At 40.4% G+C, this 121896-nt stretch overlaps 1 protein-coding gene across 1 annotated transcript; it reads right to left on the bottom strand.

Annotated features, from left to right (window-relative positions):
* Window positions 1-1634: 1634 nt before the first annotated feature.
* Window positions 1635-103402, bottom strand: SHQ1 (SHQ1, H/ACA ribonucleoprotein assembly factor). The gene is made up of 11 exons (XM_058726214.1): window positions 103142-103402; window positions 98350-98414; window positions 96012-96134; window positions 94621-94781; window positions 85528-85640; window positions 78608-78735; window positions 68871-69025; window positions 67018-67071; window positions 64169-64292; window positions 44151-44271; window positions 1635-2797 (listed from the first exon to the last, which is right to left on the bottom strand). The coding sequence occupies exons 1-11, from the start codon at window positions 103282-103284 to the stop codon at window positions 2254-2256; spliced, it is 1731 nt and encodes a 576-aa protein (XP_058582197.1). The 5' UTR covers window positions 103285-103402; the 3' UTR covers window positions 1635-2253.
* Between the last annotated feature and the right edge of the window lie 18494 nt (window positions 103403-121896).

The following is a 121896-nucleotide window of genomic DNA, read 5'->3' as shown; positions in this document are numbered from 1 at the left end:
GTGCCACTGAGAAGAAATGCGTTTTCAATGGTCATAGGCATTTTGAAGCTCTCCAGGGAGCCTGAAAAAAGTCTTGAACACATTCTGACAAAGCTGTTATAGTGTTCAGGAGTTAACATGCGTGTCGAATGGCAAAGTCACCCCAACTATCCTGTTAATACAAACTGAAATTTATATTGGAAATACAAATACTCACAACCTATATAAACCCAGAGTAAAAGGGAGCATACCCTTTCTTGAAATAAAAATGCTGAGATTAATACATATCAGATTTCATTTTATTTCCTCCCTAGAGCAAATTGGTTTATTTCATTTATTCATTCATCCAGCCAATATTTATGGAGCGCTGAGAATACGGGCACTGATGATTCAGTGGTAACCAGACACGGCAGAGAACCTGCTCCCTGGGAGCTTACCCTCAAGTGGGAAAATTCACATTTAAAATATGAATGGAGACTTACGCTTCCAATCAAGATGGAGTAATAAAGACCAGATTTACTTTCCCACCCAACATAACCAAAAAAGAAAAACAGGATAATACACATAACCATGGTTTTCAAGACACTGGACGGCAGGCAATGAAAGCCTGTGATCCTGAGGGATGGGAAACGAATACAGTGAGCCGCATCATCACCTGACCTGAGACACTGTCCAGGCTGCACAGGGAGGGACAATGTAGGCAGTCCCCAGGGGACCCTGGAGTTCAGGAGACAGAGCTGAGGGTGAGGGGACACTGAGGCAGCCAGCGTTTGCAGGACAGAGTACCAGAGAGGAGAGAGCCGCAGAGAAGCCCTGATACCTGGAGAGGGGCCCCTCTGATATTCATGCGAGTACCTACTGCTAAGAGTGTGGAATCGTGGGAAGGCAGCATCTGAAAGTATTAGAGGGAACCGTGCTCAGCACGCATACAGGGGCCTATTTCCACCCGCTAGACTGGAAAATTTGTAATTCACAGGGCAATGGGAAAATCTTTCCTTAGTACCAGGAAATAGTTTGTCCTAGGCTGAACACTGTTCCAGACCTGCCTAACAAATTACATGAGCAAGACCCACAAAGATCACACTATTTCCAAGTAACTTAACTGCATCCCCAAACAAAGCCACAGAACGTAAGAATACATACATATTCAGCCAGGTAAAATTTATAACGTTTGGCACTCAGTCGAAGATTACAAGGCATGCAAAGATGACTCATAATGAGGACTTGTATCCAGAATTTATAAAGAACTCTCAAAGCTCAAAAATAAGAAAACAAGCAACCCAGCTTTAAAAAGAAAAAAAAAAGGCAAGAGATTTGAAAAGACATTTCACCAAGGATTTGTGGATGACAAATAAGCATATGAAAAGACGCACAGCAATAGAAGCCTTAAAAAATGCGAGTTAAAAGCACAGTGAGATACCACCTCACACCTAATAAAACGGTAAAAATGTTAAAGCCAGATCATACTCGGTGATGACAAGAATGTGAAAGACCTGGAACTGGTGGAAACGTGAACTGGGACAGCCATGTTGGGACACAGTTTGGCAGTTTCTCGAACTGTTACACATCCACCTACCATACGGCTCAGCCATCCCACTACTGGATATTTACCTAAGAGAAATGCAAGCATATGTCCACACAAAGACTAGCACACAAATGTTCGTAACAGCTTTATTTGGAACAGACGAAAGCTGGAAACAACCCAAACGTCCATCAGTAGGTGAATGGAAAAATCTATCCAATGAACTACTACTCTGATACGGGGAGAAAACAAAAACCAAAAAAGCCCTCTTAATACAGGCTACATTGATGAATCTGAAAATAATTACAGTGAGTGAAATGAGCCTAATTTAAAAAAGAGTACATATTACACGATTCCATTTATATTAAATCCTAGGAGATGCATACTTACTGTACAGTGTCTGAGCAAGTAGAGCGTGCAACACTTGATCTCAGGGTTGCGAGTTCAAGCCCCACGTTGGTTATAGAGCTTACTTAAAAATAAAATCTTTAAGAAAAATGTATTCATGGGCTCTACATTCTAGAGATTCTGCCAGAACTGTTATTTCATCTTCAATATTAATTATACTTTGGTGAAAATACTTTAAAACGTTATTTTTCAGGTTGTGACAAGGAAACCAACAGGTATCAACAGAAGCTCCGTGGAAAAGTGTTGTATACACTAAGAAAAAGGACCAAGTGGAAGTGGATTCTCGTTCCGTAAAGAAAACCAAACCCACCATAATTCTCAGCAGTGAGGAAAACCACGCAGAGTCAATCACTTGGTGTCTGCCAGTCGCCTCTGCCCTGCACGCTGCTGTGGCTTGCAGCCGCGGAGTCCTCAGGTCCGGACACTTGAACTCTCGAGTTCAGTTGCTCTCCAAGCTCCTCTATCAGCGGCCCAGAGCCTCCAGGAGCCCAGAGGGAGGCGGGTGGCTTTCTCGGACTACCACCACATCTCTCAATGGCTGAGTTTCTGCACACCCCGTCATCAATTAGCAGGTCGCCGCGTTCCTTGAGAAAGGGACCCTGCAAGGAATGCACTGTCTCAGACTCACTACCTGAGAGCTCCCCTTGTTCGGAGTCCGAGCCTTCGGTCTCACATGAGGTGGTGCTGTCTGACTCCTCCGTGTCACCTGCCTCAGGAGGGCAGGCAGGTGTCTGCTGCCTGGAAACAGGACGGCCTGCTCTTGATGCAGTGTCTTCCTCCTGGACAAGAAGTGCTGCGGCCTCCAGTTCTTCCAGTTCTAATCCCAGCTGGGCCTTTGTCAGGGACACTTCCTTTAAGGTTTCTGCAAGAGCTGTCAACTTATTGGACCTTGAAAGCCATTTGAAGAAGAAATATTAGGACAATTCATTAATTGGCCTGAGAACGAAACAGGATATATAGCTTAAAGAAGTAAGAAAATAAAGATGGGTCCATACTTCATGTGACACACCAAGATAAATCCCAAAACAGATCAAAGAAACGTAAAAGAAAATGAAGTGATGAGGTATTACAAGGAGGTTATAAAGGTATAACCCTAGGATGAGGAAGCCCTTTCTATGACTCAAAATCCAGAAGCCACTAAAGACTGACAAATTCAATTTAAAAAAACCTATAGGACAAAAACCAAAAAACAAAACATCATAAACAAAGTCAATAGGCTAATACAAAATTGAGAAAAATACTAGCAACTCATGTCACAAAGCAAGGCCTAATTCCCCTAACACGGTTCTTAAAAGTGGACATAACAATTCATCAGAAAAATGGACAAAAGACATAAGCAACAATTCTCACAAAAGGAGATATAAATGCCTCTTAAACGTATGAAAAGATGTTCAACTCCAGTCAAATAAGAGACCCAAACTAAAGTCACAGTGAGATACATTTCTCATTTATCACAATGACAGACATCCAAACGTGGATGTTATAACACGACGAGAGAGGCTTGGGGGAAAGACCCCTCCCCACACCGCTGGCGACAAATTAAACAGGTACGGCCCCTGGGGAAAAGGTGGCGATAACTTTCCAACTTGAAAATGTACACACCCTTGGCCGAGCAATACCACATCTGGAAATTAAACGCACATGCTACAGGACAGAGGCCCAGGGTATTCACTGACATTGTTTTCAATACCCCAAAATGGTAAATAACCAAGTGCCTGCGACTGCAGGACTGGTTAACTACCTTATGGAATAACCATGCAAAGGAAGAGTCTATGGCTGCGTACGGAACGAAGCGCTCTATGGGCTAACCCAGGTTACACTGTGTAACAGCAACAACAAACGGCATACCGTTATGTGGAGGCTACCTTTTATGTTAAACAAGGGGAAAGAAATAAAAACACCCTTCTGTTTGCTTGTATACTTATCAATAAACTCTGGAAAGCTGCAGAAAACACTAGCTTATGTGGGGGGGTCTGGTGGGGAATGGAAAGGTAGAGGATGATGATAAGAGGGAGGCTTTTCACTGCAACTGTTTACTTTTAAACTCTGCAAGCGTAACACCTATTCAAAAATTTTAAGTATACAAAAGATAAAAAAGCAATACTATAGAGAGCAGCGTGACGTGCTTTTTACTTTTTTTTAATGTTTATTAATTATTTTTTAGAAAGCACACATAGGTGGGGAAGGGGCAGAAAGAAGGGGGACAGAGGATCTGAAGCAGGCTCTGTGCTGACAGTGGAGAGTTATGGTGCTCAAACTCATGAACTGTGAGATCATGACCTGAGCCCAAGTCGATGTGCAACTGACTGAGCCACCCAGGCACCCCCTTTATATTTTTATCAGAAAATCATGCCATGTTACTTCAGAGGATAATTTTCAATTTGTAACATTACATTATACTAAACTTTTTTTTATTAAACTTAGAGGTATTCGTACTTTTCCTTTGTTTCGAAAGAAGCAAAAAAAGCATACTGCAGGTGTCCAAAACTCATGGCTTTACTCCTCCCTAGAGGAAAATCTGAAGTGACAACTGAAAAGGGCGGCAGTGAGCAAGTGAAAACGATCAGCACGCTGACCTTGGCTTCTACGTTTCTCTAACTCCGAAGCTGAAATGAGTGTACAAAACATTTAGTGGCTTTGAGACAAACTGGATGACGGTGAGTTCACAAGATAAATTCACTTGTAAAAGTGTAGTCCATCCCATAATATCAAGAAAATGGGGCTTTGTTTCACTGGAGCAGAAGTGACTGGTGGGGCAATGGGAACTAGTGAACAAAGGTGGTGTTTTTCATGCCCTCCATGAGCGCAGTCAGGTCCCAGAAGCCCCACTGCAGTGTCCCAGGGTGGGTGCTGAGATACTGCTAGGTGAATGGCCAAGGGCAACAGCCATCACTGAGGGCAACTTCCTCTTATGTGAGGAAACCCCTGAGTTTCAGTGCTGGGATTCCCAGAGCTTAGAAAAAGAATGGCGGGTAGGGTAAAGAAGAAAATTAGGATGGGATCAGCTGAAGTCAGCTTATGATTCACCAATGGTCTACAAACTCTGGATGAATTCTCATCACTTTAAGACATCTCTAAAAGCACAGTTATGGAATCACATGGTCGCGATGTAATTTACATCCAGGTCCAAGACAGTTGTAGATGACATCCACAAACCATATATGCTGAAACCCTGACTGCCAGTAGTAAAGAATTTGGTCTGAATTCGTGGACTGGTTTGCAATATCTTTGCCCCAAGGCCCTGTCAGCCTAGAAGCTAGTTCACGGCCATCTTTCTCACTGAAGTGGGCCCTCTCTGGGTAGTGATGTGCACTTGTGAGAGGTAAAGAGCAAGGAATGTACGAAAGAAGACAATGCCTCTTACTAAATTATAATATTAGAAATAAAATTTGGGGGTGCCCGGGTGGCTCAGTCGGTGAGCATCCAACTTCGGCTCAGGTCATGACCTCACGGTTCATGAGTTCAACCCCGCACTGGGCTCCATGCTGACAGCCTGGAATGTGCTTGGGATTCTCTCTCCCTACCTCTCTCTGCTTCTATCTCACTCGCTCAATGAATCAATCAACTTTTAAAAAAATAACAGGGGCACTTGGGTGGCTCAGTCGGTTGAGTGTCTGGTTCTTGATTTCAGTTTAGGTCATGATCTCACAGTTCATGGGCTTGATCCCCAGAGTGCAGGGCTGGCTTTGGATCCTCCTTCCTCCTCTCTGCGCTTTTCCCGCTCACACATTCTCTCTCAAGGATAGACATTAAAAAAAAAAAGATTTTAAAATCAAAGCTCTTCCTTCAGTGACCATACATTTCACACTCTGATTAGCCATGACAAATACTATCGACAGTATATGAAAGACAATGTTCCACACACATCCCGACACTTGTTCTAAGTGACAACTTCATGGGTCAGTTGCATTTTTGTCCACATTACCGATGACAAAACAGAAGCCTAGAGGGTTAAGAGACCTGCTGCAGTTTCCCCAGCTGAAAGGGGCAGTCAAGACTGGAAAACCATGCTACAGAGCTCTAGTGGGCTTCCTCCTCTACTACCGGGCCTCCCACAAATTACCCAGGCTCTGAAAAGTCTCCCGTCCTGTGACCACATTCTTCCCTTCTCCCCAGGTGGAGCTCAATTCAACATCTTCCAAATGAGCAAGTTCTGACAGGCATAGGCAAAGAAGGCTGCAAACAGTGATCTCTTTAGCTTAGCAGTCTTAAACGAAGTATACATCTAACTAAGCCTTAACTACAGAGGTTTAAAATTGAAGCAAAACATCTGAATTATTTGTGAGGATATGGTGAACTCTCAGGTTGAAACCATCTGGATCTTTGTTAGTGTCCACTATCTGTGTCATGTGTAACAGAACAAATTTGGAATTTCACAGCCCCTCACCCCTAATCCTAGCTCTTTTCAGACACAGTGTAACCCCACACACTGTGAGACTATAAAGGATCTACTCTTAAGAGGCAGGAAAGTGGCCCAGATGAGCCATATGACCCCCAACAGGACTTGTGCCTGTTACCAGGTGATGTGAATTTTTACCCTTCAGTTTGTTTCTCACTTTAAGTACTGCATTCATTTCAAGTGACCCATTTATATAAAATATGTAAAAAATGAATCCTATGTTCATTTTTGCTTCTTCAGAGTGCTGACCCATCTCTGTTTCTTATTAATCCCAGTTTTACTACCTCAAGCTGGTTACTTTCCTAAATTAATACTAAAGTTCTGAGAGAAACCTTAAGTTTATAGAGGAAGCATTCTGAATTCTCCACTTAAAGAATGCGAGAATAAAAAGGAATTAAAAATTTCAAAACATCATTGACGGAGAATGTGACCCAACAGTCCAAAGAATTAAAGTTGGGTTTGTTTCTATTAAATTATTTTATGCAGATAACTTAGCAATCACTGTTTACAATAAAAGAAACTATCTGTTTAGAGAAAAAAAAATTAAGCCGAGAAAAGAGTAGCCTTTTTGTTCTTTCAACCACGGGTAAAATTAGAGTTGGTTCTAAATCTGCCACTCTTATACTCTAGGACCTAACTCTGCAACGGCGCTTTCCATTTCAGAGAGCACCTCATTTAATGTAGTTAGTGGTTTTTCACCGTCACAGTCAAAACAGACCAGCTAGTTCATGTCAGAAAGCTTTGCCGAGTGGCATTATTAGTTAACCAGAATGCTTACAAAAACCAGGTACATTCTGATCCAAGCAATGAATATACTGAGTTACTAGTTGTACTTACGGTACACATTTTATATTGAAATGAAGAGAGCCTACTTGTTAAGAATGTATTTGTTAAGGAATGAAGAGATTCATTATTTAAGAGCCATGACAACTGGATAATGGTAATGTCATATTTTAACACAACTATACTCAAAATAGGTTTTCCTTAGACAGTTTTTGGAAATGTAATCCTACCACGTAGCTTTTTAAAAAGCTTTCATTCTGTTTGTATATGTGAAATAATCTCCTATTTGGAGGAATTTTTTTTTAATTAAAAATGCTCTCTGACAAGTTGTAGCAAATACAACTACGATCAGTGACTAATAGTAACAGCTGGAAGTACACGCCTTGACCATCGCTAGGCTAATAGACAACTTCCTCAATTATTTTATATTTTGGTGAATGAGTTAAAAGAAGGGGGGGAGGGATCCAAGGCCTTATGAAATAGCCAAAACAAAGTCCAAAAAGGGCTCTAAAGTGAAGGGAAAATGATGTATAAATAGAAAGCATACATCCTGTTTCTTGTTGTAGAGTTTTGTTTCCAACTATCAATCAGCTTTTCACCACTTCCTGCAATAGCTGATCTACTATAAATCTCGTAGTAACTGACTAGGTTTCATTTCCTCTGCCAAAAGCCACTAACCTGTCAGGCGTGACATACTGACACTAGAGCCAGCAACTGATAACATAAGACAGGACGCCAGTGAGGCAATGCAACAAACATTTCATACGGGGTAACAGGACACAATGACTTGGCCTTTTAATTTCAAAGGACACATACACACCAGGCTCTGTGTGGGAACAAATAGTACATCAACTATCTTTTTAAAGGGTACACTGATAATAATGGCATAGGATCATAGCTCCTCCCTATTGAAAAGTACCAGTTCCAAACTTCAAAATCCCCTGCCCGAAACACAGTGATGTAGCCTGATAAAAAAGATAGTACATTAGCTTTAAGTAGAAGTTGCTAATGACAGTCTTTTGTCTTGACTTGAAAAACACACACACATTGATGCATAGATGATCACACAATTATGTGCCATCATACCATACTACTGAAAACCGCCTCCAGCTCCATCATTAACAGAAATGATCTCTTTAAATAAGAAGCTACTAATTTAATACAGAAAATACTACAAGTTACTTAACCCATATTGAGTTTGGGCCAGTGAAATCAGTTTTCACCCTATTTCTGACTTCATGTACCACCACTGTGGGCTTGGGCTATGCATATTAACATATGCACCCGAATAATTTCCTGAATTATAATAATGCCATAATAATGCCACCGAATAATTTCCTGAAAACGCCCTGCACTGGCTTCCTAGCGCTGCCATACAAAACTACCACAAACTGGTGGCTAAAACAACAGAGATTCCTTCTTTTACAGTTCTAGAGGCTACAAGTCCTCAATCTAGGTGTTGACAGAGCTGGTCCCTTCTGAGGCTGAGGGAGAACCGGTCCCATGCCTCGCTCTTCACTTCTCATGTTGCTGGTAATCCTGGGCGTTCGTTGGCCTATAGACCCATCATTCCAAATTCGGTCTCTGTCATCACACAGCACTCTCTGCGTGTGTCTGTTTCTTCACAAGCTGTCTTCCCTATGACAGTGTCTCTGGCTCTTCTCCTCTCCTTACAAGGATATCAGCCATATTGGCTTAAGGGACCACCCTACTCCAGCATGACCTCATCTTAACAAATCAATTACATATGCAGCAACCCAATTTCCAGATAAAGTCACATTCTCAGGTTCTGGGAATTCTGAGGGGACACTCTCCAACATACTGTACTCCTTAGAGCTGAAACAGACAGTGGAGATGCTTATTAATGGAAGATAAATTAAAACCAAAAAAGGTCACTCAAGGTAAAGCAACATAAAAAGCCAAAATTTAATAGTAAATAGTAATTTTTAAAAAGTTAAGATTTCACCTTCAAACAAACTACACAAACAAGTTCATAAAATGTTTAATCATTTAATATGTAGGTTAAAACTATGACTTATGAAATGTACCATTTCATAGAGAAATGTACCATTTCTCTAAATGAACAAAGAATGAACCAGATATTAACTGTATTTACATCTGTTCTAACAAAATTATATTATGGCACTGTATGATATTCATCACTTTAGGTCAGTCTTCTAGGGCGAATCAGAGAACAGATAACCATCAAAGCATCATCCATTTTCTCAAGGGTCTTTCAATCATGTGACACTCAAATGATTCCTTTGGTATTTAAATATTTGTCACTAATGCCATTATTATTGTAGAGTTTTCTTCTGCAAGTAACTATTATTATTTTTTAATGTTTATTTATTTTTGAGAGAGAGACAGAGCAAAGTGGTGGAGGGGCAGAGAGAGAGGGAGACACAGAATCTGAAGCAGGCTCCAGCCGTCAGCACAGAGGCCAATGCGCAGCTCGAAATCATGAACCGCGAGATCATGACCTGAAGTGAAGTTGGGACACTTACCTGACTGAGCCACCCAGGGGCCCCCTCCTGCACTTAACTAATCCCACACTTCAAAGCATCAGTGTCCGTGGTTGTGTGGCTCAAGCACAGCTCCTTTAATCACTTTCACTGCCTTTGTGAAGTCCTTGATCTTTCACACAATGTGCAATTTATTTGTACCAAACACTACCAACAATCAGCAAGAGGTCAAATGACAAAAAGCCTGGCTGGATGGGTGGGGAGGAAGCTAGAAAGGAAATGATATGCTACAGTGGGACTAAATTTATTAAGTGATTTGGTCATTAGGGAATATTTCTGTGTTTTGACTATCAGCACTTCTCTTTAACTCTGGAAGTCAGAAACTCAAATACTGAATATTCAGAAATAAGGACCCCCTGCATGACATATATACGCAGCTGCACACACACACACACAGACACAGACACACACACACACACAATTTTTAGACTTGAGGTAAAAAAATAAATAAATAAATTGCTATAGTAATCCCACATACTGAAGACTAAGCCTCAGGTAGGTAAATGAAGGATGAAGGTTTATCCAAATCCAGAGATCTAGAAAGGCTATCATTCGCCTCATCACTGATATCCATCTAAGAAGTGGAAGGGTGAAGGTGATAAACAGATTAAGAAAGATACAAAGTTCATAAAGAACTGTTCAAAAGAAGTGGACTCAACTCCTCCTTGAAACTATTTTGCATTTATTTATGTCAGACCGAATCAGATTAGAAGAGATAGAAATGTGAGTCCCATAAATTTGCCACATTTCCCTCTACTCCCCCACATCTCAGCAGAAAAGCTTTTGCTGAAATGTGCTCCACTGTAATCCTCCAAAACTGGGTGTTCAGGGTCAATTTCAAAACCGGCCCCATGAAACTCTTGGAACTGTCAAACTCAGAGGGCTCCCTTTCCCTGCTGGCTGTTAGGGAAGTCAAATCTGTGACCCGCCTGGTGTAATGGAATGTACCCAGAGCTCCTCCTGCCTTCCTTTTCATTCTGTTGCTTTTGTTTTCTTACCTTTAATTAATGCCATGTTGTTTTACACACACACACACACACACACACACACACACACACACACACACAAATGGTTTAAATAATTTCTGGTAGAAGGCAAAGAAAAAAAATTAGTCATTTGAGTGAAATAAAATAGCTGGTTAAGTAAAAAATACACAAAAACAAAACAAACAACAACAAAAAACCCACTTTTGTTGGACAGAAAAGGATATGGGGAAATGAGGATTATGGGTTCCAGCCTGAGACAGATACATTTTCTTCTCAAAATGACTCCACGAAGCACGACATTTTGGGTATTTCAGACTTGAACCATTTTGACAATATTTCTACATTTCATCTATGCGAAAAGGGCAGATGGTGCTGTTTAATAACAGAGGCACAGTATTTTGACCTCTTCTTAAACGTTCAGATGAAATGGCTGCTTGGATTCCATTAAACCAAGTGGAGGTCAATCAAAAAGATGGAGAAGGCATTACTATGAAGGTGGTGTCAGAAGAAAGGTGTTATAGGTGGAAATGTGTCCCCCACAAAGGTATGTTGAAGTCCTAAACGCCCAGAACCTGTCAATATGACCTCAGTTGGAAACAGGATCTTTCCAGATATAATCAAGTCAAGAGGGTGTCACACTGGGTTCGGGCAGGCCCTCAACCCAATGACTCCAAAGGGATTGCTGCCCTGATAATAATACCATGTGAAGATAAAGAGATGCAGAGAAGGCCATGTGACAACAGTGACAGAGACTGGAGCGACGTATGTACAAGTCAGGGTATGTCAAGGCTTGTTCACTACCACCAGAAGGAAGAAAGGGGCATGGAACAGATTTTCCCCTCAACCCTCCAGAAGGAACCAGCCCTGTGGAGGACACCTTGGTGTTGGGACTTCTGACCTTCAGAACTTTCAGAGACTAACTTTCTGTTGTTGTAAGTCATGCAGTCCGTGGTCATCTGTTACACTGGTCCTCGGGAACTAACAAAGAGGGGTATATAAAGATCAAGATTTTTAGAGCTGAACACAAATTAGAAAGAAGCTCATACAAGTTCCTGGTTTGACAGATGACAGAGTGGCACCACCAAAAATATCAACAGCAGCAGGGCACAGAAAAGTTGTCTTCACTGATAAAATGCAGAGAATGGAATGGTCTGCTTCAATTCCCGTCTGAATCTCAACACCTTGGTTCTACAGTTCTGTGCTATCATCATGATGTTTCCCTGTGTAAAAACCTGCAACAGCTTCCCCAAAATAGGATAATATCCAAACTCCCCACTGAGGACAAAGTCCCAGGGATCTGGCCCCTGGGTGCTGCCTGCCTGCCTCTCAACGAGGTCACCTGCCATACGTGTGTCCAAGTCACTGTGCTCCATTCACCACCCTCTCTCTATCCTGAGGACACACTAATGCTGCATTGTGCCTCAAGGCCCCTGCCCTTGTCACAGCCCCCTGGAACATTCTTCCCCTAAGTCTTCCCATGCTGGGTCTTACTCATTCAGTATCAGCTAAAATACCACCTCAGTCTTACAAAAGCAGTGCCTCCAGACCTATTTTATGTCCTGGAATACAAAGAAAGTGGTTTTTGCCTGGCATGGTACTGGGCCTGCACCCTACTTGCCATCCTGAAGGTGAGGGGCCAATGTTCTCATTCCCCTGACACCCATTTGTGGTGCCATGGACCACTAGCCGGTATACCCTGCCCTTCGCCCTCCAACTTCTCATACGCAGACCTCCTATTAGGAACTTGGTGGAACAGGGCAGTTTTGAGGTCTACACAAGTGGAAGTTCTGGCTGAATTTTTCAAATATGTCCTTTTTGTCTCCACCTTCCGTCTTGAAAGCAGAATGAAAATGGCTGCTTCCAAATTTCCTGGCATCCTCTGAAAAAGAGGGTTAAGTGATTTAATGTGTTTATTTCTTTGAGCGCTTGCTCTAAATGCTAAAATTTTCCTTGGTTACAAAATATAAAGTTAGTGCGCTATGTTGCTTTCACAATACTAAGACGGGAAAATACTTACGTGCTGGTATGTTTACCACATGCACAGGCTGAAGCATGCAGCTCTCCAGATTGGGACAAGCGTCAAAAACTTTGAAAATTTGAAATATTTATCCACTCACTGGTATGATACACAGTGGAACGTCTTCTGAAACACACATTGCAATGGCACGAAGCACGTAATCCTGAGACATTCTATGGTTTCTTAATGACAATCCTCTCCTACGAAACGAATGACAGTGGTACACTGCTCGCTGGTTTGGTTTTTCCAGAATTACTAATTGTCTGACGTATCACATAAGCTTTGCCTCTCGCCACTCACTGTGAACCACGGTTAATACGCTCTCTAAGGGAAGTTTGGAACCTTTGCTTTCCTAGTGAGAAAACAGGAACGACATGACAGGACACAGTTCTGGGACAGACAGCTCCTCACAAGGGGCAGTGACAGTGCTAAGTGGCCACCTCCGGGGCCAGCCCGCCATACCTTCCTCTGCTCTTACACAAATCACTCTGTGCTGTGCCCATCCGTACAGTTCACTGGTATAACAAGGGCAGCTAGTTGACCTGTCTCCCTCTGTGGGGAAGCCGGACCTAGAGCTGCAGCATTCAGCCCCCTCCTAAATGGAGATCCACCACGTCTGTTCCTTGTTGCACCCGGAAGACCACCCTGGAAGGGAAGGGGTCCTGCTGGCACGTCTTAGAACTGGTCAGCAAAGGCGAAGAGGAGAGTGCTCAGAAAATATGCCACCTATAATCTAGTCAGCACTTGGGACTCCCTGGTCTCCCTATTTCGCACTCCCCACACAGCTACGTTACTACGTTACTGGCTGTGCACCTTCTTCAGATTTAACGCTCTCGTTGTGCCAGATTTTCTTTTTTTAAGTGCCCCAACGAGACCTTTAAGATTGGTGTTGGATTGGACCATTCACAAAAATAACGCTGAAGGAACGAAGCCACACACACACAAGAGTACGGATTGTATTATTTTACTTGTACAATGTTCGAAAATGGGCAAAACCAAGAGATGGTGAGAGAAGTCAGGACAGTGGTTACAGGGTGGGGGCTGGGGAATGACAGTGCACTAAGGGGCTTCTGGGAAACCTCTCAGGCACAATTCCTGATTTGGGTGGCACTACACCACACCAGAATTCATTCTTAGTCTACTTATCATCTGTGCGCACTTCGACAAAAATTAGCTTAAAACAACCATCACAATAAGAAGCACGAGTCTTGGAAAAGAAGTCACAGGCTTTGGACAATCTGCTCTGGAAAAGGGGATGGAGTGTTGGAGAGGAAGAATGTGTCCATTTGAGGGGACAGGATCATGGAGCTGGCTCTGGTTTCCTCTGGCAAACTGGGAAGGACCTCTAATACAACACTCCTCACTGCAAACCTCTTTTTAAAAGGCATGGCATGTTCTACCAAATACAAAGAGAATCTCAAAATGTGCCTAGAGAAAGACCCATTAGTCATCTCTTTCAATGTGTGTACTAGACACAGAAAGTTGTTCTTTGCAAAGTACACAGCTCACCGCGATGGAGGTTATTCCCCTGGTGTCGGTGAAAACCTGTCTGTGGGGGCATTTCAAATGATATTTTTAAAGGTATTCGCCCCCTAGTCCCCTGGACAGTTGATCTACAGACCAACCCTAGTACTTTCTGAAATATAAAATAATAATTTCTATTAATTTTCCTTCTAGTACTGCTTCTAAGCCTCTAAAACTGCATCCTATCTATCGAAAACCTAAAGATGAGCCACCAAAAGTCTTTATACCAGTTGTATGAGTATTTTACTTGAAGTGAGAGATTTTATCTAATTTGTGTATTACAGAATAAAGCTTACTTCCATACAATAGATAGTTTTGTTTTTTTTAAATGGGCATTAAAGATTTAGAAGACTACGTTCTGTATAGGCAATCCCAATTAAAATTTATACAGCAACAAGAAAAAAACTTCCCACCTGGGGTGGGGGAGCGGAAAACAACAAGACCAAGTTTTGAGATGCTTCATTTATTATGATGATGATTAGGGAACTGAACAAGGACACATTTTTTTGGCTGAGGGATTTTTGCCTCAATGCTGACATTTATTTTTTTGCCACATGAGGATGTTCACCAACACATTTCTTTGTGAAATAATAGAATTGGATATTATAATCAGACTTATCTTTTTTTTTTAATATTCAGTTTTGTCAGAGAAAGAGAGAGAGCACAGGTGTGCAAGTGGGGGAGGGGCAGAGAGAAGAGGACAGATGATCCAAAGTGGGCTCTGTGCTGACAGCAGCAAGGCTTATGCAGGGCTTGAACCCACAAACTGAGAGATCATAACTTGAGCTGAAGTTGGATGCTCGACTGAGCCAACAAGGTGCACCTATGGTCAAACTTTTCAAATCAATTCCTTAATTCAAGAGATTTCTTTTTTTTTTTTTTTTTAATTTTTTAATGTTTATTTTTGAGAGAGAGACAAAGACAGTGTGAGCAGGGGAGGGGAAGAGAGAGGAGAAGACACAGAATCCGAAGCAGACTCCAGGCTATAAGCTGTCAGCACAGAGCCCGACGTGGGGCTTGAATTCATGAGCTGTGAGATCATGACCTGAGCTGAAGTCGGACACTTAACTGACTGAGCCACCCAGCTGTCCCTTTTTAATTTTTTTTCATGTTCATTTATTTTGGAGAGAGAGAGAGAGCACAAGATGGGGAGGGGAAGAGAACCAGGGAGACACAGAATCTGAAGCAGGCTCCAGGCTTCAAGTTGTCAGCACAGAGCCTGACGTGGGGCTCGAACTCTCGAACCATGAGATCATGACCTGAGACGGAGTCAGTTGCTTAACCCACTAAGCCACCCAGGTGCCCCAAGGGAGTTCTTTTTCTAATAAACTCCACTCATGTGTAGATTAACACTCAAAGTAAATATTTCTTATACTGATGATAAAGTCTCTAGAGGAATCCACTCCTTCCCTTCCCTTTCCTTATTTAAGCTACGTCTTCACAAAAAAGAACTATTTAGCACTCTTCAGACTAACCCTAGGGCTTTACTTTATATTACCTGCTGTCCCCTCAGGAGTTATGCCACAGATTACATCACTCAATTCTACTCTCATCAGCCAGAGACTAACCATTTATGCCTCTGGATAATCTGCTTCTAAATAAATTGTCAATTTCCTCCAATAAAATTTCTATAGAAAATCTCTAAATTCTACTACAGGTCAAGAGTGCCTTATCTGAAACCCTTGGACCTGTAGGAATTTCCATGTGTTTGTTTTGCGTTTCCAAAAGGTACTCCTGGATATGTACTACTATACCATCTATGACCGAACACCCCCAGCAACAACCTGTAATCAAATATACTAATATTTTTCTGCAGCAAAATGTACAGCTAGTCTCTCTAAGTGGAATAAGTAAAGATTATAAATAGCCTCACGTCAGGTGAGTTCAGGTCAGTCAGGTTTTGCTGCCAATTGCCCTGAAGATACTTGTGCTTTCAAAATTTTCTGCGTTTCAGAATTGCACACAAGGGGTTGAGCACTAGAACCAGAAGCTAGCAGACTGAGCTGCAGGTTTTCAGCTCAAGTGCCCAGGTCCAAGATCAGCCTTTTGACAAATATTCATCGAGCACCTGCTATCTGCCAGGTTTGGTGTATATAATGGTGAAGACAAAACACAGTCTCCGATTTGCAGATCAGATCATCTCAGTCTGTGGAAGGCAAGAAACAAGCCATCAGAGCATGGTGAAGTAAGTTTATGAGAATGATTAACACAAGGTACCCAGCGAATGTCCAGCTCAGGGGCTTTGAGAGTCCTGGGCACAGAGGAGACAGACTCCTCCTACAGAGAGTTCTATGCAAAAGCCATTCTGTATTTTTAAATGGAGGCAAGAAATCCTAATTCTGCCCAGGTTGACTACTTCAATGCTTTTCTTGAAATTTCAACTATAAGGGGAGCCTGGGTGGCTCAATTGAGCATCTGATTGTTGATCTCAGCTCAGGTCATGATCTCATGGTTACTGAGTTTGAACCCGACATTGGGCTTTATGCCGAAAGTATGGAGTAGGCTTGGGATTCTGTCTCCCTTTCTCTCTGCCCTTCCCCCACTTGCTTTCTCTCTCCCAAAATAAACTTAAAAAAATTTTTTAAGAAATTTTAAATATTAAATTCTTTGAGGAAACACACATATATTCTTTTCTGTCTCTTGTGTGCTAACCCCTATATCAATGCTTAGTCAGTCTATAACGTATAGTAGATTCTCATTATTTGCAGATTCCATATTTGTGAATTCGCCTACTTGCTAAATTTTATCTGTAACTTCAAAGTCAACACTCCTTAGCACTTCTATGGTCATTCACGGACATGCACAGAGGGATGAAAATTTCAGTTACGAATCAACACATTTCCAGACTTCTTGTTTTAGCTCTCATATTGTGAAAAACATGTCATTTTCATGGTCTAGATAGTGCCATATTGGGCTTTTTGTTGATAATTTCGCTCTTTAAAATGGCACTCATACTTAGTGTCAAATTACTTTCTAGTATTCTTAAGTGCTTGAAGGTTATAATGTGTCTTATGAAAGAAAATAGTTGTGTTAGATAAGCTTTGTCCAGGCTTGAGTTCCCAAGCTTTTGCCATGAGGTTCACTGCTAATGAATCAACAATACATATTAATACAGTGCCTTTAAACATAAACACACATAAAACAAGGATACCTATTGAATGACTGATGAAAACGTAACCAGAGGCTCACAGGAAACTAACCCTGTATTTCCCCTAGGAGCAATGATTGAGTTTGCTAAGTCAGGGTTTGTAGAAACTTAATGGAACATAACTGCTATGAATAATAAGAACTGACCGTAATTCTGTCCTGGCCATGACACCAAAGAGGAAGGACAGCCACTTTAGGGTGGAATGGTAAAGGGAAGGGACAATAGCAGAAAAGGTCTCCTACAAAAGGGGTGGTAATCTACACTGAAACATTTTTAAGGCCTATGAGAGCAGTCCAAGTGAGAAAAGTGGGAAGGGTTTGGTGACACGGGAACCAGAGGATCACAGCACAAGAATAACAGCACCGTTAGGTCCATGGCTACATCCCTGGACCACAGGACAGACTGACAACATTCCACAAGAACTAAATACGTATGACCCTGGAACAACACGACTTTCAACTGCACAGACCCACTGGCATGCAGATTCTTATCAATACAGTACAGTGCTGTCAGGGTATTTTCGTTTACAGTTTTCTAAGTAACATGGCCTTTTATTTTTCTAGCTTACTTTATTGTAAGAATACAGTATGTAATACATGTAACACAAAATATGTGTCAGTTGCTTATGTTATCAGTAAGGCTTCTGGCCAATAGTAGGCTGTTAGTAGTTAAGTTCGGGCAGAGTCAAAAGTTATATGCAGATTTTTGACTACATAGAGACAGAGACAGGGACTGGGGAGGGGGAGAGGTTTGGCAGCCCTACCCCCCAATGTTGTTCAAAGGTCAACTGTATCTTGGAACGGGCAGGAAAGAGAGGTGCACATAAGAACATCTACTTACAAGGGACCTTGACTATCAGACCCAAAAGCTGAAATGTCCATAGTTTTGAACGCTCCTTTTGCCTCTCATTAAATCTTCCAGGACACTAATTTTTTTAAAGGTACAGTGAGCCTTCAGAGTGAGTCAGGTGCTGTCAGCTTGTCTGTACCATAAAAACCGACTTGTAACTTTGATCCAGGTCCCTAGAGGGCCATTCTGATCCATGGCTTAGCACATACATACACACAACCCCTCCAGGGTATAACCACCTCTCACAGGCAGGGAATCAATGTAAAAGTCTGCTAAGGCTTGGAGTATTCAATGACTGCCTTTAGAAGGCACACATTCTGACAGGTGTGATGTGGTATCTCATTGTGGTTTTGATTTGTATTTCCCTGATGCTGAGTAACGTTGAGCAGTTTTTCATGTGTCGGTTGGCCATCTGGATGTCTTCTTTGGAGAGGTGTCTATTCATGTCTTTTGCCCATTTCTTCACTGGGTTATTTGTTTTTTGGGTGCTGAGTTTGATAAGTTCTTTATAGGTTTTGGATACTAACCCTTTATCTGCTATGGCACTTGCAAATATCTTCTCCCATTCTGTCAGTTGCCTTTTAGTTTTGCTGATGGTTTCTTTCGCCGTGCAGAAAATTTTTATTTGGAGGAGGTCCCAATAGTTCATTTTTGCTTTTGTTTCCCTTGCCTCCGGAGATGTGTTGAGTAAGAAGTTGCTGCGGCCGAAGTCAAAGAGGTTTTTGCCTGCTTTCTCCTCGAGGATTTTGATGGCTTCCTGTCTTACATTTAGGACTTTCATCCATTTTCAGGTTATTTTTGTGTATGGTGTAAGAAAGGGGTCCAGGTTCATTTTTCTGCATGTCGCTGTCCAGTTTTCCCAGCACCATCTCTATTCTTTTCCATTGACCTGAGTGTCTGTTTTTGTGCCAGGACCATACTGTCTTGATGACTACAGCTTTGTAATACAGCTTGAAGTCCGGGATTGTGATGCCTCTAGCTTTGGTTTTCGTATTCAAGATTGCTTTGGCTATGTGGGGTCTTTTTTGGTTCCACACGAATTGTAGGATTGTTTGTTCTAGCTCTGTGAAGAATGCTGGTGTTATTTTGACAGGGACTGCAAAGTAGCCCTATTCTAAAGGTCCTTTTGGCTCAAGAGTCACCAACTTGGCCTCTCTTGATCTGAGGCTCATTCTCAGAAACGTTCTCTCTCCGTCTGCTCTTTTCATTTATTCATTCAGCACTCAAACTCCTAACGTGCCCAAGCAATGAACAAAACAGACAAGAATCATTGTGCTCATGGAGCTTCTACTCTTTCATAGGAAAAGACAGACAATAAACACAGAGCAAGTAAAATATAGAATGTGCCAGATGGTATAAGTGCTGTGGAAAAAAAAAAAAACAGGTAAAAAGGTGGCCCGGGAGGGCTACGGGTGGGGAGTGTTCAATTTTCAGGAGTGCTTCAAGAAGGCCTCACTGACTGAAAGGTGATGAAAGGGACCAATATATTTGAATAGCCTGAACTGTGGAACCTAGCTTTATTCTTGATTTTTACCTCTTTCATTTCTTCCTGGCTGACCTCTCTAGTCTATTAAGCTTACTCACACCTACCCCCTCTCCTAGCATTGACAGCCACCTGGCTACTTGTAATCTCCAGATCATGTTGCCATGCCTCTGTTACTTCTTCTAGTACCTTTTATTCACCTGGTCCTGAGACCCACCCTACAGTGTCCCAAGTTCAGGGGAAACAGCAACAGGTTACCTTGTTCCTAAAAAGGAAGACCCAGAAGCTTAGCAAAAAAGAACAATTGTGGCCAAGTCAGAATTCTATATTACTTCGTATTACAAATATAAACTAGACAGAACTATTTGAGGGCCCCAAAATGTATCATTCTACAATGAACTTATCTCATGTAAAAAACTGGAGATGATGCCATAGGAAGGCCTCATGTTCAGCCACCAGGACAGCAAGGAGTATAGATTTCAGCCTATCCAAGCCCCTGTTACGGGTGGCAGGGATGACACTGAGGGCACAATTCTCCTTTAAGAACCAAGCATGGCACTTTGTTGAAGTCTACACCGTCTCAGATCAGAAGATATCTGAGAGATAACCGAGTCCAGGGTTGTCCGGTACATAATGACAGAGAAGTTCTCTATGCTGTCCAGCAAGGTGGCCACTAGTTACATGTGGCTACTGAGAACTTGAAATGTTACCAATGTGACTGAGGAACTGAATCTTAAATCTTATTTAATTGATTACATTAAAAGAGCCTCATGTGGCTCTGCATACAAAATTGGACCACGCCAATCTAATTTTTTTTGACAAAGATGAGGCCTAGACATAGCTAAGGCCACAGGACTAACCACAACCTTGAGTACTAATATTCCACACCGGCATCAGACTGGAGGGTTTTCCAACGGCTTTCATATGCATGAACCTGTCGGATCCTCTCCTTGGCCACATGAGCTAAACAGGTCTGTACACCTGTCCATGCTTCATCGGTGCTCAGAAGCAAACATGTGCCTAATGGCAAAGGGTTAATCCCAAGGACGGTCAGAGCTGCTGATGTGCAGACCCACTAGGTCCTGGCTCACAGTGCGGTAGTGATACCATGTGGGTAATTAGAGGTCATTTACTACATTAAACAAGATTCTTGAAGAGGGCACTTGCCAGGAAAACCACTGGAGAATCTTTCCTATGTCATGGGATCCAATCCTTGACAAAACATGTATGCAGATTAAGTCTCCCGGGGTAGTTTTATCTGGACGGGAACTGTAATGTGTTCCATATTTTAAGGTGGTAACCACGATTCTCAAAAATTAGGATTCAACTAGTCTGTTGGCCAGCTCCTTACAATCCCCTGTTCGCTTTATCATCAAGACATAGAAGCAAAAAGTCTTCTATAATTAGAACTGAAGAGTTGCCAAAGTGTCCCAATCAGACCCAAATTACTACCTACAAAAATTACTGATGGCTAAAAATAAGAATTTTTAAAGTGGCTTTAAAGTGGCTCAAAGATATTATTTGACTAAATATAGGGCTACACAGTACAACTTAAACCACCAGTCAGATGGTTGTGAGAACCAAACCTGTTGGCTGAACAGCATTTCATGTTCCTACACGAACTGGTTGCAGAAGCCTAATTATGGTTTGATTCAAATGATGTTATCAAACGCTTCCCGCATGGGGTGAGAGGCAGAAATGCTCTCTCCTTTCATTCCTTGTCAGGGCATCTGTGCCGGTGGTTTTTCTTGGAGCCACCTCATTCCGCAGAGACAAATCCAGCCCCTGCGATGAGCGGTTTACAAAAAAGCAGGGGCTGCTGTCGGCGGGAGCACCGGAGCTGGGCTTTGATCCCAGCTGTGGTTCCCACCTGCTCAAAAAAGGCAGCCACAGCGCTACAGCTTTTCATTTCCCTGCTCAAAAACACAAGAAATCAGCAGAGATGAGCTGACAGGGAAAACATTACACAAATCGCTGACCCTGCTGCAGGCGGCGAAGGGCTGCCTCTGCTTGGCTTTGATTTTCCAGAGCTGGAGCCCGAGGGGAGAGACAGTTTGACTTTCTTCTTTCCTAGTGCTCCCGACGGCAAGGTGCATTCAGACGGAGCCCGGAGGAATACCAAGTGCAGAAGAAAGGCGAGTAAATAAATAAACAAAACAAGAACACAGGCTGAACAGCGGAGAGGGGAAACAGCAGCAGCCAAGAAGAAAGATCATATTCCTGGTTAAAAGCAAATCAGTGTTACAGGTTTTCATGAAGCCACACAGAGGCCCGAGCTCTGGCTGTGATCTCCGTCGTGCTATTGTCCTGCTGAGGGAGGCAATGAAGTACGTACATGCCACAAACCTTACTTACGCATTCCTATTGTTTAGTGTGTGTCTGAAGAAGAAACCGACAGGGTAGCTCTCCACCTGCGGGAGAGGTGCTGGGAACAGCAATTCCTGACCAGCTTTTGCCCTGACAAGCACACAGACCACTCTCTCCTTTATAAGCAGCCTATTTGCTGCTTACTGGTCATCCACATTTTGCCTTAAAAACAGGGTTCAACATGAACCATACAGCCCACTGGTGTGTGCGTCATGAGTCTGTTTTCTCTGTTTTCTCCTAAGCGTTCGAGAGGCCTGCTGCAGCTTCTGAGATGGATTCCACTATAACGTAGTCACTGCTGTCACACAGGTGCCACAGTTATCGAGTGCCTGGGATTTGCTGGGCATTTCACTAGCCCCAGCGGTAAAGTGGTACACAAGCAAAGCATGGCTCCTGCTTGCATGGAGCTTGCAGTCTGGCAGGAAGAAAGTACAGGAACTTCTGATCCAGTATCAGACCCCTTGCCCACTCGGCCAAGGCCACCAATTGTGCTGCTCTCACTGGCCGTGCAGATGGAGTCTAGTGGAGGGGGCGGGGGTCTGTGCCACAGCAGACAGCGCCAGTCCCGCATAATGGAGACAGCTGGCCTCAGCTCTAGCCAATTGTTACCATGTGGGGATGTGGGCCCAGCAACTGCCAGGACTTCCGGTATTTCAAGAGCAGCTGTAAATCCAGACTTTTACGTAAAATCTTTCAATTTTTAAGTGCTGACAACCAATTCAAAGTTTTTAAAAACTCATTGAGAGCCAAATGTGACCCAAGGGCCCCCTGGCGTGCAACTTCCACATTCTGCAGACTTCACTCCTTCTCCCCTATGCCCTAACATATCGTGTACACCCCTTAAGGACCTGCCACTAGTGTGACCAGTTTACCTCTGTTCCCATACCCAGCACACCCTAAGTTTGGGGATCTGCCTCAGTTGTGCCCTTGCCTAGAACTTCCCCTTCCTTTCTTTCTGTCCCTGGCCAGACTCCACCCATCGCAAGTTCCCAATTCAACACTCTACTTCCCAAGCCTCCTAGACCACACCGAGTCGCCCTTCCTCGAATCCCGATCTTTCTAATGACTTGTACCACTGGCGATGTGGAGGGGCTCCCACTCCACAGTGCTCTAATTCTGCCATCTGTGTATCTTCTCCCCAACCAGACTAAATGCTCAATTAGGGAAACCATGCTGAAACTTTGTCTACAACGCGTGCAGTATTAATGGGGGGCAGGCTGGTGTCAGTCACTCTGGAAGATGACAGGGAACTAACTGACGGACCACAGCAAGGGGGCTAAAAGCTCAGGATCTGAAGACAAATAGACCTGTATTACCTTATCTCTCTGAGCCTCAATTTCCATATTTCTAACCGGGGGCTCTCAAAATGGACACATACCCCAAATTCACATAGTACCTGTGAAATCAGGAGAGATGATGAACGTAAAGTGCACAGTACAACACCTGCCATGCAGTGAGCTATTACTATTGCAGACTCAGTGCCTAACCCAGCCGGTGTTATTGTTAAGCAAGCACTGCATGGCTGGCAATTTGTTATTCACGAACCGTTTATCGACTGCTTACTCTGTGTTAACATGCTCTAATCATACCGCATGTGTTTCCTCATCTAATTCGCCGCATTTTGTGAACAGCTGAAGCAGAGAGAATTTATATGAGTTGTCCAAGGCCATACAGGCAGAGCAGAGATGTGAAGTCAGCCAGCTGGCTCCCACACTCTTAACCATGATACTCTATGGTCTCTCCACATTCCTGATGGCAAGGGACACATTCTGACCTCAACCTTCTGCAGGAGGGTTTGGCTCCTGCAAACAGGAGGATTAAAAGCAGGATTTGGCTTTGTGGGCCGTGGCTTAAGACAACAGAATGATCAGGACCTGGCTTGGGCCAGACTATATCTCTGAAGACTCACAGAGTTTGATGCTCTGTGTGACCAAGGTCTGTCGGTTTGTTCAATAAACTGAGAATGAAGAGAAGAGAAAAAATGCCCAAATCATAACATGATAGCTGGTATTAGGGAAGGCAAAACTTGTGACACAGGTTACACTAACAGAAAAGACAGTTTGCTCATCACAGAAAAAATAACTAGGGACGGAATCAGAACCATGTTTCTAGCCTCCAACATCCAGAGAAGACAGAAAAGAGGCATCTATATCCCGCTTCACTTCAAAAAGGTAAAAAAGGAAAATGATGAAATCAAAGACAGTGAACTCAAAATCCACGAATGGCAGGCAGTTAAGAGGGGGAAACGGTGGCCTTCAGGAGCCTCGTGCAGAGACAGGGCCCGGGTTTTAAGCTGGCATATGACAATTTTCTGTGTCTTTTTATGGGCAGAATACAGAAAACAGGGTGGATGATTATAAAGCCAACTGGATGCACATTTGACTTTACAGGTGAGAGCAATTTAAAAACTGAAGGAAAGTATCTAGTGAAGAGCACAAAGCTGTTAACGACAGACTTCCTCATTGCACATTTCATTCACTGTCTTAGATGAAATCAGAAAATGTTCATTCTAATTCCTTAAGGGTGGAAGCCTTATCTAACTTAACGCCTCTTCAATTCCCCAGGGCCTTGCCTTATGCTTGGCATACAGTAGGTACTTCAAAAATGATCACTGAAGGGATTTCAAGAGGAAGTTTACAAACTATGTTACAGCAGATGGCAGATTCCAGTTCCGAAAATATTATTAATACAGGTGGACAGAATAAACCCAATCCAAAAAGGTGCAAACGAACAGGGACAAATACAAAGTTCTTCAACCACTTATAGAGAAGCAGAATTACAATTAAACACCAATGTCTGAGACTAAATTGTTAAGAGTTTTGGCTAATTGTAAACTATAAGAATAGTGTGTTGAGGTTTCCCAATAATAAGCAGATGAGCTCCCAGACTAAATGAATACGGTAATGTTCACACACACACACACACACACACCCCTGAAAGGTAACAGCTCAAAAGCTCCTCTCTACTTCCTGGCCAAACCTGGAATGTTTTGTTTAGCTTGAAGGATACTTAAAAAGGATGCCGGGAAATACTGTCAGGGGAAGTACTGACAAAGTAGTTTGCCTAAAAGAAGACCAGGAATGCTGAAGATTTGGGACGCACGAACCTGTAAGAATAACTTCAAGACAAAAAAAGATCGGGAGCCCTTAAAAGGGATATAGTAGTGATCCTCTAGATAGCTGAAGGCATGCTAGAAGAGAGAACAGACTTATTCTATATGGGTTCAGAATTAAAACTAATGTGGGGCACCTGGGTGGCCAAGTTAAGTGTCCAACTCTTGATCTCAGCTCAGGTCTTGGTCTTGAGGGTCGTGAGTTTGACACTTAAGTAGGGCATGGAGCCTACTTATAAATCAATCAGTCAATCAGTCAATCTCACATGAAGAAAATAGATTTCAGTCCAACTTAAGAGAGAACTTTTTTAACCAATCTAAGGTGCTTCAGAGTAGAATAGGCTCTCTCACTCATGAGAGGGTTTCTAGGCACTGGAGCCATCTGTGACAAGGCTAAGCAATCACAGTGACAACAGCACAGGGGGAACTGATCCCCAAATGAGAAGACTGTGCAGCATTTCAATTCTATGAGTGACTGAATTAAAGATGTTCATCGCCAAGAAAAGCCGTACAATGGAGATGACTTGGCTGGGGTGACGAGACAAAACTTCAAACAAAATGTAGTATCCCTGACAGAGAAAACAGAATACACAAAGGCAATGAAAAGCTGAAGTTTATGGCAAACTTGAGAAGTGGGGACAGTATCTGTCTGGCAGGAGAAGGACAGGGAGCTCAGTCAGCAGGAGTGAAGGATGAAGCATAAAAGAAGAGGAGGAGGAGGATACAGAGCTCAGGCCGTGAGCCCAGCTGAGGCACTCAGGCTTCTATGCTGCTGGGAAGGGGAAATCACCCAGAACTTCTGTGGACAGCCATGATCAAAACGGGCACTTCAGAATGATCAGACTGGCATTATTGCAGGAAAAACAAGAGGGGAACGAGGTTCTGGTGGCGAGAAGAACAGACAGAATGCTCCGGCATCAGTGAGAAAACAAGAGCCTGAATTAAAAGACAAGCAGTAAGACCAAAAAGAGGAATTTAAATCAAAGACATCATCTAGGAAGAATTACAAGGACTTTGTGAATGATTCAGTGTGGGGTGGAGAGTCAAAGACAGATATACCTGAATCGGGGAACCCACATATGTCAACATGCCCAACAGTTAAGACCAAAATAACCCCCAAAACATCTGGGTCCCAAACTACTATCCCATCACAGCTTTACATCCTATGCTCAGAGTACATTTTTCACATACAAAAAATACAACATTTTGTAATTATCTTTGAATGTGAAACCAGTCACCAAAAGCTTATAGAATCATGTCTATAAAAATTAATTCCTCCAAGGACAGAAAGAAGATATGCCAGGTAAACACTAACCAAAAGAAAGCTGGGATCTCCATATTAATATAGGACAAAATAAACAAAGGTAAAAAAGCATTATTAGTGATAAAGAAGACCACTACATAATAAACATTGCAATTCGCCAGAGAGATGTAACAATTTTAAACTAGCAAAAATGAATAAAATATGCCTCAAAATATAAAGTAAAAATTGACTATCTGTCTACAAAAAGATAATAACACAACCAACACAGTACGAGATTTTCACACAACTCTTCCAAGGCAAAAACTGATGTATGAAACAGACAAAACAAACTAACAAGGATAAAAAACTTTAAACAGCTCAACTGATGAGTTTCATCCAATGGACACAGAACTCAAGCTTTAAAATCTATGAAAGTGACTGCATACGAGACATAAAATTAATCTCAACAAATTTCAAACAATGGTAAAATTCTCTGACAAATACAAGGACATTAGAAATCAGGAACAAAGATATCATTATAAAAAACCCATTTACATGGAAAGGAGAAACGTACTTCTCCACATTTCATGAGTAAAATCAGAAAATATCTGGAGTAGAATAATAATGAAAATTCAGTATGTTTCAAACCCTGTTAGTGCACACAAAGCAGACGCCTGTGGGAAAGTGTATAGGCTTAAATAAAGGCTCCAAAGCTAATGAATTAAGCATCTAGATAAGAAGTGGGAGAAGAGGATGCCTAAGAAACCCCCCAAAAGAGAAGGAATTAAATGATACAGATAACAGCAAAATGTAGGGGCACCTGGGTCATTGGTCGGTTAAGCATTAGACTCTTGATTTTGGCACAGGTCATGATTCCAGGGTCATGGGATCAAGCCCTGCATAGGGGTTTTAGCTGACCATGGAGCCTGCTTAAGACTCAGTGTCTCTCCCTCTCTCAAATAAAAAAAAAAAAAAGCAGAAAGTAATGACACACAAGACAAACAAAACTAGAAGATCAAAAGAGCAAATATTGGTTCTTTGATAAACTAGTCAAATATACTCTCTTGAAAGATTAATTTTTTAAAAAAGAAGGAAACATGAATATTACAGTAAGATAATAGGACACAATAATATAATTATTACAGTAAAACAACGCATAGATGCTGTAAAGAAAACAGTTAAGAGAAAATAAGAATAACTTAATGTCAGATACTTTTGAAAATTTAGATGAAGTGGACACATTTCAAGAAAAACACAACCTACCAAAAACCAACTCAAGAAAAAATAAAGAACCAGAACAGTTTTATAACAATTGGAAAATGTAACTGAATCGTTAGAAATCTCAAAAAGAAGAAAGATGGTTTTGGTGAATTTTACTTAAGAATCAAGGAAGAGATTACAATTTATAGAAATTACCTCAGAGAACAAAAAAGGACAGTACAAGACTGGAAAATTATGAGCCAAATTCCTTTCTCCTTCTTCCTCCCTTTTCCTTCCTTCTCTCTCCATTTCTGTTTCTTGGTGTGTATAATACACAAACACAGTCAAGCAAATCAAATCCAGAACCACATTTAAAAAATTCATCACAATCAAGATGGGTTTATCCCAGGAATGCAAGGCCTGACTTAAGTTAGAAATTTTATAAATGCCATTCATTATATCAACATATTAAAAAAGAAAAACCTTAAGATCATCTCAAAAGATGAGGGAAAATACGCAATGAAATTCAAGGACCATTTGAGATCAAAAACTCTTCACAAACTAAGAATAATGTGAACTTTTCTTAACTTGATAAAGGCGATCTACAAAAGCCCGCAGCAAACATCAAAAGCATTTTCTTAAAGATGAAGAACAAGATAGAGAAATACCTGACCACCATTACCTATTGGGCATTGTGCTAGAGGGTGTAAATAGTACAGTAAGATGAAGAATAAAGAAAAAGAAAGAAAGAATACAAAAATTGGAAAAGAAGAAACCAAATTATCACTATTTGCATTGCTATTGCCTATACAGAAAACTGGAGAGAACCTATACTAACAGTTAATAGTAGAGTTTAGCGAGGTAGCTGGATACAGAAATTGATATAAAAATGTGAAATTAATATTTCTAGATGCTTAAACAGTTGCAAAGTGATTTTTTAAAAAACTATCATTTACAATAGCAACACACAAAATCTATAGCAGTTAATTCCAACCAAAGATGTACAAAGTTTTTAAGGATACTATGATAAAATTTTATTGCATGACATTAAAGACAACTTAAATACAGAGTCATACCATGTTATGGAAGGGGACTAAATGTTTTAGTCTCCCCAAATGGATTTATAGATTCAAAGCAATTCCAATCAAAATGTTTTTCATGGAACTTGACAAGCTGATTCTAAGATATAAAGCCACAGTAATTAAGAATGTATGGTATGTGCACATGACAGACAAGCAAAGCAGTGGAACTGAAAAGACAACCCCGAAACAGATCCAAGTATAGATGTAAACTTGATGTATGGCAGGGTGAGCGCTGCAGGATGCATGAGGCAAGGATGGACTATTTAATAAATGAAGCTGGGGTAAGGTGATCCATATGAGAAAAAATGAAACTGGATCCCCTCTCTCATGAAATGCACCAAATCAGTTCCAGGTGGACTAAAGACTTAGATGCTAGATGCAAAAGAATAAAAATTTCAGGAGATACTGTATGAGAATATCTTTATGACAGCCACATCATACAAAGTTTCTTAAATGAGAAACAAAAAGCATGCCTATAAAGGAACATATTGATAAATTCTACAACATTAAAATTAAAAACTTCTGCTTATGAAGACACTACAAGGAACCTAAAAGATAAACTACAAACTGGGAGAAAATGTTTGCAACATGTTTAACTAATAAAGGACTAATATCCAGAATACCAGAAGGATCCTAAAAATCAAAAAGAGAAAGAGAGCACTAATGAGCAATAGGCAATACCACAGACAGACGTCTCAAAGAAGAGCGAACACGAAAGGCCCATAAACACATGAAAAGATGCTCAGTCTCATAACCTATCAAAAAAACGAAAATGGAAACGACAAAAGGAACTCTTTCAACACCCTCACCAATTGGCAAATCTTAAAATCTAAACGAGTGCTGGCATTATGGTTGAACTAGGGAAATTCTCGTACTTTGCTGGTGGGTGAAGCAGTTGAAATAAATTGGTACCACCACTGTGGAAGACAGTTGGACATCACCCAGTAAAGTCTCACCCACAGCCATCCCCTAAATCCTAGCACTTCCATTCCCAGGCACAGAGCTTGCTAGAGAAGCTGTACATAAGCACACCATGAAGCACGCACAAAGATGTTCAGAGCAGTGTTTGCCTAATAACCCGAACTGGAAAGAAACTATTCACCAACAAACAATCTAGAGAATAGATAAACAAACTGCAATGTATCACACAATGACAAAGTACACCACAGGAAGAAAAATAATAAACTACACCACTGTACATCACCACGGATAAATGAAAAAGGAAAAAAGAAAAAAACATTACATCCAAAGAGGCAAGTGACAGAAAAGCACACACAGTATGAGAAGTGAGCAAAACTAAAAGTAAACTGGGGTACATCCATAGATGGTAAAACCTTAAGGGAAAGTAAGGTAATGATTAACACAAAAGTCAGGGTTGTGGTAGAGGGGGAAACATGATTGGGGCTGGTTCCACAGGAAGCCTCTGGGAAACTGGTCATCTTTTTTTTTTTTTTTTTAAAGTTTATCTGATTTATTTTTTTAGTCGTCTCTACACCCAACGTGGGACTCGAACTCACGACCCTAAGATCAAGAGTCATTTGCTCCTCTGACTGAGCCAGCCAGGTGCTCGTGGTTATCTATTTCTTCAGGTTGATGGTGGGTACAGGCATATTCAATTTATTATTATTCTTTAAAATGTACACATATATTTTATGTATTCTATTATTTTGTATTTCATGAAAAAATATTTTAAGAAATATCTCTACAAACAAAAATGGTACACAAAAGGTAACCTTCCATAAATACCTGAGTCCAACAGTTCCTTTAAATAATAAAGGGAACAATAACAAAGAAAGACAACTATCCCTTACCCAGAATTATGAACTAAAGTACAGATCACCCACAGAGAGGCAGGGCTCTGTACAGAGAAGAATTTCTCTAAGAAAAGCCAACAGCCTGAGAATTACTTTATGCTAATTAGGGCTCTTCACCCACTCAGCTGCACAAGCCATAAACCTAGGCATCAGGCGTCACGCTCCCTATTGCCTTCCCCCACCCTCCCCAAATCCACCTTAGTTCCTAATGCTACTGCCCTGGCCAGGCTACACTCATGCCTCCCAAGGACCTTTCAAACTGGCCTAATAAGCAATTCACACTACTGTCCCTGCCACGGATCTTCTCCCACCAGATGTCCCAAAGCCTTCCCTGGCTTCCCGTTGCTCTAAGGATAAAAGTTAAACTTCTGAACACAACTTAGAAGGTACTGTAATATCTGGGCCGTGGTTAAATCACCAGCCTCATCATGGCCCCTCAGCACCCACCTCCTCCACATGCACACATGTGTCTGTTTCAGCCACACTGCACACCCTATCTTGTTTCAGTTTCTTGAACACACATAAAAGTCCCTCCTGCCACAGGACTTCTGCACATGGTGGACCTACTACACCTTCCTGAAGTCCACCTGTCTTAACTCCTACTTGTACTTGAGTACCCAAAGCACACCTTTCCCTGACACAGCTCTCCCCACCCCTCATCCCCCCAAGTAGACTAGGTCAGCGATCATGTGCTTTCTCAGCGACAACAAACTTCTTCTGTAGCCCTTTCCAAGGTTTGGAATCCACTTTCTGTGTAACTGGTTATTTGATTAACAATTCTCTTCCCTTAGACCTTAAGTTCCTGGAGGGTGGGGGCCATGTCTGGTTCTCGCTTACCATCCTAGGCTCAGAATCTTGGCATGGAATGTCACATAGAGTAGAACCTTGTAACAATCTGTTGAATGAAAGGATGGATGGATGGATGGATGGATGGATGGATGGATGGATGGATGGAAGAACAGATATTCAAGCCTAAAGCAGTCACAACCCCCACTCCCAACCACCACAGTAGGGTAACAAGACCCCAACAGATATGAAACAAAACAGACGTATGGTATCACCTCTCATTCCCAGGCCTCAAAGGGAGAGCCCATCTTAGACTGGTAGGTGATCCTTGAAAAAGTAGGATGCGTGGAAAAATGTTACACAGTCCTACAAAGAAGATGGGAACATGCTTATAGCTCTTGTTTAAAATCAAAACCAAAATGTTCTCTTACAAACCTGGAGCAAGACTGGATTTTTCTGATAAAAAGGCAAGATAAACCCAGTATTTACTTTCTGAACATTTTAGATTTGCAATTTTACCTGAAATCATGGATTATAATAAAGCCTCTGAAACCTAAGTATGTGTAGTGCTGCTGTGTTCAGAATACAAGCATTGCAACTTCTTGAGTTTTTAAAGCTTGCTTTTTATAATTAATCCAGTATTTAATGGATTAATTATAAAATCCATATATAGTGGAGAGCCTTTGCCAATCATTTTATTCACAAAGCTTTAGCCTACACTGCTCATAAGTGAAACCCTTTTAACTGCTGTGTCCATTTAAAACAAGAATATAGGACATATGCTGACAACTGTAATTTTTAACATCAAGTTCAAAATGAAGGCAATTTCTCCCAATAAGAACTAAACCCATGTTTTCCTGAAGTATTAGGGGGCTCTAAGGACAGCAATAACATCTAACTTGGCTGGTAAGCTTACTTGGAATAGCACAAAGGTACCTAATACTACATGTGCAAAGGTGTTTTATTCTTTGCTCAAAAAACTAACTCTGGGTTCTAATAAGGCATCAAAAAATAACATTCCCCCAAAACAACTCTGGGTATGTAGGTGGCCTGAGGTTGCAAGGCAAGAATGAGTCTGGAGAAAGTAAGATGGTCAGAACAGACATCACTTTTCACTCTTGTCATTTAAAGCACACCACATTATAAATCTGTGAGGTAATATATCCACCACAACACTAACAAAAATTTAACTAAACGAAAGGCAAAGTACTATAATAGACATATTTTCTATTGCTTGATGTGTTCTTATAAGACTAAGAACATGCACACAGTTGACCCCTAAAGGTGGTCTCTTTTCTGCTATGTGGTTTCCTAAAATTAAGAAAACAGTGACTCAAATGCAAGTTAATATTTGAGAGAGCTCAAACAAGCATTGATTATCTAATTATTCCATTTATTTCATTCCACTCAGGGCATAAGGTCTTCCCTTTTTCATGCCTTTATCTATGTAGTTGAGCCTTGAGTGTAGACCACCACACTTTTTACTTTATTTACTTGTGTAATATCCTGTTATACTTGATGAAAGTAAGATGTATATCTGGGGGAAAAACAAAATACATGCTCACCAAAAAGTATGAAATAGAAAAGGTGCCCATGAATCCACAAACCAAAGATGATTTTTTATGAACATGAATGAGCTTCCTTCCAGGATTTTTGCCCTGTGAATATGTGTTTAATGTGATTGCAACACTTCAGCATATACAGCTTCATATACACTGTTTTTGCCATTTAGCTTTCCAGTTATGATTTTTCATGGCAGTACAGTATCCTTAACCCTCCCAGACAGTGGGCTCCTTGCTGCAGAAATTTTGACCTTGATCTTATCTATAGCACAGAGTTCAATGCCAGCCATAGCAAGTGCTCAATAAATTTCAGGTTCAATTACACTGTAAACTCATTTAAAACAAATGAGCCACAGAAAACAGAGGTATTTATCATTATAAATAATCATATTTAATAATTAAATAATTGATAATTATAAAGAATAAGGTATTAATAATTAATAAAGACATAAATATTTCAGATAGATGTGGTGTAATCTACAAAACTTTTCATAGGTTATCTCCCGACGGGAAACAGGATTAAATCGAATGGCTATACCTGATATCCCTCAATCACATCACAGATCGCTCAGTATGTCTCCTGGCCATGTGCATAATTTGGGAATGACAGTCTGGGGAACATCCTGGAAGTGATGGCTGGAATCTCTTCTTCCTTCCCAACCACCATACACACACTCTGTCTCCAGACTTGGGGAGGGACAGCAGGTGGATACAGATCCTAAGATGGTCAGTTCTTGAGCCTGACTCCTTGGGAAAGGTACATGGCATTCCCAGCACCACACTCTGAGCCAATTCTGCACAACAATAAATAGATGGCATGCAGGAGATCTAAACATCCATCTACCTGATAATCCAAACACCCATACACTATTCTCTGGCTCTCTCTTATATACCTCCAACTCATTCTGACTTCCTCATACGTAAGTAAACAAGCAGGAAGTTATAGGTTTCCTTTGTCATTTATCCCAATACAAACCACCTCTATAAAAGCAGGCATCCTTGTTTTATGCTAGGATATGAAGAGCAGGACACACACTACAGGTCCTACAAGAGGTAGGTTCAGTATCATGTAAAAAGAAGGTAAAGCTGCTTCTTTTCATTGAAGCTTTTAACTGAATTAGAAAAGATATTTTCAGTTCAATGAGCATTTACTGAGCATCATTAATAAGCAACACACATTTGACTAAGGTGCTGGGGTACCAAGCTGAGCAACATCTTTGACCTGAGAACATTCACAGTCCAGGTTTCTCTGGACCCATTCTCCTTGAGTCAGTAATTAACAATAAATCACAAAATCATTCCTCACAGAATCCTACATGTCTTCAACTTAGTTCAAGCAACTGGAAGAGACCAACTTGAGTCCCTGAACCTGAACTCCAATGGCTTAGGCAAGACGACCCTCCCCTGTCATCACTCAGAATAAACATATGTGATTCTCTTTGGAAATGAAGATGGTCGTTGCTCGAAACTTCTGATCAAGTATCCTATCGCTAAAAATATGTTTGGTATTCACAAAACATGACATTTTGCTAGAAATCCATTAATGACCTTGATTTCTTTCTTTTAAAATAAACAGAAGGGGTGCCTGGGTGGCTCAGTCGGTTAAGTGTCCGACTTTGGCCCAGGTCATGATCTCACCATTTGTGAGTTTGAGTCTGGTGTTTGAGTCTGGGCTCTGTGCTGGCAGCTCAGAGCATGGAGCCTACTTCGGATTCTGTGTCTTCCTCTCTCTCTCTGCCCTCTCCCCCACTCGTTCTCTCTCTCTCAAGAATAAATAAACATTTAAAAGTAAACAGATATGCCTATTCTAGTCTTCCTCCACTCCAAAAAGACTGTTCAATGTGCTCCATGGGGTAAATACACTTCACTTTGGAGGCCATTGCTATAAAAAATTTGGAGAATAAATGTATAAATCAAAATCACAATTTACAACATTATAAAACCGTCCAGGCAAAGGAGGTAAGACAAACATAAAATAAAAACAGAAAACATGATCTACTTTAGGAAAGTACCAATTAATCATTTTAAGTTTAAGAAAAGCACAGAGCCTCTACAAGGAAAAGACAATACAAATGTATAACAGCTAACATTTTCTTTAGTTTAACCTTTCAAAAAGCCACACTAAGTGAAAACATTTAAAAATGAATCAGAAATTTGTTGATATCCACCCACTGAAAATACAATCTGTCAAATTATTTCAATGTTCTAATATCTATTTTTTTTAGATAAAAACTACTTCCCAGAAAGCTGTTTAAATTGAGAATAGTAAGCGAATCATCACTGATAAAATTATGTAAGATAAATAGCATATATCACTCAAAATGTGGAACTCTACTTCAAGCAGGCCCGTTCCCCACATTGTTCCCCACCCCAGTCCCGAAAATATGCTCTGTAGCTCTATTTATTATTTTCCCAGCTTGTATTTATTCAGAAAAGTAGACAGAGCAGGAAATGGGACAAGTCAAATGATCACAATCAATCTCATCACCTTCACAACATGCTGTGAATGTAATTAATCCTCTATTTATTTAGGGGACTTCACACCCCTTACATTAAGGCAGCAACTCCCTGCTGCCTTGGGTTGAGATAATTATGTTATAACAGGGATTGGGTTTCAATCATAATAGGCAGAAGAAAAAGAAAATTGTACTTGAAGTTGACAGTTTTTTTAAAAAGGTTTCGTGTGACTCCATTCAAAGGACGCTCTTGACAAAGCTCTCCTTAAACAGAGCACTTTCCAAGTGCGATAACCACACGTACGCCACATTAATCAACGTAAGCCTCTTCTCGGAACGAGATGTGAAGACAATCCGAGCACTGTGACAATTCTACATCAAGTAGAGAATACTGGTTTACAAAACCGGACTAAATCAAGCCCACCCCGAACTCACTTGATCCTGTGAGCATCCTCGGAGAATCCTCCAAAGACCTCTGATGGGTGAACAAGCCTCAGAACAAGGAGGTGAGGGAAAATGCCAATTTGTTCACACAGTCGCTAATTACACACTATAAAAAGCCCTGACTCCAGCAAGCCAAAACCAAGGATTTGAGGAGTCTGGCCAAGTACCCAAGACCAAAAAACAAGGACAGACACAAACCTAACACAGCCACCCAGTCACAGCTCTAAAATGGGCCTGATGCACACAAGCCCCCATGTACCATAAACATGGGGGCATTTTCCAGTTCGGAGGCCACCTATTTCACCTCTGGGACTTCTCATTCACTTTTTACAAGAACTCACAGGCACACTTTCACCTCTAATCTCTACCTTAAGAAAGTTAACATGAAAATATAAAGTCTTGCCCACTATATCTTTGCAAACTTCTAATGTTTATTCATAGATCATAATAATGATGCCTGCAGCACATGTAGAAGTAAAAATAATAAACGACTTATGTAATTCCAAATATCTAAAAATTATCAAAATATGTTACTACTACTGTTTTCAAGGTCTGGAATCTTGATGGTTGGAGTATTTGTATATATCAGCTATCTTAGTATCTCAGTAACACTTTACTACCTTTCAATAGCATTTAAGCTCTTGAAGAATCAAAATGTGCAAGAAACTGAACATTACTGATTCTTGAGTTCCAGTTCTTAGTAAAAACAAAACAAAACATGGTATTCTGGGATAGGAAAAACCATTGGGTAAAAATTAGGAAAAACCTAAATAAACTATGGACTGCAGTTTATAATAACGTATCAATAATGGTTCATTATTGATAGAAGACGTTAATCATAGGAGAACAGAGCGTAGGTTATCTGGGAACTCTGTATCATGTTCACAAACTTTCTAGAAATATAAAACCGTACCAAAATAAAAAGTTTACCTTTAAGAAAAAGTAGGGTAAAAATTACAAATAAGGAGGGGCGCCTGGCTGGCTCAGTCGGTTAATTAAGCATCCAACTTCAGCTCAGGTCATGATCTCGCGGTTTGTGAGCTTGAGCCCCGCATCGGGCTCTGTGATGACAGCTAAGAGCCTGGAGCCAGCTTCGGATTCTGTGTCTCCCACTCTCTCTGCCACCCCCCCCCCCCTCACTCTCTGTCTCTCTCTCCTTCAAAAAGAAAGAAACATTAAAAAAAAAATTTACAAGCAAGAAAAACACAATAAGCAAAACAACTACAATAAAAAAAAAAGCCACAAAACTTTAACATTCAGGTACAGAATTCTTTTGCTAGTTTTCTCAATACACATAGTTGCAGAGAGCATTGGTATCTATACAAAGAGTTATTTTAGTCTGAAATCTGTAGGAACATTCATAATCCTATGATTTATTGGCACATTTCTTGTAAGAGAAGTCTAATGAAGAGCTACAGTCCCCAGTGGGCACTGCTGAACTACTGGTGATAAGGTAAAGAACCATTAAGTAAATCCTTTCCATATGAAACCCCACAGAAGGCATACAAGTGAATGAATATTGGCATGCACTAATCTTTTCTTATAGAGATAAAACCCACTCCCATCCAGGATGAATTTGTGGATTTAATTAAAAATAAACAGTAAAACCAAAGAGCAACTTGACATGCCAGAATAAGCACCTTACCAAGAATGATTTCAATTCAAGAGAGGTTTAACTTGCTTGAAATTATGCACAATTGTTTCTTGAAATTTCTATATGCTAATCATTAGCAGCTCATGTAACACTTAACATTTTACCATTTATCACAGAAGTAACTTCCCATACAAAAGTAAAACCACCTAGAGTGTCTATTATGTGGTATGCCTGAATTTAACAGACCCCTGAAATCACCTTCAACACTGTACCTTTATTATGACTATCGGTGACATGGGTGACGGTAAATTGTTAGGGTTCTTCCTCAGCTATGGCTCAGAACTGCATCATGGAATTACAGCAGTGTCTCTTAAGGTGTCCGCATGCCCCACATGCATCCCTCTCCAAAATGCCACTAGTGACAAAGTGGGCCCCAATGTCCTGCGTGTACCGCCTTACGGAGCATCCCTACCCCATGCCCACTGTGACCAAGGCAATTAGACCAGGAAGACACTGACTCGTGGTTGGGCCCACCATTCCTCCTCCCTTGGAATTACAAGCAAGGGACTCGTAGTTTACCTTTACTGAAACTAGGTACACATGAACTCAGCTGCGGAAACAGCCATTCTCGCCCATATGCATCAAAAGAGAAGGGTGGCAGCGACCTCCATGAGGAAGCAACACGAGAGACCACAAGTCACCAGAGAGTAAGCTGACTGCTGTTACTTCTTCATCACTTGAGCTCATGAAGTCCAGCTGTACTCCCTGCACCTGGGTTATCTAGAAGATAACCTAGAGCCTCCTAACAAAGTTGCTATGTTTACTATAAAAGTCTGAGTGGGTTTCTCTTGTGTAACCAAATGGGAGAAATAAGGATTTCAAATGTGGTTCTATTACCAAAACACTACGACCCCAAGCTAACTGTGAACTCTCTTATTCAGTAATAAAGAGATACTACGAAGACAGATAAAACTGATCTAAATGCAAAAAAGCCTTACATCCGTTCTCACCCTTCCAACACACCATAGCTACAACCAGGAAATCTGTTCATCATGTTACTTACATGTTTTACTCATCTACTCCTCTGCATGATGTTATTTTCCCAGCTTGGAACGGATCCATTCCTGATTATTATTATATTCATATGTGTAATAGTACTATGCAACTAGATACCGTTTTTTATGTTTTGCTATTTAGATCCCTTCTTTGTCCAAACTCTCTTCCATATATATTTTCCAGCTGTGATCCAAATGTTCCTGACTACTTCCTCACAGATATTCCTTAGAGACCTCAAAGCGACATGTTCCCTCCCTCTCTTCCTTTCCAACCTACACCCTCTCTCCACTATTATTTAATTTCAGCAAATACACTTCAAATGGCCCAGTTAACTGGCCAAGTCAAAGTCTGGATCTTCTCTTTCATGCTTCCGCTTCTCCCTCTCCCCTCACATCCCATCATTACTAAGTCCTGGCTCATCCACCTCTCAAATATGACCACCAGTCTCCTTCCCTGCTCACTCCCCTGGCTTAGTCCACACCTTTTGCCAGCATCACCCACATCCTGATGAGGACTTCAGTCTTGAGTCTGAGCTCTGCCCCACTCAGTTCATTCCCTGGAAGGGGACCTGATGGCTCTTCCCAGAATCTGAATCTCATCACATCAGACACTGTATGGCTTAACCTCTTCAGTCACCCTGTACTCTCCCAGGACAAAGTCCAAGCATCTTCAAGTGGCCAAGGCTCCACATGAACTCCTTGGCCTCATTTCTTCCCTCTCATGCCTATACTGTGATCCATCCATACTGAGCTTTTGAGCTCTCTAAAAGAGTCATATTCTTCTGTCCCTACTGTCTGAAATACTTTTTGCCCCAGCTTCCCCGGCTGCATCTGACCAACTCTTACTCGTCTGTCAGCTCTCAGCTTCAACTGTTCCTTCCAGAAGCTGTTTCCTCTATTCCAAGGCTAAACATGTGGCTTCCTAAGTGCTTCCACAGCATCCTTGCTTCCCCACTACAGCCACTATCAGGCTACAGCACTGTGTTCCCCTTACATCTGTACTCCCCACTACAAGATCAGCTTTAAGATGGTGTGCCTCTCGTTCACCACAGTATCCCCATCGCCCACCTCAGGGCCTAGCATATAGTAAGGCTCAATAATTAGTGGCTGAAAAAATAAGTAATTCCACTTTTACACTCAATGTTAACGTTCTACCTTGGCATTTGAGTTACCCCCATGCCCATGACTTTTGACAGGTGAACCAAGAACAAGAGAGAGCCAAAAGGAAGAGATCTGTGCTATTCTCAGGAGCATAACCTATCCCCTACCAAAGCACATACACAGAGGAAGCAGGTGAAACAGTATAAAGCAATGATGAGGTCCTAAGTTTTCTAGAATTTTAAGATTTCAGGGCTGAAATGGCTTATGTTCATTTACAACTGAGGAAACTGAGGTCCAGGATTTATCAAATAAGATACAATGATTCAGTGGTAGAACAGTTTCCCTCTAAAAACTTTCCATATTAGTGTCCAAAGGGCCACAAAGTAAGATCTGGCGGGCAAAGTATGCTAAAAAGAAGTGAAAAGATAAATGCACCAAGTGTATAAAGCAGAGTAAACTATCAGTTCGACGCAAAGTGGTTCATTTCCTCAAAGATGTTTTTGTTTTCTCCATAACCAACTACCTTAAAAAAACTATATTAGAAAAAGTATGATTTAAGACCTTCATGACTAGCTCAAACTGAGACTGAAAGACACCCAAGATTTTAGATTTTAATTTCAGTTTTTTAAAAAGAAGCAACCAAAATTTCTCCACGTAGCAACAACAAAATAATACCCTACTTGACCCCCCGTTTCAAAATATACCATGCATTAAAACCATGCACTATCACATTTTCTTCAGTGGGTGCATACTCCTTTTACAATGAGAAACAAATTGTTTAAAAAACATACTATGCTATGGATATTATGTGGTAAAGGAAAATTACTCATAGGGTACTATTATAAAGAGAAAACAAGTTACAAAATGACATGTGCACTATTACTTCCAATGGTTTAAAAATGCACTGGAAAATAGAGGAAATACTAAAATACTAACATTGGCTACATTAGATAAACTGACGAAAGTGACTTGCTCAAGCATTGCCGCCAATGAAAAGAAAGAACTGGCACATACACTACAGCTCATGCTTTTCTATCCACGTTTATATAAAAGGGTGAAACTCTCAGAGGGTCAGAACAATCCCTGCTACTGCTAAGGAAGCCCACCAGGAAAGAAATCAAGGAAGGGAAAATCCACTGAATGTAGCTGGAAATGTCAATTAAAATAAGTAAGAGCCAATGCATAGTTTTTAGAGTGCTATGCTTTTTTCTTTTTTTTTTAAACGATGAAAAATACTCATTTAACTGGCTGTACTGAGTACCATTCAATTCAACAAAAACCTACTGTGCTCCCAAGGACTTTGACAGGCCCAGAGAGATGCTCATTCACATGGACTTTAAAATTGTAGAAGGGGAAAGAGATAAGCACTACAATTACCACAAAATGAGGCAGGCGTGAAATATGCCTACATGATCTTAAACCAAAAGCTATGGGAACATCTAGGAGGAAGATGAGTGAGTCATTAACTCCTCTTCCAATAGAAAAAGCTCTCTAAATGGAGAACTTGTGTCTTCTGGCATTTTCCCCTCACATGCCATGGGTAAAGACAAACTGGTTATCTACGAGGCATAGCTGGGAAAACATGAAATCCAGATCCAGAAACTCCGACACTATCACACACCTATCTCAGAGATGCTACATGACTTCAAGCAAATCACTTCCTCATGCTGCCACCCAGGGAGCATTTGCTGCAGTGACCACCATTCTCGAAACTTCCAATGACGCTTACGGTGAAGGATGGCAGGGGGTGTTCCTTTTCAGAAAGATAATTTGCAGACTTTAACGCAGAATAAGAATATAGGACCTTCAGTTTTGAAAATCTGCAAACATGCTCTACAAGACAAAGGCATCACAAGGAAAAAGAACTACACAGTATAAAGCAAAATGCAGGATAACTGTTATCCTAACTTTATTAATTGAATATAAGAATGACTTCGCAACCCAGTTCCAACAAGTTTTTGCCAAAGTGAATGTCAGACTATAAAAATGAAATGCTGTTCTTTGTGTTCATTAGAATTTAGCACTTGTCTGATATTGTAAATAAAATTTCAGTCTTTATAATCAATATCATCGAATAGAAATTAAAGAAAATACAGAACTATTTTAAAACATAAAAATAGGGTGCAAGATCTCACTGATAAACCCTATGGGAAAGAAATAAACCAGAAGATGAATGGCGAGGAAGAAATTAGTTATGGAAATCATGAACATTCACTATAGTATAAATGATTTAGAGCCAAGACAGTTCAGGGTAAAGATGACCATGGAACCTCAATTATGTTACGCTTGAAAAATTAAGGATTAAATCAGAAAACTGAATAAAAATCAGGTAAATGAACAAATGTATTATTTCAAGAGAAAGAAAAAAATAGCCAGATTCAACTAGAGTTAAAATGTAACACACAAAGTGAAAACAATACAGCCTGTTTAGGGAAAGGAAAGTTATGGTCAAATTGGTCAAGTCCAAAAAATTTTTCTAGGGTGCCTGGGTGGCTCAGTTGGTTCAACATCAGACTTCGGCTCAGGTCACGATCTCACGATCCGTGAGTTCGAGCACTGCATTGGGCTCTATGCTGACCACCCAGAGCCTGGAGTCTGCTTCGGATTCTGTGTCTCCCTCTGTCTTTGCCCCTCCCCCATTCACACTCTATCTCTCAAATAATAAATAAATAATTTAAAAAAATTCTTTTCCAAAGTAATCTGAAGAGGGGCACCTAGGTGGCTCAGTCAATTAGCATCAGACTCTTGATTTTGGCTCAGTTCATGATCTCAAGGTTCATGGGTTCAAGCCCCACATTGGGCTCCATGCTGTCAGTTCAGGGCCTGCTTGAGATTCTCTGTCTGCTTGGCTGTCTCTCCCCACCTCTCTCAAAATAAATAAACATTAAAAAAAAAAAAAAAGTAATTTGAAGAGCTCCTGCTGGTATCCCTCTCCTGTCTCATTTCCCAATCCATTATCTCTTTGAAAAAATTAGTATTATCATAACAATTATTAGGAAGATAAGAATTTCATTTCATTTCCTGCAACTTAAAACCAAGGGAAAAAGGATTTTTTAAGCGCAAGGAGGTGTGGTAATCCCCACATGCACACAGGGGCACATGCCCTTCTACTTTAATGGAACACAATCTTTTCTCTAGTTAATGAGGAATGCCATAGAGAAAGGAGGCACTCCTAGAAATGGGATCCTCACAACAAACCTCAGTGCTCACTGCATGTTTATAAAATCCTCACCCTGAAGGGAACAAGAAAAATCTAAACCCACACAAATAGACTATTTCAATTTAATTTTATTATGAAAACAACAGGAAATGGCAGCAGGGTACCTGACAAGCTCAATTAGCAGGAGGATCAAACGGGAGTGATGACACGCCATGATGACCTCAGGGGTCAAAGATGCAATTCTCCATCTGGAGCCATTGAGATTTCCACCACAGACACCACCACCACCTGCCGTATGGTATTAGGCGTTATGCTGAGCAGATCGTCAGCTTTTCCCGACCACAGGTATGGCCACAAGGTTTTCTCATCTCACTCGGCATTAGGGCTGCTTCCCCGTGAACAGAGGCCAAAAGTGAATTCTATATAATGGCTCACTCAAAACAGACATTAAAGGCATGCTAAAGCACTCATTTACCAATCACAGCAACAGTACAACTGTCGTGGCTGTTTTTCTTCTAAGTCACGAGTGATACTGTGCCACCATTCCCCATAACCCGTAAGAAGCGTTCTCATCAACAGCTCTGTTTGTATGCTCTCAGTTAATCGTCTCCTGCTACTGAAATGGTTAATTTGCATACGTCTGTTGAACCTCTTCACAAGAGAAAAGTTCAGTTTTTAAGTTTATTTTTATTTAAGACAGAGACAGGAAGCAAGTAGGGGAGGGGCAGTGAGAGACAGGAAACAGAGGATCCAAAGTGGGCTCTGCACTGACAGCAGTGAGCCAGATGCAGGGCTCAAACTCATGAACCGTGAGATCATGACCTGAGCCGAAGTCAAGAGTTGGATGCCTAACCAAATGAGCCACCCAGGCACCCTAAAAGCTCACCTCCTTTTAAACTTAATAAACTTATTAAACTCCCTCTCTGAGGGAGGAAATGGTAAACACTTTTTTAAAATCTTACATACCACGTGCAAGGAGCCTATTTGTGAGAGTTCAGACCCGTAGATACCTGTGTTACCAAGAATCATCACATGAAGCATTGAAGGTTGTACTTTTTATACTCTGTGTAACAGATTCTGTAAGCCAGTGGTTCGCCAATGAGTGCACAACTCTCACCAGGATGACGGCTGATTAGGCTGGTGTCTTAATGGAGTTTGCACAAGGTGCCCCCACATGCATACACACACACTCATAGCCCACTGTGAGTACACCAAAGACACAAGTCTGGACACCCACGTACGAAATCTTGAGATTTCATATTGGACAGTCAATAGCATAGCCACAACCAATCAGAACTGTCTGTTCTCACATCTACTTTCTAGGCTATAACCATGTTTTCCAGTAAAATTTTTACCATCTGTACCTTTCCCAAGGCCAATTCGCCAAGCTCCCCATGTTGATCTAGTCACTTTTTAAAGCATTTGGTATCTAGATGGGGTATTCTTTTTCATTACAACTTGTCTCCCAAGCTATTTCATTTTCTTCCTCCTGGGTCAGGAGGTATTCCAGAAATGGGGGCATGTAAAATTCATAAGTAACTCAAAACTTACTTGGCTTTCTGAATCCACACACAGTAGTCTGAGATGTAGAGATCATTCAGAATGTAAGCTGGGTCATTCTCCTGAAAAATTTTGTGAACATCCAGTAGACATTTTAAAACTGCACTTTTACCTAAAGGAAATTTTTAAAAAATCAAGTCATTCATAAGAAAAAACATTTGATTATCTTAAACTGAGAAAATCAGATACTGCAAGGTAACATACATATATCAGTTAAGAAACTTAACCATGTTTCTAGAATATTTTTAACACTCCTTTATTGCATAAAATCTTATCAGTACTATAAAGCCCAAAGCTCTTTATTTCCTTCATTAAGAATTATGAGTAGGAGCACCTGCGGGGGGGGGGGGGGGGCTCAGCTCAGTTGGTCGAGCATCCAACTTGGGCTCAGGTCATGATCTTACGGTTTCTGAGTTCAAGCTCCACATGGGGCTCTGTGCGGACAGTGTAGATCCTGCTTGGGATTCTCTCTCTCCCTCTCTCCTGAAAAGTAGGTGCTCTTTCAGGGTGCATGCTACAAACTGAGAAAGAGGGATTAAGAGCCCCACATCAGGCTCTGTGCTGACAGCTCAGAGCCTGGAGCCTGCTTAGGATTCTGTGTCTCCCTCTCTCTGCCCATCCTCCTCTCAATCTCTGTCTCTCCCCCCGCCCTCTCTCTCTCTGTCTTTTTCTCTCAAAAATAAACAAACATTAAAAAAAAGAATTATGAGGGGCGCCTGGGTGGCACAGTCGGTTAAGCGTCCGACTTCAGCCGGGTCACGATCTCGCGGTCCGTGAGTTCGAGCCCCGCGTCAGGCTCTGGGTTGATGGCTCGGAGCCTGGAGCCTGTTTCCGATTCTGTGTCTCCCTCTCTCTCTGCCCCTCCCCTGTTCATGCTCTGTCTCTCTCTGTCCCAAAAATAAAAAAAAAAATAAAATAAAAAAAAAAGAATTATGAGTAATTCTTATGCTCTATTTCTATAGCAGATTAACTGTGGTTACCATAAAAACACTATGAAATACAACTAGGTACAAGGAAAGTTCTCCAAACTAAATGAATATTTAAAGGCACCATAGTTTTAATTATAAAATGTTCTTCTAATTCAAGCTTTCAAAACACCATGAAAAATTATATTCTGGTTTTTAAGCCTCTTTATTTCTTATGTCAACATTTTTTGTCAAGGAGTTATCTGGTATTAGCTTAAAATTTTTTCACCTTAAAGAACTGAGGAAAATTGAGCCTGAAAACTAAAATATCACAGCACTCATTCAAAAATAAGCTGACAAAATCTCTTGGAAAAAAGCCATCAAGTACTAAAGTCTTGTTCAATCTAATTACTTCCTCCTGGTTAGTGAATGAACCTAGTTTTAACGCCACCAAAAGCTTACCAAAGGAACCTTTGACAACTCAACAACAAGTCCCTAGGTGTCCCAACTTCATGACATTCCCTGAAATGTGTAAACTATGAGGCAAATTACTAAATGTATAGTAGCCCCACCTCCTCTGATCAGTAAAATACAGCATTTTCAGTTTAACAGTTCCATTCATATCTTTACAGTCCTGAAACATAAAAATACTGTCTATTGATTTCCTGAAGATATTGGATATGCTTTCATCGACATTTCCCAGTTGACTTTTAGACAGGATAAAAGAATCATGAGCTAGATAATGACATCTCAAGGTACCAAAATTGCTGCCACTAAAATTTTAACACAATTAACACCAGAAAATACACTTCAAAAGAGCAGGGACTTCTGTTTTATTTAGGGATTAGTCCCCAATACCTAGAACAGAACCTTGGAGCAGCAGACTGTCAATTTCAGTATCTTAAGAATGAGTGAATGTGGGGCGCCTGGGTGGCGCAGACGGTTGAGCGTCCGACTTCAGCCGGGTCACGATCTCGCGGTCCGTGAGTTCGAGCCCCGCGTCAGGCTCTGGGCTGATGGCTCGGAGCCTGGAGCCTGTTTCCGATTCTGTGTCTCCCCTCTCTCTGCCCCTCCCCCGTTCACGCTCTGTCTCTCTCTGTCCCAAAAATAAATAAAAAAACGTTGAAAAAAAAAAATTTAAAAAAAAAAAAAAAAAAAAAAACAGAATGAGTGAATGAATGAATGAATGAATGACACAGTTCTCGCGTGCCTTACACCCTTGCAATTCCTCTCATCCACAGCACCACACACCAGCCCTGAGGATTCTTCCTGGATATGCCCTTGTAGCTGCCCTTTCCCCGTAACTCCCTGGGCAATTATCCTCATCTGTACTCTCAACACCTCATGCCTGGATTATAATATCTTCCTCCTCCTCCCTTGCATTCCAGACTGTACTTCTAGACCTCTGACACACTTTTTTATGCACTGCTTTCCTCAAGTCCCCTCTCTGTACATGCTTTCAAAGTCCTGTGCTCAACTGGCTCCCACACCTGCCATGCCTTTTCTAATCCACTCCAATGAATAACATCTCAGCCTGCCTTCACGGCCTAGCATTAAGACTTCACCCTTCAGGGAGCCTCGGCTCACTTCCTAGTCTTCAGAGCTCTTTACTGAACCCTGCAAAGGAATGTGGAAAAGAAAGAGATGATTCTCCCCACAGCCCCCCTGCTCATTTCACAGAAGCAGAACCTGAGGCTCAAGGTTGATAAGGTATTCACAGGATCCAAATTCTGAACTCATCAGCTTGCAGCGAGCCACCGTGCTACACTACCCATACGTTCGTGGCCCACTCCGTCTACAGCACACTTTTATTACTCAGGAGTTAAATAGTATGTTCAAAGCAGGAGCCGCCACTTATTCAAAAATTTTAACTATGTGGCTTCCTCACGTGCAGATGGGAAGAATGCCAATAAAAACCCCAATGCTCAAGTGGGTAAGAGAAACAAATACTTTGAAGGCCTAAAACTATATTTGGCTAAGTCACGGCCAGAACTGTGATATATCAGAGTGGCCCAGATTAACGATATCAAATGACTCATGTGAATCCCCCCACGGCAGGCCTATTTTCATTACATGCCTATGTAATGCTGTATGCACAGTTTGATGACAGGAGGCACGAAATACAATCAAAACTCACAGAAGTGATGAAACCAAGTTAGCCACATTAACCCAAGAAGAAAAAAAATCGAGAACTAAAGTATAAGAATGTGTTTTAATGTTTATGTGAGAGAGAGAGAGAGAGAGAGAGAGAGAGAGGGAGAGAGAGAGAGAGAACACTAGGGGGTAAGGGCAGAGAGAGAATCTTAAGCAGGCTCCACTCTAAGTACAGAGCTCCATGCAGGGCTTGATCCCACAAACCAGGAGATCGTGACCTAGGCTGAAATCAAGAGTCAGAGGCTAAAATGACTGAGGCACCCAGGCGCCCCTAAAGTCTAAGGATTTCTCAAACAGTTTTAATTGCCACAGAGAAGAAAATGTCAGGGTAAGCATATGCCAATTTCTTACTTTCTTTCTCTCTCTTTTATGGGGGGCAGGGGTCCAGGGAGAAGGAGTTTACTTTTATAACTACCAACTGAAAGTTTTAAAAAGTTAACCATGTATCTTTACCAAAAACAGACACACACACACCCCGAAATCAGAAACGAAAAAGTATTTACTTTAAACTTACAAAAGCCCTTCTACAGTGTGACACCCCAGAATACTGTCAAGCCGATTAATAGAAAGTGCAGGATTTGTGGGGGGGGGGGGGGGGGGGGGAGAGGCAGAGACAGCGCCTGGGTGGCTCAGTAGGTTAAGAGACCAACTCTTGATTTTGGCTCAAGTCATGATCTCATGGTTTGGGAGTTGGAGCCCCGCATCAGGCTCTGTGCTGACAGTGCAGAGCCTTCTTGAGATTCTCTCTCTACCCACCCCCCCGGTTCTTCCCCCCTTGTGTTCTCTCTCTCTGAAAATAAGTAAACTTAAAAAAAAAATGCAGGATTTGGAGCAAGACCTCACAGTAAATAATTCAGCAAGTGAAGTAAAATGGGAAAAATGGGAGATGCACTGGCTTGAAGGATGGTGTGAAATGGAGCAGAAAGGAGACATAAAATGGGGTAGATTCAGGGAACAACAAGAAAAGATCATTAGACTGGAGCAGATGGGAAATGGGGAGAGTAGGCAGGTGAGTTGGGAAGAAGAGTGTAACCAGGGATGGGGAGACAGGTGTCCTATGGATGAGGTGCGCAGGCCTAGACACAGCTGTGCAAGGATAAGAGGCCTGACTCCAAGGATTTTTACTAAGATTTTACTAAGGTCATGTATTTAATGAAAATCCATAGCAACCACTCCCTAATGAAATTCTATAGCTTCCGTTAGCAGACATGCCTAAAGTAAGGTTGCCCCCCTGCTAAGGTCCATGGGCAAATTCACATCTTCATTATCACAGAAGAATAATAATACAAGAAATGTCAAAAATAATCTTTTTTTTTTAAAGAGAAGTTACATTGTACTTGCATGTTTTAATCCCTACTTTCTTTAAAAAAAACAAAGGCAAATACACATAGAAAAAAACCCTTAAACATATATACACTTGAATCATATTACAGTTTGTCTCTACATTCACTGAACATATCTAAGTGCCTGTGTGTGCTCACCACTGTTTTACATGTGGGATTACAGTTGTTGCTGCTGCTTTAAACTTTCCCGTTTTCAAGCTTCTCCACAATAAACATTTATTTAACAAAAAGTTAGACACACTTGGCCACACAGCCAACCCTTGAAATAGTGGCAAGAATGCTAAAAAGTTTTAATTCATATTTAAATTTTCTTTAAGTTGTAGTTTTGAACCACAGAGAGGCAACATTTAGATCAGGTAATTTTAGAAAATCACATGCAAGGCAGTTTTGAAAAGAAAAGTTGTGCGTTCCCCAAAAGCCATTGTCACTGCAGGTCTCATTCAAAGTATTTTCACGGTAAGCTGTGTGACAAAAAAAGGTAAAAGAGAACTGGGCTACTGGCAGTTGACAATCTAGAACAATAAGTACATTTAAATTATCCTCTCCCCAACAATGTGTATTGTTACCCCAAGGTCATACTTGATCTCTTTTGTTCCCACTAAACCACCACAGACTACAGCCACACAGCCAAGAGATTCAGGAAGCTTGCACGTTTTTTCTGTCTCTGTTGTATTGACTGCTCTTTCTCTCAGGTTGTCAACCACTTATCTAATAGCTATCAGCAAAGAAAAAAACTGGCCTTGCTCCAAGCTGTGACAGGACCAGTGGCCAGAAGCCTTTGGGGACTCAAAGTACCTGGCTCCTGAGGGGCTTCACCCAGTTGTGAGCTCATCACAGAGCATACAGGTATAAAAAAACTTCTCAGGCCTCAGTCTGAGAACATTTTTTCTGCTGAACGGGACTGGAGAAAATTGACCATTTTCAGCTAGTTCGCTGCCTGGTCCAAAGCAGGGAAAAAAAAGAAGGTGCTTTGCACAGTAACCACAGTAACTACTGTCACTACAGCAATGCCCTAACAGGCCTCTCCAAGATGTTGTATCTCCAGAGAGTTAGGGATTCTCCAGATAGACGTGGTCTTTCCTTAAGCCAACAGTAACCATGGAAGAAAGGCTTCTGGGACCAAGATCTCTTGTTCATTTGTGAAGGCAGTTTAAAATCAGTATCCTGGTATTATAAATGACAAGGGCCATGAACGTTTTACCTCAGGAAAAATGCACAATAGCAACAAAGAGAAACATAAAGAAAACAGGGATGCCAGTCAACAAGCAGGTGGGCAGTGAACAGTATTTAACACATTCTCTGGCTACTCATTCTCCAGCTTTCCTTTAAACAGTAGGTAAACTAAGAGCAGTGTTTTCCTGTTCTGACATATGTGGCATTTCAGGTTTATAGATCTTAAAAGAGAAACAAGACTAAGCTATTCTAAACTAGAAGACACTGGCTACTTGAAATCTCCCTATTAATAGATCAGGTTTGGCAATAATGTCTTACTGACAGACCAGCTCATGGTTGTAAGCACTTAAAAGACAGGGCTCCCATCACTAAGAGATTATCAGAATAGTGGATTTTTTTTTTTTTTTTTTTTTTTTGCTGGCTAAAAGTCAGCAAAAGAAAAAACTATCAATTGCTAACTCTATATAGTAAGACCTAAATTTCTTTTCAACTACTGATACATTACAGCTACTATATGGCTGTTGTTTTCTGAGTATCTAGTTCTACCCTTTAGAGTTTTGAGCTACACAAGACAAGAGGCCAATCAGAGTAAAGGAAAAAGAGGTAGTTACTGGGAATACTTGAAGGGAAACACTGCTTGGTATTTATTTATAAAATCATCTCAAAATAAAAGCCAACAATGCTATCATCTTAAAATGCACAACTTAGTAGATATCAGTTAGATTGCTGGGATTTTGATGAGACCACATTATCAGGAGGGATAACTTATGAATTACTTCTAACATTAATTTTCATAGATTATTAACCATAAAAAGGGATGATAGGGTAATTGTGTCAAATTAATCAAAATTAAGAGAATCAAAGTGTGGTAATTTGCTTCAATACCAGGCCCTGTTAGGAAGTAGCTTAAAGTCAAGTCCCTAACAATTAACACAAACATACATTAAATTCAGCTTTAAGAAAGCTTTTCAATCCATTTTATCGGGGTTTTTTTTTATTCTCAAATTCCGCATATAGCTATTTAGGCTCTTGCATTTGGGAGTTGTAGTAAGAAACACGTATGAAGCAATAAGAGTTACTATTTTGAGCACAATTTATAATCCTGTGCCAGTTTTTTAAACATTGTTAGTTCTTAGAATTACATGTATTGTTATTATAGCTACAAACAAAATTGACACAAAGCAAACAAACACTTTGTAGATACTTCTTTTGCCTGGGGAAAACAACCCCAAGTGCGACCCCAATTCACCATCAAGTCTCAAATCAGGCAGTACCTCTTCTAGGAATAGGATTCCAACACTCCCTCAGGTTGGTGCCAGATGGCTGGGACATCTAATATGGGAGTTAGTAGCTACCTACCTGCTCTACACCGAGTACTTTCCACACATTACATCATTTAACCCTTCCAATTAGGTACTTCCTTCCTCACTTCATAAAGAAAAGTGAGGCTCAAGGACATGGAGCTGGCCAAGATGACAGTTAGGAAGCAACTGTAGGATTTGAAAGTAAGTCAGGAGTTGAAAATAAGTACTTCGGCCTCCCAGCCACCATATGCAATAAATACCGTGTCAGTATTTATCACCTGGTGTGGTGAACTCCTGGACAGCAAAAGAAACATGGCACCTCCTCACCTTTCTTCCCTGGGCTAGCACAGTGTCTGACAAACTGTAGGAGTCTGTTCAATAAGGCTAGTTGTTAATGTGGTCTGGAGTACATAAAGCCCAAGTTTAGAAACATCTGGCCAAACTGCTCAGTTAGTGTCTAGTTGTCAAACCTGTATGTGATCTATGGATTTATGTCATTAAGTCACAACAAATGTGAGATACACAGTTTATCTGTGCCTTCCCTTATTATGTCTATTCCCTGACAAGAAAGAACGCAGCTGTGCCAACTTCCTCGTATCACTGTACCATCAAAAGTTCAAGTAATAGATTTAACCCAAGGCTGCCTTTTGCCTTTTCTGCTCTAACAATTCCTACAAGGTTTGCTGGTTTGAAAGGACAGCCTTGACATTAACTCCATTTTCCTTCAAGTCACCTGTCAAAGTAGTGGTTGCTTCAGTCTAGAAATACATAGCAGGATGTCATCAAAATTGCATAATGGAGGCATGACTAATTTCTAATTTCTTCTGAAATTAAGAACTGGGCATCCAAATTTAAGATAGAACATTAAAAAAAAAAAAAACCTTTCTACAAAGGTAGAAAAGGTTAAAAAGCTGAAGATTCGTGGAAAAAAGCTCTGGAAACAGTTGCTTTTATTATTTTTTTCTTTTAATTTTTTTTTTAACATTTATTATTTTTGAGACAGAGAGAGACAGAGCATGAACGGGGGAGGGGCAGAGAGAGAGGGAGACACAGAATCGGAAGCAGGCTCCAGGCTCTGAGCCATCAGCCCAGAGCCCGACGCGGGGCTCGAACTCACTGACCGTGAGATCGTGACCTGAGCTGAAGTCGGACGCTTAACTGACTGAGCCACCCAGGCGCCCCTGGAAACAGTTGCTTTTAAATCTAAACCTTTAAAAAAAATAAGAAGAATCTAAAATTTTGTAATTCTGCGGGCAAAACGTCAACTGTTGCACCTTATGAGTACAGCATGTATCTCAATGCCTGGTAGTTCAATTTCAAATAAATTCTTATTGTTGACTATTCACACTATGAGACTTTATTTTTCCAATAGATACTACCTAATAGTCACAGTTCTGCCTCACTCTATGGATTTAATTTAGTTTAGAACTGGGAAAGCTAAAACTGTGCATAAAGTCAAAAAGAACATATAGGACGAAAGACAAGTGGATTCCGCAAATGGCTCATAGGAAGAAAAAACAAACCCAGCCTGAAAAGCCTTCTGAGTCCCTTCTGGGGATACGACCTAGGGAGGAGTACCTCAAGAGAGGAATTCCCAAACCTCAGGAAGACAGCAATGTGCTACAGTGACAGCATGCTTACTGCTAAACGAGGTGCACGCTGGTAGAACTGAGTTACACTTCTTTACATTTTAATCAAGTATAACAAATATAATTTAGTAAAAATGGCTAGGTATCTGTATCTACATGTAAGTTTAATGCACATTAAAAGGTTACATAGAGCTTTGATAATGAAATTTAGATCTTAGAATTCTGGTCCCAAGCTATAAAAGGCTAAAGAAAGATCACTAAAAAGCTACACATAGGGGCACCTAGGTGGCTTAGTCGGTTAAGTGTCCCACTCTTGGTTTCAGCTGAGGTCAAGATCTCTCTCATGCACTGGCAGCTTGGAGCCTGCTTGGGATCCTCTCTATAGCTCTCTGCCCCTCCCCCAACTGCGCTGTCTCTGTCCCTCTCAAATAGAAATAAACTTAAAAAAAAAAAGCTACACATAAATAATCTTTGTGCAGTCCTAGCTAATTTCCCTCTGATGTAAAAATGATGTAACAATTTCACCTGTTCCGTGTGGAACAGTTATGCAGCCCCCGGTCTGCTTGCTCCTGTGTCATTTCTTAGTTGTTTGGTACTTAATCTGAATCTGTTTCCACATGTGTCAACAGAGGGGGACATTCTTGAGAACTGCTAAGGGAACGAAATGAGACAATGACCGTGTGAATACTTTACAGATGACAAGGGAAGGAAGACAACAGGTCATTCAGGATCAAGTGCCCCAGGACTCCCTTCCCTTGCATCTACTCCACTACCTATGAAGCATCTGCCCCACGCTCCTTCCTTCTCCACACCAGAGCCAGCGCTCCAGTTCGGACCGTATTCCCTGCCCCTAAACTACTTGGCTTCAGGAAAGAACAGTATTCTCCTCTCTCGTCTGCGCTGCTCACCTCACCCCCTTCTATGACTCTATCCTCTGTGTGACTGTTGGATGAACCTGACTTTATGAGCCCGTCAAAGACCAAAACCACACTCTCCACGGTCCCTTGGTGAGTAAGACCCAGTCTCCTCAGCAAGCCACCGCAGACCCTCCACACTCCTGGCAGCACACCGTTTGTACCCTTTTCCCACAATTCCCCTTCACATCCCAAACCTCCAGACAAACTAGAGTGCTGGCCGTTTCTTGCACGTAACTTATCTTCCTCTCCCTGCTTTTCTTTATCTTCTATTTTCTCAGGGAATACCTGTCATCACACTTCTTTTCTAAATTCTACACATTCTTTAAGTAATAACTACCTAAGCCTCCCTCATTAGGCCTGTGCCGTTTGCTTCTTCCTTATCAAGCCCTCCCCTCACTTCTACTCAAAAGCACCCACCCTACGGGGGTCACAGGGAGGTGTGGTACTAGAATCCTGTGACCCATCCCCTTCATCCTGATGAGGCTCTGGCTCTCAAGAGTAACACAAAGTAAGTGGAAAGACAGGTAAGGGATCTGCCTTGTTTTTTTGTTTTTGTTTTTGTTTTTTAAGGTTTCTGGGCATAGCTATTTAGGTAATGAAGATTATCTCCCACATCCTACTCCAATCTACTCCTGGAACCCACAGGGATGAGACTCAGCTTCAAGCTGGGACTGAAAGAGCAGAGATCTGGCACAAGCCCTCAACACAGCTGGAAACTGGCAGATGCAGGAGGGTGTGAGAAAAACAGCCTGGCACTTGGAATGCCTGGGAGTCCAAATGAAAAACCTGGGACCCACACAGGCTGACTTGGGCACTGAGACATGCTATGGCTCTTAGAGTATTATTGACAACCTCTACTTCATTGCTAACACTTAGACTTTTGAAAAATTTTATCTTAGATCACTGCTTTCCAATTCTTTTTTTCAAGTCCCCAAATTGGCAATGTTACCTTTCCACATGGCAACAACAGGCTACAAATGGAGCATGTATGTCCCATGCTCACACAGGCCTCATTACTCCAGACTGTCTTAAGTTCCACCACTGTCATTCACTTACCTGTCTGGACAAGTAGGCATCTCAATTCGCTTCTCCTAGTGTTGAGGGCCTTACTCTCATGGGAACAAGCAAGATCAGCTACTTCTCACCCTCTGGGGAGGACAAGAAAAAGCTGAAATGATTGCCTTCAACACTGGCCACTGTTTAGGATGGAAGACAGCCAAAGACTTCCGCTCACTCAGAAAGGCTCTCCTCCAACTGTGTATGTATGTATATCTAGAGCAAGGGTAGGCACGTTTTTTCTGTAAAGAGCCAAAGAGTAAATATTTTGGCTCAGCAGGTCACATAATATGTTTCAACTGCTCAACAATGCCATTATATCCCAAAAGTAGCCATAAACAATATAAAGTGAATGAGCACGAACGTATTCCAATAAAGCTTTATTTATGAGCACTAAAATCTGAATTCCATATAATTTACGTGTGTCATGAAACACTATTTTGATTTTGTGTTCAAATTCTAAAGATGTAAAAAGCATTTTCGGCTCATAGGTCATATACAGTACGGATTTGGATTTGGCCTATGAGTTCATTTAAGGTATCTTCCTAGTGGGTTTTCTCTTTTGTATCTTGTAAATCCTTGTATTTTGTATCTTACCTTTGTCTTATCATTCCTATTACATAATAAACTCCTTAAAAGCTAAGGCCAAGTGATATATATTCCTATAACTCTTAGCTGATTCTGTTATGATGCCTTGCACAGAGAAGGGGTTTGATTTATTTATGTTGCATAAATGTCTCCTGCTCGTTATTTTTCAGTATTAATTCCTATTTAAAGAACTCTAAATTGCAAGAATACAAATCTTCCATGTTTTCCAGACAACATGTGAAGTACTTTTCAACTAACCTCATCTAGGCCTGTAGCTATTACTGTGCAATAGGACCTTGATTCATTAGGATCAAATAAAATGTTTCTTCTTTGTTCTCCCAAATTTGTCTTTAAATATATACAATTTTCTGCCTTTGTCCTCTTAAAGAAATTAAAGTTACCTCCTTAAAAATTCAGATCAATATCTACCCTATGACCCAGCAATAGCACTGCTAAGAATTTACCCAAGGGATACAGGAGTGCTGATGCATAGGGGCACTTGTACCCCAATGTTTACAGCAGCACTTTCAACAATAGCCAAATTATGGAAAGAGCCTAAATGTCCATCCACTGATGAATGGATAAAGAAGTTGTGGTTTATATATACAATGGAATAGTACTTGGCAATGAGAAAGAATGAAATACGGCCTTCTGTAGCAATGTGGATGGAAGTGGAGAGTGTTATGCTAAGTGAAATAAGTCATACAAAGACAGATGCCATACGTTTTCACTCTTATGTGGATCCTGAGAAACTTAACAGAAGATCATGGGGGAGGGGAAGGGGAAAAAGAGTTAGAGAGGGAGGGAGCCAAACCATAAGAGACTCTTAAAAACTGAGAATAAACTGAGGGTTGATGGCGGGGTGGGAGGGAGGAGAAAGTGGATGATGGGCATTGAGGAGGGCACCTGTTGGGAGGAGAACTGGGTGTTGTATGGAAACCAATTTGACAATAAAGTCATATTAAAAAAAAATTCAGATCAATAAAAAAATCTCAAAACTGACTTATTTTATTATATTTTACTTTAGAGACAGAGAGAGACCATGAGTGGGGGAGAGGCATAGTGGGGGAGAGAGAGAATCTCAACCAGTCTCCATGCTCAGCACGAAGCCCGACATAGGGCTCGATCCCATAACCCTGGTATCATGACCTGAACCAAAATCAGGACACTCAACCAACTGAGCCACCCAGGCATCCCTCAAAATTGACTTTAGATTTATTTTAAAAAGGCACTAATTATAGAAAAAAATTTTAAGCCATAATATCAAACCATGTAACTAACCTAGTTCTTGACACTGTTGAGCTCTAAAACTGCAGAAATAAACAAAACTTACCTTAAATAGTATAGGAAATATAATGCAAATTTCAATTGACTAGATATGAGTAATATTTAAGAGATAGCTGATTGTGAGCTATAGTTACCAGCAAGCATTACTATATAAATCAAATTTCCAAAGAACCCTGACACAAAGATTTCAAGTGATTTTTTTTTTGTAGCAGAATCACTACAAACTCTTAATCATCTAATGGCAATTAAAAGGCAAATTATCTTTGTAAACCATACAGGAAATGCTGCCCTCTACAGAGTATTTTATAAGAACAAAGAATGTTTTATATAAATGTAACCCATAAATTACCATGAGAGCAACTTTTTAAAATTCTAGTGATACCAATACTTAATGAGTGACAGGATTATTAGAGGAAAAAGGAATCCGATGGAGATGACTGGAATTTTATTTTCTTCACCTTAATGTTTATGCACACATACAATATCCTTCTATATAGGAGCGTGTGTATAAACCCACAAATACTCCAAGGACAAACAGTAAGGATAAACAGAAAGAATGTGCCAATTTAAGAGACTGGGAACACAGATTTCAGCTCTGAGGAAGAGAGGAAAAGGAATCTGCTTTGCCACATGGCAGGACAAGCCAAGGAGAGAAAGGGGACAAGGACTGGCTGAGTCGTGACCGCACAGCAGAGCCCTGTCCTCCCTCTCACACACTCGGGCTGCAGGGCCTGTGCCCTAGGGCTCTGGGGCCTTCCTTCTTTGCCATGGAAGTGGACAGCACAAACAGGCACAGATGGTACTTCAATATTTTATTCGAGTTCCATGCTATTTAAATTTCCTGAAAGCTCTAGGACTGTTCCACTCTTAGAAACATTTTAACTGCAGTGGGGAACTGGCTAGAAAATGAAAAGTTCAACAACAACTCGAGAGAAAGAAAACAGAAAGTTAAGTTCCTCCTGGATAGGGAGCAGGGAATTAGGTGATAACCACGAAGAACTAGAGAAATCCATTCTGGTGAGCCAGTTAACTCATCCAGGAAAGGGAACTATTTCGCAGGCTGTAGGCCAACTCTCAGATATCAACTCAGAATTGTCACTGAGGAAACGCTATTCTATACACTTGATGCTGTTCACTCACAGCATTTAGAACACTCCCCTCCATCCTGCTATGTCTAAGTACCACTCACCCTTCAAGTCCCAATTCAAATCTCATGCCTTAAGTGAATCTTTCTCTGATTCCTAGTGAAACGTCACCTCTCCTTTTTTGAACTATTTCGTCTGTGCCTCACATAACATACTTACCACCATCTACTATGTATTGTGGTTGTGATGGACTTCTTAGCTCCCTGATGAGTGCATACACTCCCCAAATACAGTACACGGTTCTAATTCATCTTTCTGCAGCTCTTTATATTTACAGGTTACTCTACTCTACACATAATAAATTGCATTTTAGTGGGTACTGACAAAGTAACTGTTGAATGAATAAATTAATAGATGAACTCATCAACCAATTAACAAGTACTTTAAAATGACAGGAGGGGCGCCTGGGTGGCTCAGTTGGTTAAGTGGCCGACTTCGGCTCAAGTCATGATCTCGCGGTCTGTGAGTTCGAGCCCCGCGTCAGGCTCTGTGCTGACAGCTCCGAGCCTGGAGCCTGCTTCAGATTCTGTGTCTCCCTCTCTCTGACCCTCCCCCGTTCATGCTCTGTCTCTCTCTGTCTCAAAAATAAATAAATGTTAAAAAAAAAATTTAAAAAAAAATGACAGGAAAATGGAGTAAGAACTGAGAATCAAAAGTCAAATAAGGTAGAGGCTCCCTTCTTCGGGAGGTTACATGTCTTAAATGACAACTTAAAGGCAAGTCTGTTTCCCTGGCTTTATTATTTTCACCTAATGTATTTCTCCTCTGAACTACTTATTACAAATGCAATTTTTTAAAAACCTGATAGTTGTATAATTTCACGCCCCCCCCATGAGAATCTTAAGCTCCCTGAGTTCGTGACTTGCATGTCCCCTGTTCACAAGCATACCTCCAGACTCAGCCGAGCACCCTGACACAGCGAAGGCTCAACAAATAGTTGAATAACTTGCAAACTAGTTTTACATCAGGTATTTAAGGAGTGACATTAGAAGGTCTAACAATTCTTTAAAATGTCCGTAACACAGGTGCCTGAGTGGCTCAGTTGGTTGAATGTCCAACTCTTGATTTTGGCTCAGGCCATGATCCCAGGGTCGTGGGATCGAGCCACCTGTCAGACTCTGTGCTGAGCAGGGAGTCTGCTTAAAATTCGTTCTCTCTCTCCCCCTGCCCCTCTCTCCCACTCACACTCTCTTGCTCTCCCTTTCAAAATAAAAAAGTAATAAAATAAAATTTTCGTAATACAGAACTCATAAAAATTAAATACAAATAAATGTCAACATGGGAAAATCCTTGTGATTTCATCTTTTAGTTTTCAAGTTGGGGGTAACTGTTACAACTCAATAAAAAGAAGACTTTGGGCTAAAGAGAATTCAAATGCTAAAAACTCATTTATCTTCAAGGTTGCATCAGAACTCGGATTCACACAATATACTTGTCATACTCCAATTTCTTGGACAATTGCTTTCCTTAAAGAAAAAGAACAGCCCCAAGCCCCGTGCTATGGTTCTTCTTATCTTTCACATAGAATGTACTATTATATCTATTTACAGAGGGGCTAAGTAAGGCAGTCATTTCTGAAAAAATGATGATTAAGCCCGACAATGACTCATACATAGGCCTATTGATTATATGAAGCAAAATCAGCTTTTGGGTGGCAACAATAACTAATCTCCTGAAGGCTGTTTCTTGGGTTATAGCCTGACATGTGGCTACGAGTCCTCAGAAGTCAAACATTTATAGAAAGGTAGGTTTCTGATAGTCTTAAAAACAAAACAGAACCAGGGCACCTGGCTGGCTCAGTTGGTAGAGCATGCGACTGTTGATCTCTGTCCTGTGAGTTCAAATCCCACGCTGGGTGGAAAGATTACTTAAAAATAAAATCTTTTGGGGCATCTGGGTGGCTCAGTCAGTTAAGCATCCAACTCTTGATTTGGGCTCAGGTCATGATCTCACTGTCCTGAGAGAGCCCGGCGTTGGGCTCCACCCTGAGCATGGAGCCGGCTTAAGGTACTCTCTCCCTCTCTCTCTGTCCCTCCCCTGCTTGCATATGTGCACTCTTTCAAAAAAAAAAAAAAAAAAATTTTTTTTTTAAATAAAGTCTTTAAAAAACAAAAAACCCCACAGAACCAAAAAAGATTATTTCACACATATGTTTACATTAGCCAAAAAAAATATGTATACAACTGTCTGGTCAAGAATTACAATGTTTTCCATAAAATGGTGAATAAATTTAAGCACAGTGGTTAAGAACCCACACTTAAAAAACAAAAACAGAAATCTTTTATAAAGGAAAATCACATGCAAATGGAGACTACAGGATAGTGAACTACATCACTCAACTTTAAGCAGCTACCAACTGAGGGCCAACCTTGTTTCACCTGCACCTGGCCCACTTTCCCCCAACCCCTTGTGGATTATTCTGAAGCAAATCCCAGGCTTCATACCATTTCATTTATAACTATTTCAACACATCAAAAGCCATAGACTTTGAGGCAGATAGACCCGGTGTCAAGTCTAGGCTCTACCAACTAATAGCTGTGTGACCCTGGGCAAGTGACTGAACTTCTCTGAGCTTGTCTTCTATCTGCAAAATGGACGAAATGAGATAAGGTACCTGAAGAATGAAGCCTAGCACTGGCCCAAAGAAAATAGTTAATATGGCAGCTGCGGTTTTTATTACTATACGAGCATAGAAAGGCGGGACTCTTTCTGACTCATTTCCAATGAGCCCCACAAAGGACAAAACAAATAGCAAGTATTCCCATATTTTAAAAAGAGATACTAACCTCTCTATGCTAAAGTTACAGAGGGACGAACAAAAACTGGTGATTTATGACCCCCCTCAGCCCAACAGTGACCTCCAGGAGTTTAAGGAAAACAAGTCCAGAAAATCTCTTTGGATAAAACTGCAGTGTTATGGGGTTTCAACCACTCTCCATGGCGGAGGGGAGGAACTACCTTCTGGTCACCATAAACCACGAGAAAGGGAATTTTAAGAGAGTCCCCTAGAGAGTGTAACCTATCACCCTTAGAAATTGTGGGGTACAAAGACTGGTGACTGACTCATACCTGATAAAAGCCCACCAGTGAGAAGCAGGAAGGAGCAGCCTGTGGTAGCTGTGTGGAAGCTTGCTCTGGAACAGCAAAGAGGATCCCCACCCCTTCCACCCCCAGGGCTGGCTTCCCAACCTGAGGCAGGCCGGGGATGGGGAAGGGAAGATTTACTTTTTTAATCAAGTTCAAAGAGGACGTTTTAGGTACTTAAAAGAGATTCTTGTAATTTACAGTGACATAAAAATTTAAAGAATACCTATTATATAAGATAGGTGTGTATATGATATGATATTTATAGGTTATATATTCCATCCAGAAACAATAAAAGAACAGACAGAATGAGTTCAAAGGGGGAACTGAGAGAAAAAACTAAGCTGTTTCCCATGATGTTCAGCATCTTCCATATAATAGTTACATTATATGTTCAAAAGCCCAGCAAGAGCAGAGAAGATGATGAGCGCCATCATACAGATTAATGAAATGTAGATATTAGCACAAATATTAAATAGTAACAAGTATATAATCAACTTAAACCATACCACTTCTAAACAGAATAAAATTTCAAGGCATATTAGAAAAGCTGTTCTCTTTTCATCTCTTTTTTCATTTAATTCTGGTGAGTAACAGCAGCCAAGCAATGCTTCCATCAAGGATTCGACCTACTTAATCCTAAAGAATGAAACAGGGAGGAGGAAGTAAAAGTTGCTTAAAACAGGACAGAAACAAAAAGGGGGGATGATCATGTGGCCCAAAGGGTACTGATTCAGGGAAAGAAACTCCATGCGCAAGGTCCTGCGTTAAGCACTAAAACAATACTTAAAAGGACAACATAGGTTTTCTGCCCTTAAAGGAATTTGGATTAGACATACAGCAACAGCAAGAGATCAGCGTACACAGTCTTTCAGAGGTGGGGAAGGGGTAAGAGAAAGAACACAAACTTGAAAATAGCCAAAGGCCCAGTAAAGAATCCCTTGGAAGGCTACTATGAAGTCACTCAAGGCAAATTCATGATTCAGATCTTACAAAAACAAAATAAAAATTCAGATTGTAGTCATTCCATTATAATGAAATTTTCTGTAGATTCTGAAGCCTTGCTACATTGGTTTTGAAAGCTCATTCCAGTTAAGATCAATATTTCTTTGGGGGAGAGTTATTTGGAGAGTTATTCATTACTTTCAAACTATGGAGGCACTCAACAGACCTTTCTAATAAAAAGTGTGATTGCATTTTGAATTATAAGTAGACACAAATTCATTTTTGGAAAACATTCAATGCCACAGAAGAGCTATCCCCATTGAAATCATGGGGTATCCAAACACACAAGACTCTTCAATGGCAATAATGGCGTCCCTGTGCCATCCACCTGGATAAACACAGGTTACAACCCTCATCCGGAGGTTGTGTTCCCCATAGCTTATGGTGGGAATTCTAGACAACCCAGCTCTGTCTCAGAACTAACTAACTAACCACAACCCAAATCAGCCACAGAACATGTTGTGTACAGTTTATAGAGGCTTCCCACTCATTTTCAGCAGACAGACCTCAAGAGCGTTACCTAAGGTTTCTGTTGCTATCAAGACACAGCTGATAAGACTATTTCTTGTCAGATGGATAAAGATGTAAAGTTAAGTCTAAATTTCACTTCTCACCTACTAAAACTATTAGAGTAGTCGATTACCATGTAAGTCGACACAAGCAAATTTATTTCTGGTTATGCAATCACAGAACTGATTACTTTTCAAATAAAAATTCAGAGAACTAGATTACTCCCCAGAATAAAGAGTAGCAACTAAGTGCCTGAGGGCACGCCCACACACACACATGGGGTTTTTTGCCAGTTTTCCATCTGGAAACCATGATGTAACAGGATAATCGCAAATTTACTCTCATTGTTTAAATCTATGAATAACGCACAGATCATCTAATACAAACAAGAAATTAATTGTGACATGTAACTCAAGTTCAAGTCACTTATAGTAGGTTGATCTTTCAAGGTAATTTTTTACAATTCAAGAAACCTCTTAAAAGTCAAGAGCCAAAAAACCTCTTAAAAGTCAAGAGTCAAAAGCCACCAAGGTGCCTGGGTGGCTCAGCTGGTTAAGCATCTGACTTTGGCTCAAGTCGTGTTCTCACCGTTTGTGAGTCTGAGCCCCATGTCGGGCTCTGTGCTGACAGCTCAGGGCCTGGAGCCTGCTTTGGATTCTGTGTCTCCCTCTCTTTCTACCCCTCCCCGCTCTCACCCTGTCTCTGTCTCTCAAAAATAAATTAATAAACGTCTAAAAAAAAAAAAAAGGGCAAGAAGAAATAACATAAAAAACAAAGCAGTTTCTTGTCTACCTATGAGTTAAGAAAGACTGATTTTTTTTCAAAGGTAGTAGCTCTGCAATTTTACAAGCAACAATCCTTCGAAATAAAATATAGATGGCCTAAGCCAACTGGATTAATAAAAAGGTATCTTTCATTTAATCATAATTCATTTTGATAATTATTGTCTACCTTAAAAGAATCTACTTCAAAACTGATTTTCTGCTTCCAGGATAGAAGGTGATATGTCACACAGAAGTCAAAGAAAACCCTAGGAATACCTCTAGGAGGGACAAACGTTGGAGATGGGACTCTTCCTTTCAGGCCAATGACGTCAAGTGGGTGTAAAGGGAAGAGCTTCCTTACTTTCTCCTTCTTATCCTCAGGTCTGAAAACCTACACCTAGAAGTATTTTACCTAAGGACCAAGGAACAACGAGACTCCCCAGGGAAGAACAGAAGAAATGACCATAAAGGATGGACAGTGACTTTTAAATAAATGTGCCAGAACTAATCCATACAAACGGATGCTGCCACCTTCAAATTCATTACTTTGGAAATTATATACTTAATCCAACGATACTGTTATAGTCACTTCGGAATTTGTTTCAGAGCTCAAAATTTTCCACATCCTTAAAACCAGGAAATATTTGTCTCTTCAGGTTAGATTTGCAATAGTCAAAGGTCCTCAGAGTAGCTGTGCTGTTGTTTGGAAAGTCTTTCTTGACCTCCCAAGTCCAGGTTCTGTGCCCCCTCCCCGTGATCACTACATCTCCCAGCAGAGCACTTCTCACTCTATAATGGAATTGTTTACTTGTCATCTGTCGCCCTGGCAAAACTGTAAACTGCATAGAAACAGGGAACAGATCTTATTATTATTATACCCACAATCCTAGCATAGTGCCTAGAAAACTGCAGGCTTCCAAGAAATACTAAATGATGCACTCTACTTTAATACGAACTGGTCTGGAATCCTGTGTACCTTCTCCACTGCCCCTCCCAGCAGCTCCAGGAAAGAGTGTATTTACAGAGACGAACTATTGCTTTTTATACTTGGCAGGGAGAAGTGACTGGATTTGATGATCTTCATTACTGATTTATGCATAGAGAAGCAAAAATCATGACTACATCCTCACAGACTAAAAACATAACTTTTTCCCTCTCAAATCTGCAAGCACAGGAGTATCTTACCTAGTTGCAAGATCTTTATAGTGTCTCTGTAAGCTTTCATCACCAGCTTGAAGTGGCGATAAAGTGGGTAGCATAAAACTCTTCTTCCAAAAGACACCAGGATTTCATGAACATTAGTCCAAGTCTGTGAAGTATAGTTTAAATAAGTAATCATTTCCATATTACATAAATAAAAGGACACAACGAAATATGAAACTACTCTCAATTAAAAACTATAAGTTTGGATCATCACAAAGCCATGCAAGAGAGAAATATAAAACCATGAAATGAGATTCTTTTTGTACACCTTACAATAAAATATTTAATTGCAGTCCTTGTAATTTCTCATACTTCATCAAGGTATCACAAATGCTCCTTAAAAATCACATATGCAGCAGGAAAGTTTCAAAAAGTCCTTTAAGAATTACAAATATGAATCTAAAACACATGGTACTAACAAAGTACAGATGCACATAAAAGACACTGTTAAATGATATATGTTTCATGTTTTTGTCCTTTAGGACCACTCAAGATGGTATAGATGAAAGATGGAGAACTCTTTAGTGAAGTGTGTTCACAGTCTCCCTCTTCTTCTACTTTTTCTTTTTCTTCTTTTTTAGTGTTTAGGGCATGAGAAAAACATGGTATTTATTTCAGTAATTTGCTTTCACTTATCAAAGAGAAAAGTGCTTTCTTGAAAAAAGTATTTTATCTTGAATAGTATCAAACTGAAACCATCAGCAATTCAACTTACTGAAAACACTAGATGAAGGCAATTTTGCACAAAATTGTTTTTTAATTGGATTTTGATTAAAACTGTATGAAAAATGTAACCCATATATAAAACTTAAAATATAAAAGTAAAACTAAGGGAGCAGAAAAATTTCCATGTATATTAATCCTTAACAAATGAGAGATCTGATTAAGAATATTGAGTATCTCACAAAGAACAGTTTATACCTAAAAAGAACTATAAACTTAAAAAATTCTACCAAAAACTAATAAAAATTTCACATAGCTCTCAATAGCTCTGGCAATTCTAAGTTATCTCAAAATCAATAAAAATTTCAAAATGAAATCATATATAGGTGAATTTATTCATGTAGATTTTAATAAAAGAACTATGAAACTCTGCAGTTACTGACTACTTTGTTTTCAACATCAGTAATCGATGCCATTATTACCAAATCCAGTTTCTCCGTTATATGCTGATCACGGCAATAAGTAGAACTCAAATGAAGTCTAGGGAGCAGTGCTCCTCCATCTTTAACATGGATACAAATCCCTGGGGATCTTGCTACAGGTTCTGCTTCAGTGGGTCTGGACTGAGATTCTCTAACAAGCTCCCAGCTGAGATGCTGGTCAAGCCATTAGTTCATGGAACATTCTCTGGAGTAGCAAAATTCTCTAACAAAGCTGAATGTTTCAGTTCCTGTTCCCATCTTATCTATTATTTAAACAAAGTGATGCCATGAAGGGCGCCTGGGTGGCTCAGTCAGTTGAGTGTTTGGCTCAGCCTCATGATCTTTTGGTTCGTGAGATTGAGCCCCGTGTCGTTGTCAGGATCTGAGCTGACAGAATGGATCCTCCTTGGGATGTTCCCTCTCTTCTCTCTGCCCGTCCCCACCACCCCACCCCGTGCACCCATGCTTTTTCTCTCTCAAAACAAATAAACTGTAAAAAAAGTGATGCCATGAAACAACCTTGATTTTATAACTTACAATGTACTGTATCTAGGATTTTTTTTTAATGTTTATTTTTGAGAGAGAGCAGGAAACAACAGAGAAAGAAAGGGAGACAGAGAATCTCAAGTGGGCTCCACACTGTCAGGACAAAGCCTAACTTGGGGCTAGAACCCACAAACGGCGAGATCAAGACCTGAGCCAATGTTCAACTGACTGAGCCACTCGGGGCCTAAACTGGAAAAGCAAAAAACTAATTGACTTAATTGATGATGCAACTGTTAGTTGTGTAAAATGACACTTTTTTTCTTTTTTACATGCTAGCTTTTATTATTTTACATGCCAGCCCCCCAAGTTCAAGAGTCACATGCTCTACCAACTGAGCCAGACAGGCACCCCTAAAAACTTTTTTGAGAAAGAAAGCGTGTGTGTGAGTGAGGAGGAGCACACTGACAGCGCAGAGCCCGACGTGGGGCTCGATCTCATGAATTTTGAGATCATGACCTCAACTGAAATCAAGAGTTGGACACTCAACTGACTGAGCCATCAGGTGCCCTTCTACTTTTAACTGCTGTTTTTACATTCAACAATTTGTTCAGAGCCAGTAAATTTTAAAATGGCATCCTCTGATATTTTTTATAAGATCTACAAAACGATTTACTGGGAAGTATTTATAAAAGCAATGATTACTATACTAGAAGAGTTATCAGATCTGACCATACTATTTGTAGGACCTTGGACAAGTTATTTAAACTCTATGATCTAAGCTTCATCGTCTGTAACATAGCAGTAATACTTATCTCACAGACTGACTGGAATGAACAGGAGAGGTAATACATGTAAAAGGCTATTATTAGCACAGCTTTTGATGGTCAGGAAATGGCCCCTAGTAGAATTATCACCTAGGTTTGCTTCCCAACTCTGAGCTCTGAGCCCCAATACTCACCAACTTACAAACACTGTTCTCCTTCTCCGAAATGCTACAATACCCTATCTAGCTTCATTAGAAGAGTTACAAACGCAATCAGAATTTTATTTAAAAAGATGGGGAGAAAAAACTTGTATAATCAAGTTTCCACTTTAAAAAAGTTAAGGAATTGCTTGAATTACCCACAACAAACTAATGGCGACAGAAAAAAGAACTTTCTAAACAAACAAAATGGCAAGAACTGCAAATGAAAATCATACCTCAAACCAGCACAGTGTGGGACTCAGTTTTCTAATGTTCCATGCAGACTCAACCTTCATTTGTTTTGGAGAAAAGAGCAGTGTCATTTTCGAGGTAAAGTCATTCAAAAATAAAGTAAATATATCCATTCACTCAACCAGTGTCTCAGTAGTACATACATAAGAACTAAGAAGCGTCTGTGGCTGAGGAAAAATAATTGCTTTGCAGAAGCTATCAAAGGCAAGTTTCTGCCTACTTTCCTTGGGATTTCACAAAGTAAAGCTTTTCCACTGATAAGAGTACCAGAACATAAGAGCAAACAAGCAGGGGCTTTGAAACTAAAACTTAAAGCAAAGTGATGTTTGCTCAATTACTGTCCTTCTCAACTAACTTACCCAAACATTCTGTAAGTAATCTGCCAAAGGACTCAAAGATAATGCTGAAGGGCTGACTGTGGCACTTAAAAAGATGCTCGGAATATGGCCTTTCAGAGAAGGCTTGTGAGAGTAAGTGCATTCTAGAGAAGGTCTTGAAGTTGCAAGACTTCGCGGCATCAAACATGCAAATAAAAGAATCAAAAATTGTCAATTTTATCAGGCATGACTGAACACACTCATTTCCTTAAGCAATAATGTGAAGTACTTTTTTCGTAAAAGAAAATATTTTCTCCAAGTACAGTATCCTTAAACGATGAACGGAAACAAAAACCATTTCCAGCTATAGTGTGCCCGTGATATACTCATTAATATTCATTTGGGAGTCAAATGCAAATCCCAAGAGTCACCTTTGAAATTTTCAGAATCCTAACAACAGAAAATTTGGCACATATCAAATTCTAATCCTAATACTATGCTAATGCTGTGATGGTGAGAAAAGCAGATTAAATAATATACATCGTGACCCAATTTAAATACACATACACACATACACAATGAAAGACTGGATGAAGAGATGTATCTCCTTATAACAGTAGCTATTTCTAATGGCTGAGATTATGGGAAATTTTAATTATTTTTTTCATACCTATATTTTCCTTTTATACTGATAGGAATTATCTGCATAATTTTTAAAAAAAGGAGAGCATATGCTCAGATGAAAACAACTCTTGAGCAAGTACAATTATAAACAGCTGCAGGGGCACATGGACTGGAAAGACTTTTTTGGTTCTTCAGCCTTTTTTAAATGTATGATCACTGAAATAGGTGAGAAAGACGTTAAACTCTTCATTTATAAAATCAAATGTGGATCAAGAAGAGATACAAAAAATGTTTATATTATTAAAACAAGACCATTTAAGAAATAATGTTCTTTACAAAAGGTTTTACTTTTACAAGATTTCTTTAAATAGCAAAAAAGATAGGATTCAGGTTTTTCAAAATGTAATTTACATGTAATTTTTTCAGAAGCATACATACTATATAAATTGAGGGACACCGGCAGAAAAATGCTCAGATTCCCTTTTCTGTAAAATAGATATACCTCACATCTGCTCATGGACAGCTTGGCCAGAGAATATAAACGGGTATGGTAAAGTTCACCTCTTGCCAATGTCAAGTGTCACATGGAAACAGCCCTCTTTGAACAAGTCCTCTCCTAAAGAGATGAGCGTTCAGGATATCCTTTCTCTACCCTCAGCTTGATTGCCCCACTCCACCATGTGATAGACACTGATGCGCAGAGAGAGAAGGAAAAAAGAACAAGCCAGCAATATGTGCTCACATCGGTACCCACCACTAACACGCACGTGCAGCTCTGCCAGGAGCATCCCCCAAATAAATCATCCCAACAGGGCTTACTCTCCACAGGAGTGACGCCTTACAGTTGATTTAGTTTGCTCACGTATGCCAACATGCACAGACACGTGTACACTTACGTTCTTCTCTCCTTCAGTGACACGAGTTTCATAGCAATATGCCAGAAGGATATCAATCAAACTGTAGTACACTTGGCGAAGAGCTCTCTTGTCCAGTAGGTAAGATTTATTGACAAATTTTCGCAGCTGATATTTCTCTTCTTCAGAAAAAGACACTAGGAAAAAAATGCATTTAAAAATGAAACACTCCATTCAGTTTTGCAAAAAAAAAAAAAACCCAGTGTGGAGGATTTGTCAAAATTAGAACTTCGATTATAGAAACTGAAATAAGAGTAATTTAACTCTGAATATAGAAGGAACTTTTAAACTAGGCTTCACAGTTTTATTAAGGGCTGTGCATCTGCTCCAACCCTAGTAGAGCTAAATAAAGGAGAAATGTCTAAACAGTATTTATTCCTTACTTCCGGGATGCCCTCTCTTTTTGCTACACTGTCCTGTATTCAAGGCATCTAAATGCCAGAGCTATTGACTTTAAAATTCAGATAACACAGTTTGAGAACAGAAAACAAAATGGCTAAATAAAGCACTCTGTAAATATTCATTATCCATTTTTAAAGTTCTATACAAAAGAATAGGAATATTCCCATATAACAGGCAATGTTAAGGGCAAAGTATCTATTAATATCTTTTAGACACAAAGTATCACCTACATAACACACAAATGGGACCACATCACACATATTTGACCTCTGGGAAGAGGGTGGTTCTTTTCAACAGTGTGTCTTTTCTTCTCTGGCTTTCACCCTGTCTACATCTTCAACAACAGCCTCCCCCACATTAAAAATCTAGTATATATCATTTCATATTTTTCTCTATAATCATGTAATGCTGTACAGACACATAAACATATACAAAGGAATTTATATGATCCTCCCTCCCCCACCCATAGAATTCGATCCTTTTTTTCCACCTAGCCTACCTCACTGAATAACTCTGGCAAATCTCTCCAAGTCAACTGGTACTTAGCTAATTTTTGTAAAGGCGCAGAATATTCCATGGTGTGGTATGCTCTATCCAACCACTCCCCCTACTGATGGGCATCCACCATGCTTCCAGTTTTCTGCCACTGCTAGTAAGACTGCATAAATGTCCTTACCACACATCCTTGGATACTGGGAGGTTGTATTTCTATAAAAGAGATTCCCGAGAGTAAATTCACGGGGTTAAAAAGTGCATCTGTTTTTTAAGAATACTTTATTTAAAGGCTACAACTCTCCTTTTTAATGGCCCTGGATACAAGTTCTCCTTCTACACCCATCCCTCCCACCCAGCGATAAATATCATAGCTTTTCCTACTCATTTCCATTTTAACAGATAGGAAGTGACTGTAGTATGAAGAATTCTAAGAGGAGACACAGTGAATGTGGGCAGAATCTGTGACTTGCTTCTATCCAAAAGAATATGGCAATGGTGATCAGACAGTCACTGTCATGATTATGTCGCTTTAAAGAACAGACTGGAGCCAGAGACTCACCGCTGGTTTTGAAGAAATAAGATACCATGTTGTTAGAAGGCTGTTTGGCAGGAGAGTGTGGGGGGCTGTGAGATGTGAGAGTAGCCTCCAGCTGACAGCCAGTAAGGGCACTGGGACCTTAGTTCTACAGACACAAGAACAGAATTCTGCCAACCATCAAATGAGCCTGGAAAAGAGCCCTGAGGTCCAGAAAAGAACATAGCTACCAACACATATGAAAAAAGAAAAGAGAAGATGGCCACATTTATGTACACCCTGATAAGACCCTGAGCAGAGAACCCAGCTAGCAAACTCGAGTCCTGAGCCATGGAAAATGAGTCAAATTAGAACTGTTTCTAATTTGTGGTAATTGGTTACACAGCAAAATAAACCTAATACAATGATATACCACTGTTACTGCGGTTAGTATTTTTCTAACTGCTAAACTTTAAGCATTATTTTATAGGTTTGCTGGCAACCTCTGAACGAACCATTCAATGTGTTTCGCCCACTTTTTTCTATTGGATGGCTTGTCTTATCAAATTTTTAAGAACTTGCTGTTATAGATATGAACCCTAGTCATATCTCCAAATCGACTGTATCTCTAGTGACTTTGTTTATGGGATCCTTTGCCACTGATTTATCTATTTTTTTGCGTGTAGCCAAATACGTCCATCTTTAAAAAAAAAAAAAAAAAGAAAAAACAAAACCAGATTCTGGATTGACAGTCTCTGATAAGTTTCCCCAACTCCTGAAATGTACATGAAACCTCTCATCTTTTCTGTAAGATTTACAGTTTCCTTTCTAAAATCTTAAGCTTTTAATCCATCTGGAAGCAATTTTTTCATGTTTAAGGATTCTGGTTAATTCCAGGTAAACAGTTAATTGCACCAGCACAGTTTGGTCAGTAATCCATCTTTTCCCCACTGTACAGAACTATTAGCTTTGTCAAATAGATCTGTTGTTTTCTTACTAACAATTACTTCCAAGCATTTTCAGCTTTAGTGACTTGTAAATACAATATTCCCCCCCCCCATTTCCAGTAATTTTTGATAGGACAGAGAAAAGCTATTTCTTTTCACAAACCACCTTACCCAATATTTGGCTGCCTTGACTAAAAAAAAGTGAAGTACTTAATGAATGCTAATAGTTAAAAAAAAAAACACAAAACCTTTATGTCTACATTGGTAAGGTAAGCAAGTATATAAGGCTGAAGTTCTTTCTAACTTTCCTCTGATGTTTACAATATAGACAAGCTATCGTCAAGGATCTATTTTCTCACATTAAAACATGAGCATTTTCTGGGGCTCCTGGGTGGCTCAGTAGGTTAAGCATCCAATTTCAGCTCAGGTGATGGTCTTGTAGGCAGTAAGTTCAAGCCACGCATCAGGCTCTGTGCTGACAGCTCAGAGCCTGGAACCTGCTTTGGATTCTGTCTGCCTCTCTCTCTGCCCCTCCCCAGTTCACACTCCCTTCTGTCTCTCAAATATGAATAAACGTTAAAAAAAAGTTTTTTTTAAAACAATATGAGCATTGGGGCGCCTGGGTGGCGCAGTCGGTTAAGCGTCCGACTTCAGCCAGGTCACGATCTCGCGGTCCGTGAGTTCGAGCCCCGCATCAGGCTCTGGGCCGATGGCTCGGAGCCTGGAGCCTGTTTCCGATTCTGTGTCTCCCTCTCTCTCTGCCCCTCCCCCGTTCATGCTCTGTCTCTCTCTGTCCCAAAAATAAATAGAAAACGTTGAAAAAAAAAAAAATTAAAACAATATGAGCATTATCGGTTATTATCATATATACAAAGTAAAATGCATCTTACCTTAAAGCAAGATTTACAGAAAGAGTAACAAGTAACAACATAAGTGTACTCAGTTCCTAGCTAGTGTAAGTAAAACGTGGCCTGCTACTTACCTTAGAGCGATTTCTTTTTTTTTTTAATATATGAAATTTATTGTCAAATTGGTTTCCATACAACACCCAGTGCTCATCCCAAAAGATGCCCTCTTCAATACCCATCACCACCCTCCCCTCCCTCCTACCCCCCCATCAGCCCTCAGTTTGTTCTCAGACCTTAGAGCAATTTCTAAAGAAACTTAAGCATCTAGAGATTTTAAGCTATCTCTAAAAAAAAAGGTTGTCAACCTTTTACCTTGCAAAGTAATCTTTAATTCTCGTTCCATGCCCTATCAGACCATTAGTTTCAAATTCACTTAAAAAGTTAGGCTCAATAAAGAGGAATATTTTGCTTCCAGTTCCAGTGGTTCATACTAACGTAGTTCAAAACAAAGCAAAACAAAACAAAACTTTAAAAGGCTCTCTCTTCAGGTTTTAGAATTGCCTGTTACATTTAGGTAAGGACAGGCTAAACTGCTAACCAAGAGACCCCAAAATACAGTGGCTTCTCTGAAACAGAAGTTTGTCTCCCACACTACTATTCTGAGTGAATGATCCAGGACTGGTGAGGCATCAGCATCTCCATCATATGACTTCCAACTATGCATCTAAGAAAGCTGTTCCAGGTTTTTACCATTTCCTAACCAATGGGCAAGCAGCCTAAGACGGCAAGCTCCTTCTTTCTAAAGACTGGGGCCAGGGCACACACCACTTCCGTCATTTCCCATCACCCAGGACTTAGGCACAGGACCACGCTGAGGACGAAGAAGGAAAGCAAAGGGAGTCAACGGGGCAGTCACTAGCTGCATGCTCACGTGTCTAGCTCCAACTCAGGAAGCCCCTGAGGGGAGGAAGACTAAAACAGACACCAGGTGACCGTGATGCTTTTAGGAGCCCAAAAATTAAGTTGCTTTTTAGTATTCCCAAATCACTCTCTTACTAGCCAGTTACCCCATCCCTTCTATCTCTGTTCAACAAAAACTGCCCTTTTGTGGGGCGCCTGGGTGGCTCAGTTGGTTGAGCGTCCGACTTTGGCTCAGGTCACAATCTCGTGGTCCGTGAGTTCGAGCCCCGCGTCGGGCTCTGTGCTGACGGCTCATAGCCTGGAGCCTGCTTCTGATTCTGTGTCTCCCTCTCTCTCTGCCCCTCCCCCATTCATGCTCTATCTCCCTCTGTCTCAAAAATAAATAAACGTTAAAAAAAAAAAAAAAAACTGCCCTTCTGCTCATCGCAACTGGACAAGGCCAGAAGAGAGAGATTTCCTCACACATGTTGGGCCCTTTTCACATAGTTTCCCAAACCCACTTCTGTCCTCTCTTAGGAGCCTTAACTTTAACATGGCTTCTTTTTGTTTAAAGGCTTCCTTCCAGCCATTTTACACTCTATCCTCTGGGGGAAAAAAATCTTAAGCGCAGTTATTGGAAATTACTAGAAGCAATACCCCTCTACTCATTAAAATTTACTTAGTGCAAAAAACCAGATCTTCAAATATATTTATGTAACCATTTTTTAATGATGTTAGAAATTCTATGTTTAAAAAGTATGAGAAGAAACAGGAAATATATTTGCACAAGTGCTGCTTACATAAATGACAACGATGGGAATGCATTTGTTTAATTTGCTGGCAGCAACATAAAGATATGTGTATACTTTTAAACTTAATGCAGGTAGGTGTCAGGTGAAGCATTCTTTAAAGACTGGGATTTGGAAATAGTATTAATAACACAAACTGGGTGCAGAATGTCTCATTGAAGGGCTAATGTGAGGATCCCTTAATTTAAATACAAGCTCTCAGTTCAATTAAAGCAATCTGATTTAAGGAAAATATAAGAAAGCACATATTCACTGCATGAAGAACGTATACCTTACAAAGTATTTTAGTCCCCTAGTAATTCATAAGAAGGTTTGAGACAGTATTCTCATAGGTATAGTTTTGAGATGTTCATTACTTCAGCTAATAGCAAAGTGCCAGGTGTTCATGATGATATTATCTCACTTGAGAAAAGCCTTTATCCTAGTTGACTAATAAGGACTTCTGCTTCCAGATAATTCTAAATCATAAGGTAAGCATTCCCAGAACCATTTAATAATACATTTACTCATCTAAATGTTTATACCTTCATTCTCAAGTAATCACACCTGTATATACATTTAATCGTTTGTAAAGACTGACCTAGGAACTATAGGTTCTGATGTTCCATTACCCACAAGTAAGGGCCTCTGCATAACGTAAGTCACTTTCCAAGACCGTGTATGCAAGAAAAGCCTACTTGAATGTACTCACGAATTCTTGGATGCCAGGTGCCCCAACCTTTCCTTAAAACACACCACCACCTTTTTCTGAACGTTTTCAAGTCCATTTTGACTTAAATAGCTCATTAATAATACATAAATGCATTTAAATTCTGCAATTCAAGCAAAGGAACCAGAGATGATAAATAACAATATTAACAAAGTAGGAAATCACTAGAGAAACCAAAAGTCTGAGCTCCCCAAGGCCTTTTTGATTAGAGCTGTAAATCACATCACCCAAAGGGGAACTTGGGGAGGTTTGCACACAATCAGGTCTAACTAAGCAGCGGCAATGGAAATGACTACAGATGCGGTGCCAACAATACTTGGATGATTGCCACCATGAGTAACATTTGTCAAGCATTTGTATGACTAAGCTACACTACAAAGCAGCCTTGCTATATAGTTCACAACATTTCGGTTAATTATACTTCTATAAATAATCTACAGTCAAACAAAGGCAGCGGAAAGCTCAATTCATTTGGGGAAGACACTGGTGCACTAGCATGATGCAAATGGCCCGGGACCACCTCCCAATGTTAAAAAAAAACCCCAATCGGTACATGTGAAGACTGCAAAGGGGCTCCCATCAAAATGGAAAGTGACCTTCTTAACTTCACTTTGAACATTCTCTAGTTGTGTTACTTTGAAATCGTCCCTTCTCTCTAAATCCCCCTCCCAAATATCTGTCTTCTGTGGGGCAACAATTAAATAATCCCTGATCCGGCTCCTCTCGGAGGAATGCAAATCTGTCTATTATATTGTATACTTTCTGGAAACAGATCAAGGGAACCAGAAGAAAATGTGCTGCATTCAAACCTTTAGCCTAAATGGGTAGTCCCGCAGCGCTACAACTTTCAAAGCTGACACTGACAGTTAGCTCTACAAACATTGGAGAACTCACTGGTGCCAAACAGGATGTCCCCGCTAGGAAGTTCATTGACTAAAAATGTTATGTGGTGTCACACCATGCAACCATGTGCCAAGATTCTTGGGCTGAGATTAACCACGGAGAGACAACATGGGAAATGTGGTAAGTCCATCCTCATGAAACCAGAGCTCAGCAGGAGCACAGCATTTAACACTTCCATTTACAAGCCTTTGGGGAGGAAGACTGGGATCATTAATAAAAGTCTCCGTGTTGTAACTCAGGCCTTGAATGAAAATCATAGGAATCATAAAATCAAAGGAGTCATAAGTGAGGCAAAGACAGGGAGCAAAGTTCACCATCTAAGGCTTATCTGGAATTCTAAACAATCTAGCTTACTATTTTATGATGAGACTGAATCAAAGGTAGAGCCTTCACCCGCACTGCTGTATCTGCCTGGCAACACCCCACTGCAGTAACACAGAAAGGAAGGAGGCCAGGGAGGCAAAGAACAAAGAGGAAGTGGAAGGGAAAATACAGCACGAGCATGCTCCTTGAGTAGGCTAAGGACTTGAAAGTTTATTTCTTGGTTTATTATTTTTTTTGCCCATATTATCATCTGGGTGAACACACTTCAAAACATTTTCACAATTCTGGGGACCTCCAATACTTGACCAAGAAAAAAAGAAAGAAAGACAGGGGCACCTGGGTGGCTCGGTCAGTTAAATGTCTGACTCTTGGTATCGGCTCAAGTCATGATCTCATGGTTTGTGGGATGGAGCCCCCCATCAGGGTCTGTATTGATAGCACAGGGCCCACTTGGGATTCTCTCTCCCTCTGGCTCGCTCTCTGCCCCTCCCCCATTCACATGCACGTGCTCTCTCTCTCTCAAAAATAAAAAAATAAACATTTTTTTAAAAAAAGAAAGAAAGATCTCATTAACAAAAAACTTCCCCCTAAAGCTTCATAAATGTACAAAAATTTTAATTTCACAGAGAGGCCATTCAATTTCTGGCACTCCCACCATTGATGTTAGTCTACAAAAATAACCTCTAACATTTACAACATGCTAGGGATTTCAAGTACATCATCTCATTCAGTCATCAAGACAACTCTATGTGGTAGGTATAAAATTTCCACAGCAACCCTGCCAAGTTGCAAGATCACACAACTAGCCTGTGATAGAGCAAGGTGTTAAAGCCCGAACCCCATCTTTAGCTTATATCCCACCCTTAACCCTATACTTGGCACATTACGAAAAGTACTTTCTGTACAACAACACAGAGCTCAAGTTCTTCTACCTTAGATCACAAGTCCTTGCTATTTTTAAAGGTGATTTTTAAAATGAATCATCGGGGCGCCTGGGTGGCGCAGTCGGTTAATCGTCCGACTTCAGCCAGGTCACGATCTCGCGGTCCGTGAGTTCGAGCCCCGCGTCGGGCTCTGGGCTGATGGCTCGGAGCCTGGAGCTTGTTTCCGATTCTGCGTCTCCCTCTCTCTCTGCCCCTCCCCCGTTCATGCTCTGTCTCTCTCTGTCCCAAAAATAAATAAATAAATAAAAAAATAAAAAAAAAATAAAATGAATCACCATACTAGCTTAGCAGGCTACAACTGTTCTCTAAGCACCAGTCGGGATACATGTCACAGGTGTAATGAAGATGAAGGGACAGGAGAGGCAGTGGTTAAAGGGAAGAACTAGTCTAATCTTCTGTTACAATTACACACAGAGAACTAACTCAAAGGCTGGCTCTCACAGAAAACAGGACCTAGAGCAAGCTACAAAGGATCCAAGTGAAGCAAGTTCGAATTTAAATCAAAGAAAGGTAATGCCTTTTCTTGATTTTTAGGGCAACTAGCTCACCCTTGTGGACAGAAAACTTAACTACACAACCACCAATTTCCACCTGCACCACCTTATCAAAACACTGCACCAAATCTGGGGAAACTGATTGAGACCAGAAGACAGCCTTGATGATTTCAGAGTGAGCAGACATTTTAAGCAGACCTACGTGGCATATACAATTACCTATCTCAACTTTGTTAGCAATCCTCTACCTGAAAATGTGTCAATATAATGTGGGAGGTCTCTGAAAGATTCTTAAACTCAAATCAAATATAAAACCAAGGATTTGTTGAAAAGAATGTAACAAGAGCCATTATTTATAAATGAGTTTCTCTACTGCAGTAGTCAATTATAAAAGATTAAAGCAGCAGTTTTTCCATCTGGTAGAAATCACCTAAACTCTAACAAAACCAAACTACAAAAATACTTTGTACAGTATTTATCTCTTCCATAAATATTTACCAAGAACTTAGTATACAACAGGCACTCTGCTAGACAACAGAAATACAGCAAACGACAGACGACCGCGTTACTATGCAGAGAATCAAAGTACTGTTAGGCAATAGACTTGCAGCTACTTCAGACTGAGTGGCCAAAGAAGGTACTGCAAAAAACTGTAAACAACCCAAATGTCCCATCAGTAATAAATAGCCCAAATGTCCATTGATCATGATAAAAATATACAACAGAATACCAGGCAGCTATTAAAAGCTCAGGAAGAACCCTAAGTGCCCGACATGGAAGAGGTACAACATGTGCTACACACTGGAGAAAGTCAAGAAAGAACAGAGTGCGTGTGAGTCTGTTTATAAATTTCTTACAGCTAATATTCAGATGTTGGTATATGCACTGAAAAAACCCTAAAACTGTTAAGAGTGATTACTGTTTTTTAATACAGAAATAAAAGCCAAATCAGTATACCGCAAAACATGGGCCTTCTACTCTTGATCTATCTGAAACTGTTCTAATTCTAACATACAGACGTAATATCATGAAAAACTTGGAAAGGACATATCCAATTCAATCAACAGACAAAGGGAATGAAAACTAGGTCTTTTCCCACCATTGCTAATACTCAAATGACCTTACTACAGTGGAATGTCCAGATCTTTTAAGCAGATTATTCAACTATTACAGATGTCCTGTGTGTTCACGTCCCTAAATTTACTTAAAAAATAAAAATTTTTAAAAGGATCCCAATGATTCAACTGTACTTCAAAAGACTGTTCCAAGACCAGTCTAATCATCGAATAGCATTTTCCAGTCTGGGGTGAAGACTGCATTTCCAAAATCAGCAAACCAAAAGACTATCTTCCCTCCATGAGAGAATTACAACTGTGTGCTTAGTAACAGGGAAGACGGGAAACAAATGAGCCTAATTTTGAGTTGCTTACCTAATGCAGCATGATTTTCTTGCTCCTGACTCTTTCCCAAAGAGGCCATCATTTTTGAATATATGTCAGTCCACCAAGGATTATACTTCAAAATCTGTTCAACAGCCTCATCTTCAAAAAAGTCAGCTCTGGAAAGAAAACAGTCAACGAGCTTGTTACATAGAATTGAGCTGAGTTTCATTTTTCTTTTAATTTTATCTTAACTCCTTATGTTTGGTATTAGAAACAGAGATTGTTAATTCAAAGTACAGATCAAGGAAATGAGCACTGTGTTCACTTTCTGAGTGGTCACTAATCACCATAAAACGAAAGCTGGGGTCAGACTAAAGGGATATGTGACATTTCTGCTCTCCTCAGAAACAAAGTGGAGAAAGGACCAGTCCTTCCCTTGAAGGCCCACCCCCGTACTGCACTGGCATGGAATGAGGCAAATCTGAACACAAAATGGACTGAAGCACTGAACTTGGGCTAGGTTTTTAAGTACCACCTGTTCTGGTAAGGTTACAATAAAGGAAAGAATCTTTTAATTCTACCAAAGGAAAAAAAAATAATCAACAGGAAATACAAGATACTGCACACCCACCCACCCCCACACACACACCATTTATTAGCATGCGCCCTCATACTTTCTACCAAGATGCAATTTCTCTTACTTAGCTCTGCTAGTCCTAATAGTCCCTTGGCTTAAAACTATTGGAAAAGAACAAAGCAACGTTTGTAAAGGAGAGAAAATTAATTTGCGTGTACTTCACTTTCTGGGTTTTAACTTGCAAAATAACTGCTACCTTCAAAATAGGTTCCTGGAGGACATGTATTCAGAAATTCTACCACCTTGCATTCAAGGCTGAAAACTGGTATTCGTGGGAACAGAACAATAAAAAAGTAGAACTCATGGTGAAAAATTCATTTATATGTCAGTTAATTAGAAACTCAAGGAATTTTCACAGGTTGATTTTCTAGCTGATAGTTTTATGACCTGAAATATTTTTTCTTTCAACTGAGATAATGAAATCTTTCTAAAATTAGAAACTCAGATAACTGAGTTATTAACTGAGTTAATTTCTGATTAGAATATCAGATAACTTACTGAATTCTTCATACATGCCAAGTACTGCACTAAATACTTTTCACCCATCACTTTCTTAAATTTTCACACCATCCCCATAGGTAGGGGGTACTACTAACACTCCCATTTTACATGGGTGGAAACTGAGGGTCAGAAAACTTGTATATCGTGGCCAAGGTCAGAGAACCAGTAAGAGTAAGAAGTGTGGCCAGGATCTGGACCCAATTAAGTCTTACTCCAGAATCCAAGCCATTAACCAATATAAACATTCCATTTTTATGCTTGAGGAAATAAAAGTACATATGGGACAAAACTGAATAGCAATGATCTTGAAATAGTAATTGTCAATTATCAATTTTTGTCAGGTACATGACAGATATTTCAAAAAGATAAGTACTACAAGTAAACAGCTAAAATGCTTTAATAAAAGTCAACAGGAAGTACTGACTCTGCCCTGTGCCAACAGTAGTACTGACTCCATTTTGGGCACTGGGGTTACACGGCTGACAAGAGACATGCAGTCAGGGTCCTTACGGAACTTACAGTGTCATAGGAGGGCCCAGCAGTCACAATATAAGTGCTATGTAACTACTATGACCTAACAGTACGAGCATCTATGGCAAAGTCAAACTGGGATGACAGGGAAGGTCTCTGAAGCCAATAGGTGAATGACAATTAACAGTTAACTAGACTAAGACAGGTGGGAGAGAGTATTCTGGCTCCAAGAATAGGTAGCAAAGGCCAGGAAACAAGAAGGCACGTTTAAGGGGGCAAAGGGGAGTTGAGGATAGCTGAAAGCAATACGCTGTAGTGACAACAACACTGTAAGCCATGTCCAAAAAATCTAGTGGATATTTGTCACTAAAAACGACTAGACACTTAAAACCTTTTACATATGGGTCTCATATCAGTGTGCTTTGGCCCACTGCTCTCACTGGTCTGGAACATGGTCTAGGAGCAAGCCCCAGAGCACAGAAATCATGGAGGCCTGGAAGGGGGTAGTAGCAATGGACATGGAGCAAAGTGGATCTGAGCTACAGTCAGAGGCTAGAATCCTTAGGATGTAGACATAAAGGGGGCCAGGAGTCAAGGTCTATATCCAGCATTCCAGCTGAGACAGTTCAGTGGACAACAGTGCCCTCTGACGAGACAGGAACACAGGGACACTAAACAGATAGAATAGCTGGAGACTTCCGCTTGGAACAGGCTGAGTTTGAGACATCCTTGCAGGACATACAGAGACTGGCGCAATAGGCAGTTAGCCACACAAATCTGATGCTCAGGAGAGACACATGGAATCGTGAGCATTTATTAAAATTTTTTTTTTTTTTCAACGTTTTTTATTTATTTTTGGGACAGAGAGAGACAGAGCATGAACGGGGGAGGGGCAGAGAGAGAGGGAGACACAGAATCGGAAACAGGCTCCAGGCTCTGAGCCATCAGCCCAGAGCCCGACGCGGGGCTCGAACTCACGGACCGCGAGATCGTGACCTGGCTGAAGTCGGACGCTTAACCGACTGCGCCACCCAGGCGCCCCGGAATCGTGAGCATTTAGACAGTGACGGAGGCCAAGGGAGAACACACAATCACCCAGAGAGAACTTGGGAGAATGAGAAAAAAGGACTCCACATACTGGAGGGCTGACGACACTTAAGTCAAGAGTTGAAGAGCCCATCTAAAATGATTCTGGGTCTCCCTAGAAGAAGTGATGGGAAAAAAAAACAAAACAAGACCTTGTAAAATCTACCACTTCCACGCCCTCCCTCTAAAAATTTCAAAATGTTTAAATGACTCTTTTGAGTAAAATCTCACTAATATAGTCCCAATAGTTGAAAATGTAATGGCTTATCCTTTACACTGTCCATGGTTCAAGAGTTTTGTGAACAAGATCTGAAGTTGACTAATGTTCTACTTTCCAAAATAAATTTATTTTCAAGTTTCTAAATGTCATTCACTCAATGAGCATTTACCGAGTGCCCCATGAAAATGCAGCATCAGGGAGATGAGGATCAGTAAGACACTCCTGACCCTTCAGGGCTCCACGATGAAATGGGAATGGATACAAAGAGAGAATATTGTAACATCAAGATGATCTGTCACTTGGAAGCCCTGAGGATCAGGGCTTCCTCTGCCAGTCTGAAAGGGGGTGTGCCAAGGGGTGACACCGGAGCCCAGTCTTAAAAGTTATCCAAGCTAGGTGGAGCAAGGGAGAAAACAGCTGTCACAGGAGTATCATGAATACAAAGTGTGCAAGAAGTGGTGTGGTACAAGCAGAGAAATAACTAAAATTCATTACTGCTGCAGCGTACAGGGTAGACAGGGACAGGCAAAAGAGAAGCTCCAGACGTAAGCACAGTCCAGATCACAGAGAACTTTCTACACCGTGCTAAGGAGGCAGAAGTTTATATACTTTAATTGATGGAGAACCCAGTGAAGATTTAAAGCAGATGTTCACTTTCAGTACTTAAGACATGATACTGGTGGTTTTATGGTTGATGGATTTGCAGGAGTCCAGGCTGGAGGTGGATACACCAAATACAAAGTCATGAGACTGCTGCACTAAGCCAGACATATAGGAGGACCAGAAAGAGACTGAGTGAAGGAAACAGCAAAGAGATAAATGGTACCACTTCTGGATGGATTAGAAGTGTGGAGAAAGAAAGGAGTCGAAGATAAATCCCAGGTTTCCACCCTGAGTGACTGGGGTGAAAAATGGTACACTCCACCGAACAGAAAATGCAGGAAGACTTTCCAGGTAAAAATGATGAGTTCAATTTTGGACACTCAGCAGAGGAGGTCAGCAAAATACCCAGTCGCTCTCCAAACCCTTAACAACATGACTTTTCTTCAGAGCACTTATCACAATCCAAATCTTGTCTCCTTCCCCACTAGAAAGTAAGCCCCATGAATGCAGTGACCTTGTGGTATTCACACGAATCCTCAGTATGTGTGACTCTGCCTGGCATGCAGTTCAATCAAACTGGGATTTGTTGAACAAATTAGTGCATTATGTGAAAGAAGAAATCGATGAGATTTTCCTCTAATGCTTTTTCCTAAGCTTGCCATTTTGAATAAAGAGCCATGCTGGAAGCAAGTGATCTTCTTCCCAGCCTCATCATTAGTACTCAGAGCCTTGACATTCCTCAATTCATCCAAAAGCCACATGAGTGTATCAAACTCTTAAACAAATTTACAGCACTGAAAAGTTACAATTTAAAATGGCACCCCAAATGCTAGGGATCATTTTTGTACCTCTTCTCATCTCACAGATATTTAGAATGCTAACTCAATTCTTCTATTTTCTCCCAAAGAAGGACATAGGCAGATTTATGAATTGGTTCAGGTAAAAGATATGCTGACAATTAAAAAAAAACAATATGCCTAGGGAAGGAAAGAAAAACCACTCTCGGCAAGAGAAATATGAAAACTTGGCTATGATAGGCAAAACAGGAAGGCCTATTAAAGAATGTTTCCAGATACCTTCAACAAACTGTAGTGTAAAAATAATGCCCAAAAGGAGTTACAAATAGCAAAAAATAGACAATCAAAAACAATGCATGTTTATGGATCATCTGTTATATGCCCAGTATTCTGCTGGGCTGCAAAACACACAGCAAGGAATAACATCACAGAATGGCCTCTAGATTTTACAACACAAGACCTAAAAAATAATTATTATCCTAAGTCATTTAGATGTGCCTTTGAAAGGTATGAATTTTTCTATATACTGAATTTACCTCACTGTGTTCTGCCTTAGGATAGAATTAAAATTAGTTTTCCTTAAGCCTGTAAAATATCAGACACCATGACGAGACATCACGACCAGTAAGAAGTCACACAACGTGAAAGTCTCATATACTTCACAATGACATATATCATGTATTACACATGTACATTACATTCACGTACATAAATGTCTAACATGATACACGCAATGTATTGTCTGCATGGTAGGTAAATTGAAGCAAACCTTTTCCTCCACTGTATTAACCATTAAGAACAATTTAAAAAGCACTGAGCTAAAAAAAATTTTTTTTAATTGAAAATTTAAAAGAATTTTACTTGGACTTCACTAGCATTAACACATCTGGGTGAGTCAGTCAGCCAATATAAATAATGGGTAAGAAGTAACACAAAAACTACAATTAGCCAAAGTCTTACTGTTACTGGAGGAGTCACAAAGAAACTTTACCGCACAGCTCCCACTCTCTGACCTGCCCATGACTAAATTTAAACCACTCGTGTAAGAACTCTTCTTTAAATAATGGAAAGAATAGCTCATGCATACTATTAAAGAAAATGAGCTTCTGGATAAAGAAACACAGAAGATGGAGAAAAATAAGGACTGCATATAATATCACACTGCTAACTATAAATTCCAATTTCCTAATTCTCTCAGGCCATGTCGTTATTCTTCCAGTTTTAGAAGAGAAGAGATAGGCAGTTCTTCTAATTAAGCTCCCTCCCACTTGAAATTTTACTCTTGTAAAGCTCATTCTGTTTTCATGCTGGCCCGAGAAATTTGCTGACAATGAAATTTCCCACTTTAAATATTCAGCATGATTTTAAATAGGTTTCTTCAAATTACTCTTCAGTGGACCTTTAAAGCCACAATTGGAGAGATAAAGGTAATTAGAAATGGCAGTATAAATGGAGCTGAATCTCTCAGATGTCCTCCAAAATATAACATACCCTGCTCTTACCCAGTTCGCCCTAGGATGTTGAACAGTTCTGACCATTTATCACTACACATCACTCAATGCATTTGCACATCACAAGATATATTTCTGCCATTCCAATTAGTCTCCCACTGTGTCACAGGAGATAGAATGTTAATCACAAGAGTAACAGCAGTTAAACTGAAATAGTGTACATGAAAAGGAAATACAAAATGACAAATGGAAAGACTCTTTTCAAGTCCTGACGGAGCCACTTAGTAGTGGTATGACCTTGGGCAAGTCCCTTAACCTTCTTTACCCAACTGTTGTGAAAACGGATTTAAATAATCACTTGAGAGCACGTGATAAGCTGAAAGCACTATACAAATATAAGGGAATACGATGATTACAGCTGCATGTATAACGGTTTAGAAATTGTTGGCCCAGAGCTTGGGAAGAATAATAATTGAGGCCTACATCAACATAGGACTCACATCCTAAGAGAGTCGAGTATCCACAGAAGCCAGGTGACAATCCCTTACTTGGAAGAAGTACTGCTTTTGTGGCCAAAGAGAGACATCACAATGCTCAAGTGATTATTTACCTCTGCATCAACTAGGTAAGTTTGTTAGGCAAATACAAGCCTGCAAGTGACACATTATGGCAAAAGACACAATTAAGGCAGATGGGAAATACAACAAAACTTAAAATTAGATCTTATTTATACCCTACTGCAATGAACAATTATTTGTTAATTAGACTCAGATCTTCAATTACAGGTGCTCGGAGATGAAGTGTTGGTAAAACCCTGGATCAGCCAAGAAATGTAGTAAATGTAGATTCAAATTCTTAAAAAAAAACTGAAACATCTTTTCATTTACATAGACCATTAATTACAACAAAAAGTCTACTGAGAAGAACTATAAATATTCTCACGAATGCAGTGTTCTACTTTTAAGCCTGGCAAGGAAAAATTTAAAGAAGTACATTAAGAGTTCTCCGATGCTGGAATGTTATCTTAGAAAGATCACAGAGGCTTAACACTTTGTAGGTTAATTCAAAAGTCAATTAAGGTTCTGAGCCATCACTAATTTCAAGAATCCCAAAACCACAGGCCTAACATAGTTAAAAAGGCACTCCAAAAATTTTCAAAGCAACGTCAGGTCAATTAAACGCTCAAAAAACTCAATACTCACAGATAATGATCAGGATCAAACTTGGCCAGCTCAGCATCCAGGCGTTTCTGCCTTCGTTCAGGTGCAGGAGTGAAATCTGGATCCTTAATATCAATAACATCACTCAATTCATCCTAAGAACACCCAGAAAAGAAAGAATAATTGCTATCTCCTATTTTGTCATCGAAAAATCTAATTTTGCACAAAAGGCCAAAACAAAGGAACAATCTGATCAGCAGGCCGTAATACTACCTGTGACATGTAGATTCAAATCCAGCAAATGTTTGTTAAACACCTACTGCTTCCCTGTTAGAAGTTTTCACATAAGTTATCTCATTTAATTCGTACAACAAAGTGATCAATATATATCAGAGACATAAACGTTCATCATAAATTTTTTTAATGTATATTTAATCTTGAGAGAGAGACAGAGCACGAGCAGAGGAGAGGCAGAGAGAGAGAGAGAGAGACACAGAACCCAAAGGAGGCTCCAGGCTCCGAACTGTCAGCACAGAGCCCGATGTAGGGCTCAAACACAAGAACCATGAGATCACAACCTGAGCCGAAGTCGGACACTTAACTGACTGAGCCACTCAGGCACCCCTGAACATTCATCATTAAAAAAACAAAAAACAAAAAGCAAAAAACAGAATAACTCCCTGCAAGCAACAGGAACATTCAATTCTCCATCTCTTCCCCATTTACTCCTAGAGATTTTAAAGTTATTAACAGCATGTTTAAATACATTTCTAAATTTTTCTTTTAATGTTTATTTATTTTTGAGACAGAGGGAGACAGAGCGGGAGTGGGAGAGGGGCAGAGAGAGAGGGAGACACAGAATCTGAAACAAGCTCCAGGCTCTGAGCTGTCAGCACAGAGCCCAAAGCGGGGCTCGAACCCACGGACCGTGAGATCATGACCTGAGCTGTAGTCGCACCCTTAACTGACTGACCCACCCAGGCGCCCCTAAATACATTTCTAGACTGGAAGATGGAGATGCTCCTGCCATGTTAGCAAACAGAACCTTAGATAACTTTTGTATGCCCATAAATCTCTGCTCGACCAGAAATCCACTAGACCCAGTCAGCCAGTCTCCAGAAGCCAGGCCAACCCTGGATGCTATGCTTACTTCCTGGTTCCCTCTTACCCCAAACAGGGTTGACTGTGTGGCCTTAGCCAATCAGACATTTCCTATCTTTCTTCCTTGTTATTCTTTATCCCATTAAAATTTTCTGCCTTTCACCCATTTTTCCAAGTCTCCCAGTGAAGACTGTTCACTTCCTAAAGCGTTAAATAAAGTCTGTTTGTATCACTGAAAACTGTCTTCTTTAATCACTTTTGAACATCTACATGCAGACTTTCCTTTTGTTTCTTCCTAAGGACTAACTCAGCTGGTCTCAAATAAGGATTTCCAAATAAAACTTACATATAAAACTGTGTGTGTTCCACTTTATGAGCATATTTAAGAATTTTTAAGGGCAATTTTGATGCATATGACTTTCTATCTGCAAACTTAAAAATCTAATCCTAATTGATATTCAATTTTACCGTAAAAGTCTTCACTGATGTATACACACACAGTGATACAGAGCATGTTTCTTAGGTCAAATCCTACAGAAAATAGGTATAGTAGGAAAACTGTCTAGGAAACCATATAATCTTTTTTTGTTATTATTAGAATTATGAAGCCAAAAAACCTCATACAATGCAAAATATCCCTATAGCGACATCTTTTTTTCAACCTCCTCATTCCAATTACTGACCACAAGTGAGAAGTATAGAAACTGAAAGAACCTTAACTAAAAAGAAATCCAGGGAAATTACTCGAGAGAGTCATGGAGGGAAACTGAAAACAGACTGGCAAATGGAATGACAGGTTAGTGCCTAATAATCGAGCTTAAAGTCGAGAGCCGTGAGGCAACCTCACCACAAAGAAATGAGCTACAATAAGCCGAAGGAGCCAAGGAGACACTAAGATAAACACTCCCCACACAATCCAAATTTTTGCATTGAAAAAAAAAAAATTCTCTCATTCCTATCACAATCCACTTAGCTCAAGTAATATCAACAACATTTAACCTAAGCACATTCTAATACAATGAAAGGGCCCAGAAAACTTTTTGGATGTCACGTCCAGAATACGTTAATACTTCTAACTACAAACATTCCAGGAAAAACCAGATTCTTGGCTGTCCCCAAATAAAATTTTGCATTCCAAAAGTTCCCTTACAATTCACTTTTGGGAGATTAAGAATATATTTCCCTATAGAAATACTATTAAAACCAGTATTTATGTGCTCATGGTAACCCACAAGTTTATTCCACTTATAATAAACTTTAAATAGAGTACTCTCCATTCAAAGGGCATACAACCCTGTGGCAATGTTTCCATGAAAAAATGCTTTCAGAGTTCCACTGCAACCCACCACAAACATCTCTTCCCCAAGCAGGACAATCTGGACTCTTCCCCTCTTCCTCACCTGCCTGAAATGAAGTCCTCCAGGCACATAGCCAGAAAAGTGCTGACCGTAGGCCTTGGGAGGAGAGGTCGAGTTGTACTGGGCCCACTGGACTCACGTCAGCCAGATGGCTACCACGAGAGCCGTTTCCTGCCCATGGACCCCAAGTCCTTCTTCCCAGCACCCTTAAGTCACACATTTGCTTCCCTACTAGCCCCAAGGAGTTCCTTGCACATACATACATGTACTCATTCACTCACTCACTCACTCACTTCTGAAAGCAGCCCAATGAAGCAGAAAAAATGTGAATCTGTAGTCAGACAAACTGAAATTAAAACCCAGCTCCAGGGGCGCCTGGGTGGCTCAGTCGGTTAAGCGTCCAATTTCAGCTGAGGTCATGGTCTTGCAGTTCTTCAGTTTGAACCCTGTGTCGGGGTCAGACCCCGGAGTCTGCTTCAGATTCTGTGTCTCCCTCTTTCTCTGCTCCTCCTCCACTCAACGCTCTCTCTCTCTCTCAAAACTAAAAATAAACATTAAAAAATTAAAAAAAATAAACACCTCAGCTCCAGTCTAACTGTGCATCTTCCCCGAATCTTAGCCTCCCTTCTGTGAACGAGTCTAGTGACACCTCCACCATGAGGCTGGGGACTAGTTTCCCTTTGCTGCTATAACAAATTACTACAAACTTAGTGCCTTAACACAACACAAATATATTCTCTTATAGGTGTGGAGCTCCCAAGTCCAGAGTCAGTCTCATTGGGCTAAAATGAAGGGAAGGCAAAGCTGGTTCCTTCTCAAGGTTCTAAGGGAGAATCAGTTGCTTTGCCTCTTTCATCTTGGAGGGTAGCTTCCTCATTTCTTGGCAGGTGTATTAAAAAATTGTCCCATGACAATGCCCTTACTCCCTCAGCTTCCATCATCATGTAGCCTTCTCTCTTTTCACTTTGACTGTCTTACCTCCTTCTTATAAAGGCCCTGTGATTAGATAGGACTCACCTGGATAATGCTGGATAATCTCCCCATCACAAGATCCTTAACTTAATTGTACATGCAAAGTCCCTTCTGCCACATAATGCAATATGTTCACATGTTCCAGGGACTGGCACACACAGACATGCCAGGGAATGGGGAGGGAAGGAGCATCATTCTGTCTACCACAGGCTGTTATGAGGATTAAATGAAATAATACAAGTAAAGCATCAAGTACAAGGCTTAATACATTCAATAATAAGCTTCTTTCCTCTGTGTCTCCCTATTCCATGCTGTTCCCTGCACTCACTGTCCAACTTCCTACTGGGAATACCTGTCCTCCTTCCCCTTCCACGTCCTTACTTGCCAGTAGCAATAAAAAGAGAAAAATAGGGATTAAAATGTGCTGCTTCATTACTTCACCTGAACCAGATATAAGGTCACAAATGGGGTAGAATCTGGGAATTTCTGTAGGTAACTACATTTCAGAGGATAAACGGACTAAGGGAACCACAGGCATTTCAAAATACTAATTGCACTGAGAATAAACCCAGACTTTCCCCACAGCTCTGCACAATCTAGCCCCTGTCCTGTACTTCACGCCCACCTCCTACCTTCCTCTTCTGGCTCAAATCCCCCAAGCCACGTATCAGGCATCCTTCCCTTTCTAAAACCCTGAGACTTTGCATTTACAATACACTTCTCACCATTCAAGACTCAGTGCAAATGTCGCTCCTCAAAGGGGCCTTCTCTGGGCATCCTCACCAAAGGAGTACCCCACAGTCTCCCACATTACCCCAACCGTTCCTTCACTTGTCACTATCTGAAATTCTCTAGTTTATTTGTTGTTTACAGGATTACGGACTAGCTTCCCACTAGAAGATTCCATGAGGACAGGAGTCTGGTCAATATTTTTCCTCACTGTATCCCTGGCACTGTTCCTGGCCTTCAGTATTAAATCATTCATTCAGCAAATACTGTATGAGGGGCTGCCTGGGGTGCTAGAGATCCAGAAATAAATATACACACCAGGTCTCTGCTCTCATGAGAGTAAGAATTAGACAGTAAGAATGCAGCTGTCCTTCCTCTCTCCCTCCTCTCCCCTCTTGCTTCCAGACTCAGGGCCTCCACATGTAGCTATGCAGTCTGTACCCCAAAGAACACAAACATCCCCAGCAGTACAAGTCCCACCAGGCTCGTCCTACGCACGGTCATACACAGTGGCCCTGTTCAAACCGGACACTCAAGAGGAACCGAAAGGAACTACAAAGCCAAGTTAGCGTGGGGGAACAGAAATCCATCTAGGGCATCAACCAACCAAAGGTAGAAAGATAGGAAGATGCGGGGCGCCTGGGTGGCGCAGTCGGTTAAGCGTCCGACTTCAGCCAGGTCACGATCTCGCGGTCCGTGAGTTCGAGCCCCGCGTCAGGCTCTGGGCTGATGGCTCGGAGCCTGGAGCCTGTTTCCGATTCTGTGTCTCCCTCTCTCTCTGCCCCTCCCCCGTTCATGCTCTGTCTCTCTCTGTCCCAAAAATAAAAAAAAAATAAAAAAAAAAAGTTAAGAAAAAAAAAAAAGAAAGATAGGAAGATGGGAAATGTTCGGCCATACCAGAACAGCGGTGATTCTGCTACGGCCACTGTCAGTCGAACCATTTAAAGTGGGTATTGCCAAGAAAAGGTCATGCAGGATGAAAATCAGGCTTATGTTAAATTTTGGCATCGCTATGGCAGAGACCCTCCAGGGAGAAAATGAACTGTGTGCACATCTGGCCAGTAGGCCTCCTGGAGACAACAGCCTCGGGTCCCTGGTGCAGCTGCGGGAAGGAAAAGGGCCGGCGAGCCAGCGTCCTGCGGCTGCTGGCAGCGGCGGTGCCGGGAGCTTGCTGGGTTGGCGCCCAGAGACTCTGGGATGGTTGCTCCTGGCAGCCCCCACCGCCTGACGCCGGTTGTGAGGCCCTGACTTTGAGCAGCCGGGGCAGTTTTCCAAAGGCGCCCTGGCGGCTGGCAGCGGTCTTAAAAGAAAAGGAAAAAAAGGGATGGGGAGGGGAGAGATACTTTAAAAAGAATGTTTCAGCAAATAGCACTTCTTTTTTCTTCTCATTATCAGTATGAAATATGGAAGTTTCTAAGCATATGCCGTGTACATGGTCGGAGGGGAAAAAAACATCGACTATAAATCCCCCCCCCCATGAAGGATTAAATTATTCGATTAAGAGCAGATACCTGGGTCTTGGAATTACGAATGCTGTTTCCTTTCTTTGTTATATTTTTATAATGAATATATATCGCTTTTATCATCAAAGAAAATAAACCTATTTTTCACTTAAGGGGGGGAAAAAAGAGACTGTGGAAAAACTAGTAAAATACGAGCCATCAACAAAACTTCATGGATATTTTCTCATCCAAAGGCAGAATGAGAGAAAGTCTAAACTTGTGAGAAAACATTCTTTGAGAAAATGCTGACGTTTCTTAAGTCCATCACTTGAAAACAGAAGAGATGTTCTCAAAGGTATTTAGGCAGTAATCATTCCAGCTTCTTCTCATTGCATCACTAGCAAAAAGACACCCACACCACTAACCTCAGTCAAATGATCACTCAGTTTTTAAGCACAGGGTAGTGGTGTCATACACAGAGCAGTCATGAATGCAGAACAACTCTGCGAGGAACACCAATTATGTGAGATTTGGGGGCCACTATCGCACAAAACACACCTACGTTAATACCCCAGAGAGGGTGTCCTTTGGTTCACAGAGGATTTTTGAAAGTTTTCATTCCTTAATGGTCATGAAGAATACCACAAACTTCTAGTTTTATTCATTAGAACATATAATCCTGAGGGGAGGGTGGAGGAGAGGAGAAAATGGGTGATGGGCGTTGAGGAGGGCACTTGTTGGGATGAGCAATGGGCGTCGTACGTAAGCGATGAGTCACGGGAATCTACCCCCAAAACCAAGAGCACACTTTACGCAGTGTATGTTAGCCAATTTGACAATAAATTATATTAAAAAAAAAAAATCATTCAATAAAAAAATATATGTATATCATTTTGAAAAACCAGTACCTACATCTACTGGTTTGTCCACTGGTAAAAGGTGCACAAGTAACAGCAACGATGCCAGGATGGAACAGATAGACACGAGAGCCCCGCACAGTGCCTGGCACAGGGACATAGTCAGTAGCTGTTGGCTGTTGATGCACAGACAGGGAAGTCCAGTACCTGTTTACTCAAGTCCCCCTAGAGAGGAGTGAACTTCAGCATTCAGACTTTTTAAAGAATTTAGAAAAGTTAACTGGTACACACCCATTACATATTTTATTTAACCCCCTCTAAATCTGGGGCAGCACCCTGTATTCAAATGCATTACTATTTCTCTGGCAAAATCTGTCAATATGCACACTAAGAGGGATTTAAGAAACTAATAAAAGACTCACGTCGGTGGGGCTCCTGGGTGGCTCAGTGGGTTAAGCGGCCGACTTGACTTTGGCTCAGCTCATGATCTCACAACTCGTGGGTTCAAGCCCCCACATCAGACTCTGCGCTTACGGTGCAGACTCTGCTTCCAATCCTCTGTCTCCCTCTTTCTGCCCCTCCTGTTCCCCCTCTCCGCTCAAAAATAAATGTTAAAAAAAATAATAATAAAGACATCGATTCAGATCAGGTTTTGTCACAAAACTAAACACACAAAAATGTTTACTTTGAGAACTTTCTGTTACCCCGTTACTACAGACATAGGTTATAAGCCTGCACCACTAGTTACCAGTTACATCACCCCTCAGGGTTGGTTCACATCCGTGGCTCTCTTTTTTTCCTCTGTCAAAGAAAATATGCATTCAAACAGCTTAGAACAGCAATGCTCATTCAGTTAAAATTTGAACATTTTAATGATTTTAGATCATCAAGCTAAAGGCTCGAGAATCATGAACATCAAATTCAGTGTTTCATTTCTGAAGGGAAACAGAATGATGTAATCAGGGGCTCTAACTATGCTGACATTTATTTTTAAAGCTGGGTGATAGGTGCCCAGAGATTTGGTGCCTTAGTTAAGACATTCAGAAAGACACAGAGAATATTTCATAACATTTTTTAAAATAAATCTAAATTGCTTATTGAACATTTCCAACAGATACAAGGACTTGGGACCTAAAGGACTTGGCCTAGGCTTACGTTATGGCATTCCAGCATCTTCTCAGCAACCTGGCAGAAATCCCTTGAAATGCTCTCCCCTCAACGGCAGCAGCAAGAAACCAAGTTCCGTCGCCTCAGAAATGATGATCCATCTGAATGTACAATCTGTACTTGGCCTGCTTGACTTGTATTAGCATTCATTTAGAGCTTCACACAGGTAAACCCCAAGTGATGGACCACAAAGTAGCTCTCAGCTAAACAGGTGAGGTCCATTCACTGTAGTTAGCGCTGTAGACAAAATGGACTCTAACTACCTCAGAGATGACCAGAAAATGTGATTAGGGAGAGAGACTATGGAGAGACCGTAATTCAGGGAAAAAAGCATACAAGGGTTTTGAAGGGAGTATCTAATCAGCATTATTTGCTCAAGTAAATCCCAATTTTGTTCTCTTCAAAGAGTCTGGAGAGCATTTTATATTTTTCATGGGCAGAAGTCTTTCTAGCATCCTATTCTTTTTCAAAGAGTTTTTATAATGCAGCATCTCCTAAGTTTTCTAAATGCTATTACAAAGTAGATGAGTAAATTTATCCCTATTTGAAAAAGAGGAGACAAAACTTGTTTATGATCAAATAACTGGCCTATCACCCCAAATCTAAGCAGTAGAAGTGGGACTAAAACATAGGTAAACCCTTCTTTAGTAAATTCAAATATGTCTTACTATAATAAACTACAGTCTAAAGAGATTTCATGTCCTCTGCCCAGATAGGGATTGAAAAAAAAAAAAAAAAAGTTGTCTGTTACGATTTCTTTCATTTAAAATTCAAACAAAACAAAACGAAACAAAACTCCAAGCTAATGGTTCAGAAATACTTTACATCATATAACATTCTAGGGAGGCATTTTCTATAAAACAACACAGGTACAAAATAGTTCAAAATCTCTCCTCTCCATTTCATTCTCCCTCCATAAACTAAAATAAAGCAGAATTCCCTATGTTTTTTGAGGAAGAGAGACTGATGTCATTCCTTTTTAGCCTAAGTGACAAACGATTGGGTTCTAACAAGAGATTACATTCAACCCCCACCAAGAGTAAACAGACACAAGTGCCTACTGTACACCAAGAACTAAACAATTCGATCAAAAGACACAAATTCATTCTCACCGGGAACATTCTCTCTCATTTATATTTATAAAACATCATGTAATCATTTTCATCTTTCAGAAGTGTAACACAAAGATTTGCAGTTAAGTATGAGGAAAGAGGAGTTCCGTTTTGTGTTTTGGAAACTTCATGTCTAGAATACTGAATAAAGTGGAGAAAAAAAGAAAGTAACAGGACATCTGACATCTGTAAGCACAGTGTGACTGGGCAGAACCACCAATGCAATGGAAAGGAACAAACGTGTGTAATCACTACAGAGAAGCAGCTGTGACTTGTGCTCTGAATACATCACCTCCTATAATCTTCATTAAAGATCTCCAAGTAGGAACAGAACTGAAATTAAAATATCAAAATGGTAAAACCCTATACAACAAGGTCTTTTAGAAAGAAACCGTACCTGTAACCGCTGAAACACTCCGGATCGTAAATTTCCAAATCCATAGTGGTACTGTGGATTCAGAGCACTTTCTGAAACCTCTTCATAGGGGACCTGTTCAATTTCCCAGTCAAACTCTTCATCCTCAGCTTCTACTCCTCCCTCAGAAACTTCAGAAGCACCTGAATGTGTTAAATATTAATTTATTCAAGTACGGGGTTTCCTAGGTACAACTTGGAGGGGAAAAAGTATACAAAATGCCTGCCCACATGCACTGAAAGGTATGTAAAAGAATATACATAACCTCATTATTTGTAAAATTTTAACGTTTAATTTTGAGAGACAGAGGGAGAGGGCACGGGAACAAGCGGGGGAGGAGCAGAGAGGGAGGAGACACAGAATCTGAAGCAAGCTCCATGCTCCCCGTTGTCAGCACAGAGCCCAACGTGGGGCTCCAACCCACGAATCGTGAGATCATGACCTGAGCCATCATCAGATGTTTAACCAAATGAGCCACTTAGGTGCCCCAACCCCACTATTTTTCATAGCTTCCCCCCCAAAAAAGGAACCAATCCGAAGGCCCTCAAGAGTCAGATGTATAAATAGTAAATGCAATGAAAGCAAACAAACCTCAGCTATAGATGGAAAAACCTCAGAAAAATATTAAGTGAAAGAAGCCATACAAAAAAGAACACATACTGCCTGAGTTATACGCACAATTCAAAAACAGGCAAAACTGAAGGTAGCAGTAACACTGCAGAGGGAGGAAGAAGGGACCAGGAGGAGGCACAGGGTAGGATTCCAGGGTATTGGAAACATTCCATTTCTTGACCTAGGCAGTATTCATTTTATGTAACTCATTGGATTTATAAACTTTTGATCAAAGCTCAAGAGGCCATTACTTTGCAAAAGACAGAGATGCTGTTTTAACTGGTCCAAAAATGTGACCGACACACTGAGTCAGTAATGTGTTTTTTGTCTTTAAATTATATGTCACCAGGGCACCTGGGTGACTCAGTTGGTAAAGCGTCCAACTTCCACTAAGGTCATGATTGATCTTGCAGTTCACAAGTTTGAACTTTGTGTTGGGCTCTGGCTGACAACTTGAAGCCTGGAGCTTGCTTCAAATTCTGTGTCTCCCTCTTTCTCTCTGCCTGAACCCCACTCATGTTCTCTCTCTCTCTCTCTCTCTCTCTCTCTCTAAGATAAATAAATGTTTAATAAATAAATAAATAATAAATAAAATTATATGTCACCAAATGAGCTAGTTTTATTTTCATGTGATGTCCTTATCTTGTCACCTGAAGGATTTTCTCCCATTTCCTATTTGCTATATCCCTCTTCCCCCAGAAACACAAAGCAGTCCAAATTTTCTGTTTATCTTTATTTCTTCTTAACTACAATAAACATACCTATTTCTTCCACAAGTGGTTTGGCAGTCCTGGATTTTCTTGGTGCCAGAAGAGCGGTTAACATGTTCAGTCCCTCAAAATGCTGGCCAGGAGTTTCTTTCGGCAATCGAATGGTAAAAATTCCTTAAAGATAAATTTGTTTTATACTTAGCTCTATTAAAAAAATCAAAGACTTCACACAAATACATCCAAGAAATATGTATTCCTATTTCATAGGGCTCCAAAATTATGCCCTTGTTATATAGTGAATAAAAATCAGGATAGAAAAAGGCTTGGGCCCCTGGGTGGCTCAGTAGGTTAAGTGTCTGACTTCAGCTCAGGTCATGATCTCGCGGTTCGTGAGTTCAAGCCCCACATTTGGCTCTGTGCTGACAGTTCAGAACCTGGAGCCTACTTCAGGTTCTGTGTCTCCCTCTCTCTCTGCCCCTCCCCTGCTCCCGCTCTGTTTCTCACTCAAAAATAAAATAAATATTAAAAAAAAAAAAACCTTGGAAAAAAAAGAAAAAGGCTCAAATAGGGTTTTTCAGAATCACTGATTCAGCTGTCACCTGTATCAGAAATTAATCTGCTAAAGCTGCAAAATGCTTTAGTCTTACACAGTATCCCCTTAACCTACAGATAATATTAAAAGTCCAAGCCAAAACCTCTAAAACTCAATGACCTGAGAAGGCAGTAGCTTAGAATTAGCCCATAGCTACTTATAAGATTTATTTCTGAACTTAGGAAAGAAAAATCAAGATATCTAATCCAATGAATAGCAGCAATTTCAAAAATTCACAAAATCTTAAAGCAATTATAGCTTAAAAAGTTATCTGAGATCTCAAGAGACATATCCCCAAAGTCTAAGACAGACTCAGATTCTACCTATGTACTTCTTTCCTTTCCCTGACTAGGTTTATCACTTCATTGAGGCTACCCCCATAGACTTCTTACATTATTTACTACTGTGAATTTAAAATATTTTTTTACCTTTTTCATTGCACTTAAACATATTTCAATACAGTTGACGCTTGAACAAAATGGAGCTTAGGGATGTGAACCCCCACCCAGTCAAAAATCTGTTTAACTTTTGACTCCCCCAAAAGCTAACTATGAATAGTCTACTGTTGATTAGAAGCCGTATCAATAACATAAACTGTTGATTAACACATATTCTGTATATTGTATGTATTAAATGCTGTGCCCTTACACTAAAGAGAAAAGAAAATGTTGTTAAAAAAAATCGTACGTAAAATACATTTACAACACAATACCGTATCAAAAAAAATCCGCATATAAGTGGATCTGCACAGTTCAAACCCACGCTGTATGAAAGTCAAGTATATACCAAAAACATCTCAATCCAAACCCACATGTACAGCTTCCTAAATCCCTGGGTACTTTTGAAATTTAATAAATTTGTTTCAGTATGCAACTTCCCTGCAATTAAAAGCACACTTACTACCTAGAAAGGCAGTTTCATATTTCATTATCACATTAATTACATTGTATTATGGATTATAACTTTGTCATTTAACTTTCATGCCATCCTTCCTCTCTTACCCTAGTTTACTGAGGTCAAGAAATATTCACTTAATAAATTACACAAGACTATACAGGGTATTCTTATTCCAGATCCACTGATAAAGAAAAATCCAGAGGCATCTACAAAAGGAAAATAAATGGTTTCGACACTAGCTAAACTGAAGGGCTTATCAATCTTGAGAAGAAAATGCAGTCGGCCTTTAATTGCCACCTTTGAACAGTTTCTCACTTACCTGTTATTAAGTTTTAACTTTAAAAAGTATAAAAGAAAAATTTGATTTGCAGCTTCCAAAAATCATCCACATCTTTTCTCATATAATCTAACTTTTTTAAAAAGTTTATTTATTATTGGGCGGGGGAGGGGCAGAGAGAGAGGGAGAAAAAGAGAATGCCAAGCATGCTCTGCTCTGTTAGCACAGAGTCCGGCGTGAGGCTCAAACTCTCCAACCGTGAGATCATGATCTGAGCTGAAATCAAGAGTCAGTCGCTTAACCAACTGAGCCCCCAGGCACCCCCCACATAATCTAACTTTTAAACTCTTATTCAAAGTAGAAGAAGTAGAAAATAAAACACCTAGGAAACAGAAACAGGGTATTTAAGTAACTTTAAAGAATACTGTGAAGTACTTTACAGGACTGAGGAAATTGTAATTGTCAAGAAATCCATGAACAATAGGCACGCGGCGTTAAGAAACAATGAAGTGTGCATTTGCAATACATCTAAAGGTCCCCATAGTATCTTGAAAGATCATGATGTACTTATTCTAACATGAAGAATCCAAAGAAAAAAAGTAACAAAATTCCAAAGGCAATACCTTTATCCGCATCATAGGATCCCTGTTCACTTCCGTTTTCTACAACTCTTCCAGGAAGGGTTAATCTGCAGATTTAATAGGTTACATCAAGTCCTTAAATTACAGAGTATAAGTGACCATCAATGATAGTACGTTTACCACTGAAATCTATCAACCATTTTAAAAGGCAATTCTTCAGCATTTCTTTAACATCTTGCAAACTAAATAACTTACATTTCTTCCCTAGCTAAGATAAAAGAAATCACAGCTGCCTCATCTTTCTGTCTGAATACTCCCTAGTCACCAATAAAAGCGACGCTTAAAAAGAAAAACCACAATAAATATTAGTCATCACTATTTCTACAGTACTTTCGTCTTCCTAATGAGTAAGGGAGTTATTAATATACCTGGTGCCTGACACAGCAGGGGCTCCCAAAAGGTATACTAAATGGCTCCCTTCCCTCCCAAAAGCATTTTTAAAATGGAAAACAATAAAGAAACAACAAAACCAATTGTTTATTTGGGGCAAATTAATACTTAAAAAAAAAAAAGCAAAAAACAAAAGTTTTTCTCAACTCTCATTATTACTATACAGGGATTTTCCCCCTTTCACTGTAAAGGAAATGAACTGATTTCCCTGTTTCCAGTTTTACTCTGGTTCAGTCGCGTCTTCCACAGAGGTCCCAAAAGAATTTTTCTAAAATAGAAATCAGGGGCGCCTGGGTGGCTCAGTGGGTTTAAGTGCCCAACTTCAGCTCAGGTCATGATCTCAGGGTTTGTGGGTTCAAGCTCCGCATCAAATTCTGTGTTGACAGCTCAAAGCCCAGAGCCTGCTACGGATTCTGTGTCTCCCTCTCTCTGCCACTCCCCAACTTGGGCTCTCTCTCTCTCTCTCTCTCTCTCTCTCTCTCTCTCAAAAATAAATAAACATTGAAACAGACTTTAAAAAATTAAACAGAAATCAGAGTGTCACTTTTCTAGTGAAAAAGTTTTCATGGCTGCCTGACATCAACTCAATAATTTACACTCATGAGTACCACATATGAGACCAGCTCCATTCCATTCCAAACTTAAAATGTGAGGCTCCTTTCCTCCCATATCTTCTATTCATATGCTTCCTATTCTAACATTATAATAACAACAACAACAACAAAACTTGGCAGGTCCCAAAGGCCCAGGGCTTCACAACCTAGTTAACTTTGATCTTAACGCTTCCTGGAGCTACAATGCAGTTTCCAAAGCAAAATCCTTTCTAAGTCCAACATAAGAAGTCCGTTTATGGATAAACTAGCTTGTTTTAATGGTTACAAACACTAACTTCACTTTCAGAATCTGAACTGAGTTCCAGCTCTGCCATTCGCCACCTCTCCAACTTTTTTTGTATAAGTTAATCAACTTCGAAGCTCATACACTTCATCTGTAAAATGTGAGAAATAACAGATCTCCCCCAGAGTTACTGCAAGAAGAGGTTATTACTGTGAAGTAGGTAAGCATTCCAAAAATGTAAGCTATTAATACCAATGTTCTTCTCCTAAATTCTTTGTAAGTATAGAGTTAAATTCTTACTGCATAAGAGTGAAATCCTATTTGTTCACAGATCTGCCACCCCTGATAGACTCTCGGTTTCCCAAGCAGAGGAGCGAGGAGGTTTTATTCACCTCTGCTGTACTGTAGCCAACTGTATTTTCAAAGATGGCCCATCTCACATCATTCCTCCCAACTGTGGGGTCTATGTCCCCTCCCCCTAAAACTGAGTGAGCTTGCAAATGTCCATGGATAAATGAATGAATAAGTTGCAGCGTGTGTGTGTACGTGTATACACATATACATATGTATATACATATATATAAAACACACACACACATATATATATTTGCTTAGCCATATTAGAATGGAATATTACGCAGCCATAGAAAAGAATGAAATCTTGCCATGTCCAACAACATGGATGCATCTAGAGCATAATGCTAAGTCAGAGAAAGACAAATCCCATATTCCACTCATATGTGTAATTTAACAAACAAAACAAAGGGAAAACAAAAAAGAGACAAACCAAAAAATAGACTCTTAACCAAAGAGAACAAACTGATGGTTACGGGGGTGGGGGGGACGGGGACTGGATTAAATAGTTGAAAGGGATAGGGGCGCCTGGGTGGCTCAGTCGGTTGAGCGGCCGACTTCGGCTCAGGTCATGATCTCACAGTCCATGAGTTCAAGCCCCGCGTCGGGCTCTGTGCTGACAGCTCGGAGCCTGGAGCCTGTTTCGGATTCTGTGTCTCCCTCTCTCTGACCTTCCCCCATTCATGCTCTGTCTCTCTCTGTCTCAAAAATAAATAAACGTTAAAAAAAAATTTTAAATAAATAAATAAATAAATAGTTGAAAGGGATTAAGAGCACATTTATCATGATGAGCACTAAGTAACATGCAAAATTGCTCAATCACTATATTGTATACCTGAAACTAATATAACAATGTATATTAAATATACTGGAATTAAAATAAAAATTAATTAACTAGGTTTTTTTGTTGTTGTTGCTGTTGTTTAAACTGAGTGGCCTTGGGGCCAATAAAATGGAACAGAAATGACAGTGTGATTTCTGAGGTTAGGTCATCAATGATATGAACCTGCCTTGTCCCCTGGAATACTTGGCTTTTGAAACTTTCAGCTCCACACCCCCCCCCCCCAACAAAGGAATCAAACTAGACCATGCAAACACACCACACAGGGAGTCCTGAGAGTACACAAAGAGAGAGGCTGTGCCCCAGCCACTCCATCAGTCCCCAGCTGCTTTGGCCCTCACTGTTCCAGGTCCAGCCAATATATAACTACAACTGAATTAAAGATCTCAAGTCAGAACAGCTCGGCCAGGCTGTTACCAAATTCCTGAGGTACAACCAGGGCAAGAGAGTTAGATAACTGTTGTTTTAAAACACTATTTGATTGGTTATGCAACAAAAGAAAACTAGAACAATAGGCCCTTATAATAAATATCTACTGTTTACTGAACATATGGTCACGGCAATAAAAACTATCCATCCATTGTCTCAATCCTCACATCAGCTCTGGACGATCACTAATATTAGTCCCATTGTAAAGATTAGGAAACTGAGATGGCATAATTTGCCCTAAGTGCCAGAACTGTTAAGCGTGCTGAGACCCAGGTGTGCCCAACTCCCCAGTCCCTGCTACTCAAGGAATGGATGAATTGGTGTAAAGAATACTCTTTAAAGTATTTCACAAATAACCTCTTATTTGGGCTTCATCAAGACTCCCAAACTTAGGCAAAATGGTTTTTACCTTGAAACTCCTGTTATTATATTTGTTTAATTTTACATTCCTATCACATTTAACATCTTTTCTCTGAGCCTCTGATACCTCATCTGTGACATGAGTTAACAACAGAAACTATGTTGTAGGACTGTCCTAAAATCAAATGAGATAATCCACATAAAGTATTAACCTGAAGTGAAAATTCACTAAATGTTTGCTACCACCATCACCATCAACTTCCCATTCTTCATGTCCTGCCTTAAATATCACTTCTTCAAAGTCTTTCCCGGGGCCACTTTACATTTCAACAGGATCCCCTTTATTTTCTTTCCGTGCACTTCCCTTCAGAGCACTTATCACAATCTGGAGTCATACCTTTACTTGTTCGTTTATTGCTGTTCTCTCCTCATTAGAATGTAAACTATATGAGACACCACTATACCTCCAATACCTAAAACCCAGTCTGGTATAAATAAATCAAAGGAACAAATGAATAAAGAAACAGGAAAGTGCAGTATATGCAAGTTAAGTCAGGGCTTAATGGGAATCTGAGCAAAACGGTTTCCCACCCAGTGAAGGAACCAGTTTGACTCAAGAGCAAGGTTTATTAGGAAAGTACTTGGGCAGAAAAGGTAGGCTACAGCTACACTTGAATTAGAAAGATTAGGAGAATGGATTTTATGTAGCAGGAAAGGGAAAGGGGTTGACAATGTTTTAGGAAGAAAACTCCGCAGTGTCTTCTGTAAAAAGAAGCTAGTATCAATCAAGGCCTATTTCCAAGGAGCGCTCGCTGCCCAGGTCAAATGGGATAATACACACAAATACACATAATACGCCTTACTTTATGCGTTAAAGTGAGCCCACGGAGCTGTTGCTACTTTTGTTATGGTTCTGTAAGGAAAAAATGCAAACAGGTTGTGATGAAGGGCCCTCACTGCGAACGAACGACCACCGCAACTAAAGGGCAAAATCAGACAAGTTAGGAGGAGGTAGGAAAACGAGGTTAATTTGGTGTCAAGGGGGCAAAGAAAGGAGAGAATATCAGGAAGTAGGGAGCGGCCCGCCAAGCGTGGACACAACTCTTAAGCAGAAGGTCGACTGATAAAAGTCAAAAGGACTGGTCAGTTGGGAAGTCAGCGCGCACCGTCCTGGAGCAGGGGATAGGGTAGGAGGACCAACGCATGGCGATAACAACAGTAAAAAGGTACGAGAACTAGGGCGATAGGACAGAAACTGCAGACGTTACAAGATCCCAAACGCCAGGTCTTATAATGGCTCGAAATCTTTTTTACAGTGGGGATTTAACAAAGTTTAAAAACGGAATGAGCTTGTACAACACGTGGAATGCACTTCTGACGAGGTCATTTCCTCAGCACGGAAAGAAGCCGCGGAAATCTCGGGAAAAGGCAATCATTAAATCCCTCGCTCTTTCTTCTTTCCTCGGTAAACAGTTATCTCAAGAGTAACTGAGAGATGAAAGATCAATCAACGAATCAATCCCCTAAATACATTCTTTCCAGGGCCAGACACAGAGAACTCGCCTGAGAAAGTACGGCTTGGCGTAGAACTTAAAGTCGACCCCCTCGAAGTAGACGTCAAACTCGGAGACCCGGGCGTAGGGCACGCGGATGGCGACGGTAAGGAAGTCGGGGTCCTGGCTAAGGTCGAACGCGGGGGTCAGCATGGCCGCGCCGGACTCAGGTGTCCCAGCCACTTACACTCAAGGCCGCCGCAGTCCAGCCACTCAAACACCCCAGTAGGTACCCACGCGGGAGACTGGGTCTCGTAGCCAAGGCGCTTCCGGCTCGAGACGGAAGTGTTTGCGCGTGAGGGAGGAAGTCCCGCCCCACGCCGATCTCCATGGAGACTGGACGCTGTTAGTGGAGAAAGGGCGCGGAGCGTGGGGATTTGACCGCAGAAATGGAACTAAGGTCAAAACTTGGAAAAACCGGGACTAGAATCCTCCTTAGACCCACCAACCCTGTTTCGAAATCCTAAGAGATTAATTTTAACCTCACTGGCCTTGGAGGTAGACAGACCTGCGTTCGAATCCCTTCTCGGCTACCTCTCAGCTTAAGACCTTAGGGAAGTTACAAAACGTCCCCATGCTTCGGATAACTTTTCGATAAAATGGCACTAACACTAACCCCGCAGAGATGTGAAGATAACATGAAATTATGTAAGTAAAGCTCTAACAAGGTACCTGGCAAGTTGTCAACGCTCCTTGTGTGGAAGCAGTCACCGCAGAAGCCACAGCAGCGTCGTTACTGTGGTTTCCTTAGTTCTCACCTGCCTTGTCCGCAATTCCCCCTTTCTCCAACCCCCCTCCATGTTTCACTGCCCATTTCTCTTCCCCTCCCTTTCCCTCTCCCTCTCTTTATCTGTTACTTTCTTTTCTCTTCCGATTTCCTTGAGTAGTTTTCTCGTATACAGATCGTCCATCTCCCTAACCTCGTTTAATCTCTACTATGAGTTTCAAAGAACACGAGTCAAGAGAGGTTAAGCACTGTGTCTTATAATCATGCATCTTACAATTACCAGAACCCAGAACGTTGACTCTTAAACCCTGTTAGTGCCTGAATTGACAAATTGCTGTACCTCCATATCCCTTCTTTCCTTTTCTCAGTTTTCTCTGTACACTTTAGTCTATGCTCCTCATACTCTCCCAGTACCCGTCCCACTGATGTCCATCTTTCCCTACTTAGTCCCTTGGCCTTGCTGCTTCTTGTTGTATTTGCTGTTATTCCACCAGAAACTAGATTAGTCCAGGAAATAGTATTTACCTCCTGGTTTTAAATGTCAATGGAAAAGGGGTAAGAGTCATCTCTGTGGTAGTGGACCAGATAACTTCAAAAGACTTTTCAACCTCCAATTTTTATGAATCTTAAAAATTAATTAGGACCCTGGAAAACAATAGTAGGAGCAAATAAAATAAAAATTACAAAATAAAAACCACTCTGTTTAACTCTGGGAGTTTTGGGGTTTTGTTTTTTTTTTTAATGTTTATCCATATTTTGAGAGACAGAGTGTGAGCGGGGGAGGGGCAGAGAGCGAGGGAGACAGAATCCGAAGAAGGGTCCAGGTTCCAAACTGACCAAACAGAGCCAAACAGGCCGACACGGGGCTGGAATTCACAGACCATGAGATCATGACCTGAGCTAAAGTCAGACGCTTAACCACTGAGCCACCCAGGCACCCCATAACCCTGGGAATTTTTTTAAAAAATAGTTTACTTCTGAGAGAGAGAAAGGGGAGCGGAGGGGCAGAGAGAAGGGGACAGAGGATCCAAAGCAGGCTCTGACCTAACAGCAGTGAGTTGGATGCAGGGCTCAAACTCACCAACCATGAGATCGTGACCTGAGCCGAAGTCGGATGCTCAACCGACTGAGCCACCTAGTCGCCCTAACTCTGGGAGTTTTAATAAACACAAAATAAGAGGTTGTGTGTGAAACACTTGAAAGAGTACCTTTTATCTTTTTTAAGTTTATTTTATTTATTTTGAGAGACAGAGAGTGCAAGCGGGGTAGGGACAGAGAGAGAGGGAGAGAGAATCCCAAGCAGGCTCCGTGCTGTCAGCACAGATCCGGGCTGGGGGCTTAATCTCAAGAACCATAAAATCATGACTTGAGCCAAAATCAAAACCCGGCCACTTAACCAACTGAGCCATCCAGGCTCCCGAAACAGTACTCTTTAAACATTGATCTATTTCCTGGATAGCAGAAGGATTCACTGAATTAACTGAATACTTAGTATGTGCCAGCACTGTGCCAAATCCTTTATAATGATCTCCCTTTTCCCTCCTGACAGCTCTTTATTTTTTTTTAAATTTTTTAATGTTTATTTCTGACAGAGAGAGAGAGACAAAGCATGAGTGGGGGCGGGGGGGGGCAGAGCAGAGAGAGAGGGAGACACAGAATCCAAAGCAGGGTCCAGTCTCTGAGCTGTCAGCACAGAGCCCGATGCAGGGCTCGAACCCACGAACCATGAGATCATGACCTGAGCCCCGAAGTCGGACGCTTAACCAACTGAACCACCCAGGCACCCCTTGATAGCTCTTTAAAGTAGGCATTCTATATTCCCATGGCAGGCACAGTATCTCACAGCTGTGAGTGGTGCAATGGGAATTGAAACCCAAATGAGTCTGATTCCTGGGCCCAGCTCTCATATACTATAGAATTGACTCTATGTTACCAATCCCTCCAATATTACCATGTACCCAATTGTTCCACATTTAGACCACAGGTATTATCATAGGCACTCAATATTGAAAATGAATTGGTGCAAACATGGAATCAGCAAAACTCTCAAAAGGTCCCTTGAGATAGGCCTTTGGCTGCTCTAGAATCTTTACTTCTACCAGGGGACCTCATTTCTATAGGTCACAAGCATTAATATTTTTAAATTATTAATGCCAAAGAATTAACTGAGACTGAATCTATGTTATCCATGAGGACACTGTAAGTGAAAGCACCTTACAAATTAGAGCTGTGCACTTCCTAGATATTTTATTCTGTGTTTGACCACATACACACACACACACACACACACACACACACACACAGGATTGCAATACAGTTAGACTGTATGGTTCACATACAATATATGTAAGAAACATACATTGCATCTGCTATAGCACAAAATATTGACAGCTGTACCTATATAACAGGATTCTGTTGTTTTACTTCTAAGCAAGAGTTCATTTTATTTTGTATTTCCAATTAGCAGTAAATTATACAAGTTAAATACATTCTCTTTTTAAAAAATAGAATATTACATACACATAAGTTTCATTTTTTTGTGTTAACTCTAGAGGAAAATCAAACAGGAATGAAGATTTTCATCATTTTTTGAGCTATTCAATGGCTACAGTATTTGTTTACATTTTTCCTTCTCCTTAAGGCTTACTTTTGGATGCCCTTCCAGTGTTTTAAAAATAATCTTTTGCTTGGCCACTTTATTGAGCATATGTATATAATCTACATCTTTGATTATTTTGATTCAGCCCCTCTTCTAACAAAACTTGATTGTGATCTTCAAGGTTCAAAATTAAGTATTAAATTTAAAAATATTTTTTCTATAAACATTTCCAATTTCAGCCTTATGACAAAATGCTATTGTTCTAGCAGTCTTTTAGGGTGAAATACTCCTTGTTTCCAGAAGGTGGCATTCGTACAGTCGATTAAGACAATGTTATTACAAAGAACAGAATTTTAACTTATGTTAGAAGTAGCTTCCTCTAAAAGCTATTTATAACTCTAGTTGATTCTCTGAGCCATTTTGGGAAGCGGTGGGATCTTATTCAGAATTTGCAAACGACACCTTAAATTGTTATTATTTTGGCATACCTCCTTTCAGACTCCATGGAAGTATAGAAAGACGTTTAAACAAAAATGGTATCATACTCTATATTTTGAATTTTTTCCACCTAACATAGCATTGAAATATTTCCATTTGGCCACTTTTTTGCCAAGAATATTGTATCATAACCATACACTCCTTATTTACCTGTGTTAGTATCATAACACTTAAGAAATGAACAAAGTGGTGATTGTTTTTGAGAGATGAAAAAAATGAAACCAACAGTAGAATCATAAACATAGATCATAACCCTAGGATAAAAATACAGAAGTTAGGAGGCGCTTGGGTGGCTTAGTTAAGCATCCGACTTCAGCTCAGGTCATGATCTCACAGTTTGTGGGTTTGAGCCCCGCATCAGGCTCTGTGCTGACAGCTTGGAGCCTGGAACCTGCTTCTGATTCTGTGTCTCCTTCTCTTTCTGGACTCCCCCACCTGCTCTCTCTTTATCTCTCTCTCCCTCAAAAATAAATAAATGTCAAAAAAATACAAAAGTTAGAATATAAACTCAGTAAAAACATTTTGAAGTATGAAATAAAATTATCCTTCTATATAACAGTAGTAAATACAGTAAGACTAGATATCCTAAGCTTTGCGATTCCCAGAGGGCTTGGATGAATTCCTAGATAACTTACAGATAAATACTGGATCGTAAAAGAGGCTTAAGGGATGGTCCCAACAGGAAATAGAGCAGCCCATGAGTCTCCACTGTTTTTTTAAACCCTTTGTAGTTAAGCACTTTTTCTGATCCTTGCACCAATCCTTCAGCAAATTCAAGTTACGTTGTTAAAAGAGCACAGCACTGGCAATAACAATAGCACAGTAATGGGTATTTCAGGTAGGATTTAGTGCAATTTAAATTTCATACAAACTCAGGAAAGTTCTGAAGAAGATCTAACATGGCTGCAGCTGACACCAGTAAGCTTTTTGCAACATTTTTGTGCAGTGTGTAGCCAAGGGTTTAGCACCACATATTTCAAGATGCTAGTCTCATCCCATTAGATGAAACGCAGATCACATAAGAATGCTAACCAAACAGCGTCTCAAGCTTCCTTCATTGTGTAACATCATATTTCTAAAAGACATCTACATAAGGTGCGGTTTTGATGCCCTGCCCAGGTGCCCTTTAGGAAAACAGGGAACCCATCCGTCACTAGTAAGGAGTGTTGTTAGTGGCTTGCCCTTGACCGCTTCTTCAAAGAATTGCCTTAGTCCAGTGTTTCTCCACCCCAAGTATTTCTGGAAGACAAGTCTTTGTTGTGGGGGGCTGTCCTGTGCATTGTAAGATGTTTAACAGCATCCTGGCCTCTTGCTTCCCAATACCAGTCCCAGCCCTGCGGTTGTGACAACCACAAATATCTCCAGACTTTGCCAAATGTTTCTTAGGGGACAAAATTGCCCACAGTTGAAAATGACTGCCATAGATTGATTGGAGGCTCCAGGAAATAATTACCACCAACACCACTACCACTCTGCCATCAGGCCCACAACCATGAAAACTGATCTGGGGTCCTGAGACTGCCTTAAAGGAGCAGATGACTCCAGTGTGGCTTATGCTTCAGAGTTCCTTGTGGCCAAGAGTAGATTTTTCCTGAGTCCACATGCTCATTCAGTTCTTTCCCTATCTTTGTCTTTCTTCACTTCTCCCTTACTGGTTTCTCCTGCAAACACCTCTTGGATAAATCACAGGCAGCCAAATCCTTGCCTCAGGATCTGCTTCTGGGGAATAGATCTAGGGCACCTGACCCATGAGCTCATCTTAAAAAACTCCTTCCTTCACATTCTTTACACTTCTGCAAAATGAATGGAGAAAAGTATCTGCAATATCTACAGAGACTACCTGATGAGATTTTATGTTACTTTTTTTTAAGGTCTCATAATCTAGTTATCATTAACCTAACTAATGTTGTCTTCGATTCAGAGTGAACATGTTTTTCATTCTTTATGCAGAAATTATTTAAATGTACCTCTTCTGGCATCAAAGATTGTGGTAGATTGTACATTGATACAAACACCTTTAAAAATTGTTTGGCAGTATATACTAATAAAGTTAGACATGTGTATGCCCTAACATCCTGCAATTTCTCTCTTTGATATATAACAGAAATGAGTGGTAATCATCCCATCAAGAGGTATGAATGAGAATGTTCATAGATGCATCATTCATAATAGCCCAAACTGGATTCAAGGGCCTATCAAGAGTGCAAGAGACAGATTGTAATATATTCACTCTGTACTGCAACAAAGCAGTAAGAAAGAATGAACTTCTATACAACACCAAAAGAGTTCATATACTATGTTTCTATTTATATGAAGTTCAAAAGGGGAAAAACTAATGTACAGTCATAGATGTGAGAATAGCAAGTACCTTTGTGAAGGTGGTTATTGACTGGGAGGAGAGATGAGAAAACCAGCTGGGTGGTGAAAATTTAGTCAATGTCTTGATTTTAGTGGGGATTACACGAATATACACATAGATAAAAATTCATGGAGCTGTATATTTGAGATTTGTGCACTTTATTGAATGTAGTATTTATTACATATTGTATGTTGTATGGAATGTTTATTGTATGTAATATCTCAATTAAAATGAGGTTCTGTGCATAAATAGAAACCAATCAGAGATTTGGGTCACTCCTGGATGCTACCAGCAGATAGCTCACATCTGTGTCCCTCACACGGGATTGCCCTTGACTGCAGAGAAGTGCCCTGTACAGAGTTAACCCTCTCCAGAAAGCGGATGCCATATACAAAGGCCTGGTGTCCTATCTCATGTGGGACAACTTTGAAAGCCATCCCCACTCCAGAACTTCCTATAGAATTGGCAGAGGCCTTGGTTGTATTGCATCTTAGGCCTCTGTCCAGTCCCACCCTCCCCTTCTTACAGGTGTAGTTCCCAAGAGCATCACCCCAAAACCATCTGCATTCAACTGTCCTTCTGAAAACTGTGTTTCCTAGAGCCCCAATCTAAGATGTTGTATGTGCTACAGACCCATTTTCCTCTCAATACTGAAATTCCCAAAATTAACTCTATGACCTTTTTCTTGATTTTTCTGCAAGGTCATTTCCCGACATTTCCTCACTAAGGGGGTCTTATAGCCATGATTTTGACTGTATTGCAAAAAAAACTATTGCTAGGGCTCTCTATTTTCCTGAATGCCTTTTGCATAGTGCAGCCACTCAGAAGAAAACCAATCTTGCGAAGAAAATAGTCAATAAAACTATGAGCTCTAAGCAGGAGAAAAATAGTTTCCCCTGCAATTTGAAACAATTTCTGTTGATTATATGTATTGTAAACTCATTGCAGGCACTCCTCTATAAAGTTAAAATGGCATAACTGGATTGTTTTATATTGTTTTCCCAGAAGAGTTCACATTAGTCACTTTTTTCCTGAATAAAGATAAACCCTTTCAACAAGATGCCCTAGTGTTTAACATGTGGGTAGTAATTATGTTATTGTCAATTGTACATAATCAAGACATAGCCTTGGATCCTTCTTCCAATCTTCTCCTTTCGCTTTGCTCCATTCTGCCCTCGGGTTGTGTATATTCTCTGTTAAGTGTTCCTTCACCCCTCAATTGATCTACACCCCTCGATTGATTCTTTTCCTGCACTGACATTTTCTTCATTTCACATCTATTTTTTTCCTTTATGGGTTTTGTTTATTTATATTTGTTTTTCTTGATCAGGTCAGTACTTAACAACCACTTTATTGTGACTCTTTAAATCATAATTTATAGCCAATTAGACTTATCCTCTCTTTAGACAAGACTTTAAGAAACAAAAAGAAACAAGAAAACTTCAACTATGTCTTCATAAGTTTCCAGCAAATGGGATAGAATTTGAATAGATACTATAGAGCCAGTTACTTCCATTATCATAGTTTATATAACTTTTTTTTTCATTCTGGAGAATAATGCTTGAGTTCTCCACTTTTCCCCTAGGCAAAACTGCTCCCAATTATCATAAATTTGTGGTATACATTTAGTCAACAATAATAGCTGGTATTTATTGGTTGCTTATTATTTTCCCAAGTGACTTTCAAACAATATCATTACTTGATCTCTGTATAAACTCTATGAGGAAAAAGCTATTACATCACCTCCAACATTATTTTGTAGATGAGGAAACTTGGACTTGGAGAGGTTGAGCAATCGCCCGAGTCCCATGGCTTATAAGTGACACAGCCAGGATTGGGATCCATAAACTTATCCTTTGTCTATCCCCACTGTCTATAAAACACATGTTTCTGTTCTTGATGCTCTGGGAAGAGAGGAGAAGTGAATGGAGATAATAAAAGATGAAAGATGTGACTCTTAACTTCAAGTAATTTGGACTTCAGTTGAGAAAATAAAACACAGAAGGATTAGGAACTGCGGTGGCCAATTTCCAAAGACGCCTTCTCTCACAATGAGCCACTACTCCCAATGATCACACTTTGTTTGGTCCCTTCCCACAGTGAATTGAGGTTGAGCCTGTGTGGCCAGGAGAATGCAGCAGAGGTGACACTACATGACTTCTGAAGGCCAGGTGGTAAAAGGCCTTGCCACATCCACCTTACACTCTTGGAACAGATGCTCTGATGGAAGCTAGCCACAGTGTAAGAAATCCAACTACCCTGAGACCTCCATGCTGTGGGGAAGCCCAACCTAGCCATGTGGAGAGGGTGTATAACCAGCTCCAGCTACCTCAGCTGTCCTAGACCAGGCACCGTTCACAGGAGTAAAAATGCCATCTTGGACATTCAAGCCCCAGCAGACTCCACACAGAGAAGAGAGGAGCCTAGCCATCTGCCAGAAACAAGGCACACGGCTTATGGCCCCATCCCAGCCACCTCCAATCCTTTGAGTAACTCCAGCTAACGCCCCAGCCATGTGAAAGGAAAGATAAGCCATCCCTGCTGTGCATAATTCCTAATTCACACAATGGTCAGCATAATAAAATGGTTGTTATCTTAAGTCATTAGGTTTTGGAGAGGTTTGCAATATAGCAATTGACAAATGGAACAGCAGTGAAAGACCACAAAGGGTGTACAGATGAAGTCAGGGAGATCCAGAGATAGGGAAATGCTTGGGGATGGAACAATTAGAAAAATCCCATTTCTGATAAGAATGTCTGGGGCCCCAGCAAAGGCTCCAGGGAGACAAAATACAGACAAACAGTGTAGAACCAGGTCACCTTATCTAATGTGAAGACTGCAAGAATGGAAGCAATAAGTCAGGTTGGAAAAGAGTCTGGGGCAAAGTGGTGAGGGTGGTGAATGCCAAGGAAAATAATGTTCCAGCTGAACAGGACTATGAAAACAATCTAGTACAACTCAATTTCTTTTTTCTTTTCTTTCTTTTTTTTTTTCTTTCTTTCTTTCTTTCTTTCTTTCTTTCTTTCTTTCTTTCTTTCTTTCTTTCTTTCTTAACAAATGAGGAAACTGAAACCTAGGGAAAGAAGTGATTTAGGCAAGGTCACATAGCTGTTTGGCGCAGACATTAATACTCAAGGCTAGAGTATGATCTCTTTCCTCTAGGAACCCACAGTTGGTTAGGGAAATGGGATCACTCTTTTGCATCTAAATCTAGATAAGCTGTCTCCCTGGGCATCAAAAGTACCACAGTATACCCACCCTAATATGTCTGGATAGCCACTGCACGTATAAAGCCAGTTGCTGTAATTTGTAGTTGTAAAGTCTCGAACGTGTTTTTTTAATATTTATTTATTTATTTATTTAGAGACTGAGCGAGGCAGAGGCAGAGAGAGGGAAAGTGAGAATCCCAAGGAAGCTCCGTGCCCGTCAGTGTGAACCATGAGATCATGACCTGAGCCAAAATCAAAAGTCAGATGCTTAACTGACTGACCCTTAGTGTCTTCTCTAACACTCGTACCTCATTCTCTTCCTTCATGCTAGAAACCAAACCAAATGGAATCTCAATACCTTTCAGTCTCTGAGCTTTCACCACATTCTTCACTAGGTTTTTTTTTAAACAACTTCACAGAGGTATAATTTACATTTCATAAAATTCATTCCATTTTCAGTATGCTCTTCGGTGATTTTTTAGTATTGATTGGTGCAAGCCTCACCATTGTCCAGTTCCAGAATATTTCCACGGCCCCAGTAAAATCTCTCTGCCCATTTGCAGTTAATCTTTGTTCCCTTCGGGAGCTGCAGACGAGAAATAATTTACTTCGTCCCGCTATTTTTCTTTTGTGAACATTTGCGATCAATGGGACCAGGCAATAGGTTGTCTCATGTCTGTCTTCTTTTGTGCAGCACGTTTTGGAGGTTCCTCCATGCTGTGACATGCGTCAGTATTTCATTCCCTTTTACGGATGAATAGTATTCCACTATACAGATGTACCCCATCTTATCTATCCATTTATCAGTTAACAGATATTTGAGTTGTTCCCACTATTTTTGCTATTGTGAATAAGGCTGCTTCCATTAAGTCTTAATCATAGTAAGGATTGCTAAGTATAGAGACATTACTTACAGAAGTTTTGGGGGTTTTGAGGGGATTGCTTACTAAAATAAGAAAACACAGAAAACCATGAAGAGGAAAATAAATTCATTCAGATACACTTATGCTATTAGTATTCTACACCTTTTTTCTAACCATATATATGATTCTTTTCTTTATAATACTAAATGGTACGTACTTTTTAAAAATTGTTATTTTTTATTAATTTTTTTATTTGAAAGAGAGAGCATGCAAGCAGGGGAGAGGGGCAAAGGGGGAGAATGAGAGAGACAGAAAGAGTGAGAGAGAGAGAGAGAGAGAGAGAGAGAATCCCAAGCAGGCTCCATGCTCAGCATAGAATCAAACACAGGGCTCGATCCCACAATCCTGGGATCATGACCTGAACCAAAATCAAGAGTCAGATGCTTAGCCAGGTGCCCCAGTATGTGCTTATTTTAAAATTAATGTTTTCGTGAATAATTTTTCTACATCAGTAACATTCTGTTGAATTGATATACCATAATTTGATCTCAATTATTAGCTAATAATTTATCCCAATGATTCGATAACTCAGATCTATCCATTTGTTTGTCATTATAAATAGCATTAATTGTTGCTATGCTCACAACAGCTATCTACAGACTCAACTCATAAAACTACTTACTTCTGTTTTCTTTCACATCTTTTCTGGTTTATTGTTTACATAACTTTTTATTTCATCCTGAATGTGGTTTGGTGTGTACTCCAAAGCCATCCTTCCATGTTGACTTAAAAAGCATTCTTCGTTGCACAGCACAGGTAAATATCACCCTGAATCTTTTTCTAGGTCTATATTCTACTTCATCAAGCAACTTCTATGTGCCCATACCAGCTTGTCTTAATTATACCTGACTAATGCATCATGATACATAGAGGTTAACACCTCTTTTGTGAACATTGTCTTGTTTCATGTTGTCCTGGAAAGTCCAATTTTTGTTAATATCTACGGCCTGGGAATTTTGAAACAATTTACACATTTTAATAGCAAAATCATCTTCTGAGTTCACCAAGAGAACTCCTGGGTTGAAGGCAACCTTAGGGTAAGTTATTTGTAACACATACAGTCATGGTTCCCTCTTACCCCGTCTTTCTCCATCTTTGTCCATTCCCCCACCTGACCACCATCTTTTATTCAGACCTGAGCTCTGAACTTCCTTCCCTGTCCCTGTGATGAGATGAGTGTGAGCTGTGAATCATAGTGTTCTAAAAAATAAATGGATCTTGAAACCATAGCATCCCTACACAGCATTGCTATGATCTGTATTAGATAGGAATTTTCAATGCACAAAACTCTGGTGTGCCAAAAAAAAAAAAGGAACTTTGACTTTCCATATCTGAACTTCTCTTTCCAGCTGTAATTTGCCAGTCAGTTCATGGTAAACCCAGTCACTTGAGAGTTTTTCCTCCATCTCTTTGGAGGAAGAGACCTCCATTTCAAGAGGTCAATGTTCTTCTCTTCCTCCCTAATTCATCTCATTTCTAAGAAAGTTTTCAAAGAATCATGGCATTGAGTAGAACAGGGTGAGCTGAGGAGACTGCTGACCCTTGGAGTCATTGCTCTTGCATAGACTCATGAAACTATGAAGTCATCCAAAGTTCTACTTCATAGCCATACAGTACATGTCAACTTCTGCTGAGTCACCCCCTCATCAGCACAAGGACCTATCCTGTCTGTATACCCTAGCATGTTTTAGAGGCCCTACTCTGGCCCTTCTCAGGCAGTGCCCATCCAAAGCTCTAGCCCCTCCCCTTTGTAGCACACCCTCTGGATAGCTATGACACGATAAGTCCCTATCTAAATGCTCCCGAGTCCACTTGCAAGGTTGATGTAGGCTTCTTTTCCAAGTGACCCTTCTAAAGTCTAACTCTCTCTGGCGTACACAGCCTCATGCCTGAGGGTGACCAAGGGTCAGCTGTTGGCAGGGCCATGGACGAAACTTTGATGTGTCCCTGTATGTGTCAGGGGTGGAGGGAGAAGGGGGTAGGCCAGAGGCTGAGGCTTGGGATTCGCTCTCACCACCTCCATGTATAAGTATAGAACTCTTAAAGTTCATTCTGACCTTCTAGGTTGTTATAAAAGCATATGTGTCAGGCATGAGCATAGAGCACATGTTATTTGACAGTGGTTACTTTGGCTTATGACTGCCCAATATTTCAGCAGGTGGTAGGTAGGTCTCCATTTATACTCTTGCCTCAGACCCTGTGAATTCTAGGGGATGGGCCTGATAGGTCTCTATTGCTCAACTTAGTGCCCTTCTCAGGACATAGAACTTTCAGCCATGCTGTGACCCACTCCAGGGCCAAGGAAGCTTACCTCTTCTTGTCTGCTCTGAAGATCTCAGCCATGGGTTACTCCTTAGTGTTCTCACTCTGCAGAGCCCAGGGAACACCTATGACATGGCCACTCCCAAGGCTCTTTTCCAGTGTCCTCTCAACTCAATTCCCTCCAAATAACTGGAAGATCTTTCATCCTGCCTTGAGTATTGATCCTAGTGTCTCTTTTGAAATCACCAGCAATTACCTTGAAATTTTTAAAACGATACTTTTTTTTTTTTTTTTTAGTTTAGAAAGCATATCAGGTGCACAGCTTGATGAACGATCACAAAGCAAGCATGCCCATGCCTACCACCCAGATCAGTAAACAGAACATGACCACCACCCCCCAAACTCCCTCTCTATCCCCTTTCCAATCACTACCTCTCTCTCCTCCCCAGAGGAAACCAGGATCCTGACGTGGAACAAGAGTAGTTTGGCTTGTTTTTGAACTTCATACAAACACAATCAGTTTAGATTCTTTTGTGTGTGGCTTGTTTCACTCAATATTAGGTTAATCAGATTTACTCATATAGTTGCATGTAGTAGTAGCTTATTTAATCTCATTACCATATAGTATTCCATCAAATGAATATGTACCACTATGTATCCATTCTCCTTTTGTTGAGCATTTGGATTATTTCTAGCTTTTAGCAATTATAAATGAAACTGCCATGAACTTTCTTTTACATAGCTTTGGGTGCACATAGATATGATTTCTACTAAATACACGTTATACCTGCAAGTGGGATTTCTGGGGCATAGATTATGCACACGTTTTGTTAGTAGATTCTGCAATTTTTCCAAAGTATTTGGACCAATTTATCCTCCTACCACTGAGGTATGAGTTTTGGTTGCTTCACAATCTCACCAATGCTAGATAGTATCAGACTTTTTTTTTAAGTTTTTTAAATTTATTTTTGAGATAGAGAGAGTGAGGAAGGTACAGAGAGACAGGGAGAGAGAGAATCCCAAGCAGTCTACATGATGCCTGTGCAGAGCCCAACAGGGGGGCTCAAACCCCCAGCCTTGAGATAATGACCTGAGCCAAAACCAAGAGTCTGACGCTTAACTGACTGAGCCACCCAGGTGCCCCAATATTATCGGACTTTTTGATTTTAGTTATTCTGGTAGAAATCTCACTGTGGGTTTTCACCTCTCAATATTTTATTACAAACTTTTTCAAGCAAACAAAAGAGTCAAAAGAAATGTTACAGTGAATATTTTATGTTCACCTGTACCCTCAATTTTTATATGTACATTTTTAAAGTTAGCTTTAGATTCTATACATAAAGAACATAAAGAATCTAGGTTTTATTAGGAAAAATATAAACAGTATTTCTATCCTCTTTCTGGGCAGAGCAGGGATCTTAACCTTTTAACTTTCTTCTGAACTATCTCAATCAATCTTTCATGTTTTTGTTTATAGATGTTAGTTGCACCCTGATTATAAAACTCCTCCAAAATATTACTTTTTAAAATATTTGTCAATATGTTTTACCTATTTCTTTTCTTTTAAACTTTTTACCTATTTTTGAGAGATAGAGACAGAGCATGAGTGGGGAGGGGCAGAGAGAGAGAGGGAAACACAGAATCCAAAGCAGGCTCCAAGCTGTCAGTACAGAACCTGATGCAGGGCTCGAACTCATGAACTGTGAGATCATGACCTGAGCCCAAGTCAAACGCTCAACCGACTGAGCCGCCCGGCCACTCCTGTTTTACATATTTCTTAACCCACCTCTGCTTCTAACATTCTATTCCTTCTTGAGTTCAGTTTCCTTAGTCCCAAAGTATATGCTTATTATTCATTCAATGAATGCTCTCCGGGCGGTACATTTCCAGACTTTGTGCTCTGCATTGTACCTTCTGTATTAGATTGCTATTGCTACTATAACAAATTACCACAAAGTTATTGGCTTGAAACAACAGAAATGAACTCACTTAAAGTTCTGGAAGCCAGAAATTTAAAATTTGTTTCAGTGGGCTAAAGCCAACGTGTCAGAAATGCTGGTTCCTTCTGGAGATTCTAGGTCCCGAGCAATTTTGATCCAGCTAGACCAACTCTATTAGTTGCGATGCCTGAGAAGAATCCTCTGTGGCGCTCGGCTCTGCCTTCTGAGCCCACAGCTTTGCCTTCTGAGTTATCCTTTTCTTTTTCTGAAATGAGAGCACATGTTTGCAGTGGAGTTATTTTAGTAACCCGTTTACTGCCTGTAGAATGTTGGGGGTCCCATGGCCTTCTTTCCTTTAGTCTTATCTTTCTGCCTGAGCTGGCAGTGTTTCTACTGATGATACGTTCTCAAAAACCATGTGGGTCTCTCATGTGAGTTGTGAGAATTCATCCTATTAAACACAGGTCTTTGCTGGACAATATCATCTCCATGCTTGGTTTCTGCAGAGACAACTGAGGATATCCATGAGTCACACACCTAATCTCTTTGAAGAGCCCTCTGTGCGGTTGAATATCCAAATATATATGCTCCTTTCCAGGTACTAGCAACATGTTGTCCAGCCACATCCATGACTTTCTCTCCCGAGTATAGTTTCCTTACACTGAATCTTCTAAATTTTTCCATTTCTTGCAAAGTGGATAGGCTGAGAATTTCCCAAAAGTCCTGGTTCCCCTCCACCTTTTTTCAAACAGTTCTTCCCTAAATTTATTTCTTACCTCTCACATTTTACTAAATGCAGCCAGAAGAAACCAGTCCGTACCTTCAACATTCCACTAAGTATCAGAGTTTGTCGAGTACAAATTCTACTTTGCATGTCACTGTGGGACGCAACTCATCTAAGCTTCTAACACTATGTCTAAGGATCTCCTTTCCTCCACTTTTCCGTAATGTGTTTCTCATTTCCCCATGAGCCCTCATCAACAGTTTGTTTAGCATTTTTATTTGTATCAACATTCTGTTTATGACGATTTAAGTATTCCCTGAGACGATATACACCTTCTCTTTTCACTTCCTTGTGAACGCTTACCAGCAACATTTCAAACATCCATATTTCTACCAATAATCTCTTGAAAGAAATCTAAGATTTTTCTATCATGTGCCTCAAAATTCTTCCAGCCTCAGTCCATTAACCAATTCCCCAACTGATTTAATATTTTTAATATTTTTTACGTTTACGCCCTCTAAGTTGAATGACTATTCTTCAGGGCATAGAAGTCCAGGTTCATACATTTTTCTTCAGCACATTGAAAATATCACGTCATTATATTCTGTCTATGTTATGGCTGATGAGAAATCTGGCTTTCGTTCCCTTGCAGGTACACAGATTTTTCTTTCTGCAAATTGAAGTTTCCTTGTTTTTCCTTTATGTTCTGTGTATTTGTTGAAATATATATAGGCCTGTGTTTCTTTTCATTTATCCTGTTTGCAACTCACTATGCTCTATCAATTTAAGGATTTGTACCTTTTTACAGTTCTATAAAATTCTCAGCCACTTTCATTTTTTTTTTTTTAATTTTTTTTTTCAACATTTTTTATTTATTTTTGGGACAGAGAGAGACAGAGCATGAACGGGGGAGGGGCAGAGAGAGAGGGAGACACAGAATCGGAAACAGGCTCCAGGCTCCGAGCCATCAGCCCAGAGCCTGACGCGGGGCTCGAACTCACGGACCGCGAGATCGTGACCTGGCTGAAGTCGGACGCTTAACCGACTGCGCCACCCAGGCGCCCCCACTTTCATTTTTAACATTGCCCCCTTTTGCCCCATTCTTAGCTTCTGGAAGTTTAATTAGAAGTATATTAAATTGGGGTGCCTGGGTGGTTCAGTCAGTTAAGCATCTGACTCCTGATCTCAGCTCAGGTCTTGATCTCTGGGTCATGAGTTCAAGCCCCACGACGGGCTTCTCGCTGGGTGTGAAGTCTACTTAAAAAAAAAAAAAAAAAAAAAAAGTATAGTAAATATTCTCACTCTATCCTTTTTGTCTTTTAGCCTATTAAGTTTTTATATTTATCTATCTCTTCATACTACATTTTCATCAGTTCCTTATCTTCATTTTTTTAAATCTATCTTCCTTTAGTTTAAAAACCACTTAAGTTTTTACATTTATGTATCTCTTTGTACTACATTTTCGTAAGTTCCTTATCTTTTTTTATTCATCTTCCTTTTTTTTGAGTTTTCTTTTCAGTTAGATTTTAAATGCAATTTAACTTTTAAGTTGGGCTTCTAATTTTATTATTAAAAATTTTGTATTACTAGAAGTTATACTTTTTTATTTTCAAATCTTCCCTCTCCCTTTTGGTAGTCTCTTATACCTACATGTAGTTTCCATAACCTCTCTTGTAAAAAAGGTATTGCACATACTTATGTTCTTTTGCACAGTGACCGTTCCAATGTCTGTCCTTTTTACAGATTGTTCTCCACATTTTGTTCTTTATGTTGATTCTTTTTTTTCTATCATAATTTATTTTTTTTAATTTTTTAATGTTTATTTATTTTTGAGAGACAGAGACAGAGTGTGAGGTGGGGAGGGGCAGAGAAAGAGAGAAAGACACAGAATCTGAAGAGGCTCCAGGCTCTGAGCTGTCAGCACAGAGCCCGAAGCAGGGCTCGAACTCACAAGCCATGAGATCATGACCTGAGCCGAAGTCGGACGCTTAACTGACTGAGCCACCCAGGCGCCCCTATCATAATTTATTTTATATGTGTGTTTTATAGTTTGGGATGATGAAATCAAGTTCCTTGGAATTTTATGTGTGTGAATTTCCTGAAACCTAGTGTATTCGTTTCTTAGGGTGACCATAGCAAATTACCACAAACTGGGTGGCTTATGGAACAGAAATTTACTGTCTGAGGCTTCAGGATGTCGAGAATTTGAAATCAAGGTGTGATCAGGGCCATGCTCTCTCGGAAGTGCAGAGGAGAGTCCTTCCTAGCCTCTTCCAATTTCTGGTGGCTCACAGCGTCTCTTGGTTGTGTCAGTATGACTTCAATCTCTGCCTCCATATTTACATGGCTTCTTCTTTCATGTATCTGTGTTTCCCTGTGTCGTCTCTTCTTCTTACCAGGATAAGTATGCCAATCATTGGATTGCGGGCCCACCCTACATTCAAGGTGATTCATCTTGGGATCCTTAATCACATCTGCAAAGATCCTATTCCCAAATAAGTCATAGTCTGAGGTTATGACTAGACATAAATTTTAAGGAATCACTCTTCAGCCCACCATACCTAAGATTTAAGTGTGTTTTGCCAATTAAAGTTTGCTTTTGCTTTTGGAACTTGGACTATCTACCACTTTTTGGTTGTTTTAACCTAAAATTTCTCCTTGGATGTTTTCTTTTTCTTCTTCTTTTTTAAATTTATTTTTAGTTATTATTATTATTATTGTTATTATTATTATTATTTTGCCTCACAGAAGCCTATGTGAAAGTGGGTTGTTAAAAATTCTCATATTATTTTCCTCATCTGAGGAACACAGTCAACACAGGCTATATCTTCCCCATCTTCTGTGAGATGGATTGTTTTCTAGATTTCTATCAGGGTGCCACTCTTTGAGGGGACTTGGTTTATTTTTATGGTATTCTTTTTTTTTAATTTTACTTATTAATTGTAGTATAGTTGACATACAATATTATATTACTTTCAGGTGTACAACATAGTGTTTTCACAATTCTGTGCTTTACACAATGTTCACCACAATAAGTGTAGTTACCATCTGTCACCATACAAAGTTATCACAATATTGACTATATCCTGTATGCTGTACTTTTCCTCACCATTACTTACTTATGTTATAACTGGAAGTTTGTATCTCTTAATCATCTTCACCTATTTCATCTATCCCCGTCACCTCCTCCCCTCTGGCAACCACTAGTTTATTCTCCATATTTATGAGTCTATTTCTGTTTTCAGTTTGTTTCTTTGTTTATTTGTCTGTTTCTTTTAAGTTTTAGATTCCATCTATAAGTGAAACCACGTGGTATTTGTCTTTTTCTGTCTGACTTGTTTCACTTAACAGAATACCTTCTAGGGGCACCTGGGTGGTTCAGTCAAGTGTCCCACTCTTGGTTTCGGCTCAGGTCATGATTTCAAGATTTGTGAGTTTGAGCCCCATGCAAGGCTCTGGGATGACATTTTTTAATGGGATTTTTTTTTTTTAATTGTTGAGTTTTAAGGGTTCTTTGTATATTT

The sequence above is a fragment of the Neofelis nebulosa genome, chromosome 4 (assembly GCF_028018385.1).
Source record: "Neofelis nebulosa isolate mNeoNeb1 chromosome 4, mNeoNeb1.pri, whole genome shotgun sequence".
NCBI classification, from domain to species: domain Eukaryota; kingdom Metazoa; phylum Chordata; class Mammalia; order Carnivora; family Felidae; genus Neofelis; species Neofelis nebulosa.
The sequence above is the reverse complement of the archived record's forward strand: the minus strand, read 5'-3'. Positions and strand labels throughout refer to the sequence as shown.

Excerpts from the sequence above, each read along its gene's own strand:
- SHQ1 (XM_058726214.1), bottom strand. The coding sequence starts at position 103,284 with ATGCTGACCCCCGCGTTCGACCTTAGCCAGGACCCCGACTTCCTTACC. Across the intron at positions 94,782-96,011 it reads ACCACTTGTGGAAGAAATAG|GTGCTTCTGAAGTTTCTGAG; the intron begins GTATGTTTATTG and ends TAACACATTCAG. Across the intron at positions 67,072-68,870 it reads TCACTGAAGGAGAGAAGAAC|GTTGAGTCTGCATGGAACAT; the intron begins GTAAGTGTACAC and ends AAACAAATGAAG.